The sequence below is a fragment of the Molossus molossus genome, unplaced genomic scaffold (assembly GCF_014108415.1).
Source record: "Molossus molossus isolate mMolMol1 unplaced genomic scaffold, mMolMol1.p scaffold_m16_p_1, whole genome shotgun sequence".
NCBI lineage: Eukaryota > Metazoa > Chordata > Mammalia > Chiroptera > Molossidae > Molossus > Molossus molossus.
The window spans coordinates 167433455-167564638 of record NW_023425344.1 but is presented as its reverse complement, the minus strand read 5'-3'; the positions used below and the strand labels follow the sequence as shown (position 1 = coordinate 167564638).

At 42.8% G+C, this 131184-nt stretch overlaps 2 protein-coding genes and 2 pseudogenes across 2 annotated transcripts; 2 read left to right on the top strand and 2 right to left on the bottom strand.

The window, feature by feature from the left end:
- Positions 1–1931: 1931 nt before the first annotated feature.
- On the bottom strand, positions 1932–3694 carry LOC118618082 (serine-threonine kinase receptor-associated protein-like). The gene is given in 3 exon segments (XM_036244023.1): positions 1932–2221; positions 2224–3029; positions 3663–3694. Coding segments are annotated over 3 exon segments (981 nt in total). The 3' UTR covers positions 1932–2078.
- An 11936-nt stretch (positions 3695–15630) lies between these two features.
- On the top strand, positions 15631–15937 carry LOC118620654 (annotated as a pseudogene).
- Positions 15938–27045: 11108 nt separating this feature from the next.
- SPTSSA (serine palmitoyltransferase small subunit A) lies at positions 27046–55605 on the top strand. Its single transcript, XM_036244729.1, has 2 exons — positions 27046–27297; positions 54471–55605. Exons 1-2 carry the CDS (start codon positions 27084–27086, stop codon positions 54572–54574), a joined length of 318 nt encoding a protein of 105 aa, XP_036100622.1. The 5' UTR covers positions 27046–27083; the 3' UTR covers positions 54575–55605.
- Positions 45353–46345, bottom strand: LOC118618476 (annotated as a pseudogene).
- Positions 55606–131184: the final 75579 nt, after the last annotated feature.

Here is a 131184-nt window from a genome sequence, read left to right as displayed (position 1 = left end):
CAGAAATTCTTTCTGCAGGCTGTAGGTAGTGGGGCCAGAGTGCTCTCCTTTCTCTTTTTACTAACATAACTCAGGCTTTTAAGTGTTCAGCTTCTGGTTCAGAATTATTATTATTATTATTATTTTTTTATCCTCACCCGAGGACATTTTTCCATTTTTTGTTCAGATAGAGCGGGAGGGAGAGAGAGAGAGAAACATCGACGTGAAGGGACACATCGAGTGGCTGCCACCCGCACGACCAACCAGGGCCGGGGACAAACTGCAACCGAGGTACGTGCCCTTAGCGGGAACCGAACCCGGGTCTCTCTGTACCGCAGGCCGACGCTCCAACTGCTGAGCCAAACCGGCCAGGGCCAGAATTATTTTACTGAATCATATAGTGGTCCCTGAATCCACAATGCAACCATAATATACCAGTTGTCAAGGCAGTTTCCTGCTTAGGAAATGGCAAGATTCTCTTGGACGAAATAGGAAGTACTGGGATAATAAGTTGGTCAAGCGTGGGTAGAGAGCTGACTTCTGCTTGTAAAGGGTGGTTTGCAGGGAGGGCATCATTATATGTTTGAAAAATGCCAGTTCCATAGAAGTAACCAGTATGAAAATCAAAGGCAGCCTACTGATAAAATAAAGTGATAAAATGAGCTCCTTGGGGAATGGGTGGTGTTCCTCACAGGGCTGGGTACCTCCTATCTGGGCTCCGGTGGCCCCCACATGATGCTTCATTAGAGCAGTTACATCCAGGAAGCCCGGGTGTTCTTCAGGGCCCCGGTGAGGCTGACCTAGCACCACGCCGGCCCAGTACATTGACGAAGTTCATTAAATGAGCTCTTAGCTGGGCTGCCCTGAGGATGAAGGGAAAAGCCGACAAGAAAGGCAAAAATCTTCTAATTTGTTGGTGTGATGTCTATCCTATTGAATACTTAGAATGATATCAGTAAATCAGACACTTGTTTTATTTTTCCCTTAACAACTTGTTAGTCATTAGATTTTTATCCTTCTGATTTCTATCTTTATCCCAGGCTGGAACAGGAAGAGAAAGGTGATAATTTCTGGCTTAACTAGTCATTACTCTTAGGTGTGTATGTATGACACATTTTAAATCTTTTTTTTTTTTATCCTCACCCGAGGACATTTTTTTGTTTTTTGTTCAGATAGAGTAAGAGTGGGAGGGAGAGAGAGGAAAAGAGAAAGAGAGAAACATTGACGTAAAGGGACACATCGAGTGGCTGCCACCTGTGCAACCCAACCAGATACAAACTGCAATCGAGGTACGTGCCCTTAGCGGGAACCGAACCTGGGTCTCTCTGGATCTCAGGCCAACGCTCTAACTGCTGAGCCAAACCGGCCAGGGCTTAAATCATTTTTAAAGTCAGGGGGTGGTATTACTAAAACTTTCTTATTTTAAAATGACTTTTCCACTGCAACATCCAAGATAAGTATATCATGCCACTATTTTTTTTTTTTTTTACCACAGATTCTTTAATCAGATTGTTTTGATACAGTTATGATGTAGGCAATTTCCATGTACAAAACTCAAATCTATCCATTTTTCCCAAGAAACAAACATTGTTTTATTTTAGAGGCATTTTATTTGGACAACTAAAAAACAATTAGATGTTCAGAAGCAGTCTACAATGAACGAGAAATAAAACCTGTTACTTTATCATGTCTTCCCCCTCTTCTTTACAATGAAAGCACAAAAAAGGCTTTCTGCTTTAAGGGAAAAGTCAGAAAAATAGGCCAATATATTTTTCGTCTCCATAATAACATAAACAGCTACAAGAAATCTAACTGTAATAAGAGAAATTGGATGTTGGCTTGCATGTATTCATTAAAAAGACAATAGGCCATTGTACTACTAGAGCATAACTCCACCTGCCTTCATCTGATACTCTTGCATTTTCACTTACAGGTAACAGTAAGTTAGTTAGGTCCACACTGGAGCTAATTCATACTCCTCATTATTTACTGCTCCATGTTTGTCTTAAGCAGAGACCAACTCTGAAAGGCGGATGCTTTTCTCTGCTTGCTCGTTTCAGTCCGTACGGTGCATACTATTTGAGGCATATGCATGATACTCAGGCCTTCACTTCAGGAGTTGAACTACAGATGGAATCTGAATTCTCTGAAGCAATTTCTTCTAGCTCCTCTTCTGCTGTCTCTGGAAAACTGATCTTTGGCTTTGCCATCTCACCACTATCTTCTTCAGGAAGCACACATTCCAAAGGCCATATGTTTTTCCTACTACAGTTTGCCATAATCTCCAAGTTCCATCTTCAGAACTACTGGCATAGAGTTCTCCATCAGGACTAAATCTCACGCAGTGAATAGGACCAAAGTGTCCTTTGTAGGATTCTAATTCTTCTCCACTATTATAATCATACTTATAAAGTTTAAAGTCTTCACCACCTGCAACAAGAAATTCTTTCTCAGGATGAAGAGATGCAGAGTTCATGGGCGCAGGAGCTTCAAAGGATTTAATTGGGTCCAAACTTACTGCACTATGAAAAGCAATAGATCGTCCATAAGTTATTACCAAGATCTCTCCCTCAGGAATATATTCCATACTGCTAACAGACATATTCAAACTTAGAGATTTCACTTCTGTCACAGTAGAATGATCCCAAAGGCGGACAGTTTTATCATCAGCTGAAAGAATCTGTTTATCCTCACTGCACCATAGAACCTTTTTAATACCAGAGGTATGACCACTGATTTCTTTAGGTTCTGCTTCAGGTTTGTTCAAGTCATATATGCGTAACAGTTTATCCTGTCCCCCAGTTAACAAGTAATTACTATCCTGCGTAAAATCCACAGACTTGACAATGTGTTTATGAGCCAGGGTCATCAACTCACCTCCTGAGACAGCATCCCATACTTTGGCTGTGAAATCTGCAGCTGCTGTAGCTGCTTTGGTGGCATCCTTATTCAATGTTGCACCCCAAACGGCACCCTTATGACCCAAAAAAGTTCCAATCCAGTCTCCTGTGTCCCCCTGACGTAGCATAGGTTTACCATCTTTGCACGTGCTGATTAAGAAATAGCCGTAAGCCCTGGCCGGTTTGCTCAGCGGTTAGAGCGTTGGCCTGCGGTCCGGAGAGACCCGGGTTCGGTTCCCGCTAAGGGCATGTACCTCGGTTGCGGTTTGTCCCCGGCCCTGGTCAGTTGTGCGGGTGGCAGCCACTCGATGTGTCCCTTTCACGTCGATGTTTCTCTCTCTCTTCCTCTCTCTCCCTCCCACTCTACCTGAACAAAAAATGGAAAAATGTCCTCGAGTGAGGATAAAAAAAAAAGGAAATAGCCGTTAAGGCGTGATACCACTGAAGGCCAAGTCGACCACAGGCCGCGTGTGGCCTGCGCAGGTGAGCGGAGTCGGCCTCATTGCCCAGGCGGCGAACCGAGCGAGCGGGGCGGGGAGCAAGGGTCCTCTGGTTCCTCTCTCGCAACTGCAGCGCCTCGGGCTCCTCAAGGCCCTGACGCTGGGGCGGGCCGGAGACGGAACTGGGAGGCCAACCCCTGGCGCCCAGGTCAGGAAAGGGTTAGGGATGGGTCAGGGAGTTTGCTACTAGCCACCGACAGCCGCCCAGGGAGGGAGAGGGAGGGAGGGAGGGAGGAAAGTAGGGGAGGGGGAGAACCACAAAACCGGCGGTCTCGACCGGCACCGTCCACACCGCCACCGGCGGAAGTTACTCATGCCACTATTTTTTAAAATGAATTTCATTCCTAATAGTAGTGACTTTGGGAATCTGTGTGCCCGCCCTCCCGCCCTCCCGCCCTCCCTCCCTCCCGCCCTCCCTCCCTCCCTCCCTCCCTCCTCCCTTCCTTCCTCCCTTCCTCCCTCCCTTCCTTCCTCCCTCCCTTCCTTCCTCCCTCCCTCCCTCCCTCCTTCCTTCCTTCCTTCCTTCCTTCCTTCCTTCCTTCCTCACCAGAGGATATTGTTCCATTTGTCTGCAGATAGAGTAGGAGAGAGAAAGAGAGACATCTATGTGAAAGAGGCACATTGACTGGTTGCCTCCTGCACGACCCTGACCGGGGCCGGGACGAGCCACAACCGAGGTACGTGTCCTTACCCGAAATTGAACTCACGGCTCTTCGGTCAATGGGCCGATGCTCTAACCGCTGAGCCAAACCAACCAGGGATGTGTGCTTATATTTTTGATGCTGCTGATGCCAAATTCTTTCTTCTTCTTTTTTTTTTTTTTTTGCTGCCAAAGTATTCTTAGAAGGAGGAGGCCATGGAGCTGATCCCTGCCAGGCCAGCTGGCGCCCGGGGAGGAGCAGGAGTGGGGGCTCAGGTGCTTCCCAGTAGAGGCATCAGCAGGTCATTGAAGTGGGCAGAGGAGAGTGAGAGGCGGTGTGCTCCACAGGCGAGTAGTAATTGACCATGGGCTCGGGGCAGAGAGGGCAGAGCAGGAGTGTAAAGAACGTTGCCCACCATGGGGAGAGGATTAAAAACCATTGAAAGGTTCTTATAAAGTTCACTTCAGCAGTAGTGAGAAAGGGTTGGGTTTGGGGACAAGATAGAAAGATGAGGTATGAGGGTGCTGCTGCTCATCTGCACAACCTGGGGGTCACTGGGGAGGTGCCTGGGAGAATATGTGTACCCCCCCCCCAATTCCTAGCGGGAGTAGACAAGTTTTTAGAACTCTCGACATGATAGAACTATCCACTATATGGACCGTATATGTACATGGTGAGAGGTAGCTCACATTTCCATGTGAGCTGCAAGAACATAACAATTGAACATTTTCCAACAGAGTAGAAAATGACAACCTGGATTTCCCTCCCCTCCCCCATCCAACAAGCGTGTTAGGCATGCTGCACCTTTAATTCATCCAGGTGAGAATCAGTGGTCAGCCTAAGTTAGGGACTGGGAAGGAAAGAAATGAGGTGGCCAGGACAGTGGTCATTCAGTGGCTAAGGACATGGTTATAGAGCTCAGCCAGCACTTTCAGATGAGGGCAGGGGCTGAGGGACTAGTCTAGGATAATTTCTGTATTTCCAGCTTGGTCACTAACTTTTACTTTTTTTTTTTCTTTATTGATTTTAGAGACATAGGAAGGGAGAGAGAGAGAGAAACATCGATGAGAGAGAACATCAATTGGCCGCCTCCTGCATGCCCCCCACTGAGGATTTGGCTCATAACCTGGGCATGTGCCCTGACCTGGAATCAAATTGGCAACCTCTTGGTGCATGGGTCAACACTCAACCATTGAGCCACACCAGCCAGGCGTTGGTCACTAACTTTTGAAATTGCCTTCTGGGTCCCTTTATGGGCCAAGAAGATTAAATTCATTATTTATTTATTTATTTATTTTTATCTTTATTGTTGAATGTATTACAGATATTCCTCATTTTTCCCCCATTGACGCCCTCCTCCCCACACCCACCCCCCTCCTGCCTTTTCCCACACTGTTGTCTGTGTCCATTGGTTATGCATATAAGTTCTTTGGTTTATTTCTTCTCACCACCTAACCCCCTTCTCATTCAGGTTGGTCAGTCTAGCAACCAATTTGTTCTTAATCCCTTCACCTTTTTCACCCATTCCCCCAAGCCCCCTCCCATCTGGCAACCAACAAAATGTTCTCTATATCTATGAGAATGTTTCTGTTCTGCCTGTTCATTTTGTTTGTAGATTCCATTGTCGATACATATGTATTCATTGCCATTTTGTTTGTTCACATATTTTATCTTTTTCTTCAAAAAGACCCTTCAACATTTCATATAATAACGGTTTGGTGGTGATGAACTCCTTTAACTTTTTCTTGTCTGGGAAACTCTTTATATGGTCATCAATTCTAAATGACAGTTTTGCAGGATAGAGTAATCTTGGTTGTAGGTTCTTGGTTTTCATCACTCTGAATATTTCTTGCCACTCCCTTCTGGCCTGCAAAGTTTCTTTTGAGAAATCAGCTGACAGTCTTATGGGAACTCCCTTGTAGATAACTAACTGCTTTTCTCTTGCTGCTTTTAAGATTCTCTCTTTGTCTTGAACCTTTTGCATTTTTTTTGTTGTTGTTGTTCAGGTAAAGTGGGAGGGAGAGAGAGGAACAGAGAGAGAGAGAGAAACATCGATGTGAAAGGAACACATCGAGTGGCTGCCACCCGCACAACTGACCAGGGCCGGGGACAAACTGCAACCGAGGTACATGCCCTTAGCGGGAACCGAACCCGGGTCTCTCAGGACTGCAGGCCGGCGCTCTAACCGCTGAACCAAACCGGCCAGGGCAACCTTTTGCATTTTGATGATGATGTATCTTGGTGTGGGCCTCTTGGGGTTCATCTTGTTTGAGACTCTGTGCTTTCTGGACTTGTATGTCTGTTTCCTTCACCAAGTTAGGGAAGTTTTTTGCCATCATTGTTTCAAATAGGTTTTCAATTTCTTGTTCTCTCTCTTCTCCTTCTGGCACCCCCAAGATGCGAATGTTGGCACGCTTGAAATTGTCCCAGAGGCTCCTTACACTTTCCTCAGTTTTTTGGCATCTTTTTTTTCTTTCTGTTCTGCTCCCTGAGCCTCAGTTTCCGCTGGTTTTTCCAGCCAGAAGTTATGGGGACTTCTCTTCCTGGCACTGGAACCCTGAGCAGGGTGCCTGTTGTTGGGCAGGGACCCCTCATTCCTCAGGGAGGACCTTCCCAGCTGAGGTATCCTCCTGATTTTTATCCACCACACGAGGGTGTGGGACCAGCCCTGTGCTGGGGACATGGTGTGTGTGCTTGATTGAAGCATGTGGATCCCGGAGTCCTGGAGTTGCCAGGAGTCTCTGATAACCAAGTCTGCGCTGAAGGTGAGGCAGGAGAGGCTGCGGCCAGGTTTCACACTTGAATCTCAGTTGGTGAGTGTGCCGGGGATACTTGAAACCACCATATGCACGATTCCCATCTTCCTGGAACGTTGGCTTCATTTGGGGGAAAATACTTATGTGTTGAACCAAATGCAGATATATATATATATATATATATATATATATATATATATATATATATTTGGAGTAGAATGCAAATTTAGAATGAGGTTTGAAATAACTGTGCCAGTTCCCTGGCACCCCATTTTTTGTTTTTCCATTCCTTCATGCATCATACTGCATTTAAGCTGGATTCAGCTTAGATGAAGGAATTTAGCTACAGTGTTGAAAGGGGACATCTTACATTATTGCCAAGGTTTAAGAAAGTGCCAAGCTGGTAACTGCTTCCTTTTACAGCGAGCTCCCAGGAGACAAACACTTTAAAGATCATTGGCTGCCACCTGTAGATTTTGTTCATTGGAAAGGGCATCAAATAAAAGACGTTTTCCAGCCTCATTGGAAGGGATTTATCAAGCACCTAACCCTGAATAGACACCTACCCCCATCTATGGACATCAAAGTCTCCTTGAGGACAAGAAGCCACTGAAGCCGGAGGTAGACAGCTATCCCGACATCGACAAGGCCTGAGTACCTGTAGATTGGTACTGGACTCAGAATCCATTTTTTAAATTGTTTTAACTTATTTGCTGATGGTATTAGTCATAATAGTTATACTTGTTCTTTGTTGTTGTTTTTATATAGTTCAACTGCTTATGCTTACTAAACATGTATAAGACAACTATTAATACTCTTTTCATGGTTTATGTAAATATACTAGATGTCAAATACAGAAAAATGAGACAGAAGGCAAAGCTTGAATCATGATAGTTCATAGGATAGAAATGATCCAAAGTATTTTTTTGCGGTGAAGTTCGTAAGACCTGACTGCCTTCCACTTACCGGCCCTTTCGTTTTGGGGAAAAAGTCAATTGCAACTCAGGTCCGCTGGTTATGGTATTGCCCCATCCTCAATGGTCAACAAGATGACATCGATACTGAGACTGTAGGAATGAGCCCTCTGAGGGCTGTTCCACACTATTCGACCAAAAGATTGGTCATCAATTCATCCTTTGGATTGATTTATGACTGAAAGGGGGAACGGTGGACCAAAAAAAAAAGGAGTTCTATGGAATTTAACCTCACAGGTGATCTGATGATAAATTCCTAACTGAGCAGATCATGGTGGGTAGCCTGCCCCAGGTATATAACCTTGTAATAAAAATTTTATCTTTGCCTCAAGCAAGCTCTATCCATTGTTCTGTTATTCTCTGGAGCATTTGAGATCTTGCTCCCTGGCATATGTCATCAGGTTGGCTAAAATAAACTCTTATATACATTATTTACTGGTGCCCTGGCTGATTTGACTCAGCAGTTAGAGCGCCGGCCCTTGGACCGAGGGGTCACAGGTTCGATTTCCAGTCCAGGGCACGTGACTGGGTTGCAGGTTCTATCATCTGCCCCAGTGGGGTTGTTTGGGAGGCAACCAATCGATGTGTCTCTCTCACATTGGTGGCAGGGTAAGGAAGCGGGAGAAAGCAAAGCGGGGAGACTTCTAGGACTGGATAAAAAGTAAATACAGAGACACATACTTCTTTACAATGGTGGGTGCAGTTAACATTTTATATACCTGGTTTACTGAGGTATGGGGTATAAGATAATAATGAGGAATAAAGTTGTCTCACCCCATACCAACTCAGGAGAGAAGGCCATTTTCACATTTTAAGCATGTTATTCTAGATGCACAAAAACAACAGACAGTGCTTATTCAAGGGAGAGGTTAATTTACCATGTAGGCCTTAAAACATGACTTCCCACCATAACTTGCTCAGTTAGGATTTTTTTTTTATCCTCACTTGAGGACACTCTTCCATTTTTTGTTCAGATAGAGTGGGAGGGAGAGAGAGGAAGAGAGAGAAAGAGAGAAACATCAACGTGAAAGGGACACATTGAGTGGCTGCCTCCCACACGACCCAACCAGGGCCAGGGACAAACTGCAACCGAGGTACGTGCCCATAGCGGGAACTGAACCCGGGTCTCTTTGGACCGCAGGCCAATGCTCTAACCGTTGAGCCAAACCAGCCAGGGTGCAAACTAAAAAATTTTAAACAGCACGGGAAATCAACAAAATGAAAAGACAACTCACTGCATGGGAGAAGATATTCACCAATGATACATCTAATAAGGGGTTAATATCGAAAATTTATAAAGAACTCATACAACTCAACACCCAAACAAACAATCCAATTAAAAATGGGCAAAGAACTTGAATAGACACTTTTCCAAAGAGGACATACAGATGGCCAATAGACATGAAAAGATGCTCAACATCACTAATCATCAGAGAGATGTAAACTAAAACCACAATGAGATATCACCTAACACCTGTCAGAATGGCTGCCATCAATAAATCAACAAGGAAATGTTGGTGAGGATGTGGAGAAAAGGGAACCCTTGTGTACTGTTCGCTGGAATGCAGACTGGTGCAGCCACGGTGGAAAGCAGTATGAAGGATGGAGGTTCCTCAAAAAATTAAAAATGGAACTGCCTAAATTCAATTTCTGGGAATTTATCCAAAGAAACCTGAAACACTAATTTGAAAGAATATGTGCACCCCTGTGTTCACTGCAGTGTTACTTACAATAGCTAAGATGTGGAAGCAACCTAATTGCTCAATAGACAAGTGAATAAAAAAGTGGTGCTACATATATACAATGGTATACTACTTGGCCATAAAAAAGAATGACATCTTGCCATTTGCAACAGCATGGATGGACTTAGAGCAGCGATTTTCAACATTTTTCGTCTCATGGCACACACAAACTAATTACTAAAATCCTGCAGCACAGCAAAAATATATTTTTTTGCCGATCCGACAAAAACTAGGTATGATTTTGATTCATTTACACTGGATAGCTGTTGTTGTGTAGGCTGTTGTCATTTTTTAATTTGACAATCTAAGGGAAATGAAGTCAGTGCCTCTGACTAAATAGTCAGGTATTGCATATTTAATTAATTTATTTTTGGTTAATCCTCACCCAAGGATATTTTCCCACTGATTTTTAGATAGAATGGAAGGGAGGGAGGGAGGGAGGGAGAGAGGGAGAGGGAGAGAGAAACATCAATGTAAGAGAGACATCAATTGGTTGCCTCCTGCATGACCCCGACCAGGGCCAAAGATTGAACCTGCAATCCAGGTACACGCCCTTGACCACGAGGATCGACACTCTAACTGCTGAGCAAAACTGGCCAGGGTGGTATTGCATGTTTTAAAAATTCTTGTGGCACACGGGTTGAAAATCGCTGATCTAAGAGGGTATTATGTTAAGTAAAATAAATCAGTCAGAGAAAGACAAATACCATGTGATTTAACTTACATGTGGAATCTAAAGAACAAAATAAATGAACAAACAAAATAGAAACAGACTCATAGACAGGGAACAGACCGATAATTGCTGTAGGGAAAGGGGAGTTGGGGAACTTGGTGAAAAAGATGAAGAGATTAAGAAGTACAGATTGGTAGTTACAAAATAGTCACGGGGATATAAAATACAGCATAGGGAATATAGCCAATAATATTGTAATAACTATGTATGCTGCCAGGTGGGTACTGGAAATATCAAGGGACTACTTGGTAAAGTATGTGATTGTCTAACCACTATGCTGTACACCTGAAACTGATGCAAAATAATGTTAAATGTAAACTAAAATTGAAAAATAAAATAATAATAAAAAAATAATGTTCAGCCCTGGCCTGTTTGTCTCAGTGGTTAGAGTGTTGGCCCGCGGACCAAAGAGCCTCAGGTTTGGTTCTGGCCAAGGGCACGCACCTCTGTTGCAGTTTGGTCCCCGGCCCTGGTCAGGGTCGAGCAGGAGGCAACCAGTCGATGTGTTTCTCTCACATCGATGTCTCTCTCTCTCTCTGTCTCCCTCCTACTCTATCTGAAGATAAATGAAAATATATCCTCGGGTGAGGATTGAACAAACAAAAAAATAATGTTCAATAAACTTAAAAAAAACAAAACCCAGCAAAAATAAAACGCTTTTATTTAGTATACTTCATGGGAGTTCCCTTCTGGTTGCTATCTGAAATGCTGCCCAATTTATGAATTGCTTAAAAATTAATTAGATCTTCAATTATAGTCAGTTGAATTTTGTTCTTCAACAAGTCTTTTCTTTTTATTATTATTTTTTAAATCCTTACATGAGGATATGTTTACATTTATCTTCAGACAGAGTGTGTGTGGGAGAGAGAGAGAGAGAGAGAGAGAGAGAGAGAGAGAGACATCAATGTGAGAGACACACATCAAAACTGGTTGCCACCTGCACAATCCCAACTGGGGCCGGGGAAGAACTGCAACCAAGGTACCTGCCCTTGGCTGGAATTGGTCTGCGGGCCGACGCTCTAACTGCTGAGCAAAACCGGCCAGGGCCAAGTCTTTTCTTTTTAGGTGTACCTCTTGGACATCATTTCATTTTAGTCCAAAATGGACCAACTCATTGTATGAACGTATCATGATTTGTCTAATCCCCTCTGTGTACCTTTATATCTGTGGCCTAGCTTTTCACCAGGACAAATACAGTAATAACGGAACATTTTCCTGTTCTTAGCATCTAGTTCCAGCAATCCCGCCTCCTGGGCAGAGGCAGCTTGGTAAACCCTGCCTGTAGGATAGATGCCAGCCTCTGGGTCTCGCATTTTAAGACCAATCAGCAGATCTCCTGAATAGGGATCTGGGAGGGGATACAGAGTTGGCCCAAGACCAAAGTGAAGAGGCAGATCTTTGGAGAATTTTCTGGTAAAGTGGCATTGAGAGACGAGAAGTCCCGCTGGGCATGGATTTATTTCCTTAGGGCAAATTCCCACAAATGAAATTTCTGGTTTTCATCTTGGTTGCCACATCACTTTCTTATGGAGGATATAACGATTTATACCCTCATTAACAGTGATTAAAGTCCTGCTTCCCCCACCCCACCTTTGACAACAAGGGCTCTTTATTGGTCTTTTTGCCTTTGCTAACCTGATAGGGTGAAAATGTCCCAATCATTGCTTTAATTTGAATTAAATTAAAGTTGTTGATTACTGCTGATGTCAAGCATCTTTTCTTATGTATCAGTTGTATTTGTGTGTGTGTGTCTGTGTAAAACACTTGTTCATTTCTTTTGCCCATTAAGAAATACAGTTTATCTTTTATCTTTCCTTTTTAGGAGTAAAGTGGATGTTACTAAAGATTCTGTAGGAAGACAGGAAAATTTATGTCACTAGCCCTGGCCGGTTTGGCTCAGCGGTTGGAGCGTCGGCCTGCGGTCCCGAGAGACCCAGGTTCAGTTCCCGCTAAGGGCACGTACCTTGGTTGCAGTTTGTCCCCGGCCCTGGTTGGTCGTGCGGGTGGCAGCCACTCGATGTGAAGGGACACATCGATGTTTCTCTCTCTCTCTCTTCCTCTCTCTCTCTCCCACTCTATCTGAACAAAAAATGGAAAAATGTCCTCGGGTGAGGATAAAAAAAAAAAAAAAGAAAGAAAATTTATGTCACTAGCTTATTTTATTTTATTTTATTTTATTTTATTTTATTTTATTTTATTTTATTTTATTTTATTTTATTTTATTTTATTTTATTTTATTTTATTTTATTTTATTTTATTTTATTCTTTATCCTCACCCGAGGACACTTTTCCATTTTTTGTTCAGATAGAGTGGGAAGGGAGAGAGAGAGAGAGAAACATTGATATGAAAGGGACACATCGAGTAGTTGCTACACACACGACCCAACCAGGGCCAGGGACAAACTGCAACTGAGATACATGCCCTTAGCGGGAACCGAACCTGGGCCTCCCTGGACCTCAGACTGACGCTTTACCGCTGAGCCAAACCGGCCAGGGCTCACTAGCTTATTTTAATAAAATTCTTTAAAAATTATTAGGTGTATTACTCTTTGTTATATATGCTGCAAATTTGATGAAGGCAAATTATATACGGCTAAACCAGATTATTTTAATGAGTAGTCTCTAGTTTCTTTTCCTTTTGTATAACCTCCTCAAATTCCCATGTAATATGATCATGTTTAATATATTTTTTCAATCATTTGCATTTGAAATAGAGCATTATGAAGCTATTATGTCACATTTTCTTTTTTTTTTTATCCTCACCCGAGGACATTTTTCCATCCTTTATTCAGTTAGAGCCCGAGGGAGAGAGAGGAAGAGAGAGAAAGAGAAACATTGATGTGAAAGGGACACATCGAGTGGCTGCCACCCGCACGACCTAAACAGGGCTGGGGACAAACTGCAACCGAAGTACATACCCTTAGCAGGAACCGAACCCGGGTCTCTCTGGTCCACAGGCTGACGCTCTAACCGCTGAGCCAAACCGGCCAGGGCTTATGTCACATTTTCTATGCAAAGTTTGTAACAATGAAACTCTTTCCAAATGACAAATAATCAAGAATCCCAGTGCCCTGGTGTGGCTCAGTGGTTGAGCATCCACCCACGCACCAAGAGGTCATCGGTTCAATTACCGGTCAGGGCACATACCCACATTGTGGGCCCTATTCTCAGTGGGGGCATGCAGGAGGCGGCTAATCGATGTTCTCTCTCATTGATGTTTCCATCTCTCTTTTCCTCTCTCTTTGTCTCTAAAATCAATAAAGAAAAAGAATTAAGAAATAAAAAGAATCTCATAGCCCTAGGTGTCTAGCTCAGTTGGTTAGAGCATCATCCTGATACGCCAAGGTTGTGGGTTCAATCCCTGGTCAGGGCACATACAATAATCACCAATGAATGTGTAAATAATATTTCTCTCTCTCAAATGAATACAAAAAGGAATCCCATATTCTAAAACTGGCTGAGTTAGTAAATCTTAAACTGCATTTAAGTATTGACACGTGGCATTTCCTCTTTAGCAGAGAAGCAAAAATAAAGGTTATACTTTGTCAGGCTCTGTCTTGAACTCATATTTTAAGTTATATAAAGCCTTTAGAACACATTTGCATAAAATGCAATAGCCCTGTATCCTGAATCAAAAAATTTTTAAATGTTTTTATTGATATTCTAGAGATAGAGGAAGGCAGAAAGAGATAGAAACATCCATGTGAGAAAGACACATTAATTGGCTGCCTCCTACATGCCCTCCACTGGGGATCGAGCCCACAACCTGGGCATTGTGCCCTGACCGGGTAAGTCCATGGGATGATGCTCAATCCACTGAGCCACACTGGCCGGGCATGAATCAAATTTAAAAAAATTGATTTTAGAGAGAGAAGAAGGGAGAGTGAGAGAGAGATAGAAACACTGATGAGAGAGAACATCGATTGGCTGCCTCCTGCATGCCCCCCACTGGGGATTGGGCCCACAACCTGGGCATGTGCTCTGACTGGGCATCAAACTGATGGCCTCTTGGTTCATGGGTAGATGCTCAACCACCGAGTTACACTGGCCCAGCAAATCAAAATTTTTTAAAAAAAATTTCTTATAAATCTCTGATGCTTTTCTTATTTTTAATTTTGGGAGAAAGATTTATTTATTTTCTTGTCTCACATGCATTGACACTGCTTGTATTAGTGGTCAACTAGCATAAAGATTTATTCTGGGAGGGTAACAGAGACACTAATGTCTAGAACTTGTTAGAGCAATGTCATACAATCCAGCTTTTATTGTATGTAGAATTTATGAAACTCTAATGAGATAACATATTGTGTGAGATAATAATATAGGGCAGCTGCTCCTGATCCCTGGCCTGTGTCACATATGTTCCAGATGGGATGAAATTTAACACTAGTGCTATTGGGGGAACTAGGGAGTCCCTTTCCCTGTTGGATGCAGGGGGTGGGGTCCTTATGATATCTCGAGGAAAAGAATTTTCTGAGACTCACTCTGGAGGATGAGTGATTTTTATTTGCATGGAATTACATCCCTGGGTTTCCAAAGTTCCATTGCAGTCGTAGAAGAAGTGTAGCTGGAGTTTCAGTAGAGCTAGAAGCAGGGCCAGTGTCCAGAGTTTCTTTTTCATGTTGCAACCGGGTCCAGCTCGGCATCAGTCTAGACCAGTGGTTTTCAACCTTCCTAATGCCGGGACCCTTTAATACGGTTCCTCATGTTGTGGTGGCTCCCAACCATAAAATTGTTTTTGTTGCTACTTTGTAACTGTAATTTAGCTACTGTTATGTCTTAGGCGAACCCTGTGAAAGGGTCATTTGACCCCCAAAAGGGTTGCGACCCACAGATTGAGAACCGCTGGTCTAGACAGTCCATTAGTCCGTTGTGTGTGGGGGTCCTATGGCCATGACTCATGTGGGCAAATACAGGAAGCAGGAGCGAGAGAGCCCTGCAAGCCAGGAGTCACGTGGAACATGCCATGATCATAAACGCCTTCATTTAGAGGATTAAATATCTCAAATTTTGTGCCCTTGCAGTGGCCATGCCCATTCTGGCCAATGACCTGTTCCCGTGTGTGACTGTCAGGCAAGCACCTTCCCGATGTTGCCCCAACCTTAATGGGCATGTGTTTATTCTTCTTGTCCTGTCCCTTCCCCCAAAGATCTTCAGGGAATAGACTGGTGGCTCCCTGGGGACTGTAAAACTTTAGCTGCCTGGTGAAGCTGCCCAAATGACATGCCTGTAATATTTGGCCTTCCCTTTGCTCCTTTCTTGTTATTAATAACTGTTAATTATAATGGTATTACTAGGAAGCTAAGCATTCTAGCATTAATGACAGAAAACATTAACTAGCTTTAAAAAGAAGAGGTACAGGTTCATCTGGCTGCTTGGGGTGGCAGAATTTCCATTCTAGCACCATGGTCCAATTTGTCCGTAACCTCTAGAAGGCCCCTATGCTGGTAAACACTGCTGTGACTTACCAGAAGCCTTGCTTGGCCACATTTGGGCACTATGCTGAGGTTGAGCTGATTCTTCCAGCCCCTGCTGAGATCACTGCAGCTATTCAGAGCTTGAAAAAAAAAAAAAGTCAGTAGTGCTCAAACTGGTAGTTTCAAACAGCTCACAGTTACAGAAGCTCTGCTGAATGGTTTGGTGGCCACTGAGGTGTGAATGTGCTTTTATGTCAGCGAGAGCAAGCGTGGCATCATTGGCTCTAATGTTTGAAGACCAATCTTTAACATCTATTTCTTTTTTTCTTTTCTTTATCAGATAGAGCGGGAGGGAGAGAGGGAGGAAGAGAGAGAGAAAAACATTGATGTGAGAGAGACACATCAAGTGGCTGCCACCCACACAACCCCAACCTGGGCCGGGGGACAAACTGCAACCGAGGTACATGCCCTTAGCGGGAACTGAACCCGGGTCTCTCTGGACCGCAGGCTGACGCTCTATCCGCTGAGCCAAACTGGCCAGGGCAACATCTTTTTTTTGGTTTATTATTTGAATGTTCTTGGACCATGAGTGATCAGAATGGTATTTGAATTTAAAAAGCTTTATCAAAATCAATGTTTTCTATATTAAATACTACATGGAGAGATCACAATTTCTCCTGATATTAGGTTGGATTATCTTTTGCTTTAATAATATTAATACAGCTCTAAATGCATGTCCTTGCTAGCCTGAAAATGGAGAGCATATATGTGAATATACCGACTTGGTATATATACTTATGAGAATAACATTTTTTTTTATCCTCACCTGAAGACATTCCTCCATCTTTTGTTCACATAGAGTGTGGGGGGAGAGAGAGAGAGAAACATTGATGTGAAAGGGACACATCGAGTGGCTGCCACCCGCATGACCCAACCAGGGCTGGGGACAAACTGCAACCGAGGTACATACCCTTAGCGGGAACCAAACTCAGGTCTCTCTGGACTGCAGGCTGACACTCCAACCGCTGAGCCAAACTGGCCAGGGCGAGGATAACATTTTAATTTGTAAATATGATATTTTATTTCCAGAAAAGTTGGAGAAAAGGCCTCAAGGAAACTAGAACTTGCTGCAGGAGAAATAGTATTACCATCATGTCAGTAGTTAAATAAAATTTGGATGGTTTCTCTTCGCTGAAATCAGAGAAAGACCTTTTTGACAACACCTATGTTTGTAAATATTGGGATATGTGTTTTTTCCTTCTTTTTTTAAACTTATCTTTATTGTTGAATGTATTACAGATGTTCCTCATTTTTCCCCTATTGACTCCCTCCTCCCCATTCCCGCTCCGCACCTGCTTTTCTCCACAGTGCTGTCTGTGTCTATTGGTTATGCATATATGCATATAAGTTCTTTGGTTTCTACCTTCTTGCCCCACCTCCCCCTCCTTCCATTTGAGGTTTGTCAGTCTAACAATCAATTTGTACTTTTTTTTTTAACGTGCCCCTAGCAAGAACCAAACCCGGGACTCTCTGGTCCACAGACCGAGGCTCCAACCACTGAGCCAAACCGGCCAGGGCCAATTTATACATCTTAATCCCTTCACCTTTTTCACCCATTCTCCCAACCACCCCTCCCATCTGGCAACCAACAATATGTTCTCTGTATCTATGAGAATGTTTCTGTTCTGCTTGTTCATTTTGTTTGTAGATTCAATTGTCGATAGATAAGTATTTATTGCCATTTTGTTTGTTCATATTTTTTATCTTTTTCTTCAAGAAGACTCTTCAACATTTCATATAATAACGGTTTGGTGGTGATGAACTCCTTTAGCTTTTTCTTGTCTGGGAAACTCTTTATATGGCCATCGATTCTAAATGACAGCTTTGCAGGATAAAGTAATCTTGGTTGTAGGTTCTTGTTTTTCATCACTCTGAATATTTCTTCCACTTTCTTCTGGTCTGCAAAGTTTCTTTTTTCTTTCTTTCTTTTTTTTTTTATCCTCACCTGAGGACATTTTGCATTTATCTTCAGATAGAGCAGGAGGGAGAGAGGAAGGAAGAGAGAGAGAAACATTGATGTGAGAGGGACACATCGACTAGTGGCCACCCACACGACCACAACTGGGACGGGGGACAAAACCCAACCGACCTGCATGCCCTTAGCGGGAACTGAACCTGGGAGTTTCTGGTCCGCAGGCCAATGCTCTAATCGCTGAGCCAAACTGGCCAGGGCTGCAAAGTTTCTTTTGAGAAATCAGCTGACAGTCTTATGGGAACTCCCTTGTCGGTAACTAACTGCTTTTCTCTTGCTGTTTTTAAGATTCTCTCTTTGTCTTGAACCTTTGGCGTTTGTTTTTTCCCTTTTACTTATTTATTTATTTATTTATTTATTTATTTTTCTATTTTATTTTATTTTATTTTATTTTATTTTTGTTACAGATGTTTCTCCTTTTTTACCCTATTGGCACCCTCCTCCCCATCCCCCCCGCCCCATCCCCAGCTTTGTTGTCCATGTCCATTGGTTATGCATACATGCATATAAGTTCTGTGGTTTATCTCTTTCCACATCCACCACCCTCTTTTCTGAGGGTTGTTAGTCTGTACCCTACTTCCATGTTTCTGGGTCTACCCTATTCCTCAGACTGTTATATTCATTATATTCCACATATAAGTGAGATCATGTGGTATTTGTCTTTTTCTGCTTGGCTTGTTTCACTTAGGATAATACTTTCCAGGTCCTTCCATGACATTTCAAAGGATAAGAGATCTTTCTTTCTTACAGCTGCGTAGTACTCCATTGTGTATATGTACCACTGCTTTTTTATTCATTCGTCTACTGATGGACACTTGGGCTGTTTCCAGATCTTAGCTATTGTAGATAGTGCTGCTACAAACATGGGGGTACATATATTCTTTCTGATTGGTGTTTCAGGATTCTTAGGATATATTCCTAGAAGTGGATCACTGGGTCAAATAGAAGTTCAATTTTTAATTTTTTGAGGTAACACCATATTGTTTTCCACAGTGACTGCACCAGTCTGCATTCCCACCAGCAGTGTACTAGAGTCCCCTTTTCTCCACACCCTCGCCAACACTTGTTGTTTGGAACCTTTGGCATTTTGATGATGATGTATCTTGGTGTGGGACTCTTGGGGTTCCTCTTGTTTGGGACTCTCTGTGCTTCCTGGACTTGTATGTCTGTTTCCTTCACCAAGTTAGGGAATTTTTCTGCTATTATTGTTTTAAATAGGTTTTCAATTTCCTGTTCTCTCTCTTCTCCTTCTGGCACCCCCAAGATGTGAATGTTGGCACACTTGAAGTTGTCCCAGAGGCTCCTTACACTATCCTTATTTTTTTGGATTCTTTTTTCTTTTTGCTGTTCTGATTGGGTGTTTTTTGCTTCCTTATATTCCAAATCGGTGGTTTGCTTCTTGGCTTTACCTACTCTACTATTGAATCTGTGTAAATTATTCTTTATTTCAGTTAGTGTCTCCTTCATTTCTAACTGTGCATCCTTCATTTCTCACTGGTTCTTTTTATGCTCTTGAGGTTCTCAGTAAGTTCACTGAGCATCCTTATAAGCAGGGTTTTGAACTCTGCATCTGTTAGGTTGCTTATCTCCATTTCGCTTAGTTCTTTTCCTGAAGTTTTGTTCTGTTCTTTCATTTGGGACCTGTTTCTTTGTCTCATTTTGGCTGCCTCCCTCTGTTTGTTTCTATGTATTATTTAATGAGAGGTATGGTTGAGACCAGTTGAGACCAGATGCTGCTTGTTTGAAAGAATTTAGGAAAACCTGAAGCAGGATCCAAGACAGGCCAATCCTATGGTAAAGCAACTGGCAACAGCTTGGGTGGGCCTGAAAGTTGGGTGGGCGGGGCCTCAGGGAATCACCAGGGCGGGGCTACCAGTATGAGCCAGGTTGCTGGAGTCCCAGATATGGCCGCTGTCTGCCATTCCAGGGGAGGGATCACCAAAGGAACAAAGGCCTCTGACAGCACATTTGTCCAGGAGAAAGCTGCTTCTCCAGCCCTCGCTCCAATGCCAGATAAGTCAGTTCTTCCTTGTATGTCTCTTGCGCCCCTTGAGCTGCCTCCCTCTAAGCTGAGAGGGAGAGAGTCCGATCCTTGCGGGGTCCCTTTAAGGAGCTGCCTGGGGCTCCAGCCGCCTCAGCCTCCCTGAGCCTCAGTTCCCGCTGGTTTTACAGCCAGAAGTTATGGGGATTCTCTTCCTGGCACTGGAACCCTGAGCGGGGCACCTGGTGTGGGACGCGGACCCCTCAGTCCTCAGGGAGGACCTTCCCAGCCGAGGTGTCCTCCTGATTTTTATCCGCCACACGTGGGTGTGGGACCAGCCTGTCTCGCTGCCGCCCCTCCTACCAGTCTGGATGCGGCTGCTGCTTTAATTCCGTAGTTGTAGGCCTTCCATTCAGCTCGATTTCAGGCGGTTTTGAATGATGGTTGTTCTGTAGTTCAGTTGTAACTTTGATGTGGTTTGGGGAGGACGCGATACCGCGTTTACCTACCCGCCATCTTGACCGGAAGTCTTTTTTTTTTTTTTTATAACATCTTTGGTGCCAAGACAGTGAATGAGGGCCATGACCTATATTTTTACTCTAATTTTGATATGTGTATCATTATTAATCTATCTGGTTTTATGATTTGTAGACCCTCTCTTTGCTAAAATAAAATACCCTAAGGAGCCCTGGCTGGTTTGGCTCAGCAGTTAGAGGGTCAGCCAGAGGACCAGAGAGACCCGGGTTCGGTTTCTGCTAAGGGCATGTGCCTTGGTTGTAGTTTGTCCCTGGCCCTGGTTGGGGGCGTGTGGGTAGCAACCAGTTGATGTGTCTCTCACATCGATGTTTCTCTCTCTCTTTCTCTTCCTCTCTTTCTCCCTCCCACTCTATCTGAAGATAAATGCAAAAATGTCTTTTGGTGAGGATAAAAAAAAAAAAAAAAAACCCTATGGATATTAAAAAAAAAGCATATGTACAATTTAACCAAAGAGTTGGAAACCACTTTCAGTTTAAGTTTGGGACAAGCCTTTCCAAGTCCTTAAATTGATTTAATTTTGTCTACATTAATTTAGCACAGTCCAAAACTTATTTGGTATAATTTTCAGAGTCATAGAAGAAGAGTTATTATAAATTTACCGAATGATTATTTTGTAGCATTCCATCTCATAGGTGAACTGCTAATCAGTTCAAGTATCTCCCTAAAGTAGCCAAATCTCCCGTATATGCATTTTAGACTTTAAAAGCTCAGTATCCCAAAACTGATGATTACCTGTTAAAATGTTTCACTTTTCACAGCAAAGTTTAAAGATAAATTATTTTATAGTCTATATTTGCTCCCTCAGAGGTTATAAAAGCTACAAAGAATGACACAATGGGGCATGGCCAACTATTTATTTGCAACATAAAGGATACTAAACATGAAATCACTATTGTATTTGTACTTGGAAATTAGACATTATGAGTTAGAGGAAGCATGAGCTGTTAATGTGAGGTGTGTTCAAACGGGGTCTCTTGTTTATATTCATTTGCTAAAGACACAAGCAGTCTTGTAGCTGATGGCATCTGAAAGGGGATGTTTATTTAGCCCTTGCTCTTGGATCTGCCTGCAGGACCCAACCTTTCCAGCCAGACACTGCTCCCCACCTTCCAATTCTCATCAGTCTCTGACTCCCCAGCTTCCTTAGCCTTCTGCACCTCCCCAGCCTTCTTGTCTTCTTGCATCTTCAGCCTCAGATTTCTCAAGCCTCAGGATCCCTACTTATCTCCTTTCACAATCTGGACCTCTCTCCCTCAACCCCCCTCTTTGGTGGGTCTGGGTATTTGGATGAACTCTTCTCTGGTGAGAGAAGGGCAAGATAATGCCACCCTTCCTATCAGTCCCACAGGTCTGTGGACTGCATGTGGGGGGCATGCCTTTCACAAGGGGGAGCAGGTTTTCATTTCCTTGCAGATCTGAGGTCAGAGTGGGGACTGATGGTGCTGGCAGTAGGCCCTTGTGTGGCAGGAAAAAGCTCCTCACTCGCAGCTGCTCATCTCCTAGGAAACAGAGAGCACTGGCATCTGGACTACATGTCCAACATCGGGGTCCTGATCTACGAGTGCCACCTCCACCGCTCCTTGGCATTCTCAGAAGTCACTAGTAGTATCTGGTGCCAAACAAAATGGGAGAATTAGAGATCAGGCCTCAGTGCCCAGCACAGTAAGAAGTCAATAAGGATTTGCTAACTGCATGTCTGAATGAATGAACACAATGGTTAAATCAACTTTCTTGTGGGTCCTTTATCTTGACTCCAATTACTTGCCATATTTAGCCATATTTTAACCAGCTGTTAGGGTGTGTTTACTTTTAACATTGCTGAGGGAAACTCCAAAGTTGATTTGCTGAACTTCATTTTTATTCCACAGTAACAATCTATTTGAATAAATTATGTATGAAGAAAATGTTGATAGTCATTCTATTATGAATGCTTCTTCATTGTGGCATTCTGTATTTGCTATATTATTATTACTATTTAAAAAATATATATATATATTTTATTGATTTTAGAGAGAGAGGAAGGGAGAGGGAGAGAGAAATAGAAACATTGATGAGAGAGAACATCGACGGGCTGCCTCCTGCATGCCCCCATGGGGGATAGGGCCCACAACCTGGGCATGTGCCCTGACTGGGAATCAAACCCATGACCTCTTGGTGCATGGGTTAATGCTCAATCAGTGAGTGAGCCACACAGGCCAGGCTCTGTATTTGCTATATTAAAATATGCACTCTTATCTTTTTTTAAAACGAGGCATTTACTGTGCAATATGTTTGGAGGGTTTTCCTTAGTTTATACTCAAATTGACTAGCCTTGCTTGACCCTTTTCCTTTCCACACCAAACCACCAAACCACCCTTTCTCTACCCTGGGAACCAGCTCTCACCCCTCCTGTCCCCAGAGCCTATGCTTCTCACCTTTTTCTCCTTCAAGTCACAAATGATCTCATTGTTCCCAGAACAGCTTGGTCACCAGGGGCCCTGACCAGCTCTGTCAGCAGGGGCTGGGCCTAGAACCTGGAGGTTACTGTGGCTACTGGTTCAGGAATATCCTGAAAACCAAGTGGGTAGGATAATCCCATGTTTCATTTGCCAGTATGTGTGTTCACAGCGCTGAGCCATTAACCCCTTAAGGGCTGGCTCCGGGTGTTTGGTCTTACCACTTCCACAGCAAAGGGAGGCACCAATTATAACATTTTAAACCAATTATAACATTCTTTCCATGGGACACAGGGACATGTTTCTCAGTAGACTCCGAGGGCCACTAGCACAGCCAGCATATTGAGAGCGCACAGCAGTGGAGGGGGCTGGTGCACCAACTTCGGGGCCATTTTATTTTTATTTTTTATATGTTTTTATTGATTTTTTTAGAGAGAGAGGAAGGGAGAGATAGATAGAAACATCTATGTGAGAAAGAATCATCGATCAGCTGCCTCCTGCACACCCCCTACTGGGAATCGAGCCCACAGCCCAGGCATGTGCCCCTGACTGGGAATCGAATGGGGACCTCTCAGTCTCTGGGACAATCCACCGAGCCCCCACACTGGCCAGGCTACGGGGTCATTTGAACTGAAAAGAGGACTTAAGTGAAAACTTTCAGGAGGCAAACAACATCGGCTCGTTTCTTGAAAACCTGTCATTCTTTTCTCAACTGCTAAAAATATTTCCAGGATGAAAGTTTTCAGGATTAATAACAAGCAGGAATAGCTAGTGGTAACAGGTAAGCCAAGTTTGGGTGACAATAGCCAGCTCATTATCCTGATAGGAGGGAGGTTGTACGCAAACACGCAAAATGGCAGACTCTGTCACAGAAGGCAGACCTGAGATACTCTGAAGAATGACTCCATATCACTCAGGGACAGAAATCAGAAGCAGGAAGGAGAGAAGAAAATTAAAATTGGTATAAGGTTTCTGGACAGGGGATCAAGGTACTTTTTGCCATTAACAGAAATAAGAAAAGTGAGTTTTGGGTATAAGATTCATTTGAACCAAGTATATGTCTGAACTGCAGTGTGCATAGTTATTTTTTAAAAATTTAATTTTATTGATTTTAGAGAGGAAGAGAAAGGGAGAGAGACATAGAAACATCGATGAGAGAGAACATTGATTGGCTGCCTCCTGCATGACCCCCCACTGGGGACTCGGCCCACAACCAGGGCATGTGCCCTGACAGAGAATTGAACTGGTGACCTCTTGGTGCATGGGTTGATGTCTAACCACTGAGCTACACCAGCTGGGCAATGTAGACTTTTTAGAAGCTGGAAATGTTCAGCAGTGTCAAATGCTGCAGAAAGGCTAAGAAGAGGTGTGATTCAATTCCATGCAAGTTGGAAAACCTTAGTAAATAATTTCAATTGAGGTAGAATTCAGACTTTGTGTATTTTGGAGGGGTGTTTAGTAAGGCTTTAAATCTGCTCCCCTGTCCTACCATCTTTACCTGTATTTTCACTCCAAGCCCATAAACTTGCTCACATCTTTCTCATCTGAAAAACCAAACAAAAACCCTTGCTGTCATCCTACCTCTCTTTTCCTTCAAAGGCAAGCTTCCTGCAAAGGTAAGTTTGATGAGCTCTCTTCTTTCCTTACTTCCCCTTCCCTCTCGAATTAGGTTTCTGCCCCATCACTCCACAGTGAATGAATCATCACTTGAGCCCCAAGTGGACAAGACAAACTGGCACTTCCTTTCCCCCTTTGCTTGTCCTTCCTGAGCCATTTGATCTGCTGGCCGTCCGTCCCTTCCTCCCTTGGCTTCTCTCATATGTCTCTCCTCTTCGCTATCAAATCTCAGCGCCTTCTGAGTGCCTTTTAATGGCTCCCTTTGGACTCTTATTCCCAAAATATCAGAGTGTCTGGCTTTATTCTGTACTCTGCCCTTTTCACTCTGTGTGCTTTCCCTGTGACCTCCTCAGCAATCAAGACCTCGATCATCAGGGGCTTATGGGAAATTCACGTCCTTAGCTCCTGTTTAGACTTCTAAATTCTGGACCAATATCATAAGCCCAGCTGTCCCTAGACACCTCCACTTAAATGTCCCTCAGGTGCCTCAGCCTTGTCCTAACAGAATTCATATTTTTTTCAGCCAAACTTCTTCTCTAGATTCTTTGTGAATATTGTCACCATCCAAGACTTCAGCTTCTTTGCCCCATTTCTAGTTGGTTGTCAACTCTAGCAAGATGGATTTTTGTTCACTAGAATCCCAGGGCAGCTGAGGGATATAGATGGGCTCAAAGGGACTGCTCTCCCAAAGAGATGCAGTGGACCGGGGGGCTATGTACAGCAGGGAGGAATGGCACTTGGGGAGCTGGCCCAGTGACAGCAGGGTAGTTATGGGTGATGCTTCCAATCTTGGGTAAACTTAATTGAATATCATCAAGTGCTAAGATACTTGGAGTTCTTGAAGCTAAAGGAACAGAGCTTGCCTGTGTCTGAATAGATCTGAGCAGAGATAGCTCAGTGAGAAACAGGGGTAGAGCTTGGTACAGGAAGACTCAGAAGTGGGAGGGCCAAGTGTATTTGGATCTCTCAAGAGTAAGGAGGACCCTAGTGAGTGGGGGTTATACATGTCCCATTTACAGGTTCTACCTCTGCAATAGGATCCTCTTTTCTTCAGTAGCCTCCAGGCTATTGCCTACCCCCAAGTCTTGTCCAAAGAGCAGATCTTATTAAGCCATTGGCTCTCTTAACATTTGGACATCAAGTTAAAAGTTCCTTAGCTCCTCACACAAGGACCTTCAGGATATGGTACCGGTTTACTATCCAGCCCCATTTCTTGATACTGCTCACACATTCTTTTTGCTTTAGTCATGAATGAGGAAGTTTTCCCAGCCTTTAAAATGCATCAGGCTGGCTCAGGACTTGGAATATCTGTCCCATCCCCTCTCCTCCCCAATCCCATTCATTCTGCCATTTTTACTTTTCCTTCAATATTCAGTTAGTTAGTTTGTTTGTTTGTTTATTTATTTAATCCTCACCCAAGGACACATATATATTTTTTCCATTGATTTTTTTTTTTTTTTTTAAATAGAGTAGAAGGGAGGGAGGGATAGAGAGAAAAACATTGATGTGAGACAGATGCATAGATTGGTTGCCTCCGGCATGACCCTGACTAGGGCCAGGATTGAACCTGCAACTCAGGCAGGTGCCCTTGACCTGGAATCGAACCCGAGACCCTACCAACTGCAGGCTGACACTCTAACCACTGAGCAAAACTTGTCAGGGCTCAATGTTCAGTTTAAACACCATTTCCCATAAGCCTTTTACAATTCCAATCTGATTTTCTCTGGGCTATTGTGGCATGCTACCCATAACATAAAAATACCCCTTACCACATCTCACTGTAATCAGTTAACTTGTCTCTCTTCCCTAAATGAGTAAATAAAACATTATTAAACATGATAGTTTGAAAATTTAATCAGTAGGCTATTTAACCTAGAAACCTTTTAACATTTAAATAGCAGGCCATTTAGTTGTGTCATTTCACATGCTAACCATGCATCTCATTCTTGAAGGTGGGTGCAATGTTGCTGGCCTAGTTGCCAGTGGGATAATCTGAACACTCAAGAATGCATCTCCAGGAGTTATCAGCCCACAGACAAATCTCAAGCAGCCTGTCATCTGCAGAATCCACCAGGTCAGTATCCTTCTCCAGACCTGACTCACATGATACCTATAGCCACAAAGTGAGGTGGGCAGATAGACATAGTTAAGGTAATTTATTTTGTCTTGAGGTTAAGGAGTGCATGTGATATGTAAGTTTATGTGGGTGAGTTTTTGTGTATTCTTGCGCGCGCGGGTGCACTCGGAGATGGGGATGTGAGTCGGAGAGGAAGGAGGCAAAGTGTGCATCCCTTCAGAGATGCCTTTCCTGACCTCCTTGACTAGGTGACATTCGCCTCCCCACCGTCACTGAGCACCTTATTCTCTCCCTTTACACCCATTACAGTTTTACTTGCATTCGTATCATTAAAACCTGTCTTCCCCAACAGATCGTAAACTGCACGAGGATAGGAACCTAAAACGTTCCCGTTTACCCTGTGATTCCCCTGCCACTAGGATGCCTGAGGCACCCCAGATATTCCACAAATACTTTCTAGGAGAGCATTTCTGGGCGGGACTGGGTGGACCGCAGCCAGCACTAATGTCCCGCCCACCAACGGCCAGACGTGGCGGGGCGGGGCAGGGGGCGCGGGCACTCTCGCGGGGACAGTCCTCTAGCGTGGGCGCGGCCCCGGGAGGGGAAGTGGGGAAGAGGCGGGGAGGGGAAGTGGGAAGTGGCGGGCAGACGCAAGGCTGCAGCCTGGCCAATGGTCGCTGGCCAGGCGGGGCTCGTGGCGGGCTCCCCGGGCGCGCGCGGGGCTGGGCGTGCCCATGGGTGACGCGCGGGGCGCGCAGGCCAATGGGCGCGGGGTGGCGGGCAGGCCGGCCTCCAGCCCCGGGCTTTAGGACGCAAACCGGAGGCCTGGGACAGACCCACATTGGGCTGCAACGCAGAAGACACACGGAGGCGATGGCGCTAGCGCGGGCCTGGAAACAGATGTCCTGGTTCTACTACCAGTACTTGCTGGTCACGGCGCTCTACATGCTGGAGCCCTGGGAGCGGACTGTGTTCAGTATCCTGCGGGGCTGATGCTGCGGGGGCCAGGGTGGAGGTCCGGGGCTGGGGGGGGGGGGCATCTTCCCGGGTCCAGGGCCTAGTGGGCGGGTGAGCGGAAGGGGGAGAGGCGGCCCCGAGGGAACCGCGTGCGCTCGGACTCGCCTCTTCACTGCGGGCACGCACGCGGGGCGGAGGTCCGGGCCGAGGGCGGCGCTCTCGCGGTTGGGGTGGGGGTGTGGGGCGAGAACTTTTGAGATCTCAGGTCCCCAGTGAGTTCCATGACCCAAGGTAGAAGCGTCTTTATTACTGGAAGAAATCCTCTAGGCCCTAGAGTCTAGGGCGATGTCTAATCTGGCTTGTCCTCATCCGCAATTCGGCTGCGCCTGCCTTTTTGGTTAAGTCCACTGTTCCTGTGGGATGCAGGGGCCGTGTAGTGTAAGGGGGAAAATCGCTCCGGGTTTGGACGCCTTTGACCTTTAACTGTCCCTGATTTAATTGGCTCTGGTCCTAATGAGAATGCTAACTAGATTTCTAGATTTTAAATCAGGTTGTGAATTTGTGTACCTGGCAGTCCAATGCAGTTTTTAAAGCAGTTTGTGTAATGCCTTTTTGGTCTTCAAATGGGTAGTTTAAAAAGTGTGTTTTATGCATTAATTTGATATTTGCACAGTCCGTAGAAGTAGGGCCTGAAAAGGAATTTGTGGTTAGTTGTAGGCAGTGTTTGAAACTGCTTTTGTAGTTAGCTAATGTATACTTGTCAATGATTATTGAGTGTTTACTATGAGCCAAGAAATTGTGCTAAGCGCCGTGCCTATATCTTAACTCATCTAAATTTCATAACAGCCTCAGTTAATAACTCAAGCTTGTGAAGATAGGCTCCCTGACGTCTGTAATGTTTGTCTCTCCATTTGTGTGTGTTGGTGTACCTTGATATTATTCTTGCAGAAGAAATACTAATCATGAGATGTAACTTTTTTTTTTTTTTTTTTTTTTTTACTTGGGGGCCTATATGAAACAAGCATTTTTATACACCGGGCTTACTTCATACAGGGTCTCTCTTTTTCAATGCACTTTAGTTTGGAGCAGCTTCAGAGCAACTTTGCAAATAAGTGTAGTTGCATTCTGGTGGAGTGACTGACGTAATTTCATTCTAAGCCTTAAAAAGTGTGTTTATAAGATTTTATTTAAAGTCAAGTCTTTGTTTCAACACTTTTGAGGAAGCTTAGCTGCTTACAAGAAATTTTATTTTTATTACTGTTGGCATTTCTTCTCAAACCTGGAATTTAAGAACCAGAATGCACATTTTGAATTTAATATCTGAATGTAAAGTAGTCTCTGATTTACTGCACCATTTATTCGCAGCTGCAGTTTAGTCCCATCCTAAGTTCTATAGGTTAGAGCTCAAGAAGTCATCCTTGTGAAATATATACAGAAACATAGAAGCACATACTTCTTGAGTCATACTCATCTTAAATGAAAATTGAAACAACATCGTGCTAAATCGAAACTGTTTAAAGCACAAGTTGAATGTACGGCCCACTATCAGAGTCTACTACAGTCGTACCCCCTTATCTGTGGTTTTGCATGGCATGGTTTCAGTTATCTGTGGTCGACCATGGCTGAAAAATATTAAGTAGAAAATTTCAGAAATAAAGAATTCATAAATTTTAAATTGTATACTGTGATGAAATCTTGCTTTGTCCACCCAGGATGTGACTTTATCCCTTTATCCAGCCTACCTGTAGTGTATACACTACCTGCTACATTTTGTTAGAGAGAGAGAGAGATTTATATAACTTATTCAGGATATTATTATGATTCTATATTGTTATTAATCTCTCACTGTGTCTAATTTATAAATTAAACTTGATCATAGGTATGTATGTACAGGAAAAAAAACAATATATGTAGGGTTTGGTACTGTCTGCAGTTTCAGGGATCCATGGGGGGAGGTCTTGGAATGGGGGACTACTGTATAGATTTTATACTTCAAAGCTTTTGTTGACATGTGGATAAATGCTATAGCATCACTGGTATTATGGTTTTTCTGGACCATGTTGCACTAGTAATAGTGTTCCATGAATACATAGGTGATGGCTTTTTTGGGGGGGGAGATGGAGAAATAAATTATGAAATGAAATGTAGTGCCTCTTAAGATTTTTGCCTTTGGCCCTGGCTGGTTTGGCTCAGCAATTAGAGCACTGGCCTGCGGTTCAGAGAGACCCGGGTTCGGTTCCCACTAAGGGCGTGTTTCTCGGTTGCAGTTTGTCCCCGGCCCTGGATGGGTCGTGTGGTGGCAATCACTCGATGTGTCCCTTTCACGTCGATGTTTCTCTCTCTCTCTCTTCCTCTCTCTTCCTTCCACTGTATCTGAACAAAAAACAAAAAAAGGCAAAAAAAAAAAAAAGATTTTTGCCTTTGAAGCATTTGATTTCTCATTGGATTATGTGACCAAGAGATTTCAGTTTTTAAAGTACTAGTGAGAATTACAACCCACTAGCGTCAGGTACTGTAGAATCCTATGATTTTAAACCTAAGATTTTTATTTTATTATTATTATTATTTATTTTTTTTTATCCTCACCCGAGGATATTTTTCCATTTTTTGTACAGATAGAGTGGGAGGGAGAGAGAGGAAGAGAGAGAGACTGAGAGAAACACTGACGTGAAGGGACACATGGAGTGGCTGCCACCCGCACGACCAACCAGGGCCGGGGACAAACTGCAACCGAAGTACATGCCCTTAGCAGGAACCGAACCCGGGTCTCTCCGGACCGCAGGCCGACGCTCTACCCCTGAGCCAAACCGGCCAGGGCCTAAGATTTTTATTTTTTAAATTTATTTTCTTTATTGATGTTAGAGAGAGAGAAAGAGTGAGGGAGAGAGAAACACCGATGAGAGAGAACATTAATTGGCTGCCTCCTGCATGCCCCCACTGGGGATCAGGCCTACAACCTGGGCATGTGTCCTGACTGGGAATCAAACCAGTGACCTCTTGGTGCATGGGTCGATGCTCAACCACTGAGCCACACCAGCCAGGCAAGTTTTTTTTTTTTTTTTAAAGCTTATTTCAAAGTTCACATTATTAAATTAACCCATGGTAGACATGCAATTCTTTAACATAAATCAATCTTAAATTACTATTAGCTGTTGTATTTATATTATGTCAACTCAACTCCTAGAGATATTTGGAAGTCAGGCATTTAATTATTTTATAGTTTGGAACATCAGTTTGAGATTGAATCCTCATTCTAGCTTGGAGGAAAGAACTGAATGAGAAAGCTGGATTTCCCCCACTACTTAATGGGGAGCCTTAATTACTGTGAAGTATTTTTTTTTTTTTTTTAATCCTCACCCGAGGACATTTTTTCATCTTTTGTTCAGGTAGAGTGGGAGGGAGAGAGAGGAACAGAGAGAGAGAGAGAAACATCGATGTGAAAGGAACACATCGAGTGGCTGCCACCCACCAACTGACCAGGGCCAGGGACAAACTGCAACCGAGGTACACGCCCCTAGCGGGAACCGAACCCGGGTCTCTCTGGACCGCAGGCCGACGCTCTAACCGCTGAGCCAAACCGGCCAGGGCATTGTGAAGTATTTTGAATTTCATAAATTCATCAGTAATTAGTAAGCCTCACCCAGAACTATTTTGTGGCCAGTTACATGGTTTTGGAAAGAGACATTCTTAAAAATTACACTGAATACAATTATCATTACTAGAAACCTAAAATTTAGTGTAAGAGAATTGTCTGGCTGTCTGAAAAATGGCTTCTGTCTGACTTAGGAGTCTTGGACAGAGGAAGACTCTGGAAGAAGGTCAGTGCATTAGTTTACATTTCACTGCTCTAACTCATTTAATAATTTGAAGTTGTCCTTATTTTAGGAAAAACTGATAGCTATAACTATTTCTGTACACTTTTTAGGGGCATCCTTGAACATCTGAATTTGCTTTTCTATTTCTTCCCAAATCAAATAGCTAGAAATGAATTAATCCCTGTTGTAAATTGAAAGGTCAATTTCAATAGAATATGAGGGTTTTTGAAGTTATCTAAGTAAGGAAATTGTGATTAATAAAACAAAATATGTTAAGGAAATGTATCTATGTGAAGTCAGATACATTGTAAATAGTTCTTGAAACAGTTACATTTATGAGTTTGTTTTATTAATCCTTCCACGCTAGGGGTCTGCATCCTAAATTTTCTCTTGTCTTATACCACGTTTGAAATGATAATTAACTTTTGGTTTGTCAGCCAGTATTTAAATTTTCTTCATGTGCAGACATGGTTTCTATCTTATAAAAGAAATGCAGCCTCACACCTGCATTAAGACAGAAGGTAACAGTAAAATGAATCATGTATGGAACATCTGTAATACATTTTACATCCAACAATAAAGATTAAAAAATAAATAAATAAATAAAAGATTAAAAAAAATGAATCATGTAAGTACTAAATTGTATTAAAATGAATCCATCTCAGAGGTGAAATTTTTTTTTTTTTGGTACGTGCCCCTAGCAGGAACCAAACCTGGGACTCTCCGGTCTGCAGGCTGAAGCTCCAGCTGCTGAGCCAAACCAGCCAGGGCTCAGGGGAGATTTTTGACATGTTTCAAAAACCCCCTTTCCTTATTGGCAGCCATCAGTGTAAAGGAAAAGACCAGGTTTTGTAACCAAGACAGGTTTTGTAACCTGTGAGACACTCCCAGTAGTGCCTCATTGAATAACATTGTAACCATGCTGTTGAGGGCAGGTGGAAAAAATAAAAATATCTTGTTAAAATAAATTTTTTTTTTTAATCCTCACTTGACATTTTTTTCATTTTTTGTTCAGTTAGAGCGGGAAGGAGAGAGAGGAAGAGAGAGAAAGAAACATTGACGTAAAAGGTACACATCAAGTGGCTGCCACCCACATGACCCAATCAGGGCGGAGGACAAACTGCAACCGAGGTACATGCCCTTAGCGGGAACCGAACCCGGGTCTCTCGGGACCGCAGGCTGATGCTCTAACCGCTGAGCCAAACCGGCCAGGGCAAGGAAAGAGTTTTTTAAACCACAGTGCTGGACACTCAAATAATGCTTGAGAAACATTTGTTTATATATTGATGTGTCATTTCAAAGCATTTACCTAAGTATTTGGGAATGGTAAAAGAGACCTGGTTTTAAAGTACTTTTAGAGTAGCTTAGAAGCTTGGCTGTTTCTAATGAACAGAATTCAGTTCTTGGAGAGAATTCAAATTTAAAGAAGTAGAAAAGGCTATGATTGAAAAGAACTTCCTCGATTTTTTTTTTTTTTGGGGTGATATTAAAGTTTGCATTGTTCTGTTTGTTCACTTGTAAAAGGTATATGTTTGCTGAATTCTGTATTTCAAAATATCTTCTAATTGCCAGATACTATTCTAGATAGTGGGGCTATAAATGTAGAACAGATAAAATGTTTATTCTAATGCCACTAGATAAATAAGTAAACAATATAGATGATTAGATTGTTAAAGCTGTTATGGAAAAAAATAAAACAGGAGAGGCTAGGAAGTAAGAAAGAGAGAGTGTTCTTCAATTTTAGCTAAAGTGGTCACGAAGGGGTCATTTAGAAAGATTTAGGCAGAGCACCTTGGCTGGTTTTGCTCAGCGGTTAGAGTGTCGGTCCACGGACTAATGAGTCGTGGGTTCGATTCTGGTCAAGGGCATGTACTTGGTTGTGATTTGTCCCCGGCCCTGATTGGGGTCATGTGGGAGGCAGCCACTTGATGTGTCCCTCTCACGTCGATGTTTCTCTCTCTCTTCCTCTCTCTCCCTCCTATTCTATCTGAACAAAAATGGAAAAATATCCTCAGGTGAAGATATGAAAAAAGAAAGAAAGAAAGAAAGATTTAGGCAGAGCGAGAATTGCAGGGGAATGAGAATTGCAGGCAGAAGGAACCGTTAGTACGAGTGCTTCAGGGCCCCAGTATGTCTGGCATGTTTTAGGGATGCCGAGGGGCCACTGGCTGGGCAGAGTGAAGGGCTGTGTGCACAGCAGGAGAGGAGGTCAGATCCTGTAGGGAGACTTGGGGAGATGTAGTGAAGGGCCTCATGTTTTGCGTAGAGTCACTCAAATCCAGCAACAATTTCCTTACATTTTAATATTTAATAAAGTAGGAAAATAAGACATAAGAATATACATTTCTTTTCTCCATGACACTCAAAGCTCTTTTCAGTTTTGAATGAAAAAACAAAACAAAGCAAAAAACCCCCCCAAACCAACAGCAACCCAGGAACTGTGTTTTCTCATCTTTGATGTACTGAGTTTTTTAGTAAGTTTCCAAGAAGATGGACTTCATTTCTTCCTTCAAGGAAATTAGAGCCAGAAAAGTTTCAGGAAAAATTCCAATTTGCGCATGTCCTCAGGCGGATGCCCAGTGCCAGTGTAGCTCAGGGAGCGGGACAGCAAGTGGTGTGGACCCGGGGCAGGAAGAGCACGGTGGACTGGAGTGCTCAGAGCACTTTCAAGGAGGTGTTTTTGAGTGTTTTGTTTGTCCCAGATTGGAAGAAGGTGTCCACTGGGTGCAGAGGGGTGCTGGGATGGAGTACATCAGGCTGACAGGCTGGAGCAGGGACTCTTGAAAGGCAGAAGAGGTGGGAAGTACAATTGAAAAAGCAGATTGGGGCCATTTATTAATTCAGCATACTCCTCTGAATACCTTGTGCCAGGTGCTGGCCTAGGTGCTTGTGATACATCATCAAGAAAATGAGACAAAGATCTCTGTCCTTATGGAACTTTTATAGTAAGTGAATTGTATAGCATGTTAGGTGGTAAGCATCATGAAAAAAAGAAACATAGGTGATAGAGATAAGAAATATGCGGATGGGATGGAGTTGCAGTTTTTAGCGGGAACCGAACCCGGGTCTCTCAGGACCGCAGGTCGACGCTCTAACCGCTGAGCCAAACCGGCCAGGGCTGGAGTTGCAGTTTTTAAAGGTGCTATTAGGGAGAGGCTTAATTGAGAAGGAATAGTTGAGTAAAAACATAAAGGAGGTGAGAGAAAGAGGGAGTTAGCAGGGTTGAATCTGAGGGGATAGCATAGCTGGTAGAGGGAGCAGCCAGTGCAAAGTCCCTGAGTCCAGAGCCTGCCTGGCATACATGAGGGCATTATTGAAGCAGGTATACTGGAGCTGAGTGAACATGAGGGGAGAGTAGTAGGCTGTTTTTACGTGACAAGGAGACCTTTTCTTGTGTATGGACATACAGCTGCTTGAAACTGTAAAAGTCAACATCTACTCTTGACAACCAAACCATAGTCATCACCTCCCATCCAGGTCAGATGGTCAAGCCCGGAGGTACTAAATGTGTGCTAAGGGAAGGTGTGCCAATTTATGGTAGACCCTAAGAAAAGGGTTGCCTAATTATCACATTTAAGGTAAACTTTCCTGAGAATGACTTCTTTTTCCTGATAAACTCTGCTAAAAAACTCCTCCCTGCAAGGAAGGAAGTAGAAGAGACTGATGAAATGGACCAGGTAGAACTGGTGGACTTGGATCTAAGTCAAGAAAGACAGCACCATTACAATAGAGAAGCATATGAGAATGATGAACCTCATCCTAGGGGTGGTGGTCCATGTCAGACCTCTTAATGGGGACAGTGAGTCACGGTACTGTTGGCATTTTATGTGCAATTGTGAATGAGTGAAGGATTGTAATTATAATATGCTCACTACTTGCTATTGTTTTTGTTTTATTATTAAACTATAGTAGTATTTTAAAATAATAAATTCAAACATATATCTATCTATCTATCTATCTATCTATCTATCTATCTATCTATCTCTATATATAGTCCATGTAGAATTACCTGAAACTCTAAATAGACTTATAGCAAAAATCAGCATGTGATTTGAAGATTAGGTAAAATTCTTAATGTCAGAGAGGGTTACTTCTAGAAAAATATTCTTAGTAAATAAGCTTAGTACCTTTTAGAAAGATTTTTCTCAAGGTACTTTCAAACAAAACATGATTTCAGAATAACCTTGAAATAACGTGGACAATTTGCTCTACCTTCAGACTTAAGTAGAAAATGAATTTCTTCTCAACAATCTTTAGTATTTCATTTGTATTTTATGCCATTTCCTTATTTATTTTCTTCTTTTTTTGATTTTTAGAGAGAGGAAGGGAGAGAGAGAGAGAGATAGAAACATCAATAAGAGAGAACATTGATGAGAGAGAATATCGATTGGCCACCTCCTCCATGCCTCCCACTGGGGATTTGACCCCAACCTGGGCATGTGCCCTGACCAGGAATCGAACCAGTGACCCCTTGGTGCATGGGTTGATGCTCATCCACTGAGCCACAGCGGTCGGGTATTTATTTATTTTTCTAGTTGCCATTCCTTTTGTAGAAATGAACTCAGCTTTCCATTATCAGGGAGGACTAAATGGGGAAGGCAGAGATAGGAATAATTGTAACTGGTAAATGAATGCTTCCAATCCTCCAGTCCACTGGTATTCAGACGTTTTGTGTAGCCCCTAAAAGCATGTACTGTGTATCCTCTCACTCATTTAGTTGACATCTGAAATTTTTCATAATAAATTTAGGCAGTTACAAAAGGATTTAATTTCTTGCTTTTTTTTTTCTGACAAAAAATTTGTTTATAGACATTGAAATTTGAATTGCATATGTTTCGTGTTACAAAATATTTTTCTTTTGATTTTTTTCTTTGTTTTGTTTATCTTTTATTGAATGTATTCCAGATGTTCCTCCTTTTCCCCCTACTGACCCCCTCCTCCCGCTCCTGCCCCCCTCCTGCCTTCTCCCACACTGCTGTCCATTTTTGGTTATGCACATACGCACATAAGTTCTTTGGTTTACCTCCTCCCACCCCCCACCCCCTTCCCTCTGAGGCTTGTCAGTCTAACAACCAATTTGTACTTCTTAATCCCTTTACCCTTTTCACCCATTTCCCCTAACCCCCCTTCCATCTGGCAACCAACAAAATGTTCTCTGTATCTATGAGAATGTTTCTGTTCTACTTGTTCATTGGTTTGTAGATTCAATTGTTGATAGAGATGTATTTATTGCCATTTTGTTTGTTCATATTTTTGATCTTTTTGTTCAAGAAGACCCTTCAACATTTCATATAATAATGGTTTGGTGGTGATGAACTCCTTTAGTTTTTTCTTGTCTGAAAAACTCTTTATATGGCCATCAATTCTAAATAACAGCTTTGCAGGATAAAGTAATCTTGGTTGTAGGTTCTTGCTTTTCATCACTCTGAATATTTCTTACCACTTCCTTCTTGCCCACAAAGTTTCTTCTGAGAAATCAGTGGACAGTCTTATAGGAACTCCCTTGCAGATAACTAACTGCTTTTCTCTTGCTGCTTTTAAGATTCTTTGTCTTACCTTTTGCATTTTGATGATGATATATCTTGGTGTGGGCCTCTTGGCGTTCATCTTGTTTGGGACTCTCTGTGCTTCTTGGACTTGTATGTCTGTTTCCTTCACTAAGTTAGGGAAGTTTTCTGTCATCATTGTTTCAAACAGGTTTTCGATTTCTTGTTCTCTCTCTTCTCCTTCTGGCACCCTCAAGTTGCGAATGTTGGCACGCTTGAAGTGTCCCAGAGGCTCCTTACACTATCCTCATGTTTTTGGGTTCTTTTTTTCTTTTTTGCTTCCTTATATTCCAAATTGATGGTTTGCTCCTTGGCTTTACCTACTTTACTATTGAATCTGTGTAAATTATTTTTTATTTCAGTTAGTGCCTCCTTCATTTCTAACTGGCCCTTTTTTATGCTCTTGAGGCCCTCACTAAGTTCATTGAGCATCCTTATAAGCATTGTTTTGAACTCAGCATCTGTTAGGTTTCTTATCTCCATTTTGCTTAGTTCTTTTCCTGGGGTTTTGTTCTGTTCTTTCATTTGGGACCTGTCTCCTCATTTTGGCTGCCTCCCTGTGTTTGTTTCTATGTATTAAATAGAGTTGCTGTCTCCTGCGCCTCCTAGGGTGGCCTGTTATAGTAGGTGTCCAGCAGGGTCCAGTGGCACAGCCTCCCTAATCTCCCAGCTGGGCCCTCAAGGTGCAGCCTTGTGTGGACTGTCCACCCTTCTGTTGTAATTGAGTCTTGATTGCTGTTGACACATGAATGAGAGGGTTTTACTCAGGCTGATCATCTGCAAGGACTGACTCTGCCCGCTATCCACTGACCTCTGACTTACCTTGGATGATCAGCTCTGCAGGGCCCACCACACAGGGTAAGACTTACTTCATCAAGGCTCTGGTACCCACTGAGTTCACTCTTTGAGTGTGTCACTTGTGGAGGTGGTTGGGTGGTGGTGTTTTACAGTGTTCTGAAGCTGTTCACTGGGGGATGCTGGCTCTGGGGCAAGGTCAGCCACTGCCTGTGCTCTACCCAGGGCCACCAGGCATAAGCTACAAAGTGATCTGCAGATGGCTGCTGATTGTGCTGGGCTTGGAGTGCCCAGGAAAAGCCAAGTTGTGAACCAAGGCTGGCTGCTTTTAGTATCAGGCCTGGGGCCACTTAACGAGAGGTGTGGGGCTAGTTGAGACCAGATGCTGCTTGTTTGAAAGAATTTAGGAAAACCTGAAGCAGGATCCAAGACAGGCCAATCCTATGGTAAAGCAACTGGCAACAGCTTGGGTGGGCCTGAAAGTTGGGTGGGGCAGGGCCTCAGGGAATCACCAGGGTGGGGCAAACAGAGTGAGCCAGGTTGCTGGAGTCCCAGATGTGGCAGCTGTCTGCCACCCTAGGGAAGGGCTCACCAAGGGAACAAAGGCCTCTGACAGCATGTCTGTCCAGGAGAAAGCTGCTTCTCCAGCCCTCGCTCCAGTGCCAGACAACTCAGTTCTTCCCTGTATGTCCCTGGTGCCTTTCAAGCTGCCTCCCCCATACTGGATCCTGGAGGGTGCGAGTCCGAGTCCTAGTCCATGCGCAGGCCCTTTAAGAGGAGCTGTCTGGGGCTCCAGCAGCCTCAGCCTCCCTCAGCCTCAGTTCCTGCTGGTTTTACAGCCAGAAGTTATGGGGATTCTCTTCCTGGCACTGGAACCCTGAGCAGGGCACCTGGTGTGGGATGGGGACCCCTCAGTCCTCAGGGAGGACCTTCCCAGCCAAGGTATCCTCCTGATTTTTATCCGCCATACGTGGGCGTGGGACCAGCCTGTTGCGCCTCTGCCCCTCCTACCAGTCTCAATGTGGCTGCTGCTTTAATTCCGTAGTTGTAGGACTTCCACTCAGCTCGATTTCAGGAAGTTTTGAATGACGGTGGTTCTGTAGTTTAGTTGTAACTTTGATGTGGTTGTGGGAGGACGCGATACCCTGTTTAACTACATCGCCATCTTGACTGGAGCTCATTTCTTTTCATACATATATTTTATTGTTATCTATTTTGTTAAAAGCTTAAAAGTACACTTTTCTTATACAATTCATAGACAGTGTTTATCACATAACCCAGTTGGCCAGCCTGTTGAGCCAGTCCTCTTTGTAAAGTCAAGTAGGCAAAATCAGCCTTAATTTCTTCTTTTGTTTAAAATCCTCTCCTGAGGATATATTTATTGATTTTTCTATAGAGGAAGGGAGAGAGAAAGAGAGAAGCATAGATTGGTTGCCTCCCATATGTGCCCCGATTGAGGATCGAACCCACAACCCCGGTATGTTTTCTGACCAGGAATTGAACCTGAAACTTACTTGATGAATGGGACAATGCTCTAACTGACTGAGCCACCTGACCAGAGCAAAATCAGCCTTAATTTCTGTCAGAAAAAGCTCAGTGCATTTTTCTGTTCAAATAATTATGTAAACACATTAACTTCTCTCATTGGTTTTTTGCTTTTATAACTTTATTTGACAATTTGTGGTTAGTGTTTTTGTTTTATAAATTTATCTGACAATTAGTGGTAGTTGTCATCCACATTGATTATGTGAAGAATTTTGAAAGTGGTGAGAGGTAACCAATGTTGTAGAGCTCATTTGGTGAATCTTCATCTTCATTATATTATCTAGACAACCGTACTTAGATATGGTGTGGGACATTCTTTATTCCTTTGGCCCAGAAGGATTTGTTGAGCCTGATGTTAATGGGCACCTCTTGAGTTCACATCACCTTCATGGCACATTTCTGGATCTCTGAGGCACGTTTCTGGAAGCCCACTCCATGGATGTGCTTGTGAGTGTTGATGGTGTATTCCCGTCACTACCACACTGATGACAGAAGGGCCCTTCTCACCATACTTCTTTGTGGAAACCATTCTGTTGGGCCACAGTCGGAAACGTGTCTAACTTCTGAATTCAAATTATTAGATGGACAGATAGGTGAGTCTTGGAGGTATGCCAGGAGTCTGTTACTTGAATGAAATAAAGTGCAACCCAAGTTAATTATTCCTTTCTTTGCTGTCCCAGGCATTCTTTTATACTGTGGGGAAATGCATAATTGTAAGATTTAGGAAGTCAAGTGGGAGGAGTGAAGTTGTAAGGGGGGATGGGAAAGAACTGGCAGGTCACGGCAGGTCTCAGATCTCCTTTAGGAGAGAGTACACTGGAAGCTGAACATCTATAAACTGATTGTCCTTAGCTGATCCTAACCTCTGGAAAGCCTTGTGCCCCAGGGTTTCTGAGCTTTAGTTTGAAGACTGCTCTAGTATATTTGCACTGCCATGATACTTGGCTGGCTGAGTGGGACTGTTAGAATATCTCTCATCTATACTCCTTAGTATACTAGAACTTTTTCTTTCGTAGCTTTTGGGAAAGGTGGAAGATGAAGAAAACCATACACAAGAACCAGGTGGTCTGTACAGGACAGGAAGAGAAAGTCTTGGGAGGTTGATGGCAGTGGAGGCAGGGCACACAGGTATTCCCTGGTGTTTCAGCATGTGATACAGGGATTTGTCAGAAGAGGTGACTGTGGGTGCTGTCTTCACTGCTTCATAGTCTTTCCTTTAAAAAAAAAGTTTGTGAAAATGAAATTGCGATGTTTATTACTTTTCTACTGACAGCAATGGAAATCACTAGAAACTATACTTTTGTTTTGTTTTGTTTTTTTAATCCTCACCTGAGGATATTTTTCTATTTCTCTTCAGATAGAGTGGGAGGGAGAGAGAGAGAAACATTGATGTGAGAAAGACACATCGACTGGTTGCCTCCCACACAACCCCGATCAGGGCCAGGTATGAACTGCAACCAAGGTATGTGCCCTTGACAGGAATAGAACCCGCCACTCTTTGGTTTACGGGCTGACACTCTAACCGCTGAGCCAAACCGGCCAGGGCTACTTTTGTCCTTTTCACATGATCTGCATTAAAATCATACTTTTCCAAGCAATTGTATAGGAGATAAAATTCAGTTTTATTTTTTTTTATTTATTTATTTTATCCTCACCCGAGGACATTTTTTCTATTTTTTGTTCAGATAGAGTGTGGGAGGGGGAGAGAGAGAGAGAAACATTGACGTGAAAGGGACACGTCGAGTGGTTGCCACCCACACGACCCAACCAGGGCCAGGGACAAACTGCAACCGAGGTACATGCCCTTAGCGGGAACCGAACCCGGGTCTCTCAGGACCGCAGGCCGACGCTCTAACCGCTGAGCCAAACCGGCCAGGGCGATAAAATTCAGTTTTAAATCCTCAAAATATTTAGATATCAAACAGAGAAATACTGATTCTCCACCCCCATTAGCGATGAGAAGAAACAAGAGATCCAGTTTAATCAAGATCTGACATCTGTACATTTTAAGCATTTAACCGAGTTAAAAGATCAAAGGACTCATTATAACCATTACAGTTAGAAAATATCATTTGTGCATTTTCTGAGTTCATTACAGTAGTCATATATTCAGGGAATCAACAGAAGTTCTCAGATCCGATGTCAAATAATGGAATTTGGGCCCGGCCGGCGGGGCTCAGTGGTTGAGGGTCAACCCATGCACCAAGATGTTGCTAGTTTGATTCCTGGTCAGGGCACATGCCCAGGTTGTGGGCCAAATCCCCAGTGGGGGACATGCAGGAGATGGCCAATCGATGTTCTCTCTCATCGATACTTCTGTCTCTCTCCCTCTCCCTTCCTCTCTCTCTAAAATCAATAAAGAAAAGAAAAAAAAATAATGGAATTTGGGCAAGCACTCTTATTTATTTATTTACTTACATTTTATTGAATTTACTGGAGTGACTTTGGTTAATAAAATTATATAGGTTTCAGGTGTACAGTTCTATAATACATCATCTGTATATTACATTGTGTGTTCATCATCCCAAGTCAAGTCTCCTATTACCATTAATTTCCCCTTTCCCCTCTTCTACATTCCCTCACCCCTTTTCCCTCTGGTAATCACTATACTGTTGTCTGTATCTGAGTTTTTTTTTTCCCTCTGAACATTTGAATATATTTGTTAACTTATTGTATCATGATACACAAACATTGGCAGTTTACCAGAAACCAGAGTGAAATAAAATAAACCTAACCCTAAATTTCAATTACCTTTAATTTCACTCTTGTTATCTGTATACTTTAGGGTCCAGTAGGTGTATACTTGAATATTTTTTAAAATTTATTTTTTCATTTTTAAATCATTTTTATTTTTCAATTACAGTTGATATACATTTTTATATTAGTTTCAAGTGTACACCTCAGTGAATAGACATTACATAACTTACTAAGGTGATTATCCTGATAAATCTTGTACCTGACACCATATATAGTTATTAGAGTATTATTGATTACATTTCCTGTGCTGTACATCTCCATGACTATTCTGCAACAACTAATTTGCACTTATTAATCCTTTCACCTTTTCCACTCATCCCTTAAACCCTTCTCCCATCTGACTGTCAAAATGTTCTCTGATCTGTGAGTCTGTTTCTGTTCTGCTTGTTTATATATTTTGCTTTTTAGGTTCAATTGTTGATAGATGTGTAATTATTGCCACTTTATTATTAAAATTATTTTTTTGTTAATCCTCATCTGAGGATATTATTCCATTTATTTAAAAAATTTATTTTAGCGTGGAAGGAAAGGGATGGGGGAAGAAAGAGAGAAACATCAATGTGAGAGAGACACATCGATTGGTTGCCTCCTGCATGACTCCGCATGGGGCTGGGGATCAAACCTGCAACCCAGATATGTGCCCTTGTCTGGGAATCAAACCTGCAACCCTTCGGTCTGTGGGCTGACATTCTAACCACTGAGCCAAACCGGCCAGGGATTTTTTTCTTCTTTTTAAAGAAGATCCTTTAACATTTCATATAACACTGGTTTTGTGGTGATGAACTCCTTTAGCTTTTTCTTGTCTGGGAAACGCTTTATCTGTCCTTTGATTCTAAATGATAGTTTTGCTGGGTACAGTAATCTTGGTTGTAGGTTCTTACTTTTCATCGCTTTGAATATCTCTTGCCACTTCTTTCTGGCCTGCAAAGTTTCTGTTGAGAAATCAGCTGACAGTCTTATGAGAGCTCCCTTGTAGGTAACTAACTGCTTTTCTCTTGCTACTTTTAAGATTATTTGTCTTTAACTTTTTACATTTTAATTATGTGTCTTGGTGTGGGTCTCTTTGGGTAGGTTTTTTTGTTGTTGTTGCTAAATCCCTTCACATTTTTCACCCAGTCCCTCAACCCCCCCCCCCATCTGACAGTGTTCAGTCTGTTCTGTGTATTTGTGAGTCTGTTTCTATTTTTTAAAAAATTTTAATTGATGTTTTTAGAGAGAGAGGAAGGGAGAAGGAGAGAGAGAGAGAAACATTGATGTGAGAGTGGAACATCGATTGGCTGCCTCCTGCACACCCCCTACTGGGGATGGTGCCTGAAACCTGAGTATGTGCCCTGACCAGGAATTGAACCAGCAACCTTTTGGTGCACAGGACAGTGCCCAACTGACTGAGCCACACCCATCAGGGCAAGTCTGTTTCTATTTTGTTTGTTAGTTTATTTTGTTCCTTAGATTCCACCTATACATGAAGTCATATGGTACTTGTCTTTCTCTGACTGGCTTATTTCACTTAGCATAATACTTTCCAGTTCCATCTATACAACTGCAAAAGGTAAGATTTCCTTTTATAACGGCCAAGTAGTATATCATTGTGTAAATGTACCACTGCATTTTTATCCACTCATCTACTGATGGACATCTAGGCTGCTTCCAAATCTAGGTTATTGTAAACAATGCCACAATGAACATAAGGGTACATATATTCTTTTGAATTAATGTTTTGGTTTTCCTCGGATATGTTCTAAGAAGTGGAATTGCTTGGTCATAAGGCAGTTCCATTTTTAAGTTTTTGAGGTAACTTCATATTGCTTTCCACAGTGGCTGCACCAGTCTGCATTCCCACCAACAGAGCATGAGGGTTCTCTTGTTTCCACATTCTCACCAACACTTGTTGATTTATTGATAGCGATTCTGACAGGTATAAGGTGATATTTCACTGTGGTTTTAATTTACATTTCTCTGACAATTAGTGACTTTGAGCATCTTTTCATATGTTTATCAGGCCATCTGTATGTCCTCTTTGGAGAAGTTTCTCTTTAAGTCCTTTGCTCATTTTTTTTTTTTTTAATCCTCACCCGAGGACATTTTTCCATTTTTTTGTTCAGGTAGAATGGGAGGGAGAGAGAGGAACAGAGAGAAACATCGATGTGAAAGGAACACATCGAGTGGCTGCCACCCGCACAACCGACCAGGGCCGGGGACAAACTGCAACCGAGGTACGCGCCCTTAGCGGGAACCGAACCCGGGTCTCTCAGGACCGCAGGCCGACGCTCTAACCGCTGAGCCAAACCGGCCAGGGCTGCTCATTTTTTTTTACAGTTTTTTTTTTTATCCTCACCTGAGGACATTTTGCATTTATCTTCAGATAGAGTGAGAAGGAGAAAGGGAGGAGGAGAGAGAGAGACACATCGATGTGAGAGAGACACATTGATTGGCTGCCACCCACACAACCCCATGGAGCCGGGGACAAACTGCAACCGAGGTACGTGCCCTTAGCGGGAACTGAACCCGGGACTCTCTGGTCCGCAGGCTGACGCTCTAACCGCTGAGCAAAACTGGCCAGGGTGTTTTGCTCATTTTAATTGGATTTTAATGTGGAATTATATGAGTTCTTTATAAGTTTTGTATATTAACCCCTTATCCGATGTATCATTGGTGAATATGTTCTTCCATTCAGTGGGTTGTCTTTTCATTTTGTTGATGATTTCCTCTGCTGTTCAAAAACTTTTTAGTTTGATGTATTTTTATTTATTTATTTATTTATTTATTTATTTATTTATTTATTTATTTAGTTTCCCTTGCCTGAGGAGATATAGGGTGTCCTGAAAAATGTATACACAACTCTCAATAATTATAAAGCCAGTGTTTATTAAAATCCATTTCATTTTCAAAGTGTAATAGAATCTACAGATACCCTGTACACATTTTTTGGGACACCCTGTATATCAGAAAGAATATTGCTATATGCCCTGGCAGGTTTGCTCAGTGGTTAGAGCATCCGCCCACGGACCAGAGAGTCCCGGGTTCAGTTCCCGCTAAGGGCACATACCTTGGTTGCAGTTTGTGCCCAGCCCCGGCTGGGGTCATGTAAGTGGCAGCCAGTCAGATGTCTCTCTCACTTTGATGTTTCTCTCTCTCTCTTCCTCCCTCTCTCCTTCCTGCTCTATCTGAAGATAAAATGCAAAAAAAGAAAAAGAATATTGCTATGAGCAATATCTGAGATATTTTACTGCCTATCTTTTCTTCTAGAATTTTTGTGGTTTTGAGTCTTACATTTAAGTCATTAATCCATTTTGAGTTTATTCTTGTATATGGTGTAAGAAGGTGGTCTAGTTTCAGTTTTTTGCATGTATCTGTCCAGTTTTCCCAACACCACTTATTGAATAGGCTTTTACCCCATTGTATGTTCTGGGGCGAGCACCCTTAGCATTGCTTTTATTTAATAGGCACTACATGCAAATAGTGCAGTGAGTCCATGCATTAAAGACAAGTCAGACTGGTACTGTTGCCACACGTGCACTGAGTCAATTAGGGTGGTGCTCAAAGTTCTTTATACTTAATGGTTTTCACGAAAATAAATGCAGAAGCAAAAATGTGTACATATCCTAAAGCACCTTCTTCATTTGGTTTCCTGTGCTTTCTTTGCATTCTGTTTTTCTCTTGCCTTTTCTACTAGTGGTATCAACTGCTGGTGTTCTGCTAAAGTCTTTAAACAAGTCTGTAATGAAAGGCTGGAAATTAAGCTTCCTTCTGTTTCTAGTCTTACATCTTTTTAATTTCTGTACTTCTTCAATAGGCATCTGATTTTTGGCAACCTCTGAACTGAATAGCAGTTAACATATTATCCTGATCTGTATCCATCGGTTCCTCAGAAAGTTGTCTTTGTAACTCTGCCTTGTTCTGTTCATATATCATTTTTCTGTCAGACACAATGACCATTAAGTTAACTCACATTTCACCCTCACTGTACTTTTGTATGCTTTTATCTATGCTGATCTAGTCATCTTGATTGCACGCACCTAAGTCAATCGATCCTTCTCTTAATCAGTCTAATTCATAGAGTCTTCCACTAGCAGGAACATAACTGACAAAGTGAAAAGCATCTTCTTTTGCTGACGTCTTTGCATCCAATTCAGACGTTTGCCATCTGGAAGCTGTTGTGTACTTACTTGTCCAATCATGTCCGAATTGCTCAGTGCCAGACCTTTCATAGCTGCATCAAAACTTTGTGGAAATTCTTTAAGCTCTGATAATGTCTTTTCTAAAGGGACATCTTTTTTTTTTTTTTTTTTTTTATCCTCACCCGAGGACATTTTTCCATTTTTTGTACAGATAGAGCGGGAGGGAGAGAGAGGAAGGGGGAGAGAGAGAGAAACATCGACAGGAAGGGACACATCGAGTGGCTGCCACCCGCACGACCAACCAGGGCCGGGGACAAACTGCAACCGAAGTACATGCCCTTAGCGGGAACCGAACCCGGGTCTCTCCGGACCGCAGGCCGACGCTCTAACCGCTGAGCCAAACTGGCCAGGGCTAAAGGGACATCTTGATGAGTACACTTCAATAACACACCTACCATGGCTTGAGTAGCACAAGCATTATGAATTATCCACTTGGCAGGAATTATTGTGACTCATCTGGCCTGGCATTTTGGCATTGCCCTTGGAGACTGGTCACACACCACATGGTTCTACCTGGGACTCTGGCCCCCAGACACCTGCTGCAGCCGAAGCTGCTGAAATCTGCTTCATATTCTTTTTCTTTTTTTTGGTATCTGCCCCTAGCGGGAATCGAACCCAGGACTCTCTGGTCCACAGGCCGATGCTCCAACCACTGAGCAACACTGGACAGGGCCATTTTCTCTCTCATCAGGGTTTTAAAAAATATTTTTTGGTTGTAGTTGCTGGAAAAGGGTTGGGGAGATCTTGGGGCAAAAAAATCTCTATATTTTCCTATCTGGAAACTTATCAGCTTCTGATTATTTGGTGATTCCTGTTAAAGAAACAGCAAACAACATGCCAGTAAATGGTTTCTATTTGCTTTTAAATCCATTGAGCACATACAATGTTTATGTTACGTCCAGGTTACAAATAACCTCTGATTGTTCATTCAGCTCTTGAACAAGTTTATCTTCTGCACACACCCTGGTGCATTACCTGCACAGTTATTGGGTGATTTATGAAGTACCTGCTTTATCTAGCAGTGCATTGCGGGTGGACGCAAAGGATGGGCTGAGCCGAGGTACTCTCCCTCTTGAGCACCTAAATGCCTTGGTAGGAACAGTTATAAACACACAAAACAGAAAAGCCCAGTTTTTAGATTTTGAGGTCTTTTGCCATAATCTAGATTTAACTAACTTTATTGTGTATCTCTTGAATCATATAGCCCCCTCTAGAACATAGATCTGATAAGTGTACAGCTACTGATACTTATGTTATACAAAAAATAAGAACTTGGCAAATAGACAGATTACTCTATCATTTTGTGTCTCACCTTCCAATATATGCGTGTTAAATAACATTGATTATTTTCCTATTTTCTGTGTGTGAAACAGAAGGTTATAATGTGAAAGATGATGGACAGGTGGTGTCTAAATGCCCTCTCTCAGCAAGTGGGGTCCTAACATGGTAATGAAGGAAGCAGCCTCATTTTATGGAGAAGAAGCTCAGGTCCAGAGAGGTTGTGATATCCCAGGATATAAATTAATAACAAATTAGTAACAGGGTGACTTTGGACAGTTCCCAAACATTGAATTGAGTCATGATATTAAATGCCCAACCCCTCAAATAATAGTTTATTTATTTATTTTTAAATGTTTTTATTGATTTTTTTTTTTTTTTTTTTTTTTAGAGAGAGAGAGATAGAAACATTGATGTGAGATAGAAACATCGATCGGCTGCCTCCTGCACACCCCCTACTGGGGATTGAGCCTGCAACCCAGGCATGTGCCCTGACCAGGAATCAAACCAGGACCTCTCAGTTTATGGGACAACACTCAATCCACTGAGCCTCATTGGCCGGGCCCTCAAATAATAGTTTAAATAAGGATTATAGTGCCTTTTGTTGCAGAGCAGATTTGATTCCAAATTCTCACATCAACTCCACTTTGTAGATAAGGAGACTGGTGATAGAGAGTTTTTGACACACACAGGGATTGGCAGAGTCACAACTCAAACCCAGGTTGCCTTCAGTGCCATGGTATTTCCAGTATCTGTTTCTTGTACTGTACAGTGTGTCAAGGATACTTTAAATTCTGAGAGGTGTGTTAAAGAATGCAGTGGATGGAGAAATTCGCTCAAGTACCAGATAGCAAATTACAGCCGGTACACTATAAATGGTGATTTTTGCTCTATTTGTGAGAACACTTCTAAGGAGATGAACAGCACATATTCCCTAACCTTGCAAATGTCACAATACAATGAGTGCATAAGAGTGTCAATCAAACTATCATTTTAGATGGTGCCAGGCACGATCTCAGGGAATATTCAATTTAGTACAGTGGGACTGTTTCCACTACATTGCTTAAATTGCATTTGTAGAAAGCTGCTTATAAAATGTGCCTTCCTGCCCGGTTGGTGTGGCTCAGTGGTTGAATATCGACACATGTGCCAAGAGGTTGCTGGTTCGATTCCCAGTCAGGGCACACGCCTGGGTTGTGGGCCAAATCCCCAGTGGGGGGCATGTAGGAGGTGGCCAATTGATGTTCTCTCTCATAGATGTTTCCATCTTTCTCTTCCTCTCCCTTCCTCTTTTTCTAAACAATAAAAAAAACAAAAATATGCTTTCTTTTTGGCATCATTTTAAGCTAGTAGCAGTTCCTTATGGTTCTGCTGTCTACTTGTTCATTTAATGTGAATGTCATTGTATAGTTAAGTCAGTTTAAAATACTCTCTCATGATTGAGAACTTTAAGATAATTTTGGGGAATAATTTTGAAATTTAATTGCATAGAAAACTCACTTTAAAAATTTTATTTAATCCAGGCTGGTGTGGCTCAGTGGATTGAGCCTCGTCCCATGGACTGAGAGGTCCTGGTTTGATTCCTGGTCAGGGCGCATGCCCGGGTTTTGGGCTGGATCCCTAGTAGGGGGTGTGCAGGAAGCAGCCGATCGATGTTTCTCTCTTTCTCCCTTCCTCTCTCTCTAAAAAAAATCAATAAATATTTAAAAAGTATTTTATTGTGATTCTGGAAATAATTAGGAGATGGGATCAGAATATAGAAACATTTTTGGGGGTGGGGGGAGACACAGGATAAATGTTAAAATTACTAAGTGGCTCTGGGTAAAAGGTTAGGTTAAGGTTTTTTTTTTTTTCTTGAGCCAGTTATAAATTGGTATTTGCATCTAGGTTTGAGTGACTTTTGGTAATTTTCTGTTTATCTTGGCCTGAATTGACACTTGTTTATTTTATTTCTGGGAACTAAGACTTCCTGTTTATTCCTAGTGACAAATTAGATCCGATTACCTCTAACCCAACTTTGGTAAAGGAGGAAGACCTTTCACAGAGCAGGTTTTAGTCCAGTACCATTTGTAGTTCTATTTTCCTTTACAGTTCTTATTTACTGAAAAGAGTTACTGACTATTTAGGCCTACAAAATATGGTGAATGTGCATGTACTGCCACCTAGGTGAGGAAATATATTACTGTACATTTGAGCCCCCTTAATGCCCCTTTTCTCTTTCTCTTTTTTAATCCTCAGCTGAGGATATTTTTCCATTTATCTTCAGATGGGGGTCGGGTGGGGGAGAGAGAGGGATAGAGACAGACATCGATGTGAGAGAGACACATCGACTGGTTGCCTCCTGCATGATCCCAGCTAGGGGAAGGGACGAACTGTAACCCAGGTACATGCCCTTGACTGGAATCGAACCCACAACTCTTTGGTCCGTGGGCCGACGCTCTAACTGCTAAGCCAAACCGGCCAGGGCGATGTCCCTTTTCTCTTGCTTCTCTTTTCTTCCTCCTACCTTTCACCCCACCAAATAACCACTATCCAGAATTTAGCATATATAATTGTCATTTATTTCTTACTACTTTTATTCCACATGTATGCATCACAACACGCTATATAAAGTCACATACTCTAATATCTTTTATTTTAATCAGGCAAAAAAAAACTTTGGTAAGTTCTTGTTTCACTTAGGAAAACATGATTTAATATGCATATAAAAATTTAAAAGTTAGGCAATTTAGTGTTCACAAAATTGAGCTTAGTTTTCAGATTCTTGTCTTATAGTGGAGTAATCTCTGTTAAGCTAATTTATGTACATTTTTTGCATGTTCCTTAACTGATATATTCTCCATACAAAATTGGAGAATTATAGTGCCTTAAAGAGTATATGATACAATCAAATAGCTGTTTTTAGTAATCACTTCTTATTTGAATTGAATTTGAACCAATGATCTGAAATTATTACTATATCATTTCATATGCTCAGTGAGTACTTTTACACAAAAGCTGTAAAAAACAAAAAAGCATTTTGAAAATACAGTATGGATCCTAAAATGGATTTGTTTTTCTCCTGCATAGTCACTATAAAGTTTGTCAGTCACATAATGTGTGGAATAGTTGGAAGTTCCAGTCAAATAATGTTTCTTGAGCCATTTTGTTATTCATCAAGTGTTTATTGAGCATGTGTCATGTTAGATGTAGGAGATACAAGACATTGTTCCTATGTTCAAGGAGTTGATAATTTGGATGAGAGAAATATATCTACAAATAGGTAGAGTCAGGTGATAAGAGCTGTTTTATATGAGCAGTAGGGAGGAATTAATTCTGCCAGGAGGCTGGGGTAAGAATGGGAAAAATATGAGTGCTAGGGTAGGCCTTCTATGAGAGAAGATAACTGAGTAAGAAGGATTAGGTTTTACTAGGAGGAATAGGACTCTTTATTTTATTTATAAAATATTTTTTAAATTGATTTTTAGAGAGATAGGGATGGGGGGAGAGAGAGAAACATTAATGTGAGAGCAGAACATTGATCGGCTGCCTCCTGCACACCCCCTACTGGGGATCGAGCACGCAACCCAGACATGTGTCCTGACTGGGAACTGAACCAGGACCTCTCAGTCTGTAGGACGATGCTCAATCCACCGAGCCACACTGGCTGGGCTAATATACTTTTTGGTGTGCCACAGAATTTTAGTAATTAGTTTATGTGTGCCGGGAGATGAAAAAGGGCGAAAGTCGCTGTGTATAGTCTAGCAGTTACAAACACAGATTTTTGTGTTCAACTTGGTTTGGAACTGGCTCCCTTGTTTGCTCTGATGTTGGGGTTGTTACTTGAACATGCTGAAGTACCTAACTGTGGGCACACACTAGACATTCACAAATGAAGGCTGCTGCTATTACTATTATTCTTATGTTATTATTAAACCATATTAAAAGAAAGAGCAATATGAAAGTAAAGAATGTTGTTTGCTAGGGCTCATGTAATATGGCTGGGAGTAGGATGGTGTTTGTTGGGATGATTTGGAGTGTTGGGAGGTCCACACTCCAAATCCGGTGATGGAAAGGTAGGGCAGTGATGCTCTTGGTCCCCACCTTGATCCCCCATCCCCTTTGAGTGTTGTGTGCTAATGCCACCTATCTGCCCCCTTCTCCAGACTACTGCCCTCAGCCAAGGCACCTGTCTTGCTCAGGTGGATTTGCCTCACCTCATCCTGCAGCCAATGGATAAAGGATACAAAAGGTCAGGCCCCTGGCCTCAGAGTGTCACCAACTATGTGGTACAGTTCATGCTCTGACTAGCTGGGGTGGGGAACCTTTTATCTACCAAGAGCCATTTGGATATTTAGAACATCATTTGAGGGCCATACACAATTATCAGCTTAACGATTAGCCTGTTCTATTTGGTCAGGCTAATTTGGTGCGGTGTGTGATGTTAGCTGGTATCGGTTATGCAGCCTGAGGGCTGGACGGTTCCCTTGGGAGCTGAGCCCCCGAACCTGCTCTGTTTTGCTCTACTCACTCCCCTGGGGATGAAACCCCCACCAGGGTAAACGATACAAGAATCCCTCACCCGATCTTTCAAATCCTGTCTGCTTCTGTGGACTTTAAGACAGGCAGTGTGGACTAGATTGGAAAGGTTCTTGGATGCTTGGCTTAGAATTTCACGTGCTATCCTATGGGCATTGGGAAGCCTACTGCATTGTAAAAGGATCACGCTAGTGAAGAGTGGCATGGAAAGCGGCCAGAGGCCTAAAATGTGAGCTTTTACAGGACGGAGTAAGGCATAATAAATACCTCAGTCATTTATCATTGATGAGCACAGGGGCCCATGAGCTATAAAGTCCCTTGTAGGGGTTGGAAAGAACTGAGAGGTCAGATAATTTGAATGTGGGGAGGAATCAAAGAAGTTTGTAGATTGGATGACTAAGCAAATAGTTAATAAATAGTTGTATCAAATAGTTTGTCTCAGTTATATCAACTATTTTCAAGTAGTTGAAAAAATAGGACTCATAGCAAGAGATTTTGGAGGAAATAAATTTAGTTTTGGCTCTGTTGCATCATACCTTATGGGATGTCATAGGCAACAATGTTCAGTGAGTTGTAGGAAATATTTGTCTGTAGTATGGAAGTTGGGGTCAGATCAACAACACGAAGGTGGTGGTTTAAGTTATAAGAGTGTGTTGCACCCAAGACAAACTATTGGGAACTCCATTTTTATCATTTAGAAAGCTTGCAGCTGCTAGTAACAGAGACAGTCTAACTCAGACTGGTTTAAGAGTGAAGGGAATTGGTTGGCAGAAAATCCAGTGGTAGGGTGGGCTTCAGAGTGGTTTGATCAGGGTTCTGGCTCCATTTTCCTGTGATTATTTTTGTCCCATCACCTTCACGAGTCAGCTTTGTTCCGAGTCTTGCTTTCTTCATGGAGGCAGAGTGACACCAGTGACCCTAAGGTTCCATCAACAAGTAGCATATTCCAGGCAGAGAGAGGGGCTCTGTGGTCATGAACTCCCGGCAGAAATCCTAAGCTTTGAGCTGGTTGATAGTTTTGGGGGCAGGCATTGTTACAAAGAGAAGGGTTTAATAATTGGTTAAGATCAATTAAGACTTCTCCCTGGCAGTGGGTTAGGGCTAATCCCACCTAAAGGGCGTGGCTGCTATACTAGGAGTGGATGTTTGATAGAAAAGCACAGAATTCACAAAAGGGACAGAAAGGGGGAAACAGCCAGTGAAACAGAAAAGTGATGAGCGAGATGGGAGGAGAGCCCTAGTGTGTAGCTGAGCCCAGGGTGGAAAGAGTTTCGAAGAGGGAAAGCTAAAATAGTGTGAGTTCAGACAGCCAGGAGGTCGCTGGTGACCCGAGAGCAGTGTGTCTAGCCTGGAGGGGTATGAATCAGACAGGTGTGTGGGTGATGAGCAATGAATGATATGGAAGCAGCGAGTATGCACTTAAAAAAAAAAAAAAAATTAAGTGGTAAATAGAAGGTGGTAGTTTAAGAAAGAACTGGATTCAGAGAGGCTAAAAAGGACACTTAAAATGATTGTGGGAGACTTTTCACCCACGTTTGCTGGGTGAGGGGAATGAATTTAGAACTTGGCTTGTTTGCTCTCCAGCTTCTTGTGTGGCCCTGGACAAGTCACTGTGTTTTGTCAGCCTCTGAGGAGTAATGGTCATAATAAACATTTCACAGGAACTCTGAAAGATATATGTAAAAGACGTTTGTTATCTAAACTTACACAAACATTCGTTGGTAGTAAGCACGTTGTTTATATAAACTGTATCTCCTCGTGAAGGAATGTAAGGTATTACAGAACTACTGTTATGTGGAGCTGGGAGGTATGAGGCTGGACAGGGTGGAGGAGAGAGAAACTAGCTATTGTTCCTCTTAGCATGGCCACGTGACTCTGCAAAGTGAAAAGCTCTTAGATTTTACTTAATTTTGTTAGGGCCCCTTGTTGATTTGCATATATACAGTTTCAGTTCCATACAGGATGTTTATTGTTTAGGTTATCGAGATGACTTTTCTCTGACGTTGTTGCAAAGTTTAGTGATAATACTAAATGTTTACTAGTAGCAGGTGCTGTCAGTTTATGTCACTGGTGTATGATTGATTTTAGCTTTGGCTTCCAAGTCAGTGCTGTTAGTTGCATTCTAGTCTAAATCTAAAAGTCTCGGATCATGCATTCTTATTACTTATTGAAGTAGATAGACCTTGTACAGTCATTAAATACACTTTTATTTCTTAGGTTGACCAGTGTCACTTTCTTTTTTAAAAATATATTTTTAATTGAGAGAGAGAGAGAGAAACATTGATGTGAGAGAGAAACATCGATTGGCTGCCTGCTGCACACCCCCCACTGGGGATCGAGCCTCCAATCTGGGCATGTGCTCTGACTGGGAATGGAACCAGGACCTCTCCGTCCATGGGACGACCCTCAATCCACTGAGCCACACCAGCCTGGCAACAGTGTTACTTTCTGTGCTTAATTATAAGCAGTCTGATGCTTTGAAGTATAACAGGGAGAATAACAGTAACTACTTTGTAAGGTGATGATGAAGTTGTAAAATGAGCTTAAAAAACAGTTAATATTAATGGCTACAGTTATTAGTTCTTTAAAAATACTTGAGATATATATATATATATATATATATATATATATATATATATATATATATGAGAAAGCATCAAGTAAATAGGTACTTCAGCCTGAAACATTTGTTGAAAAAATGTTGGGGTTTAGTTTTGAATAAATTCAGAAAAATAGTAAGTTTCCTTAACTATAACTCAGATTCCATGCTGGTTTCCATTGTGGGGATGGCCCTGTACACAGGATATGTCTTCATGCCTCAGCACATCATGGCGATATTGCACTACTTTGAAATTGTACAATGACCAAGATGTGACCAGAAGCAAGAGGTTCCTTAGGGAAGACCCACCCTCTGAAGTTGGAATGAGACTCCATCAGATGTCATAAGAAACTCTACTAGATGTCAACGTGACCAACCCTATGACTATAAAGACTGAAATTCATGAGTAGAACAGGAAAAGAATCCTGACTCATGTGTTGTGTTCTTTATTTTTAATTTTAAAAGAGGCTCTTGTATAGTAGTTTTTGTCTATTTTAACATTGTAGTCATTTGTACTTTGATATCAGTATTTTCTTAACCTTTGTGACTGTTTAAATATTACCCTGTGAAAGCTTTTCTTAATGTAACTTTGAGTACATTTTAATTGCCTTCTATTTCTAAAACCCAAAGTCATTAGTTGGGCTTTACCATTCTTGCTATTGTACGGCATATACATCTGCCTGGATATATTTCTACTCTTGACCAAAGTTTTGTAAGAACTGGGGCAGGGGGTTGGGGAGGGAGGATATTTTATTGAGAACTATCTACAAAAGACTTATCTGTACGTTTGAACTCAGGAGTACAGTTCTAGTTCTCTAGACTATAACAGCTTCTGCTCTAAAACTGTTAATGTGTTTCTTAACAATGAAAAAGGAAGATCTTGCTAAAGTTAAAAATGAGGAACATTTCACCTTTTAAATATTTAATTCTTATGTGGACTCATTTCCAGAAAACTTTGGTGATGATTCTTGTGACAGCAGATGATTAAGTAGCATTATTGTATAATGTTATATACCATGGAGTTTTTAATAGAAAGGAAATCAGTTTCCGCTGAGGGTCATTATTAACAGTGTACTTCCTTAAGTTTAGTTTTGTGATAGTAGTGGGTGCTGGGAATGCATTTGAACATTGAGATAACATGTGATGAGATGAATTGTTGAAAGCTATAGCAAAAAGAAATGTAAACTTGGTTAAAATCCTTTGTCACTCTTTGTATTTTTTTTTTAAAGATTTTTATTCCTTAAATGTAAAATGACAAATTTTTTGATGTAAACTCATTAAATTCAAAGAGAAAAATCAACTGCTGTAGCAGTACATTTTTTCCTCAGTGGTTAAATATTGATCAAGTATTGATATTTCTGAACTGATTGCTGTGGACATATAAGCAGTAAGTATATCTTAACATGTCTCTCAACATAAAAGTATTGCTAATTTAAAAAATTAGATATATTATATTTCAGTATGCTTTCCAGAATAAGTTTTGCTATTTTTTTTTTTTAAAGTAAGTATTTTGGTCCCTAAATTTTAAGTACTAGACTTGCGAAGTGTTTTCTAGTCTGGAGGTAATGAGTAATGTGTATAGTTTCGGTATTTTTAAAGAGTCAGCCTGTATCATCACTATTAGGGATGATGAGGTTACTATGTAATTATTTAGTTTTGAAGTAGCTAAAAGTAGTTGGATATGGTTATGTCTGAGCTGTAGTCACACTATCTCCAGCAAAATAATGAATATATAAACACAAAATAATGAATAAATCAGGGAAGCATATTCTCACCAACTGATTCAAGTGTCTGGTCTGTTTGTTAGCAAATAACAAAGTGGAGATCATCCCACTTTATCGGTTCACAAGAAGGTATTTATTAGACAATTCTCTATGGTCTCTTATGTTTTCTGTATGTCTTGCAAGCAGAGGTACTGACTGCCTGTACTCTGGAATATTTTTCAATGATGTTTGTGTGATAGAGAAGAGATAGTGTCCCATCCCAGAAAAAAGGGCAGGTTTGCTCAGAGCCTTGCAAAATAGAGGGTGTCTTCTGGAGCAAAGGGCACTAGAAAAAATTTGGGTTCCCTGTGCTCAGGGTTCTTCTCCTGTAAGGCAACCTTCTGCATGTACTGCTATCACTTGGCCTTCTTTGCATTGTCTTGTGGGTTGGGGCCGAGGACCAGAATAATAAAATGATACTTTGGCTATTGCTGTGAGTAAGCAAGTCCTTTGTGTCTGACCCTGGAATCTCATGTCTTCTGCCAGCACCCACAAAGCTGTGCCAGACTAACATGTTAGCCTGCAAATAGGGTAAAGTCTTAGATCCTTCACAGTTCTTGATAGTTTTGGTGATGAGAATGGGATGCGGACATGGTCTGCTGGAAGATGAAGGATAATGGCCTACAGGCCAGACTGAGAAATGAGACAGCTCCCTGTTACCCAGTAGTAAGTGCTGTTGCTACCCAAGTATTAGGTTGGTTAGGGTCATAAGGCTCCCCTCCCCCTCCCCCCCAGTATTCTACTTTTTAATTAATGATTAGAGACTGAGCAATCAGAGGTAGGATTGAAATAAGCTGCTTAAATGGTGCCTTAGTTCACTCTCCTGGGCAGGTGGAAGTAGGAATCTTGTGATAATGGAACAACTCTGAAGACCATGTGACAGTGGCTGCGAAGCCAAGGACACCCCCCCCCCCCAATAGAAATAAATGGTGTTAGCAGTGAGGGACAAATGATGCAATACAGACCTTTGTGTGGTCTGAAAACATGTGCATGAGGGTGAACCCGGAGGGTGTGGCCACAGACATTGAATACAAAGCATTGCGTATTCACTCGCCCGGAGCTGCTTGCTCCCTTTGTGTGTCCTCTCTCCTCTTAACTTGACTTCACCTTCATTAAGGAGAAAGGTGATTAAGGGTGAGACCTACTGCACACCTACCTGAGGATGCTGGGACACTTTGCAGAGGGGAGAGATTCAAACTTTATGACTCCTCATCCTATCCACTCCTATGGGAGGAGCAGGCAGCAGAATCCAACTCATGGAGTTTGGGCAGTTTTTGCAGTGGAACAGGGAAATGTGGACCTGTTGGGTGGAGCCCTTTGGGCCTATTCAATGTACTGTTTTAGGTTCCACTGATGACTATACAGCAGGCCCTTGAATCACGTTATTTTATTTTATGTCATTTCACTATGACATTGTGAGAAAGGACAATGGATTCCCAGCAGGGGTCACTGTGTGGAGTTTGCACGTGCTGTCCACTCTGCGTGGGTTTTCTCCAGGGACTCCTCTTTCCTCCCACATCCCAAAGGTGAGCACTTGAGGTGAACTGGTGTGTCTGTGTGTTCAGTCTGAGTGAGTGTGGTGGGTATATGTGGGTGGCCCTTCGTGGAAGGGCATCCTGTCCAGGATGGAATCCTGTCTTGTGTCCTGAGCTGCCGGGAAAGGCTACAGCCACCTGACCCTGAACTGAAATAAGCATGTTGGAAAAGAATTATTTCACTCATTTTTATTCATCTTAATAAAATGTATGTGTGGCACACATCTATTTAGTATTTAATATTAAAGTGTTTTGGGTTTTTATTTAGAAGTTTGGTGATATATTTGTGACCAGAAATATGCCATTGGAACTTAACTCTTGTTTATATCAATTAGCCTGTGGGAAAATTGATTTTGTTATAGGTCATTTTGCTTAAAGTTGCAGTTTCCAAGAACCAATTGATGACGTTAACTTACTGTAATTGGTGTCAGTGTTTACATGCCTGTACTATGAATGCTGATAAGTACCAGAGGTGATTCTCATTATTTGGGAAGACATGCATTTAGAGAAGTACTAGTACTTTTGAGTCCCCACAACCCTAATGACCCCTTTGAGCTGCAAGTCTTTGTGACTAATGATTTAATCCATTAGAGTCTGGCAAAAAGAGGCATCCTTCATCTGAGGTGCCTCTTGGATGTTTGGGAATCTGCTTGAAAAGCAGCTATTAGCCTGCCACTGGGCTGTTCTCGAAACTGACCTATGGAGGCCTTGTGACTCTTCGACATGATAGTCCCATTTTGGGGTGGATCAACCAGACTCAAAGACAAACAGGGTGGGGAGGTCCAAACGAGCCTCATCGTCAAGTGGAAATGCCATCTTGCAGAATGCAGCTGAGCTGGCTCCAGAAGCTTCACAGCTTTACATGAAAAAGTCCCAACGGTTTCTCTGAGGTACTTTATCTCTTGTTCTGTTGCCCGAAGCAAAACTCCTGGTTCAGTGGGGACCTCAGTTCGCAGAGATCAATCACTCTAAGTCAGGGGCCTGGTTCACTGACGGTTGGCTAAGCTTAAATCTGACATTTCCACTGAGCTTCTGCTACTGTTGAGCCTCGGTACCAGCTTTGCAGAACCAAACATGGGCACAATTGCCCCATTCACTGTGCAAAACTCAAGGTAGGCCAATATACATCTTCATAAAGCTTATATTTTTATTGACCTTTGGGATGTAGCTAATGGTTAGGCAATTTGGTCTGTCACTTGGAAAACTACAGATTAGTTGGTTAATGACACCCCTCTTTGGGGCTGCAAAATATGACAAATCACAGCTGCTGATCAAACTGTCTGGGTCACTCATGTCATTGCTCATAATAAGGGCCAGTTCTCTGGTATCAAGCTGCTGTTCACATCAAGACTGCACTGCCCATTACTGCCTGGGTGCATCATTGTTCTGGACGTAGCAACACACCCACTGTCCTGGGCTCAACACGAAGGACCCTGTGTCTGACGCAGAGGCTACCTCTGCTATCAGACTTGTGACTGCTGTCGAAAGGGTTTCACCGGCAGAGAGCGAGCTCACATGGCATGGGCCTTCACCCCCACCTGCTTGCTCTTCAAAGATGGAATGCATCAGACTTTTGAGCTTCGCTAGGGCCATCTGTTGGGCCTTACTGCCGGCGACACTTTCTCAGCTTTCAATATTGTTGTGTTAGCCTTATCAGCTCGTTCCAGCCATTCTGTTGTGGCCCTTGAAACTAATCTGTGTCACGTTTTCAGCTTTCTGGACCATTTATAGCTTGATGATGGTGTGCTGCTTATTACAAAAGCTACTCAACAATACCTTGGCAGTCAAGGTATTTGATGGACATGCCAGACTCCCGGTCATTCACGGCATCTGATATTGTTGAGTATCGGAATGGCCTCAGAATAAATTTGGATAGATTTTTGACTATAGCTTCCTCATCTCTTCCTGGTTCACACACTTTAATAAGGCACGATGGTCACTGAATGTGGCTGTGCTCATAAAAGGGATCATCTCTCAGCTACTTCCTGGTTAATGATCAGGATGTCCTATTATTTTAAGTTTTTTTTTTTTCCTTTATTGATTTTACATAGAGAGGAAATGAGAGGGAGAGAGAGATAGAAACATCGATGAGAGAGAACATTGACTGGCTGCCTCCTGTATGCCCACACTGGGGATCAGGCCTATAACCTGGGCATGTGTCCTGACCAGGAATCAGACCGGCGACCTGTTGGTGCATGGGTCGACGCTCAACTACTGAGCCACACTGGCTGGACTCTATTATTTTAAAATTTGGGATTTCTTCTTGACTGTTCCAAGGCATAATGGTTTTCCGTTCACTTGTGGCAGCCCTAAAGCAGTAGGTTGGCAGCCCAGCCAAAAGGATTCCCAGCCATCTGGATTCTCTTATTGGATTGATCTAGCCCCATATCATAAGGCTGATCACCACTTGGTGAGTGCACACCTCGTGAGTCACGCGGTGGTTCACGCAGGCCAGTGTGGGTGGCATAATGCGTTTCTGCAAATTTTATAAAATGCCTGACCCTCATTCACCTGACTTTTCTGAATGAAAGGTCTGGGTGTGAGTAAAGTTATAGGGGAAAAGGTGAAGTTGTAGCTATTGGAATTAGTGATAGTGAGAGATCAGTAGCCCCCTCACCTGGCGCAAGAGCACCTTAGACCAAAGATTTTCAACCTTTTCCATCTCATGGCACACATAAACTAATTACTGAAATTCTGCAGCATGCCCTGGCCGGTTTGGCTCAGAGGTTAGAGCATTGGCCTGCGGTCCAGAGAGACCCGGGTTCAGCCCCCACTAAGGGCATGTAACTCGGTTGCAGTTTGTCCCCGGCCCTGGTTGGGTCGTGCGGGAGGCAGCCACTCGATGTGGCCCTTTCACATCGATGTTTCTCTCTCTCTCTCTTCCTCTCTCTCCCTCCCACTCTATCTGAACAAAAAACAAAAAAAATGTCCTTGGGTGAGGATAAAAATAAATAAATAAATAAATACATAAATACATAAATAAATAAATAAAAATTCTGCAGCACACCACGCAATATATTTTTTGCCAATCTGATGAATAAAGTAGGTACAATTTGATTCATTCACACTGGATGGCTCTTGTTATGTTGGCTGTTGTCATTTTTTATTTGATAATCTGAGGGAAAAGAGGTCAGTGGCCCTGACTAAGAAGTCAGGTATTGCATGTTTTAAAATTCTTGCGACACTCTGGTTGAAAATTGCTGCCTTAGACCTCGGAAGGGGAGGATGGAACTTGAATGACATTTTGTCTTTCAGAGACACCCTGGGTCCTTCCTCAGGCAGCCGCCTGCCCTGCTGTGGCTTCTCCAAACTGTTGCAAACAAGGGAACTGACTGCTGAACCTGCTGTCTCCCTCCCCCACGTCCAGACGGCTCTGACCTTGGTTTTGATTGCCATCCCCCTTGACCTTACCAGAAAATCTGTCACATAAAACAGAGGACAGCCTCAGCTTCTGCATCTCCCATGCAAAGCGCTGGTTACACCTCTGGGTGTCTTCCATTCCCACAGCCATTGCCTGTCATTTGAGGGTGGAGGCGGGTGAATGAATGCCACCATTCTAGTGGTGTGGACAGACAGGACAGTTTGGACTGACAGCTCTCAGACAACCCCTTCAAAAATAGGGGTTCATTTACTAGATTCAATTACTTAAACTGAATGGGGATCCTAACTAAGGCTTCCTAGCTTGCCAGGAGGCCCCGATGGAGGAGGGTCAACCTGTGCCCTTTGAATGAAGCAGGGCCCACTTGAGGAAGCCAACAATTGTAAACATGAATCCCTTTCCAGGGATATCATGTGTGCCCTCTGGACTTTAATTTTTCTGTGGAAGCCAGGAGTTAACTTGCCTCTTATGAAAACTCTTTATGGACAATCTTAGAGTGTTAAAAGAAGCACCACTGATAGGTCATGTGGCCCTCAGATGACCGAGAGATCTCTCCAAAATGAGACTCCCTAGAAAGATAACTGGTTCATTATTTATGTACACCTGTGGGCAGTTATCCCTATAATTGGAGTCATCCAATTATGAAAGGTAGTACAAAATTTATTCATGATTTTAGCTGAAGTGATTAATGACACCGCCTTAGCCCTGGAAGGAATTCAGGTCTGCCTCAGCTCATTAGCCAAAGTTGTTACAGATTGGCCTTGATTTCTTCCTCACAGGCCAAGGTGGAGTCTGTGTGGTTTCTGTAATACCATGCTGTGTCTGGACTAATGCCTGGGGCCAAGTGAAAAGGTCAATACAGAAACTTAAAGAAAAAAAGCCACTTGACTTTCTTAGGTAAAGCTGGATGGTTTATGGGATTTGTTACATTGGTTGGTTCTAGGATTTTGGGGGTCGTGGTTGAGATCAATACAGGATGGCTTTATCTAGCTGCATGGAGTCCTATGGGTAGTAGCCTTAATGAAATGTTGTGTTAGACAAGTTGGTTCGGTTCCAGCCTCTGTTGGTTAGATTAATTAGAGCGGCGATAGAGTGGCAGAACAGTGTGTAGAAACGAGTGTTTGAGGAGTGAACATAGTTGGGAAATAGTTCTTTGTGGTCCTCGCACATTTCTGCAGGTCTTGCAAACACATGGCTCTAATTGTCTTTGTTCCAGACTATCTTTTCAGGGATGTTTGTAAAGGGAACAGCCTTGGAAGATGTGTCTCCTTTTAGAGCTAAGAGTAGGTGTGCTTAGAACCTTGGAAGATGCAGTGTTCACCTCTGGAACAAAGGGCAGGCATGCTTACTGGCCCGTTGAAAAGGATTTGGGTTCTCTAACCTCGGGCCTTCTTGCCTGTAATGAAACCCACTGTATGTGTCACTGTCCCCCAGGCCCTCTTTGTGCCTCTCTTTGGGAATTAGAGCTTGAGGAAACAGAACAAGAAAATACTACTACCAGCCCCTGCTGTTGCTCTAGGCAACAAAGACCTTTGTCTCTACCCCTGGAGTCTCCTGTCTTTTGTTCACATCTGTGAGAGAGTTATTAGGCTAACTTGTTAGCTTTCAAGCAGGATAAAAATCTCAATTCCTTTATACTTTCCTAATTTACTTCGAGCAATTAAAATAGTACCATGGTTTAAATGAAGCATATTTTTTCTTTTCTCAGTATTTGTTTTCTTGCTTTGTCAGCTTTCAGACTTCTGAATATATATAAAGCCTTGATCATGTGGTTTTTAAAACATAGTTTAGAAGGAAACTCTAGTTTCCGTGAATCTGTAATATTTGCGCCAGGGTTGTTAAGGGCATATCATATGTTCTTACACATTTTTACTGTACAAAATGGAACCTTTTACAAAGCCTAGTTGGTCAAGCTATTCCTGAGAACTGTGTTACTCCCTCTTCAATGAAGGAAAGCTGTTTAGTAGTTCAGGTGAGACAAAGGTGGTGACCTGGAGCAGGCTGGTGGCGCTGCAGGTAGAAATAACAGGATATAGTGACTAATTAGATACTAGAGGGGAAATGAGGGAGAAAGTCCAGGTTTTTGTCTTGAGCAAGTTGGTAATTGGTGACATTTACTAATACAGGGACTGGGGGAGGGGGCAGGGAATGAGCAGATATAGGGGTGATCATGCAGGAATTAAGTGGGGTTGTAGATGATAAAGAACTTTGTAAGCTATGGAGTATGGATTTTATCCTGAGAGCCCTGGTGAGTCACTGAAGAGTTTTAAGTGAGGGAGTGATATCAGATTTGCATTTTAGAAAGATCACCCTGGTTACAATGTTGAACATGGACTAGAGGGGATAAAAACTCTGTAGAAAAACTATTTAGGAGGCTGTTAGGGTAATTCAGGCAATGCATGAAGATGAGAAGTTTGTTGCAATGGAGATGAGAAGTGGATAAAATTGAGAGATATCAAGGATAAAGGAAAGATGGAACTCATGCTTGCTGACCAAATTTTTGACTGACGCATTTTAGTGATTAGTGGGGGGCATGCTGGAGGCAGCCAGTCAATGTTCTCTCTCATCGATGTTTACATCTCTCCCTCTCCCTTCTCTTGCTAAAATTAATAAAGAAAAAAAAAAAATCAATAGAAAAATATCTTTGGGTAAGGATAAAATATCTTTGGCATAAGAGAAAATGACTTTAGTTTTTTTATATTGAGTTTGATATTAGTGAAATATTTGAGTGGGGTTGTTTAATAGTCTGATGAATATGGAAATATGATAATCAGGAAATGGATCTGGGCTGGAGATATATATAGATAGATATAGATAGATATAGATATAGATATAGATATAGATATAGATATGTGTCATATATTAGGGAGTTATAGATAGATGACAATTGAAGTCAAAGGAAAGGATGAAAAGTTCCTAGGAAGTGCATAGAAAACAGAAGTTCTTAGTCTGATGTCTAAGTCTATAACATTCCTGAAAGTATATGCAAAGTTATATGTAAATTTCCTAAGGAGGTTTCCTAGCACTTGAATCAGATTTTTGAAGTCATCATTGACTTAAGAACCATTGCTATAATCTATATTTGATTTTTTTTGCAATGAACAAGAATTAATTAGTAATTAGAAAAACCTACGGTACTATAAGCTAGATTGGAACATGGCAAGATGGAGAGAAACTGGCCCTGTTCACTTTCCTAATCTAAAAAACACTTTGGAAACTTCCGGTCAAGATGGCGGGTAGGTAAACGCGGTATCGCGCCCTCCCACAACCACATCAAAGTTACAACTAAACTACAGAACAACCATCATTCAAAACCACCTGAAATCAAGCTGAATGGAAGTCCTACAACTACGAAATTAAAGCAGCAGCCACATCCAGGCTGGTAGTAGGGGCGGAGGCTGCGGGCTGGTCCCACACCCACGTGTGGCGGATAAAAATCAGGAGGACACCTTGGCTGGGAAGGTCCTTCCTGAGGACTGAGGGGTCCCCGTCCCACACCAGGTGCCCTGCTCAGGGTTCCAGTGCCAGGAAGAGAATCCCCATAACTTCTGGCTGGAAAAACCAGCGGGAACTGAGGCTCAGGGAAGCTGACGCGGCTGGAGCCCCAGGCAGCTCCTTAAAGGGCCGGTGCACGGACTTATCGGACTCTCTCCCTCTAAGCTCGGAGGGGAGGCAGCTCGAACGGCGCCAGAGACACACAGGGAAGAACTGACTTCTCTGGCATTGGAGCGAGGGCTGGAGAGGGGGCTTTCTCCGGGACAAACGTGCTGTCAGAGGCCTTTGTTCCTTTGGTGAGCCCTTCTGGGGGGCGGCAGACAGAAGCCATATCTGGGACTCCAGCAACCTGGCTCACACTGGTAGCCCCGCCCTGGTGACTCCCTGAGGCCCCGCCCCACCCAACTTTCAGGCCCACCCAAGCTGTTGTCAGGTGCTTAACCATAGGATTGGCCTGTCTTGGATCCTGCTTCAGGTTTTTCCTAAATTCTTTCAAACAAGCAGCATCTGGTCTCAGCCAGCCCCATACCTCTCGTTAAGTAATACACAGAAACAAACACAGGGAGGCAGCCAAAATGAGGAGACAAAGAAACAGGTCCCAAATGAAGGAACGGAACAAAAACCCCAAGAAAAGAACTAAGCAAAATGGAGATAAGCAACCTAACAGATGCTGAGTTCAAAATACTGCTTATAAGGATGCTCAATGAACTCAGTGAGAACCTCAGTGAACTTAGTGACGGCCTCAAGAGCATAAAAAAGGACCAGTCAGAATTGAAGGAGGCATTAACTGAAATAAAGAATAATTTACACAGCTTCAATAGTAGAGTATGTAAATCCAAGAAGCAAACCATCGATTTGGAATATAAGGAAGCAAAAAAACGCCCAATCAGAACAGCAAAAAGAAAAAAGAATCCCCCCCCCAAAAATGAGGATAGTGTAAGGAGCCTCTGGGACAACTTCAAGCGTGCCAACATTCGCATCTTGGGGGTGCCAGAAGGAGAAGAGAGAGAACAAAAAATCAAAAACCTGTTTGAAACAATAATGGCAGAAAACTTTCCTAACTTGGTGAAGGAAACAAACAAGTCCAGGAAGCACAGAGAGCCCCAAACAAGATGAACTCCAAGAGGCCTACACCAAGACACATCATCATCAAAATGTGAAAGGTTCAAGACAAAGAGAGAATATTAAAAGCAGCAAGAGAAAGGCAGCTAGTTACCTACAAGGGAGTACCCATAAGGTTGTCAGCTGATTTCTCAAAAGAAACTTTGCAGGCCAGAAAGGAGTGGCAAGAAATATTCAGAGTGATGAAAAGCAAGAACCTACAACCAAGATTACTTTATCCTGCAAAGCTGCCATTTAGAATCGATGGCCATATAAAGAGTTTCCCAGACAAGAAAAAGTTAAAGGAGTTCATCACCACCAAACCGTTATCATATGAAATGATGAAGGGTCTTTTTGAAGAAAAAGCTAACAAATATGAACAAACAAAAAGTCAATGAATATATATCTATCGACAATTGAATCTACAAACAAAATGAACAGGTAGATCAGAAACATTCTCATAGATACAGAGAACATTTTGTTTGTTGCCAGATGGGAAGGGGGTTGGGAGAATGGGTGAAAAAGGTGAAGGGATTAAGAAGTACAAATTCATTGCTAGACTGGCAAACCTCAAAGGGAAAGGTGTTGGGGGGGTGGGAAGAAATAAACCAAAGAACATATATGCATAACCAATGGACACAGACAATAGTGTGGGAAAAGGCGGGAGGGGGGCGGGAGTGGGGAGGAGGGGGTCAGTGGGGGAAAAATTTGGAACATCTGTAATACATTCTACATTCAACAATAAAGATTAAAAAAAATACAAATAAAAATAAAAAATAAATAAAATACACTTTGGAAATCATTAAGAAATAGAGTTCCATAATTTCTTATGAAAAACTCTTGGGACTATAAATATTTCAGAATCCTGTTTTGGGGAGGTTTTAGAAAGGTAAATGGTATATATTATTTAATATGCCCAGTGAGATAAATTTCAAGTGATGCAGTTAATCAAATACAGTTTTAGTTCTACATTGAAATAATGTGAATATTCACACTAAATGAGATAAACAAAACTATAACTATCTCTGCATCAGTCCAGAGAAGGTTTTGTTGACACATGAATTCAGCTCAAGCCAGATTTTGCTACCAAATGGGTTGTGAACAATTTAAGATTTTCAGAGTTTTTGAAATGTTTTGAATTGCTGATAAGAGATGATTGATTTGCACTAACATTTCAGTAAAACATTGGGCAAACAGTAGAAATATCACAAAAGATGAAATAGCAAATACCCAGTAAACATATCAAAAGGTATTTAGCTTCACTGGCAATCAAAGAATGCCAAGAAAACAAGATAGCTTTTATGCCTGTCAGACTGGCAGAGGTGGGTAAGCGAGGATTGGCGCGGGGAGCTGGGCACCCTCACTGTAGAAAGCAGAATTTGATCTCTGCCCATTGCTCTTATGTTCTCTAGAATCCCCTTTCCTTGAGAGTGGGTAGGACATTGGATTTGCTTCTATAACAACAAGTGATGAAATGTCACCTCCATAATTGTTACATTTTATAAGACTCTCTTGGCAGACTGGAGGGAGAGTCTTTTGCTGGCCTCGAAGCAAAGAGCCACGCTGTGAACTTACCGTGGAGACCGCTGTGTGTCCAGGAACTGTGGGTGGCCTCCAGGAGCTGTGGGCAGCTGCTAGCTGACAGCCAGCAAGAAGCCAGACCCTCATACAGCACCAAGGAAGACAGTTCTCTACTTGAGTGTTCAGATGAGAACACAGCCCAGTGGACACCTTGACTGCAACCTTGTGAAACCCTGGGTGGAGGACACAGGAAAGTTGCACCTACGCTCCTGAACCACAGGAAGTTTGATGCTTTTAATCTGTGGCAATTTATTAAGTAGCAGTAGAAGACTAACACATTCATGCTGGTAGAAGTATATATTGTCTCAAACGAGAGGTAGCAATATTTAAAAATAAAAAGCACACAACAAGCAAACAAAAATATATATGCCTTTTGACCCAGCAGTTCTACTATAGATAGTTGTACAAAATTGTGTGTTCGAGTCTGGCTGGTGTGGCTCAGTGGTTGAGCATCGAGCCATGCACCAAGAGGTTGCCGGTTCAATTCCCAGTCAGGTCACATGCCCTGGTGTGGGCCAGATCCCCAGTGGAGAGCATGCAGGAGGCAGTCAATCGATGTTCTCTCTCATCGATGTTTCTATCTCTCTCTCCCTCTCACTTCCTCTCTCTCTAAAATCAATAAAGGGAAAAAGAATTATTTAAAAAAAAAATTGTATGTTTGAGGATATGACCCAAAATGAGGCTTAAAATAGTAGTAACATGGTAACTACTATTGAATGGCTGTCCGTAGAGGACTGGTTAAATTATGGTGAATCATACTGAGGACTGTTAAGCAATCCTTAAAGAGGATGTACCTATCTAGCTTTTGTTATGGAGAGACAGCAAATAAGAAATGTTATGTACTAGATACCACAGTGGGCCCAAATACCATCTTTTTACTGTCAAAGGGCATGCTGTATTGTAGGTCTGTTATTCAGATGGGCTGGAATTAGGCAGAATTCCTCCCTCAGTCACAGGCAGAGCTGGACCAGGCGTGGGGGAGAGAGCCGGCCTCTGGGGAGCGGCCGGATTGGTGCTCCCTGTAGGTAGCTCACTCCCAAGAAGATAGGTGAACGTGGGTCTTACATTTCCAGTTCTTCCCGAATTTCCAAGCATTCTGGTCACGTCACCTCCCCAGGTGGAGAGAGGCCAGGAGTGCCTTCAAGCGATTCTTCCTTTGGTGGCAAAACTGGCCTCTGGTGCCGCCCCCAGGAGCAGGTGCTGGAGGCAGCCTGGCGGTCTGGCCACAGAGAGGAGGGTGGTGCCGGAGGGCCTTGAAGGGCACATGTGAGTCCTCTGCCCTCAGTGTGGTGGCGGCAAGAGACACATGGGGGTTGGGAGAGCTGGGCCAGGTGAACAGCCCTGAGAGTCTTCAGGCATTTCTGATGGAGAGGCCTGGGAAAGGATGAAGCAATTTATTTAAAAAAAAATTTTTAAAGGAATTGTTTGGTTCCTCAAGTATTTTTTTCTTCTTCTTTATTTATTTTAGATAGAGAGGAAGGGAGAGGGAGAGAGAGATAGAAACATCGATGAGAGAGAACATTGATTGGCCGCCTCCTGCGTGCCCCCCACTGGGGATTGAGCCCACAACCTGGGCATGTGCCCTGACTGGGAATCGAACAGGCGACCTCTTGGTGCACGGGTCGATGCTCAACCACTGAGCCACACTGGCTGGGCAGGATGAAACAATTTAGATGTTCAAGGAGATGTGGCCTTACTTGTAGTTAGACGAGGTGGGGTCTGGGGACATAGTGATTATACATCTCTGGGCTGACCACTTCCAAATTTATAATGCAATTCAGATCTCGTTTCTGAGCACCTATCTTTATTTCCTGCTATGTATGAGACACCCCAATTTCTTCTTTTTGGCCCCTAAAACCTGATCTGTCAGTTTACCCATCTCAATAAATTGTATTCCCAAGCTCAGTGACCCAAATCTGCAACTTAGGATTTACCCTTATCATTTCCCTTTTCCTCACTTGCCATTTCCAGTCAACCATCAGATTCTGTTGATTGTACCACCTAATTCATCTGAACTGTCCACTTTTTATTTTATTATTTTTTCTTACCCATACTACCATTACTCCATTTATGCCTGCCTCCCCTGAATCCATTCTTAAAATAAAACTCTTCCTCTGTGCTCAGAACACTGCCAAGACCAAATGTGTGGGTTTTTCCCCTCACACCCAAACCGATTCTCTGATGCCAGCTGAGTGGCCTACATTTCAATTAAATTCTGACACTATCTCCCTGGAGATAGCATCCGGTTTCACAGGTTAAGGATGCAGTCCTACAAGACCACTCCCCTTCCAATGCCAGTGGAAAGCCCAGACCCCCTATACCTCTCACCTATCGGGTGTATAGCGAAGGTTCCCATGATCCTCTCCTCAGGTCTGATTATTGGCTAGAACTCAGGAAAACACTTTACTTACCGTTACTGGCTTATTATAAAGAACACTCAGGAACAGCTGAGGGGGAAAGGAGCCTCAGCCGAGGCGTGTGGGAAGGGGCGTGGAGCGTCTGTGCCCTCTCTAGGGACCGCCTTCCCAGCATCTCAATGTGTTCACCAACCCAGAAGCTCTCCAATCCCCATTGTTGGGAGTTTTAAAAATTTTTATTTATTTATTTATTTATTTATTTATTTATTTATTTATTTATTTATTTATTTTTGTATCCTCACCCGAGGACATTTTTCCATTTTTTGTTCAGAGAGAGTGGGAGGGAGAGAGAGGAAGAGAGAGAGAGAGAAACATTGATGTGAAAGGGACACATCAACTGGTTGCCACCTGCACAACCCATCCAGGGCTGGGGACAAACTGCAACCGAGGTACATGCCCTTAGCGGGAACCGAACCTGGGTCTGTCCGGACCGCAGGCCCACGCTCTAACCGCTCAGCCAAACCGGCCAGGGCAGCTTTTAAAATTTTAAAATTTTAATTTATTTTTAATCCTGACCCGAGGATATTTTTTCATTTATCTTTAGATAGAGTGGGAAAGAGAGAAAGGGCAAGAAAGGAAGAGAGAGGACATTGACGTGAGAGGGACACATCGACCAGTTGCCTTCCGCACGATCCTGACCAAGGTGCCCCTGACCGGAATTGAACCTGAGACTCATTGGTCTTCGAGCTTCGCTCTACCACTGAGCCAAACCGGCCAGGGCTGTTGAGGATTTTAATTGGAGATTTTATGTAGACACGATTGTCTAAATCATTGGCCATTGGTAATTAAACTCAGTCTCTAGACCCTCTCCTGTCCCCGGAGGTGAGGGATTGGGGTGGGGCTGAACGTTCCAACACTCTAATCACAAGGTTGGTTCCTCCAGCCTCCATCCTGAGGCTATCTGGGGTTCCATCAAGAGTCCCTCATTACCTTAAACACAGGTATGGTTGAATAACAAGAAACAATTCTCTCACCATCATCACTCAGGAAATCCCAAGGGTTTTAGAAGCTCTGTGCTGGGAACCTAGGACGAAGACCAAACATGCTTTTCTGATTATATCATGACATCTTCATTCTTCATGAGGCACCCAGACTGATCTCTGAGAGAACGGATTAGGTTATGTCACGTCCCTCTAAAACCCACTATGGTTTTCTACTGCATTTGGGATTGAGTCCCAAATCCTTCACATTTCCACGGGCCTGGATGATCTAGCACTCTGTGCTTCAAAAGCTTTTCCCTGTGACTGTCAAATCTCTCCCGCTCCCTCCCTGGGCCCCTTCTTTCCGCCTCCGGGTGTTTACCCAGGTTCTTTCCTCTGCCCGTGAGAGCTTCCCCACTCTCCAGATTTTCTCTTGTCTTCCTTTCTCGCCTCAGGAAACCTCTGTGACCCTGCAGACCAGGTGAGGGGCCCTGTGACCCTGTGTCACTTAGCACAATTCTAGTGATGTCTGTTGTAAGTTGTTTCTATCCTATTAGTCTACAAAACCTTTGAGAGTAGATCTTGAGTCAGCCTTGTTCATTTCTATTTCAGTGTCTGTAAATATAACTGGGATGAAAAACTTACATTTCAGCCCTGCTGGTGTGGTTGAGCGTCGAACCATATTCCAAGAGGTTGCCAGTTTGATTCCCAGTCAGGGCACATGCCCAGGTTGTGGACCAAATCCCTAGTATGGGGCATACAGGAGGTGACCAATCAATGTTTTCTCTCATCGATGTTTCTATCTGTCTCTCCCTCTCCCTTCCTCTCTCTCTAAAAATTAATAAAGAAATAAGAAATAATAATAAAAAAAACACCTTACATTTCAGGGAGAGAAAATTTTTTTTCCTTAGTTCCTATTCCATGAAAGCTAACCCACATTTTCCCGTTTCTTTAAAATTTTAATAGCTGCCCTGGCTGGTTTGGCCCAGCAGTTAGAGCATCGGCCTGTGTACCGGAGAGACCCAGGTTTGGTTCTCGCTAAGGGCATGTATCTCGGTTGCAGTTTGTCCCCGCCTCGGTTGGGGTCATGTGAGTGGCAACCAGTCAATGTGTCTCTCACGCATTGATGTTTCTCTCTTTCTCTTCCTCTCTCTCTCCCTCCTGCTCTATCTGAAGATAAATGCAAAAATGTCCTCGGGTGAGGATAAAAAAAATTTAATAGCAGATTCTATAACAGATACTTAAAGGCTAGACTCTTGAAAAAGCAAGACCCCCACCCCCAACTATAAAAATATGAGCTTATTGTAAAAAATTTTAAGAAAATTGGATGGCACTTATCATTTTTTGCTAAAATCATCATCTTATTATTTTAATAGATACTTGTTGTTGAGGACCTATTATACACAGAACCCTTAAAGCAGCCCTGCGTGGTAAGCATCATCTCTGGCTTACAAATAAGGAAAGCAAGGTGCACAGAGACTTTTTTTTTCTTTTTTAATTCTCACCCAAGATATTTTTTCATTGACTTTTAGATAGAGTAGAAGGGAAGGAGAGGGAGAGAAAGAGCAAAACATCAGTGTGAGAGAGACACATCAACTGGTTGCCTCCCACACACCCCCAACCAGGGCTGGGCCAGGAATCAAACCTGCAGCCCAGGTACCTGCGCTGCGATCCTTTGGTCCAATGCTCTAACTGCTGAGCCAAACCAGCAGGGCCTGCATAGAGGCTTTTGAAGGTCACATGCTAACAGGTGATGAGCTTGTGTGTGAGCACAAGCAGATTGATGCCCAGAGCTACTAGGCTGGGAATCTGTGTGCTTCCCTTTGTTAAATGGTTCCTAGCCAGGATGATCATCTTGATTCTGATTCAGGAGGTCTGCAATGGAGCCTGGCCATCCTTACTAGTTGGTTATGCTATACTACAATTATAGTTCTACAATACCAGACACTTTCCTTTTTTTAATTTAGAGAAAAGTACAAGCAGGCAAGATGTATTTTTGATCATTCCACTTAGGGTGCCAAGTGGTTTGTGCCTGTGTAATTGACTTTTGCCAGTGGATCAGCACTAAACATGGAAGCCCCCCTGCACAGATCTGCTTGTTAGGCACTGGGTAAATTCTTCTGTAGTTAAGATCTCAATTTGTCTCCAGGGTCCTTTACTTCTCTGCTGCCCACCTTTTGGGCCAGGGGTACCTTGCCTGGGGACTTTGAGTCTCTGGGATCCTCAGGCTGTGAGCTCAAATTGAAGAGAAAGAAAGAAGAGATCAGAACTAAGCTAAGCAGTGGTGGGAAATAAAATAGAGAGAGATAGAAGGAAGAAGAAAAGGAAGGAGGAAAAAGGAGGGGAGATGGAGAGAGAGAGAGAGAGAAGAATCTGACAAATAAAGGAATACTTTATGATTACAGAGTTATGAAACTCATTTTTCTTGTGTGGTTGATAATCCATCTCCAAAGGCAGTTTTATTAGGCAAGTCCCAAATGTAGATTTTATATATATACATACATGTACATGTGTGTATTTTTTTTTTATCCTCACCCGAGGACATTTTTGCATTTATCTTCACATAGAGCGGGAGGGAGAGAGGGAGGAAGAGACAGAGAGAGAGAGAGAGAGAGAGAAACATCGAGTGGTTGCCACCCTCACGACCCCAACCAGGGCTGGGGACAAACTGCAACTGAGGTATGTGTCCTCAGTGGGAACTGAACCTGGGACTCTCTGGTCTGCGGGCCAATGTTCTAACTGTTGAGCCAAACCAACCAGGGCCCAAACATAGATTTTAAACATCTAGAAATGTCTCATGAAGGGAAACAGGGCTGTAATAACACTTTAGAGGAGAAAGGTCGGATTAGTACCAAGATGGAAAGATTTTTCACTCAGTGGAATCAAGGTCATCGTTGGTTGTGATGACTTGCATTTAGCTACCGCTCAAGACAAAGCTTGACAGCATGATACAGCCCTGAGGTGAAGTAGCAAAGGCTAAAATGTGCAGTCAGAATGAAGGTTGGTGTACGCACTTTCAAGGGAAGGCTATTTCCAATACCGTCCAGCTGCTGGGTGAAGTTGCTGGTGCAGGGCAATGGCAGCTCAAGGATGCAGGTGCCCACCTGTTCAAAGGCACCAGAAGGACCAACAGCCTGATTGTTAGTGCCGTCGCATGCTAAACATACGACGGACATCCTGTCCGGAACGGGATATTTTATAATTTTTTGAAATAGTCATTGAGTGACCTTAACTCTTCAAATATCTTTTTACACATAACTGTAAAAAATGTCCTAAAATTGATAAAACCCAGTGTTGGTAAGTATGTAGAGAAATGGGAGTTTTCACTCATTATTGGTAGGAATGGGAATTGGTAAAAGCTTTTGGAAGCTCATTTAGTACTATTAGATGTTTTCATGTTTATATCATGTGACCCACTAGCTACACTTCTAAATATTTATCCTTCAGAAATACTTGCTCAGGTTTATAATGATATACATACAAGGATATACATTTAGTATTTTTAACTTTTTTTGATGAAACAAAATATTAAAAAATGTTCATAAAATTCACACATGTGGTTTTTTCTTTTTAAATTTATCTTTATTGTTGAATGTATTACAGATGTCCCCCCTTTTTTTACCTCCTTGATCCCCTACTTCCCACTAACACCCTCCTCCTGCCTTCCCCACACTATTGTCTGTGTCCATTGGTTATGCATATAAGTTCTTTGGTTTATTTCTTCCTGCCCCACCTTCCCCCTTCCCTTTGAGGTTTGTCAGTCTAACAACCAATTTATACTTCTTAATCCCTTTACCTTTTCACCCAGCCCCCCAGCCCCCTCCCATCTGGCAACCAACAAAAAGTTCTCTGTATCTATGAGTCTGTTTCTGTTCTGCTTGCTCATTTTGTTTGTAGATTCAATTGTTGATAGATATGTATTCATTACCATTCACACGTATGGTTTAATGAATAATTATGAAGCAAACATTCATGTCACCAACACTCATATCAAGAAAGATAACACTGCCAGTGCCCCAGAAGTCCCCAGGTGTCCTTCTCAATTACAGTCCTTCTCTGCTGTAGAGATGACTTTAACTCTTTCCTCACTCTCATATTTGCTAGAACTGGGCCGTCCAGTATGTTAGCCACTCGCCACATCTGGCGAGTAAGCGCTTGAAATGTGACTAGTTGGAATTAAGAGGCACTGTAAGTGTAAGGTTCACACTGAATTATGAAGATTTAGTATAGGAAAAGAAGGTAAAGTACTTACTTCCTTAGTAATTTTTAATATTGATTACATATTGCAATAATAATATTTTGAATATACCACCTGTATATGCATCCATAAAATAATATAGTTTAGTTTTGCCTAATTTTGAAATTAATATAAATGGAGAATGCTTCTTTGGCTTATGTTTGTGCAGTTAATCCTGCTCTTACATATAACTGTGTTATTCATTTTCATTGCTTTGCATAGTATTCCATTTTATGAATATACACTATAATTTGTTTATCTACTCTGCTATGCTAATTTATGCTCCTACCAGGAGTGTATGAGAATAATAGTATTGTTTTCTTAAAATTTCTCTAATATCTTTATAGCCAGTACAAATTATTCATTTAGATTCAACAAAATGAATTTTAAAAACACTTCTATAGTAAATATATTGTGTCATACCTAACTAATTCATTTAAAACAAACAACAAATTTTCAGAATAAAAGTTTTTAACACTACATTTAATGGAAATGGTACTTAAAAAAAATTATGGATTCACATATTTGTTACAAAATCTAGTTACTTTTTTCTTAATATAAAGGAAAACCTTTTAAACACACACACACACACAAAGATTGCATGTTGAGTTTTTATTCTGTGGGCAATACTCAGAAAAATTAAATCCTAAATAAACTAAATTTGACAAACACTAGAGAAAATTGTTCCCTCCTTTTTTCTCATTCTACTCTCTAGGACAGTATTTCTCCAAGTAGGTCTGTTTTTACCAGTGAAAAATTGGAAATGTCACTGATGCTCATCAGTAGGGATTGACAGGTAAATCGTAGTACATCTATGCAATGAAATGCCATACAATGATCAAAAAGAATGGGCTAGCTCTCTCTGAAATGAGTTGCAAAGATGTTCATAATATATTATGAAATAAAAAAATAAAGAACACAAAAAAGCTGCAAAATAGATTTATAGAATCACTTCATTAAAAAACCTGCATCTGGGCCCACATGGAAAAGTCTACAAGTGTAAAAGAAGTTTTTACGGCAAAACAGTAGATTCGAGAGGCTTGGGTTGTGCAAGAAAGAAAGGTGAAGAGTGGAGTGGTTAGTGGCTTTTTCCCGGAGACAGGGGTGGCCCCCCCCCCCCCACTGTATTAGATCAGGGGAGCACGGAGGACAGAAGGATTCTGGAAGGAGACTACCAATGTGGGGCATTGCCACAGCAAAGTATACTTAGTGGTGAGCGGCAGAGGGAGGCTTTGAATTTGAGTTTCCCTGGGCTGTTCTAGTTTCTCTTGGAATTTAGATGGGACCCAGAAACTGCTGAGGGAGAGATGGGGGAGTTTGTCAGAGGGGAGTTCCTAAGACAGGGAAGTATCTCTGTATGTTTTGGGAGGCTATAGAGTGGTCCCTCCAGGCTAGGACTTAATGGGGGTCACAGTCAGAAATTGGTGGGGCCTATTGAGAAAGCATAACTGAGGGGAGGGTGAATCAACAGAGAGAAGTTGGCCGATAATCCTTGGGAACATTGCTTGAGCCAGAAGAAACAGACCATGGAGTCTTCAGGGAGGCCGGTGGACAAGTGTATCTGGACCATCCAGCAGACAGAGTCACCCTGGAGCTTGGAATGCGAGGCAGCAGAAACCCAAGGATCTGCACAATGCCGGGGGCTCCCTTTCCCCACCGCTTCCAATGGATGTGTAAGCCTATTTCAGAGGCAAGAGCAAGGGAGGAGAATACTTTCTGAGACCCTCAGCATCTTTATCCAGACAGAAGACTGAAGGGACTGTTTGAAATACTGGATCTGACTAAGTTTAACCTACCATAGATGTAGCAAAATATTTGTCTTATCTATTAGTGGGTAGGGGGTTAATGCCTAAGAACAAAACTATAACACATCAAATTCATTTTTATTTGCTAATATGCACTGCAGCAAATTAAACTTTGTATTAAAATATAATACTTTGTATGAAAACATAAGTATGTTAGTATCAATGTAGAAGAAAGTGTCAGGAGGAAGACATGCTGAATAGTTGGCAGCGGTCATTCTCCAGGGGTTGGGCGTCTTGGTGAGTTTCCTTTTCTATACTGTGTAATTCTCTAACATTTGTGTTTTTTTCTTCAGTTTTGTTAAGATGTAAATGACATATAACTTTTATTAGTTTCATATATACACCATAATGATTTGATATATCTATATTCTGTGAAATGATTACAACAATACATTTGGTTCAGATCCATTACCTCACATAGTTATACCTTTTTTTTTTATCCTCACCCAAGGACATTTTTCCATTTTTTGTTCAGGTAGAGTGGGAGGGAGAGAGAGGAAGAAACATCAATGTGAAAGGGACGCATCTAGTGGCTGCCACCCGTACAACCAACCAGGGCGGGGGACAAACCGCAGCTGAGGCACATACCCCTAGCAGGAACCGAACCCGGGTCTCTCTGGACCGCAGGCTGACGCTCCAATCACTGAGCCAAACCGGCCAGGGTCATAGTTATACCTTTTAAAAATAAGCATGTATTGGTTTTATAATTAAAAGATAATTATAATTTTTTTCCTTTATTGATTTTTGAGAGAGAGAGGAAATGAGAAGGAGAGAGAGGGAGAGAAACGTCGATGAGAGAGGACATCGATTGACCACCTCCTGCATGCCCCACTGGGGATTGGACCCACAACCTGGGCATGTTCCTGAACCGGGAATCGAACCAGCGACCTCTTGGTGCATGGGTTGATGCTCAACCACTGAGGCACACTGGCTGGAGAAGAGAAAATGATAATAAAATATTAAATTACTTTAAACCTTTCAATTTTTTGTTATTAATTTTTGGTTTAAAAATCACTGGTCTTTTAAAGAAATTGAAAAAGAATATATAATTAGGATACTAAGTTTTTTAAAAAAGCTTTCATGTAGATCATTTATCCTTTCTTTTGCTCTTCACTTTTTTCTGTAGTACTAAAGTTCTATCAAGTTTTATTTCTTTTTAGCTGGAAGAATTATCTTCCATATTTCTTGTAGTAAAGATTTCTGGAGACAAATTCTTTCAGCTTTTATCTTTCTAAAAATATCTTTATTTAATCTTCATTTTTTTTTTATCCTCATCTGAGGACATTTTCCATTTTTTGTTCAGGTAGAATGGGAGGAAGAGAGAGAGAGAAACATCGACGTGAAAGGGACACATCGAGTGGCTGCCACCCTCACGACCAACCAGGGCCAGGGATAAATTGCAACCGAGGTACATGCCCTTAGGGGGAACCGAACCCGGGGCTCTCTGGACCGCAGGCCAACGCTCTAACTGCTGAACCAAACTGGCCAGGGCTTAATCTTCATTTTAAAAATTAGCCCTGGCCGGTTTGGCTCAGCGGTAAGAGTGTTGCCCGCAAGATCCCCAGGTTTGATCTGGCCAAGGGCACATACCTCGGTTGTGGTTCTTCCCCGGCCCCAACCAGGGTCATGTGGTGGCAACCAATTGATGTGTCTCTCTTTCTCTCTCTCTGTTTCTTCCTTCCTCTCTCCCTCCAGCTCTATCTGAAGATTAATGTAAAAATATCCTCAGGTGAGAATTTTAAAAAATTATAAAAATTAATTTATTTTATTATTATTTTAATTAAGGCATAATCGACACAAACATTACATAGTTTTGGGTGACTTGGTACTTGCGAAATTATCACCACAGTGAGTCTAGTTAACATCTGTAGTCACACATAGTTACAGAATTTCTTTTTCCTGTGATGAGAACTTTTAATATCTATTCTCTTTCAATTATGCAATACGGTATTGTTGACTATAGTCACCATGCTGCTATACATTACATCCCCAGTACTTATTTATTTTATAACTGGAAATTTGTACCTTTTGATGCCCTTCACCCATTTTGCTCACTCCCCCCTCCCCACCCTTCCTCTCTGGCTCTGGCTACCATCAATCTCATTTTAATTTCTGAAAGACATTTTGACTGATTATAGAATTCTAGGTTGACAGTTATTTTTTTTATTATTATTTTTATAAAATTATTATTTTATAGAAATTTTATAGAAATTTCTCCATTGTCTTTTATTATATTTGCAGAGAAGTCAGCCTTACTCTTTATGCCTACCTGTGTATATGATGTATTTTCCACCTCCTCCTCTGCTGCTCTTTTTTTTGAATCCTCACCTGAGGATATGTTTTTTTTTTTTAATTAAAAAAATTTTTTTTTCTTTATTGATTTTAGAGAGAGAAAGGGAGAGGGAGAGAGCGATAGAAACATTCACGAGAGAGAACATTGACTGGCCCCCTCCTGCATGTCCCCCACTGGGGATTGGGCCCACAACCTGGGCATATGCCCTGACCGGGAATTGAACTGGCGACCTCCTGGTGCATGGGTCGTTGCTCAACCATTGTGCCACACTGGCCGGGCTCTGGTTGCACTTTTTAACCCTGGCCGGTTTGGCTCAGCGGTTGGTGCATCGGCCTGCGGTCCGGAGAGACCCGGGTTAGGTTCCCGCTAAGGGCATGTACCCCGGTTGCAGTTTTTCCCCGGCACTGGAAAAAAAAAATTGGATCTGCAAATATTTCTTTTGCTTCACTTTCTTCCTCCTCTGCTTCTGGAATTCCAATTACAGGAATGTTAGACCATTTGATATCCCCCCCCCCCATACCTGTTTTGTCCCTTCCTGCTTCCCTCTTTTTTCCCCTCTCCTTTTGTGTTTTAGTTTGGATACTTATATTGATCTGTTTTTGGCTGTGTGATCCTATCCCCCGTTTTGTCTAATCTGTGGTTATACCCATCTAATACATTTCTCACTTCGGACATAATATTTTTTATTTCTAGCATTTTCATTAGATTTTTTTTTTAATAGTTTCCATGTTTATGTTGAAATCCTTCATCACACATTTTTATTTTTCCAACTAAATACTTTAGCATTTTTATCATAGTTATTTTAAAGACCTAGTCTGATCATCTCAACATTTTGGACATCTCTGGGTCTGTTTCTATAGACTATTTTCTTTTATGACTATGGATCACATTTTTTATATGTCTTGCAATTTTGAATTTCAGTATAAGCATTTACTATAAAAGAATAGTAGAGTCTGAAGTAAATAATATTTGTCTTCAGAAAGGTGCACACCCTTTTGTATATCAGGCTACAAGAGTGGGGACAAAGCCAATCCGATTGATCACTGATCTACCTGTGAACTTTTTTGCAGTTTAGTTTAGTTCACCACTGGCCTCAAATGTTTGCGGTGGGGTCTGGACTGTCCGTCAGCAGGGCCTGCATCTGAGTACTGGTGAGGTTGTGCTTCACAGCTTACCTATCAGCTTGTGGAGCTATTGGATATCTCCCCTTGCTTTAGAGATCAGCTGCCCACCTTTTGTGTTGCTGGGGATTTGTCTTTGCTCTCCATTCCTGTCATCTCTTATTCTGATTTTTTTTTTTTTAAAGGCTTCCCTGAAACATTAATCTTTTAGTTAGGAGTCTGGAAAGTAACAGCCCACTTTATTGTTTACCATTAAAGTTTAGCTAAAAGAAGGAACTACATTTCTAGGACAACTTTTTATCCCCTTAAGCTACTGACCTGTTTTCAGTAAATCCTCAGCATACATAATGTAAAAATGTAATTAAATCTAGGAAACTTTTATATATTACTAAAATCTTCTAAAACTTATAACAATTAGCAGTGCAACCAGAGTTTTGTTTTATTTTTAATTTGACATGGTGGTGGAGGATCACAATATTTTAAATACAAAATTCTGGTCAAAAGTTATACTTAAAACTGAAAGAATACTAGAGCAGACATAAATTGTCACCAAGTAATTAGACATCTATGTAAACTAGTGAGACTTTGAGATGTAGTAATATGATATTCTAGCACTTCCAGCAAATCACTGTTGCAAATGATAGTGTTCAATAATAGTGGGAGAGATTGCAAAGTAAAACATTTTGAATGCTTGTACATTTTCATGCCTCCGTGCTTTTGAAGCTTCCTGCTTTTGCCTGTATAGAAACCTATGAAAAAATTCAGTTTTGATTTAAGGAAAATTTGATTCAGTGTCAAAGTTTGTTCAACCAGCTGAGAATTCAGAGATAACCCTGGACTTATATTTTCTTATTTTCTTTCTGCACCTAGAGAATTGATCAGATTCATTCTCATTATCTACTGATTTTTAAGAACAATCTTAATTTCTGATATTTCTAAACAAGACTCATTTGAGAAATATGTTATTTTTATGGACTTAATAAAACTTTATGCTTTTTCAGCTGTGTAAAGTTTAGAAAATTGATTCTTTTTTCCTTGTTTGAGTCAACTATGTATGTTAAGGATAGTCATCAGAGATGGCATTAATTTTTGCCCTTTTGTCTTATCTTTTTCAAAGTTTTTAAAAATTGCCGAACAAGGTCACAGGTAGGCTTGTTGATTGAATATTTGTTGCAATCAGTATAAAAATGCTAATTTATATTTCTAGTTGGTACAATGCTAGGTATAAAACCTTTAGTATACATAAAAATAGAAGCCATTTGTTATGCCCATAAAATTAAAGTAACTATTCTATGAGAAAAACAGAAATGTAAGGAATACACAAAACTATTTTTATGAATTAAACCACAGCTATTTTTACTTTAGTGCCAACTATCACAAGATATTTTTCCAACTTTTATTTATTTATGTTTTAAACTATTAATTAACAGGCTTTATTCACTTTTTCTTGTATACAATTATGTGGTGGCCACAGCTGGAGCCTGGGTCTTCTGCACAGAAACTCTGGTGTGGGTCTTTACAAGATGGTCAGTGAATTCCCGTTAGGGAGACTTGGTGAACAGTCTCTTTCCAGAGATCAGGGGTGAGATAACTGTAGGTCTTAGAGATGGCATCAAAGGTGGCCTTCGCAAAGTTGCCCAGGGTGGCAGTGCAGCCCCTGGCTGAGGTGTAGCAGTCGTCAATACCAGCCATCATCAGCAACCTCTTGGGCACAGGGGCTGAGACTCTGCCAGTGCCCCTGGGGGCGGGATGAGGCGCACCAGTACAGAGCCACAGCAGCCGGTCACCTTGCAAGGGACAGTATGGGGTTTGCCAATCTTGTTCCCCCAGTAGCCTCGCTGCACAGGGACAATGGAGAGCTTGGCTAGGATGATGGCCCCATAGATGGCAGTGGCTAGTTCCTTCGAGCACTTAACACCCAGACCAACACGTCCATTGTTGTCCCCAATGGCGACAAATGCCTTGAACGGGTCCTCTGGCCAGCATGTGTCTGCTTTTGCACGGGCATAATCTTCAAAACTTCATCCTTGAGGGATGCCCCCAAGAAAAAGTCAATGATTTCGGATTCCTTGATTGGCAAGGAGAAAAGATAGATGTCCTCCAGGGACTTGATCTTCATGTCCTTGACCAGGCGGCCCAGCTTGGTGACGGGGATCCGCTCCTTGTCCTCCGTGAGTGCCGCGGCCACGACCCTGGCCCGGATGCTGCTGCCAAATCCTCCACGGATGCCTCTGCGGCCTCCCATTCCAGGGACCCCCGGGCCCTCGGGGCCTCTGGGGCCCCCCGCAGCACCGGCGTCATCCGCCATTTGGTGTCTCCTCAGGAAAGAAGCTCCAACTTTTAAATTGAAATATTTTCAGTAATCCAGACAAGTAACACTGTGTACCCTTTACAAAGGCTTGTTAATTGTTAATATTTTCTGACAATTATGAAATGTTATAAGACATCTTTTGTTTAGGCAGTTGAGAATTATATATATATTACTATATATATATTATTTTATTTTATTTGCTTTTTGGCGATTAGTTACAACAAAAAAGACACTATGACAGAATTATCCCCTCACATTGGTCAGTGCCAACCTCATGGTATGTGCTACCTGTGACCCATCCATTTAAGGTATGGGTTCTCTTGAATCATAGCAAGAGGAGACAAGGAGGAGCAATAAGAGAATCTTTCCTCTATAAAGTATCTTTTGCCCCATTTTGATGAGTACTTGCTGGTCTGAAGAATTAACCGTGTGCATCAAGGCAGAGTGAATTCAATTTTCTTCTTATCAGGTGAAGCAAGTTCAATCTTTCTAGTTTTTTCTGATATACTGTATTATCCATCAGAGAGTTCACTATGATTTTGGGTTTTGTTATATTCCTACAAAATATAACAGGGTTAACAGTTTATAGCACTCTCATTCAGATAAGAAGGATTGGTGCAGGAGGATTTATGATATCTAACCTAATTTTCCATCACCATACCTTGACCTTGGCCTTATAAGTTATAGCCCATATAAAGCAATCGATTGCTCCCTGATAGAGGCAAATGACCCTCTTTAACTCTAGGGCAATAGCTAATAAGGTCTTGATAATTGTGATTTATCCACCATCGGCTGTGATTGCAGGTGCCTCTCGGAAGCTTCCCTGCACTGATGGATGCAGCTCGTATGACAGGAAGCCTGTTCCAGAGGATTTCTTCTTCCATCCTCAGCCTCACCGGGGCTCCCAGAGTGGATTGATGAAGTCATTTTTCTTTCACTGTGGACGTCTATAATGAAATATGGTAAAAATTCGTCTTCTCTTGAGCACGCCATTTTTCCCTGTCAGACCTGCAGTCAGTCTTTCCTTGACTGAATCAATTTATCTGCAAAAGCCGGGGCCTTGAACTTCCCTTTTGATTCAAAGAGCTCTGGATTGGCCAAAAGGAGTTTTCATCTATAAAGTGAGTAGAGGGGAGGGTCAGCTTGTTTCTTTGCCAAGGCATCTGGTTTCTCTTTTAATGAATTTGAGAGAAAAAAATGTCTGTTATGGCTTCCTTCACACTGTCTCATTCTTCAAGCGTAGTTGACCAAAACTCTAGGCAAAGTATGTTAGAAGAAACCAAAACTAATTTTTCTGGATGTCCCAGGATTAAAGGATAACTTAGCCATGAAGATGCAACAGATCCCCTAAACTAAAAAAATTTTAAACTAAAAATAAAAAATAAAAAAATTGATATTTAGAAAGAGAAAGAGAGAGCAAGAGAGAGAGAGAAGCATCAATGTGAGAGGAAACATTGATTGGCTGCCTCCCATACACTCCCCGACTGTGGATGGAACCTGCAACCTGGGTATGTGCCCTCATCAGGAATTGAACCCATCACCTTTTGGTGCACAGGCTGGAGCTTCAACCCATTGAGCCACACCGGCCAGGGCGATCTTGTTCATTTAAAGCAGCCATCACTTATGCATTTGAGGAACCCTCAGATTCTGACTTGTCCAAAGTGAAAGCCTGTTGGCATGTCCTCTGGTGATTAGTTACAGAGACAAAAAACACTGCGACAGGTTTATCAAAGTATCGGATCATGTAGAGTATTAATTGAGTATTAAGGTGTGAAAGTAGCTGGGGCAAAAAGAGAAAATCCTGTATCCTCATAGCCGGCCCTGCCACAGTGATACATTTTTATGTTTCCCACTGGCTGTAGCTTCATAGTACTTCATTTCAATTCAGTTTGCATCTGAACCCCTATTTGCTTTTGCATTTGTAAAGATGTATTGCCTAAATAAAAGTATGTTAAACATTTATTGGCCAGAGGAAAATGAAGACTCCTTATATTTAAACAAGGCAGCATGCTTTGGTTGTCATATCAAATGTGGGGCCTCTTATTGTCAAAGATGCAACATGATTATCATTAGGCAACATTTCCCATGTGACCTAAGATAACGGCCTATTAGTACAAATGAAATCACATCTATCATAATGACCCAAATGGAGTGGGCTCTTTTTTTTTTTCATCCTCACCTGAGGACACTTTTCAATTTTTTGTTCAGATAGAGTGGGAGGGAGGAAGGGGGGGGGGGAGAGAGAGAGAGAGAGAGAGAGAGAGAGAGAGAAACATCGACGTGAAAGGGACACATTGAGTGGCCGCCAACCGCACGACCCAACCAGAGCCAGGGACAAATGCAACCGAGGTACATGCCCTTAGCCAGAACCAAACCCAGGTCTCTCTGGACTGTAGGCCGACACTCTAACCGCTGAGCCAAACTGGCCAGGACTGGATGTTCTCACTCCAGCAGAACTTCACCCTGTAAAATATTTCTGTGGTCCTCCAGGAGGCTTCTCTCGTGTGTACATAAATGAGCACTATCCAGCCTGGCACGGCTGCTGCGTTGCTGCCTCCATAGTGTACTCTGAGGGTCCTGCTGTCACCTGGTGGGTCCCAGTGCCACATGTCTTAGTCCTGAGTTCTGACTTAGTCCCCAGTACTCTGGGGTTTTCACAGAGGCACCGCTGTGACATCTGTGAGGTAGGGAAGAATGCCCTCTCAACTTGGAGCTTGGTGTTGTTCCCAGCTAGAGAGGCTGTGAAGCACTCCTTGCACAAGCATACCACCTAGGGTTTCCCTTTTCATGCCACCTGTATTCCATGGGACTCAGGCATGGGCCTACTAGGGGTGGGCCCAGGAAGTATTTTTTAAAAATCTTGCCAGTGGGGAGAGAAACCCTGTTAGCACATGACAATGGATGCCTCTGCTAGGTCCATGTCCCATTGCCTTAGGCTATTCCATGGGGCTGTCCTTGAATGGGGCCAGCTGGTGGGGTCTAGACTCTGAAATAATTCATGCAGTTGGGTTGGGTGGCCTAATTACATCAAGGTAGTCAGGCATGTAGGGGTTGGACTACATAATCACATTAAGGGTAGACAGACTTGGGAGCTGGGGATCCCCAGGCAAAGATGATTCATTAATCTTATAAAGTACAGTGATACCTCGGTTCTCGAACGCCTCGGTTTTCGACCAAATCGGTATTCGACCAGGAGATTCGAGAAACTTTTGTCTCGGAATCCGAACAAATATTTGGAACTCGAACTTCCGAGATGAGCCGAGTGGAGCCGAATGGCGTTCATTCGGCCCAGCGCGCCTTGCTCGCGTCATCAGTGTGAGTGCAGAGAGAGAGTCACGCTTTGTGGAGAGAGTCACGCTTTACACTGAATTTAACCCTTAGACATACTGTACACTTTTATTTCTTGTTGAGACTTATGTTTTTCTACATATTATATACAAATTAGGCCAGTAAATAGGCATTTTCTGGGGCTTGGAACGAATTAATCCAGTTTCCATTATTTCCTATTGGGTTTCATTGCTTCGGTTCTCGAACAATTCGGTTCTCGACCGTCCTCCTGGAACGAATTATGTTCGAGAACCGAGGTATCACTGTATATGAATCCAAGCCAATTATATGCTTACCTTAAAAACACTTTATATCATCATTGTTCAGTTAAGTCAGTTCAAACCAACTGCAGGAAGCATGTCGCACTCACAGGGCTTGGGAACCAAGACTGGATTATTAAAATTTAGCAGCTTGGAGGTGGGGCCCTGTGGAGTGGAGCCCAACCTATGAGGAGGAAGAGGCACAGCTCTGCTGGGACCAGTCTCTCTGAGCTTGGAGAAGAGGCCCTGTGGGTTTGAGAACCAGACCTCTAGGATCTAAGAAGGAGGAACGGCCTGGGATAAGGCTAGTGCTATAAGCAACGGGAAAACCACACACTAAATGTAATTGCTGTTACGGGCACAGAAACATTGCTGGGGTGATGCTCACAGGACCAGTGACTTGTGAGCACACAGGAAGGAGTCCCTTCTCCCTCTTCTAGCCTCTCAGTCTCCCTGTAGCACCCCTTTTGGCAAAGCCTAACAGAAGGACTGCTGGCCAGTGGAAATGTGGCCAGCACCACAGGGCATGGAGCGATGGGTTTGGAGCTGAGAGACTGTAGCTTAGTAACCAGCACACACCTCAGTGGTGTCTAAATTCAGATTGTTTCAAGGGTCAGCCAGCATTATAGGTAAGGCCTACAGACTTCAACTACTTAAGGGACAAGCTGGTGACAAAAGGAAGAAAAACTTACTGCAAGATGACATTTGAATTGCTCAATGGAGATGAAGCAGATAAAACATCTGGTGATAGAAAGTAAGTCTTGAAGGATGCAAAGGTGTTTCTAGGCAAACTAGGGGACAAAGAGTGTAGTAGGCAGAAGGAACAATAGATGCAAAGGCTGAAAAGTGGGCCAAACCCTTAAGTAGGCTGAGCTGCATGAAAATGCCCAGGGCAAACCCTGAGTTCCCCAAGTCTCTGGGCTTTCCAAGGACAAGGCAGGAAGGAGTAGGGGCATGGGTGACTGGGGAGAGCAGAAGTCTCCCCCAGGACCAGTGGCCTTTTGAGGGTCTTAACCTCAGAGTAATTAGTCTCTTCTATCTCTTCTTTCTCTCTGTTTAAGGGTAATGTTTTATACTGGGCAGACTTGGGCAAGTTAATTAAAACCTCTGAGAAGGGAATATTATTCCCATTTGACAAATAAGGAAATTGAGGCTCTAAGAATTCAAGTAACATGCCCACGATCACAGAATCAGTGACTCCAATGTCCTAATTTCCAACTGGACATCTCCACCTGTATATCCTCACGGGTTCTCCAGCTGAGTATGTTCCAACATGAAGCCCTTCCTTTCCCCTGTGTGTAGCTCCAGACCTTCTTTCTGGATTCCTGAGGTCCATGGTAACTATGACTTAGCTTCTTCCCTTCTTCCTGCCTCCACGCCCTGACCTCAGCCCATACAATCTATCACTAAGTCTTGGCGATTTGACCTGCTAAATATCCATTCTCTGTTCTCTGTCATTGCTGGCTTGTCTTCGTTCAAGCACTCACTTGATTGTTGCTAAAACTTTCCTCTGGTCTCCCTGCTTCCAGCTTTGTCCTTCTCCAATCCAGGCACCATTCTGAGGTTAGAGAAAGCTTGCAAAAATGCAAAAATCATGTCATGACCCTTCTTAAAGCTTTAGGTGGCTTAACAGAGAAAATGCAAGCTCCTTCATGGTTCACAGTGAGGCCACTGTAATATGGTCCCTACCTGGCCACTGTCTTTCTATCTGGGGGCAGGGCAGGGGAACAACCTTGGCCAGGGGAACAAGATCGGGGGTCACCTTCTTCCCTGCACTGACTAAGCTGGGGGCAAGAAATTGCAGCGAGTTGTGGGAGACTTTTTGCATGGCATCCATTTTGTTACAATCTGCTCTGCCATCTCCGGCCCCAAGGCAGGGTCTCTCTGCATACAATGTCTCTGCATTCCTCTAGATAATTGTTTACTCTGCTAGCCATTCTTTGCTTATCATTTGTTCCACCTGGGGTATTTACTGGAATTTGCTTCAGGTGGGATACTCATTAACTGTTTCACCTGCTTTTTGCCCTATATATTGTGTGAACTCCCCCTGAATAAATGAGACTTGATCAGAAACCTGTCTTGTCTCCATTTCTCGTGTCTCTTGTCCCTCCCCATCCTCACTCCCCCTCTAGAGTCTTCCTTACTCGACCTGCGGGATGGGTCAGCGAGTCACACTGTTTTCTGTGTCTTCCAGCAGGTCGCCTGATTCAGTGGCCGTGCCAAGTCAGCTGCTGCTCACTTCTGTGCAGAGTGATGCACCCCCGCTGGCTCCATTTCCTGTGCTGGAGAGAATGTGTGAGGACACTTCTCACTACTGCTTCTGTGCTCTTTTCTGGTCCTCCTCCTCTCTTCCTTTCTGTTTGTGTTTTCTTTTAATCTTCACCCAAGGATATTTTCCCATTTATCTTCAGATAAAGTGAGAGGGAGGGAGAGGGAGGGAGTGAGGGAGAGGGGGAGAAACATGGATTTGAAAGAGACACATCAACTGAATGCCTCCTGCATGACCCTGACGAGGGCCGGGGACGAACGCAACTGAGGTACATGCCCTGACTGAAATCGAACCTGGGGCTCATTGGTCCGCAGGCTGATTCTCTAACTGCTGAGCCAAACCAGCCAGGGCTCTTTCTGTTTTGTTTTGTTTTGTTAAGTTTGGTACGTGCCTCTAGCAGGAACCAAACCTGGGACTCTCTGGTCTGCAGGCCGATGCTCCAACCGCTGAGCCAAACCGGCCAGGGCTCTTTCTGTTTTTAAAAGTATATTTGTGTTAGACAAGAATCTTTTAATGCAAAGGGCAGAATCTCGATTTGAATTAGCTTAATCCTAAAGTGGGAACTTACTGAGTTGTTTACCTGGTAAATCCAGGAGTTCAACTGGATCAGAGATATACACATTATTTTCTCTCTCCCTTCTGTTTTGCTACTCTCTGTGTCGGCCACATTCCCTCCTGTTTCAAGATGCACTTGAGTTGAGCAGGAGGTGAAGGGCCGCATGACCACAGGCAGCTCTGAGCTGATAGCATCCCAGCCCAGCCACCCCAGAGGCGGAGAGGTTCTCTCTCAGTATCTCTATAAACTCCCAAGGAGAGACTGATAGATTCTGCATCACTCATTTGTCCTCCCTGCACACTTCCCTCCCCAACCCTCAATCCTTGGAGTCAGGAGAAAGGGGAACACACATTAGAAAGGCCTGGATCAGAACCCCATCCCTGTTGTCAGGAGGGTGGGGCGCTATGATTGGCAGTTCCTCCAGGACCACATAGAATTAGGGGGCAGTTACCCAAAGAAAATGGGGTGTTATTATTAGAATATGGAGGAAAGAGATGTTAGGCAGACCAAAAATAAAAAAGAAAGAAAAGACGGAGTGCATAGCTTTTTAAATTGACCTCAGTCACATTGGCCAGCTTATTCTTTATAATATTGAAGAGGTACATTTTTCTGATTCAATCTGTGGAAGAGGTTAATGAAGCAGTTCTTTCCGCACATGGGCTGAATGTGAGTTCTGAGATGAAGATGAGGAGGACTGAGCTGTTTAATGGGAGCCGGCTGCATAAACATATGCCAGGAGGATCAAAGCACACCTACTTTTTTTTTTTTTTTGGTTAATCCTCACCTGAGGATATTTTTCCATTGATTTTTAGATAAGAGTAGAAGGGAGGGAGGGAGACAAACAGAGAAACATTTGTTTGCCTCCCACATAACTCAGACCGACTGGGCTGAGGATTGAATATATAACCCAGGTATGTGCCCTTGATCGGGAATCAAACCTTTGACTGGCAATTGAACCCGAGACCATTCAGTCTGCAGGTGACCCTCTAACCACTGATCCAAACCAGCCAGGGCAGCACACCTACATTTTAAAATATTTTTTCTTTATTGATTTTGTTTCTTTTTATTTATTTATTTTTTAAATTAAAAAAAAAATTTTTTTTTATCCTCACCCGAAGACATTTTTGCATTTGTTGTTAGATAGAGCGGGAGGGAGAGAGGAGGGAAGAGAGAGAGAGAAACATTGATGTGAGGGGGACACATCGAGTGGCCGCCACCTACACGACCCCAACCGGGGCAGGGAGAAACTGCAACCGAGGTACGTGCCCTTAGCGGCTAACCGCTGAGCCAAACTGGCCAGGGCCAGCACACCTACATTTTTAATTCACTGTTGCAAATATGCATTTAAAAAAATAGAAGCCTAGGACTTCTGCTCAAGATGGCCACGTAGGTAACGGGGGTATAGTCTCCTCTCACAACCACATCACAATTACAACTAAACTACAGTACAATCATCATTCAGAACCTCCTGAAATCAAGCTCAATGGAAGTCCTACAACTATGAAATTAAAGAATAAGCCCCATCGAGACTGGTAGGAGTGGGGGAGGCGCAGACAGGGGAGGCACCCATGTGTGGTGGATAAAAATCAAGAGGACACCTTGGTTGAGAAGGTCCTCTCTGAGGAGTGAGGGGTCCCTGTCCCACACCAGGCACCCAGCTCAGGGTTCTAGTGCCAGGAAGAGAAGTCCCCATCATTTCTGCCTGTAAAAACCAGCAGGAACTGAGGCTGAGGGAGGCTGAGGCTGTTGGAGCCCTAGGCAGCTCCTCTTAAAGGGCTCGCACTCGGACTTGCTCCCTCTAAGTTCGGAGGGGAGGCAACTTGAAAGGCACCAGAGACATACAGGGAAGAACTGAGCTGTTTGTTCTTGGGAGGAGGGCTGGAGAGGCAACTTTCTCTCAGACAGATATGCTGGTGGAGACCTTTGTTCCTGTGCTGAGCCCTTCCCTGGGTGGCAGATGGCCATATCTGGGACTCCAGCAACCTGGCTTATATTGTTTTCCCCGCCCTAGTGATTCCCTGAGGCCCTGCCACACCCAAGCTGTTTCCAAAGGCTTTACCATTGCATTAGCCTGTCTTTGATCCTGCTTCAGATTTTCCTAAAACCTCTCAAACAAGCAGCATCTGGTCTCAGGGAGCCCCATACCTCTGGTTAAGTGGTCCCAAACCTGGTACTAGAAGAAGCCAGCCTTGGTTCACAACTTTGCTTTTCCTGGGGACCTCCAAGCCAAGCACAAGAAGCTGATCACATTGGCAGATCACTTTGTAGTTTATGCTGGGTGGCCTCGGATAGAACACAGGCAGTGGCTGACCTTGCCCCAGAGCCAGCACACCCAGGGGACAGCTTCAGACAACATTGAGACACCACCACCCAACCACCTCCACAAGTGACACACTCAATGAGCAGACTCAGTGGGTACCAGTTACTTCAGCCCTGCTGAAGTAAGTCTTGCTCTACTGTGTAGTTGGGCCCCTACACAGCTGATCCTTAAAAGTAGTCAGAGGCCAGAGGTCAGTGGGCACAGCCAGTCCTTGCAGGTGATCAGCTTGAGTAAATCCCTCCCATTGATGTGCCAACAGCAATAAAGATTCAATTATAACAGAAGGGTGTAGAGTTTACACTAGGTGTGCACCTCGAGGGCCCAGCTGGGGTGATCAGGGAGGCTGTGCCACTGTATCCTACAGGACACTTACAACAATAGGCCATCCTACAAAGTCTAAAAGACTTAGCAATTTTACATAATACATAGCAATAATCACAGGGAAGCAGCCAACACGAGGAGACAAAGAAACATGTCCCAGATGAAAGAAAAGAACAAAACTCCAGGAAAATATCTAAACAAAATGGAGATAAGGAATCAATCAGATGCAGAGTTCAAAACACTGGTTATAAGGTTGCTCAAGAAACTTGGTGAGACATTCAAGGAACTTAAGGAGAACACCAAGGAACTTAGTGAGAACATCAACAACATAAAAAAGGATCAATCAGAAATGAAGGATGCACTAACTAAAATAAATAATTTATAGGGAATCAATAGAGTAGGTAAAGCCAAGAAGCAAACCATCGATTTGGAATATAAGGAAGCAAAAAACACCCAATCAGAACAGCAAAAAGAAAAAAGAATCCAAAAAAATGAGGATAGTGTAAGGAGCCTCTGGGACATCTTTAAGCATGCTGACATTCACATCATAGGGGTGCCAGAAGGAAAAGAGAGCAAGAAATTGAAAACCTGCATGAACAAATAATGACAGTAAACTTCCCTAACTTGGTGAAGGAAACAGACATACAAGGAAGTACAGATAGTCCCAAATAAGATGAACCCAAACAGGTCCACACCAAGATACATCATCATTAAAATGCCAAAGGTTAAAAACAAAAAGAGAATCTTTTTTTTTTTTTTAAATTAATTAATTTATTTTTGTTACAGATGTTTCTCCTTTTCCCCACACTGATTCTCCCCTCCCCCTCCTTCCCCACCCTGTCCCCACCTTTGTTGTCCATGTCCATTGTTCATATATACATGCAAATAAGTTCTGTGGTTTATTTCTCCCCCCCACCCCCTCTTCAGGGGATTGTCAGTCTGTACCCCACTTCCATGTCTCTGGGACTAGCCCGTTCCTCAGACTGTCAAGCCAAGCAGAGAAAGACAAATATCACATGATCTCACTTATTTGTGGAATATAACGAACAAAGAGAGAATCTTAAAAGCAGCAAGAGAAAAGCAGTTTGTTACCTACAAAGGAGCTCCCAAAAGACTGTCAGCTGATTTCTCAAAACAAATTTTGCAGGCCAGAAAGGAGTGGCAAGAGCTATTCAAGGTAATGAAAAGCAGCGACCTACAATCCAGATTACTCTATCCTGCAAAGCTATCATTTAGGATTGATGGACATATTGAGAGTTTCCTAGACAAGAAAAAGCTAAAGGAGTTAATCACCACCAAACCAGTATTATATGAAATGTTGAAGGGTCTTCTTGAAGGAGAAGAACAACAATAAAATGGCAACTAATACATATCTATCAACAATTGAATCTACAAACAAAATGAATAAACGGAACAGAAACAGACTCATAAATACAGAAAACATTTTGTTGCTTGCCAGATGAGAGGGGGCTGGAGGGATGGGTTAAAAAGATGAAGGAATTAAGAAGTAAAAATTCGTTGTTAGACTGATGAACCTCAAAGGGAAGAGGTGAGGGAGGGTAGGATGAAGTAAAGCAGAGAACTTCGATGCATATATACATAACCAATAGACACCGACAATAGTGTGGGGAAGGCAGGAGGGGGACGGGATTGGGGAGGAGGGGGGTCAATGGGGAATAAAAGGGGGGACAACTGTAATACACTCAACAATAAAGATGAGTTATAAAACAAACAAAAAATAGAAGCCTACAAAATATTTTTGTATCTATTTTTTCTTTAGATTATTTAAGTTAAAATAGTTACTATTGTTTTGCACCAACTGTCAAAAAACTTTAAGCATGTGGGTAAATAGCAATAATAAAAACATGGAAATATAATTTAGCCTTGACATGTGAGCTACATAGTAAGTTAAGGGAAGAAGTCAAAGTTATATTTGTAAATATATATGCTTAAAACATACTATATATCCTATATAACACTTTAAAATAATATATATCCTATACATATATATACACACACATATATATACAGACACACTTAAATGTACTATATATCCTATGTAATACTTAAATATACTATATATTTAAATATACCTATTTAAAATGTTATACATACTTAAAATGTGGCTCACTTCAGTCAAGAAGCTCGGAGGAGCTGACATGGACCCTGGTGTCATGCTGATTGCAGTGTACTTTACCAGGCTCGGAGACCCTCAGGTACTTAGAAAACACTTATTTAACACAAGTCCCCAGTTACAAATGCTATACTTCTTTACTTAGTGTCTGGTTGTCACAAAGGGGTTAGAGAGTCTGTGGTGTTTACAGACTGGTAATCATGGTGCTGCCCTAGTCACAATCTCCTGCTAAGGGTGGGAGGTCATATTTCGTTCCACTCTCCTGGTCAGGGGTGATCACCCAGGTCAAGGTGAGTCAGGTGGTAGGTTGGTCAATGACCTATAAGATGCCTTGGTACAAAGGATCTGCCCAGATTGCTCTGATGGTGACCACACTGGAATAAGCAATTTCTTTATCTTTTTTTTTTTTTAAATATTTATTGTTGAATGTATTACAGATGTTCCTCATTTTTCCCCCATTGACCCCCTCCTCCCCACTCCCACCCCCCTCCCGCCTTTTCCCACACTATTGTCTGTGTCCATTGGTTATGCATATAAGTTCTTTGGTTTATTTCTTCTCACCCCCCAACCTCTTTCCCTTTGAGGTTTGTCAGTCTAGCAATGAATTTGTTCTTCATAATTCCTTCACCTTTTTCACCCATTCCCCCAGCCCTCCTCCCATCTGGCAACCAACAAAATTTCTCTGTATCTCTGAGAATGTTTCTGTTCTGCCTGTACATTTTGTTTGTAGATTCCATTGTCGATAGATATGTATTCATTGCCATTTTGTTTGTTCACATATTTTATCTTTTTCTTCAAAAAGACCCTTCATCATTTCATATGATAATGGTTTGGTGGTGATGAACTCCTTTAACTTTTTCTTGTCTGGGAAACTCTTTATATGGCCATCAATTCTAAATGACAGCTTTGCAGGATAGAGTAATCTTGGTTGTAGGTTCTTGCTTTTCATCACTCTGAATATTTCTTGCCACTCCCTTCTGGCCTGCAAAGTTTCTTTTGAGAAATCAGCTGACAGCCTTATAGGCACTCCCTTGTAGGTAACTAACTGCTTTTCTCTTGCTGCTTTTAAGATTCTCTCTTTGTCTTGAACTTTTGCATTTTGATGATGATGTGCCTTGGTGTGGGCCTCTTGGGGCTCATCTTGTTTGGGACTCTCTGTGCTTCCTGGACTTGTATGTCTGTTTCCTTCACCAAGTTAGGGAAGTTTTCTGCCATTATTGTTTCAAACAGGTTTTTGATTTCTTGTTCTCTCTCTTCTCCTTCTGGCATCCCCAAGATGCGAATGTTGGCACGCTTGAAGTTGTCCCAGAGGCTCCTTACACTATCCTCATTTTTTTGAATTCTTTTTTCTTTTTGCCGTTCTGATTGGGTATTTTTTGCTTCCTTGTATTCCAAATCGATGGTTTGCTTCTTGGATTTACATGTGCTACTGTTGAATCTGTGTAAATTATTCTTTATTTCAGTTAATGCCTCCTTCATTTCTGACTGTGCATCCATCATTTCTGGTCCTTTTTTATGCTCTTGAGGTCCTAAGTTCACTGAGGTTCTCACTAAGTTTATTGAGCATCCTTATAAGCAGTATTTTGAACTCAGCATCTGTTAGGTTGCTTATCTCTATTTCACTTAGTTCTTTTCTTGGGGTTTTGTTCTGTTCTTTCATCTGGGACCTGTTTCTTTGTCTCCTCATTTTGGCTGCCTCCCTGTGTTTGTTTCTGTGTATTACTTAACGAGAAGTATGGGGCTCTCTGAGACCAGATGCTGCTCGTTTGAAAGAATTTAGGAAAACCTGAAGCATGATTCAAGAGAGGCCAATCCTATGGTTAAGCAAGTGGCAACAGCTTGGGTGGGCCTGAAAGTTGGGTGGGGTGGGGCCTCAGGGAGTCACCAGGGCGGGGCTACCAGTGTGAGCCAGGTTGCTGGAGTCCCAGATATGGTGGCTGTCTGCAGCCCCAGGGAAGGGCTCACCAAAGGAACAAAGGCCTCTGACAGCACTTTTGTTCTGGAGAAAGCCCCCTCTCCAGCCCTCGCTCCAGTGCCAAACAGCTCAGTTCTTCCCTGTATGTCTCTGGCGCCCTTCGAGCTGCCTCCCCTCCAAGCTTAGAGGGAGAGAGTCCGATAAGTCCGTGCGCGGGCCCTTTAAGGAGCTGTCTGGGGCTCCAGCCGCCTCAGCCTCCCTGAGCCTCAGTTCTCACTGGTTTTTCCAGCCAGAAGTTATGGGGATTCTCTTCTTGGCACTGGAACCCTTAGCGGGGCACCTGGTGTGGGACGGGGACCCCTCAGTCCTCAGGAAGGACCTTCCCAGCCGAGGTGTCCCTTCTGATTTCTATCCGCCACACGTGGGTGTGGGACCAGCCCATTGCCTCCGCCCCTCCTACCAGTCTGGATGCGGCTGCTGCTTTAATCCCGTAGTTGTAGGCCTTCCATTCAGCTTGATTTCAGAAGGTTTTGAATGATGGTTGTTCTGTAGTTTAGTTGTAATTTTGATGTGGTTGTGGGAGGATGCGATACTGCGTTTACCTACCGCCATCTTGACCAGAAGTCCAATTTCTTTATCTTTAAGAGAATTGAGACCTAGGGAGAGTTGCTGGTTGTGGGAGCAGGGGCTAAAAGTAGAGAGAGTGCAGTCTGCAGACGCCGCGGGTCCCCAAAGCCACGAGTAAGCCAAAGGAGCAGAGGAAGGACACATATTGCTCCTGGCCAGCTAGGCTGAGCTGGGTCTTGCAGCCGTAACATGTGTTCCTTAAATGGGGTTTCCCGGGCCAGTGCATAAGGGAAAACCCACATCCGGTTCCCCTCTTAGAAAGTTGCATCGTGCTTTCTCATTTTAAAGACTCTGAGAATCCCACAGTAAGAAGCTTGTCTAATGTTAGCACAGTGTTTCCCAGACATTTGACAACAGAATTCTCATTGTTAACATCTGTGATAAAACACTGTGTTCTATGGAGAAGGGTTCAGGTAAAGAGCTGGCATGTGGGTGTCACCAAAAGGAGGGATGGCACAGAGGAGACGTGGGAGTTGGCCACTCCTTTGCTGAGGGGGTTGGGAGTTTCTGGCTTTTCGATCTGTATCACCTCTGAACTGCCTCCCAGTCCTTGCGAGGCCCGGTACCACTGCCCTCGAGCTGCTGTCGCATTTGAGAGTTCCTTATGGCATCGGTATTCCTTTTTTTTTTTTTTTTTGTGGTACGTGCCCCTAGCGGGAACCGAACCTGGGATTCTCTGGTCCGCAGGCTGACGCTCAACCGCTGAGCCAAACTGGCCAGGGCGGCATCAGTATTCTTATCTCAGAACCCCACCAATGAAGATGAATTGAGTGAGTCTTTTTCTTTGTGACTGCGAGTCTGAGTAATGTAACAGATGTTAGATGTGACTTTTTAGTTGTCTCCCCAGGTACTACAACAGGTGACAAATGTCCCTTCTTCCTCCTGAGATGTTGGACCACCTATGAGTCTGTGGAACCGGTGTTGCCAGCATTCACCCCTTTCGTGCTGGTGAGGGTGAAGACTCATCATGGGGTAGGCATTGAGAATCCTTTGGCGAGAGAGAGGTCAGCGCCGCTTCCTGGAGGCGGGGAGAGAGAGCTCCCACAGGGGAGTTCGCCACATGAGGGGGTACTTCAGAGTTTCAGGTGAAGAGACTGTATCTGTTTCTTTCTGACCAGAGCTGACCGAGGAGGTGAGAAGGCACTGAGGAGCTGTACTCTCACTGGTGGATGAGCAAAGATGTGAACTCATGGCAGAGAATGTGGGACTGGGGTTATCTTTATTTATTGATTTTATTATTTTATTTATCTTTTAATCCTCACCAGAGGATATGTTTACATTAATCTTCAGATAGAGTTGGAGGGAGAGAGGAGGGAGAGAGAGAGAGAGAAACATCAATGTTAGAAAGACACATTGATTTGTTGCTACCTGCATGACCCCACCTGGGGCCAGGGATGAACCGCAACCAAGGTACATGCCCTTAGCCAGAATCGAACCCGGGACTCTTTGGTCTGCGGGAGATGCTCTTACTGCTGAGCCATAACCGGCCAGGGCTTGGGTTATCTTTATAAAGAGGATCTCCCAGAGGGGCAGGCTGAGCCCAGCACCAAGAGGCTGGAGGTGGACAGTAGGGGAAACTAGATCTGAAGGCATGGCCTTGGTGGCCAGGGAAAGGAAGTACCATCTGTAATGGTGACTCTGTCAGGGCTCCACCCATGAGGAAGAAGAGACAGTAATTGTGTTTCTGCTGCTTTCAGATTACAGCCCCACCAGCCTAGGAAGACTTCCCTGTCCCGGCCTCTTTCCCTCCTAGCCCTCCTCCAGCCCATGGAGGACCCAGAGGCAGCAGAGGGTAAGGGAGGGGACATCGAAGGAGCTGACTAGGTCCCGAGTACCTCATTCTCAGCAGGTTTCTGGCAGAGGCAGGTCTCAGTTGAGGGAATAAAGAGGTGTTCCCTGAATGAGAATTTGGAGATGGGCTGTTTGAATTTTTTTTTATCCTCACCCGAGGACATTTTTCCATTTTCTGTTCAGATAGAGTGGGAGGAAGAGAGAAGAAGAAGAAGAAGAAGAAGAAGAAGAAGAAGAAGAAGAAGAAGAAGGAGGAGCAGGAGGAGGAGGAGGAGGAGGAGGAGGAGGAGGAGAAGGAGGAGGAGGAGGAGGAGGAGGAGAAGAAGAAGAAGAAGAAGGAGAAGAAGAAGAAGAAGAAGAAGAGAGAAACATTGACGTGAAAGGGACACATCAAGTGGCTGCCACCCACACAACCCAACCAGGGCCGGGGACAAACCGCTGAGCCAAACCAGGCAGGGATGGGTTGTTTGAGTTCTTGCTAAAAGCAACCGACGGCTTTTATTTCTGAGTGGCTGAAGAATCTATGAGCCTTGGGCTGGGCTGGAGCAGGCCTACACAGAGAGTTTTGCAGAGGTAGTCAGGCCTTTGACTTATTGGACTCTGTGCTCCGAACACTGGGACTAGGAAAAAGCTAGAAATCAGTGTGAAGGGTTTATACGTGTTTACACTGCTTCCTAAGTAACTGCACAAACCAGTCCTAACATAAAGAGTTGGGACACTTACTGTTTAAATCCAATTAACACAACAGTTCATACGCACTCAATCACTGAACATTTAAGCACCACAGCTGGATTCTGGGGCTATGAGGATGAATTCCAGCTGCTTCCTGCCCTCGAGAAGCATGCAATCTAGTTTGAGAAGTCCTAGTTCATCCTGGGCTTTCTTGTTTTTGGTTGCATTAAAATCACAGTGGTGTTTATTTATTTATTTTTCCTTTTCATTGAATTTATTGGGGTGACTCTGGTTAATAAAATGATACAGGTTTCAGGTGCACAATTTTACACCCATCGTCTGTACACTGTATTTTGTGTTCACCACCCCATGTCAGGTCTTCCATCCCCATCTATCCCCACAATACCTTCCTCCCCATCCCTCACCCTTCCCCCCAGCAATCACCACACTGTTGTCCATGGCCATGAGTTTTTTCTCTTCCTGGGGCATTGTCACTTCTAAGTCCAATTCCGTAGGTCTGGGTTGGGACCTAGGAATCTGCATTTTAACAAGTACCTTGACCTAGGGCTGCTGATTGAGAAATTATAGTCTGGCCGTCTAATGAGCACCACACACCAAAGCAGCTTTTAGGGCGTTAGGTCATAATGGACGGCCCCAGAGTGTGGCGGAGTCCGTGTGCTCAGACTCCAGGACATTATCGTCCATTTAGACAAAACAACATTTCAGCCGGCTCTTTATTGCATCAAATGAAACAGCTGGGTAGATTTTCACCAAATTACAAGAGCATGTTTGGGCTCCTCTGATTTAAAAGAAAGGGTAGAGGAAGTCTGGAAGCTCCCGAGGAGGGGCCCTTCTCGGAGGGAGGCAGCTTTCTTCGGAGCAGCGCGGACCCTGAACTCTGACAATGCTTCTCCCAGAGTTGGCTGGGCTGAGGGTGGACGTCTATGAAGTTAAAGGTGGTTAATGATGGATGTGAGCAGCCCAGGGGACACCAGGCACCCGAAAACAGAATTTTCACAAAAAATTTGCAGGAGAAAATGGGCTGTAAGCGTCTGAACAGAGTTTTAATCCGCATTTATCATGGAAACTTGGATAAGAACCCTGATTACATAATTAGATAGTGCTGACCTTTTTTTCATAAGGTTGTTGCAAGGAATAAAAAATGAAACCCCATGTTAGCACTTGGAAACTTTATAAAGATGAGTTTTTTTTTTAAAAAGATAAATTTTGTTGTGTGTTAAAAATACAGAATGAGTGGGATAAGTGAAATTTTATTGGACAATCTTGGATTTAGGTTAATCCTCGTTCCCTGATAGCGTATTGTTGGTCTATTTCACTTATTGTTTGATTTGATGATTCAGTTTACAAGTGAGATTTTAAAATCACACATGATTCGATTTAAAAATCTAATGTGGTTAAGAAATACACATCAGTAGTTACAAGATAGTCACGGAGAGGAGCCAGAAGGTCAGCGCCCAGAGTGAAGGTCACACAGCAGAGCATTGACTTCTTAGACCCTTGATGCCTAAGGAAGCAGCTAGAAGTGGGGGTGGGGGTGGTGGTGGGGAGCAGCACCGGCTCCTTCTCAGGAAATCATCTGAAATGTCTGACAGTTGGAGATGCTTTAGATCGTTTTTACCACATCCATTTCTTGGAGGTTGCATAGCCCCCCTGAGGACTGTTTCCTCTGACACAGAGAAATTGTTTGATGCAGGGATGGCTGACATTCAAGGATGTGGCCACTGACTTCTCTCAGGAGGAGTGGGAATACCTGAACCCAGCTCAGAGGGCCTTGTAGGGGCAGGTGATGTTGGAGAACGATAGGCACCTGCTCTCCCTGGCATTTTCAACTGGTTTATCAAGATGAAATGTTTGTAAATAACCTCAAGCACCTTGGTCTCTTTCACCACGCAGCCTTCACCTCAGGGAGCTCCAGACCTGGGTGAGCTGTTCTCAGCTTTGGTCCCTTCACTGGCAGGAAGTTCAAAAGGATGTAAAGAAAACCAAAGCAAGCACAATGAAAATGAAAGAAACTTTATATATTATAAAAAAATAGTCAGGAGGATATAACGCACCGCATAGGAAATATAGTTAATAATATTGTAATAACTATGTATGGTGCCAGGTAGGCACTAGAATTCTCGGGGGGGGGGGGAGGGGTTCACTTTGTAAATTACCTAATTGTCGGACCACTATGCTGTACATCTGAAACTAATGTAAAATAATATTGAATGTCAACGGTAATTGAAAAAACAATCTAATGTGAGAACCAAGGCAATTAGAAAACAGGGTAGGTATAATTTTAGAAAGCCAGATAGGTTTTTAAAGCTAAAACAAGTGTGGAGAAGTATGCTGCTAACTGACTAGGGACTTACAAACAGAGAAGTCTATACTCCTTTGGTTATTAATTTGCTAAGGGGCCTTGAGACATGAATCTAGAAAATCTATGAAAAATGGACACATGGACTCAAATTGGGGCAATATATCACCACACCCAAGATACAGTACGATATGAAAGTCTTAAATATTTAACACAATGCTATGCTATATCATTACGTGGCATTATCTTTAATAAAAGCTGATTAATGAGGGTGACATAGAACAAGAATGAATATTAGCTATTCAGACTGTGATGTTCAGAGAGCCACCTGAAAAGGCATTTTTTTCTCCAAATCCCATTCCTTAAGGATTATAGAAATGTCAATTGTTTTTGCAGAGTTTCCATTTCAGGAAGCAGTTATTCATAATCCCCAGAGAACTCTTCCCTAACAGACTACAATAAAACTGAGAATTGATGGTAGTGACATTTTAGACCTAAATGATTGCCTTCATGGTTTAAGTAATTATTCTGCTATGTCTATGCAAAGGACTTTCAAATTTTCCACTTCATTCCTGGCTTATCGCTCATCTCCACTGCTTGACTAGTTCCTTGTCCCTTACAACTGAATACAGGAAGCTGCTGAATTTCTAATTTTCCCCTTAAAACTCTTCTGCTTGTTACCAGTACTTTTATGGTAATTCATCTAAACCAGTTTTCCAGTAAACTCTTCTCAAAGGTTATCTGGCTGGGTATTTCTTCTTTCATTTTAGCCTGAATAACTGCTGTGCACTGGTCCACCTTGGCATTTATATGTTTTCTCATCTCTTTTTCTCTGTTTCTTTACTTTATTCCTCAAAGGTGAATATATATATATATATATATATATAATGGAATTTATTCCTTTAGAGCAGTATTAGGTTTAGAGCAAAACTGAACATCAGGTACAGAAATTCCCCATATATCCCCTGCCCCCACACATCAATAGCCTTCTTCATGGTCAACGTCCCCCCAGAGTGGTACATTTGGGATAATTGGTGAACATACACTAAGACATCATAATCATCCAGAGTCCAGAGTTTACATTAGGGTTCACTTGGCATTTTATCTTGCATGGGTTTGGATAAATGTATAATGACATGTGTCCACCATTACGGTATCACACAGAGTAGTTTCACTGCCCTAAAAATCCTCTGCACTCCACCAATTTATCCTTCCCTCCTTCCCCCCTTAACTGTCAATTTTTAATAAATAAATTTTGAGAGCCTACTGGGGATGGACTAGTCACTTAAAAAAAAACAACACCACCTAAATATAAGATCCCAAGTCATTAAGAGTATTGCAGTCTGTTTGTTGGAAAGCCAGTTTTCATAAACAAATAATACAATAAACTAAATTGCTTTAATGAGGTTGTGTGTCAGTGTTAATGGGGCCATAGGAGAAATGGAGCTCATAAATTGACCTGGAGAATGTAGAGAAGGCTTCCCAACAGACATATCTTCTCTAGTAGGAGTGTGCTGGTATGCAATTCGGGGAGGGGTTGGTGCAGGGGTGGCAGCGGATGGCATCTAAGCTGAGAGAATGGTATGTGCAAAGGCTGAGCAGCTCTGGAGGACAAGGCATGCTCAGAGTAACCACAGGGGTTCAGCATGTTTGAAGAACTGGCTGTGAAGTGGGGTGCAGAAGGAGCTGAGATTTGGAAGGCAGGAAGGGACAAAGATCATGAAAGGCCTTGAATATTGTGGCAAAGGAGCTTATTAGATTTTATTTTGGAGGCACTGGGGAGCCACTGAAGAATGTGGAGCAATGTACTAATAGAATGAGATTTTTATGTTAGAAAAACCTACTCTTGCAGAAGGGTAGAAGATAGATTACAGGACAGCAGACTGGAGGCACAAAAGACCAAAATGTTTAGTTTGGGAGACAATGAGGACAAGGATAGGGAGTGGGGAGGAGATGGAGAATAGGCATTTATGAAGCTCACAGGATTTGGTAATTGATTAGATATGGGGCAAGGAAGAAGAGTTTCTGGCTTGGTCAACTTGACATTTGTCAAGATAGGGAAGACAAAAAGAGGAGCAGGTGTGTTTTGAGGGGGGTTGGGAAGAGGAAAGATGTGTTTGGCTTTGAATGTAGCGAGTGTTGGAGAGCTGATGGACCTGCAGGTGGGCATGTCCAGTGGAAAGGGGGCTCCACAGGTCTGGAGCTAAGAAGAGAGCTCTGAACTGGAGATACTGATTTGGGAGTTGCGCTGTGGGTGAGTGTGGTAAGCCAATGTGAGTGGAGTAGGTGAGTAAGTATGAGTAGAACTGAGTAAGAAGAATGAGAAGACAAGAGGGGTAATGAAAGAGCCGCAGGCTGCAGACATCATGACAGTTCACCCTAAGTATTTCAACTCACTTCTCTCAAGAACAAGGAGATTCCCTGAGATGGCCATGGCATCATTTTTACATCAAAGAAAATCCACATTACTTCAATAACATTCAAAATCTTGCCCATACTCAAGTTCTCAAAACTGTTCTCTTAAGATGTTGCTTGAAATTCAGGATCCAATCAAATGTCATGCATTGCAATTTGATTGTTACCTTTCTTTAGTCTCAGAAAGTCCTCCCACTTCTCTGTTCTCCATGACATTGGCTTTGAGAGCCGAGGCCAGTTGTGCAAACAGTCACACCCATAGTTAGATTTAAGCCAGGCATCTACAGTAGTCCCCCACTAGAGAGATTCTTATGTCAGGGACAGGCCTCTGTTATAGTTAGGTTTTTGACTCATATAAAAAACTGTCCAAATTATTGGACGTGACAAATATATATCTGTATATCCAAATATTTATATATAATAATTATATATATTTGGATATATATGGAGATATATAGATATATATCTCTATCTATCATCTATCTATCTATCTATCTATCTATCTATCTATCTATCTACCTATCTATCTTTTCTTAAATTAAAAACTGTTTTTGGATCCTGGTCTTTTCTATAAAGTGATACATATTCTGAGTCTCTCATCCTTAAAATATAATCTAGTCCGGCTGGTGTGGCTCAGTGGTTGAGCATCTACTCATGCACAAAGAGGTCACTGGTTCGATTCCCGGTCAGAGCACATGCCCAGGTTGTGGGCCAAATCCCCAGTGGGGGGCATGCAGGAGGCGGCCAGTCGATGTTCTCTCTCATTGATGTTTCTAGATCTCTCTCTCCCTCTCTCTTCCTCTGAAATCAATAAAGGAAAAAAAAATCTAACATAAGTCAGCTTTGCAGCTGTTTATTTTGGTTGTTCTTCTTGATTTTCATTTCCCATTGAAAACTTACGTTGCAAATAGCTTGTTCTGAGGTGTGTGTCGTGTGGTTCAGCGAAATCCCAAACCTTTGGTCAATCTGGTTCACTGACCTGACTACTTTCTTTCTTAGCAACCATCACCCCCTACAAGTCTGATAGATAAACCAGTGTCAAACGGATGGACAAGAGAGAGTTGCCTGTTGAGAAGGCTAAGAAGGAGCAGCCAGAGAGAGAGGCGGTAACTCTGGAGTGGCCCAGGGCTTATATCAGTTAGGACTGTTGGTGGCAAAGAAAAAAAGCCAAATGCAAACTGACTGAAGAGAAACAGGGAATGTATTCTAAAAACACAGGGGTAGTCAGGTATGTAACTACAGGCATGTTACTGGAATTTGTGACTGGAAGATATAGGAAACCTGAGAATTTTTTTTTTTTTCCATCTCTATTAAAAAATTCTCAGGGAAGTCACTGATTGGCCTTGCTTGGTGAGGCGCACTCATGGTTGTCACCTGTGATGGAGGAGGGGCAGGCATGTGAATGTACGTGGCACTGAGGGCTCAACTGGGTGCTAGGGCCTTTCCTGGGAAGGGAAATCGTTGGGCTCCAAGAGGGGTTTATCGCCATGGCATTAAGATAATGAGGGAAAGAGTTTTATGATATGGGGACGGGTCACTGTGAGAATAGGTAGGTGGTCAAATGAGAGAGAAAATGGTACCCGCTGGGTTTGGAGTCTAGGATGTTAGTGTTTACTTTGGCAGGATTAGCTTTAGTGGCGTGAGGGCAGTGGACTGAGGAGGGAATAGGGTGTAGGGAGCACAGAGGTCTGTATTGTAGAAGCTTGCTTTGAAAGGAAGGAGAGGTGTGCACTAGCAGCTAAGGTCTCAGGTGGAAGAGACTTGCTAAAGCAGGAAGTCCTGACCGGGGCTCCACGAGGCTGGGGAATCTGTCAACCCTTAGAAATGGCATGCAAAACGTATCTGTTTCCCAAAGAGATCTGTGGTCTGCAAATACTAAGAACCACTGTGCTGAAGGGACTGTGGCACTAGAAAGGGAGAGGTGAAAAACAGGTGAGATGATGCATAGCAAAAGCATGCCAACAAGGTGGGGGGTCCGGTGGGAGCCATATCTCAAAGGAACTGATCATGCTTGTTGGGAAGAGGACGATGTGTCTATTTTTCTGCTGAGACTGGGGAAAGATGTGAAATCCAGGGCAGATGCAGACACCTTTTCAGGTAAGGTGGCGGGAGCTGGGAGCATTCCGTTGTTTTCTTTTTTGTTCTTGGTCCATCTTGGCTTGGCACCAGGATAAAAACTCTTCCTGTTGATAGCTGGCCAAGAGACAGTCATAATCTGTTCTCTTTCTCAGGCTTGCTATTGGGATCTCTGCCTTCATGAGTGCTTCTGGCTGATGTGCCTTGTCACACAGGGCTGACATGCATGGAGAATTCAAACTGGAGCTGTGCTGGAGCTGTCCCCTGCCCTGCCTCTGAGACAGGTCATTTGTTACTCTGTGTAAGTAAAAGTGACAGGCACGAACAATTAATCACTCTGCCTCCCTTTTCTAAAGGTAAGCTACATCCAAGGCTTTCCCCAGTTGGGGGCTTCTTGGGTTGGAGTCTCCCGGGACAGAGGGAGTCGATAGGCATGATTCAAGAGAGTAGGTGCTTATTGTGGGAGGATATTTATTATGGGAGTTAATTTCTTTACAGTGAGTAACCTTTATCTCTTAAATGATCTTGAGCCAAAATGTAGGGAAAGGGAGGTTTCTGGGCCAGGAGCTTTGGATCTGGAACCTGAACTCATGGAATGATCTCAGCTCAGTCGTTTAGATTTTTCATACCTTAATTTTACCAGCGGCAAAAGCAAATAATATTTTCTACTTATGTTAATGGGGGGCTGGGTCTGCTGACATTTCCGAGCGGTCCCATGAGAACAGACTTGAATGCGCTTTGTTAAAGGAAGAGCTAGACACCCTTGCAAGCCACTCCTGTGATTTGAATATTCTTCAAATTGTGAAAGAACCGGGTTCTGAAAAAAAGCTTAGTGATGTACTTTAGAGAATCTCTCTCATGGCCAACACTTATATAGCAGAGAGAGTGTGTTGAATTTTAATTTAAGGCATTTTTGATATAAGGGCATGTATTTTTCTACTTTTGATTTTCATAATCCTTGAAGCTGGTAACCTTTCTGCACTACTGAGATTCTGTTTAAAAATAATGTAATAACAAATCAGCAATTATTAAGCTACCTGGGACTTAGCTGTACTTTTTAAAGAAAATGTTGTATTCAATTTATTCCCTTTTTTTGGGGGGGGGGTGTTAATCCTCACCCAAGGATATTTTTCCATTGGTTTGCAGGGAGAGTGGAAGGGAGAGAGGGAGGGAGGGAGAGGGAAACGTCGATGTGAGAGAGACACATTGACTGGTTGCCTCCCATATGACTCTAACTGGGGCCAGGGATTGAACCTGCAACCCAGGTATGTGCCCTTGACCAGGAATCAAACCTGTGACCCTTGAGTCCACAGGCTTGATGCTCTAACTGCTGAGCCAAACTGGCTAGAGCCAATTTATTCTTTTTTTTAATGTAAAAAACTGTGGTAAAGTATACATAACATAAAACCCTTTGAGCCATTTTTAGGTGTACAGTTCAACAGCATTAAGTACCTTGTGGTGCAATAGTCACCGCGGTCCATCTCCCAAGTTAGCTGCACTTCTTTAGAAATGCAAGTCAATGATCTGCTTGTTGAGTCAGTGATTACTTGTGCGGGGAGCTGTAACAAGGTGGCCGGGTAGCTCTTTGCTCCTGGGAAGCCTCTTACTTCTGAGGAATGGTTCTGAGATGAAATGAAAAGTTGAAGACACGGGGCCTCCATTCAAGACTTGTGAGGGCCACAGTTGTTTGGGATTCCTACTGCAGCTCAGCCTGAAGGGTCATTCTCATAGCACTGTTTGCGGACAAGATAAAGTGGGTTTTATTTGGAGGGCAGCCGCCTGTCTGATGTCACACAGAAGCAGCAGGAAGGTGGCTGTGAGGGGGTGAGAGAGACAGACTGACAGAAAAACTAACACACCCATTGATCAAGTCTCTCCCTCCCCAACCCAATTTTCTTTTGTTAGTGTGGATGTAGCATAATGTCTTCTTACATGTTTCTTACGAATCATCACCAATGTCAAGCAGTGGTGTCCGGTACTATCTGTATGCCGTGGGGGAATGTGAAAGATTGGCAACTCTGAAGTACAGAGAAAATAAATAAAACCTCTTTTATTCCTAATGATACGAACACAGTGGAACTAGTGTTCAACCACGTCCTATGTATTTAGCATAAGTGATTAAGCAAAGGTTTTGGAGTTAGACTGATGAAATTTACATCTAGGCTCCTCTACTTCCTGGCTGTGTGACTTTGCGTAAGTTACTGAACTCCTCTGAGCCTTAGTTTTCGGATCTGTAAAATAGTACCTCTTTCATGGAGTTCTTGGGAGTTTTTATTATTTATTTATTTATTTACTTTATTTTTCATTTTTACTTTAAAATATATTTATTGATTGATTGATTTGAGAGAGAGAGAGAGAGAGAGAGAGAAAGAAACATCGATTTGTTGTTCCACTTATTGGTTGTTTCTTGTATGTGCCCTGACTGGGGATTGAACCCATAATCTTGGTGTATCTGGATGATGCTCTGTTGGGAGTTTTTTTTTTTTTATCCTCACCCGAGGACATTTTTCCATTTTTTGTTCAGACAGAGCGGGAGGGAGAGAGAGGAAGAGAGAGAGGGAGAAACATCGATGTGAAGAGACACATCGAGTGGCTGCCACCCACACGACCAACCAGGGCCGGGGACAAACTGCAACCGAGGTACGTGCCCTTAGCGGGAACCGAACCCGGGTCTCTCTGTACTGCAGGCCGATGTTCCAACCGCTGAGCCAAACCGGCCAGGGCTCTGTTGGGAGTTTTTAAAGAGATAATGCCCCAAAGTGTTTGGCACAATAAACTTTAGCCTTTTTATTCTCTGAAAAGTGAAGGTAAAGTTAATTTAATTAAAAAAGGCTGGATAAACTCATGTGTGGTTAAGAGGTAGTGGCTGCATTGCCCTACTTTTAAAACTCTGAGACCTAGTTTCAGGGAGACCTCGTTTCTTCTCAGCCCAAGCATTGCTGTGACCTGGAATCTCCAGCCCTATCACCTGCAATTTGCTTATCAAGAAGATAATTTCTGAAGCTAGGAAAGCCCTGTCTAGAACTCCACTCCGTAATGTGCTCCCTCCTCTGAGTGTCTGCGTAGGATCTACTTTGAATGTTTAATGTAAAGAGAGATAGAGACACAGAGAAACAAATAATGATGATGATGATGATGATAATAATAATAATAAGAAAAGAGGACAGAAAAATAGGCACATCACTTAAGTAAAGTTTGCCATACAGAAAAAGTTGGATCATTTTGGTCCTGTCTTGCTCTTCCCCTCCCCAAATCAGGTGCCATTTCCCAAACACACTGGGCACTTTCACATGCTGGTGCATTTGATGACATGGTTCTCTCTGTCCAGGATGGCCTTCCTTTTTCTAAATTAAAAATGTTAAAAAATATATTTTTATTGATTCTTTAGAGGGAGAAGAAAGAAGAGGGAGAGAGAGAGAGAGAAACACTGATGTGGCTGCCTCCTGCACACCCCCTACTGGGGATTGAGTCTGCAACTGGGGCATGTGCCCTGGACCTATGACTTCTTGGTACATAGGATGATGCTCAATCCACTGAACCACAGCAGCCAGGTGCCCTTCCTTTTACTTTCCCAACATTTCCAATGCTTAAAAGCCTGGGAACCATGTTGAGTAGTTTTCCCCAACAGATAGAATGAATATTTCCCTCTTCTGTGCACCTATGCCACTTTGGAAATACCCCTATTATGGTCATTATTATAGTCTGCCTAGTTAGAAGCAGGGTATCTGTCCGCCCCTGCTTTGTAGGCTAGTAGTGTCTTATCTGCTTTGTGCTCTTAACAGGTGGCAGAGCACCTGAAGGTTCTGGGGGCAAAGACTGGGAGAGCCTTTGGTCATTTGTCATGTTCCAAGGCTTCCTTTTCTTGGCTAAGGGGCGCCTAACCAGCATGGCTGAGGCATTTCTATCCCACAACAACAGACTAGACAGGGAGTGGCTGTAGATTAGTTTTATATTTTATATGTGGCTTGTATTACATTATGATCATTTTTCAGACTTGTAATTTTGAAGTTCCTCTGGCAGGAACTAGAGGAAGCCCACTTCTCAATCCAGAGGAGATAGGAAAATTTGTGACTGGATACTGTCACTGTCAATCTTTTTAATCCTCACTTGAAGACATTTTTTAATTTTTTGTTAAGATAGAGTGGGAGGAAGAGAGGGAGAGAGAGAAACATCGATGTGAAAGGGACACATCGAATGGCTGCCACTCGCACTACCCAACCAGGGCCGGGGACAAACTGCAACCGAGGTTCGTGCCCTTAGCAGAAACTGAACCTGGGTCTCTCTGGACCGCAGACTGACACTCTAATCGCTGAGCCACACCGGCCAGGGCTCAATCATTTTTAATATAATAGGGAGGCAAGTCACTTGAAGAAAGGAGGGCTTTCTAGGTGGTGTTCACTATGCTTGACAGTGGACAAATCTTGTTTAGTTCACCCCTTCTTACTTGGGAGACCTTGATTGTCCATTTAGACTTTTAAAATATTGAATATTTAAAGAAAGAAAATTTGCGTTAGAAGTCTGAAAAACTAATGTAAAATCTTATTAGTTCTTAATATTGAGGACAAAAGAAAAGAGACTCTTCTGTAAAAGCCTTCAAACTGATGTCTTAGAGTTCAAATCTCTTACAACTTAATTTACAGGAAGAACCTGCTTATAATTCCTGGGGCCTTCGGGAGAAGGGAGACTGCCAAGATATTTGGACTAAACTGTCCCTAAAACACCAGGCTATAGTACAACCACATAGTTCAGAGGAGGTGGTTGGGAAATGCTAACTGAACAACACAAGTTTCTGCTGCCTAAAAATGTTTCTTTTTTCTCTCATTTTTAAAAAAATTTATTTTTAATTTTACTTTTTGTTACAGATGTTTCTCCTTTTTTACCACATTGACACACTCCCTACCCATCCCTCCCGCCCCGTCCCCGGCTTTGTTGTCCATGTCCATTGGTCATGCATACATGCAAATAAGTTCTGTGGTTTATCTCTTCCCTCCCCTCCCCACCCTCTCTTCTGAGGGTTGTCAGTCTGTACCCTACTTCTATGTTTCTAAGTCTACCCTATTACTCAGACTGTTATGTTCATCATATTCCACAAATAAGTGATCTTGTGGTATTTGTCTTTTTCTGCTTGGCTTGTTTCATTAGGATACTTTCCAGGTCCCTCCATTTTGCCTCAAAGGAAAAGAGATCTTTCTTTCTTACAGCTGCGTAGTACTCCATTGTGTATATGTACCACTGCTTTTTTATCCATTCCTCTACTGATGGACACTTGGGCTGTTTCCAGATCATAGCTATTGTAAATAGTGCTGCTATGAAATGAACATGGGGGGTACATATATTCTTTCTGATTGGTGTTTCAGGCTTCTTAGGGTATATTCTTAGAAGTGGGATCGCTGGGTCAAATGGAAGTTCAATTTTTAATTTTTTGAGGTAACACCATATTGTGTTCCATAGTGGCTGCACCAGTCTGCATTCCCACCAGCAGTGTACTAGAGTCCCCTTTTCTCCACACCCTCGCCAACACTTGTTGTTTGATGATTTGTTGATGGCAGCCATTCTGACAGGTGTGAGGTGATACCTTATTGTTGTTTTAATTCGCATCTCTCTGATGGTTAGTGATGTTGAGCGTTTCTTCATATGTCTCTTAGCCATTTGTATGTCCTGTTTGGAGAGGTATCTATTCAGCTACTTTGCCCATTAAAAAGGTTTCTTATGACAGACTGCGATGTCCATCATTTTAGAATGAGATGAGCAAAGCAATGATATAAGCTGAGGAACTAGTTTGCATGGCCTGAAACTGAACTTCAAATTCTATCATTTTAGTGCTCCATGATTCCATATATCTAAATCACAGGACAATTCAGATCCTGGGCAGGAATGTTAAATTCCTGGACTGATGGTGAACTCTGGGTAGGTGGTGGCCATGGGGCTCCACTAATTTGCCCTTGACTAACTTCTACCCAAGAGCCTGGGGCTCTGGTGTAGGTTTAAGAGTTGCAAAAAGCCTGGCCAGTGTGGCTCAGTGGATTGAGTGTCGTCCCATGAACTGAGAGGTCCCAGTTCGATTCCCGGTAAGGGCACATGCCTGGGTTACTGGCTCGATCCCCAGTAGGGGTTGTGCAGGAGAAAGTCGATTGATGTTTCTCACATTGATGTTTCAATCTCTCTTTCCCTTCCTCTCTCTCTAAAAAATCAATAAAAACATATTTAAAAAAATAAAGAGTTTCAAAGAATGGCATGAGGTCTCCCTTACCCCTGATCAACTGAGGAAATACGAGACCCTTCTCCCATTGACCACTGAAAATTCCATACTAGATCTGATATCTGCTCAGAATGAGTTCTCAACTCTTTAGTTTAAGTTCAGGTTTTGTAGTAGTCCTTCCTCATCCATGGTTTCGCTTTCTGCTGTTTGTTATCTGTCATAAACCTCGGTTCAAAATTGTTAAATGCAAAATTCCAGAAATAAACAATTCATAAGTTTTAAATTGCTTGCCATTCTGAGTAGCATTATGAAATCTTACAAGTCCCACTCCATCCTACCCAGGATGTGAATATTTTTTTGTCCAGTTTATCCATGCTGTATGAGCTACCCACCCGCTACCCACCTGTTAGTCACTTAGATCACTAGTCTGTCGCAGATCGACTGTCATGATATCACAGTGCTTGTGTTCAAGTGACCTTTATTTTACTTAATAACATCTCATTCACCTCACATCATCTTGTCATGTGGGCATCTTATCATCTCACACCATTACAAGGGGAAGGTGGAGTCCAGTACAATGAGAGAGAGAGAGAGAGAGAGAGAGAGAGAGAGAGAGAGAGAGAGAGAGAATATTCACATAACTCTTATTATAGTATATAGTTATATTCTGTTTTATTATTTGTTGTTGTGAATCTCTTACTATGCCTAATTTATAAATTAAACTTTATTATACGTATGCCTGTATAGGAAAAAACATCACTTATGTAGGATTTGGTACTATTCATGGTTTCAGGCATTCACTGGGGATCTTGGAACACATTCCCCCAGGAAAGGGAGGGCTGCTATAGACTTAGTTTGGCCACAGTAGAGTGAACTCTTTTTAAAAAAAATTTTTTTTTTTATCCTCACTCGAGGACATTTTTTTTTTATCCTTACCCGAGGACATTTTTCGATATTTTGTTCAGATAGAGTGGGAGGGAGGGAGAGAGAGAGAGAGAGAGAGAGAGAGAGAGAGAAACATCGACGTGAAAGCGACACATTGAGTGGTTGCCACCCACACGACCCAACCAGGGCTGGGGACAAACTGCAACCAAGGTACGTGCCCTTAGCGGGAACCGAACCCGGTTCTCTCCAGACCGCAGGCCGACGCTCTAACCGCTGAGCCAAACCGGCCAGGGCTCGAGGACATTTTTTTATTCATCTTCAGATAGAGCGGGAGGGAGAAAGGGGGGAAGAGAGAGAGAAACATCGATGTGTCTCTCACATCGAGTGGCTGCCACCCACATGACCCCAACCAGGGCCCCAACCAGGGCCGAGGACAAACTGCAGCCGAGGTACATGACCTTAGCAGGAACCAAACCCGGGTGTCTCTGGACCGCAGGCCGACGCTCTAACCGTTGAGTCAAACTGGCCAGGGCCGAGTGAACTCTTACATGCTCTTATCTGTAGTGCTGTGTTTTGCAGGAAGGGGAGCAGGTTGGGAATCACAGGATTTTCTGCCATTTTTCAATGAGAGTTGCAGGCAGCCCTTAGGATTTGGAGAACCGCAGGGTGTGCGCCTGTGAGGTTTCCCTGGGTGGTGCTCATTGAGCCTCTTTGTTCACACTTGTCATTAGCCCTTCATGTATAGCTAGCTGTCTTTTGAAGTTGGATGAGCCAGAGGGCTGGCCAACTTGGCTTACTCAGAGGGTGACTCTGGTGATGATTTAACTTCTGAGTGTGTACTTGAACTTGCCAGCTTCCTTGTACCTACACAAAGCGCAGGTCACCCGCGGCAGGGGAGGATTGAGTCTGCTTTTACTGGAAATTCTGCAAGTCCTGACCCTATGTGTCGAAAAGCAGGAACTGCAGGAGATGATTAAGGTGAGGTTGCAGGGAGCAGAGTAGTGTTGATGTGAGAGCTGGAGCTCTGGTATCAGGCTCCAGGGATGCAGATCCGTAGGACTGATTGGGAGACAGAATTTCATCTGGCTGCAAATGTGCCTTTGGTCTTCAGGGCCCAAATGGAAATCTAGGGGCTCTTTGGTTAGTCAGAGACAGAGGAGTTGTAAAATGAGAGAGAGGATGTTTCGTGCTACCATTTTCCCTGAATGCCTGCAGATTCTCTGGGATAAAAGAGGTCTGTGCTCACAACATGTAGCTGTACTATGCAGGTGTCTCCCCCAACCCCAAGGGACAATCAATGCATGTTACATATATTAAGATTTCTGGCCCTGGCTCGTTTTGCTCAGCGGTTAGCGTGTTGGCCCATGGACTAAAGAGTCATGGGTTCAGTTCCGGTCAAGGGCATGTACCTTGGTTGCGGTTCAGTCCCTGGCCCTGGTCAGGGTTGTATGGGAGGCAACCAGTCAATGTGTCTCTCTCACATTAATGCCCCCCCCCTTCCCTTCTTTCCTCCCACTCTATCTGAAGATAAATAGAAAAAAATATTCTAGGGTGAGGATTAAAAGAAAAAAAGATTTCTGAGCTGCCTGGTAGCAAGAAAACCATGCATAACTAGTCATTTTTGTAACTCACTTGAATAAGATCTTTCCCAGATAATGCCTATTTAAATTCAGAAGGCAGAGGTTGAGAAATGCAGCTTTAATTGTTGGGTGTGGTGTGAGGTTGTATAAGGTTGAGTTATACCTGGAAAATTCTTGAGAGAACTAATACAGATGGAAATTATGTGGCCTTGTGAGTAGGTTTTTATTTGTATTTAATTTTTTCTCATGTCCTCCATTTCTCCTTATAAACTATTTTAAACCTACAGAAAAGTTGAAAGATTAGTACAATAAACTCTTAAGTTATTTTATAACACATCACTCTTCAATGTTCAACATACACCACTTAAGAATACAGACATTTGTCTACAAAAATCACACTGTTATCTCTACTAAGACAATTAACCATTTAAAATATTTTTTTTAACATTTAAATGTTTCAATTGTACCCTTAAATGCCTTCATAGCTATTTTTTTTATTTTTATCAACTAATGCACAAATTACATTTTTGGTACTTATTTTTGTTAGAAATTTAGCAGCCGCCGCGAAGGGAAAAACGAACCAGAGAGGCCAACAAATTAGATAAAAACAGGTTCAGGTTTATTGGGTACACTCCTGGCGGGTTCACTGACTGGGGGACAGGAAGCCGCGCTCAATGTAGGGGCTTGTGTCTTTTATATCTGCCTGTTGCAGCTGGAATTTGTCCGTTAGGGTTTGGCCCTGCGGGGGCTATGCATGGAGCCTCTGGAATGCGAGTCGATAAGAGCAGGATGGGAGTTAATCTACAAGCTCGGGGCAGGCTGTTCCGGAACAGGGTGGGAGGCAAGGCTGAGCAAGCAGACACTGGTCGAGCACTTTGCCTGGCGCCAGTCCCCAGGCTATCGGACAATTTTAACTTAGAATAATTCTCCCCTCGTTTTTCCCCTTGTGATGCTGACCTTTTGAAGAATCCAGGCTAGTCTTCTAGAATGTCCCACCTTGTAGATTTGTCTGTTTCCTCCTGATGTTCACTTGTTCCTCTGTCCTGCTGGTCCTCGGCCCTGGCAGCACAACACACCGCCTGTCTCACTGCATTACAAGGAAGGGGTAGTAAGGCCCGCTCTGTTCTCACTGGAGGTTATTTAATTCAAATTGAAAGCCTAGAAAAGAGAACACCCATGCCTGAGTTCCACCCTACACCCATGAAATCAGAAGCGCTGGAGATGAAGCCCAGGTGTCCCTCGTTTCAAAAATTCCCAGGTGATTCCAAGAAGCAGTGTTACGAATCATTGCTCGATCTCCTGTTCTTTGTTGTATTGAGCTTCACAGGTCTGCGTTTTTAACAAACCGAAGTCAAGACTATCCACCAGCAAGGAGATTATGGCTTGCTTTATTGTGATACTTGCTTTATTATGGTAGTCAGGAACCAAACCCGCAATATCTCTGAGGTATGCCTGTGTATCCTATGAAGTACAGGTTAGACTCAGAGTATACGTTTTTGTCCCGAATACCTTGACCATACATTGCAGTCATGTAGGAAGCCTTAAAAAATACCTGATGCGTGGGTCTCGCCCCAGAGATTCTGGTATACTTGGTGTGGCAGCGTTGCCTAGGCACCGGGAGTTTTAACATCTCCGGTGATTTCAATGCAGTCAGGAAGACCCGCTGCCCCAGGTTACACTGTTTAATTTGCATCCTATCAGGAGGCGTGCAGTGTCGCACTGTTTCATTAGGTGTGATGCTAAATTCAGTAGGGTCACCACCGGGCCTTCCCTTCCTGAAGGTAAGTGGTCTTTGGTACGATACCTTGGCACTGTGTGAACACCCTATGCTAGCAAGTTTTCATATAATGGTTTGACCTTCCACTGATGATTGCTACCAGTCTATTACATCAGGGGTTATAAAACAGTGATCTAATCATGTCATTCCTTCTATTAGTGACTTTCTTTTGTAAAAAAGAGCCGTTTATTCTGCTTATCCTTTCCCCACCTCCTGGACTTGTGTTTTCATTTAATAACCAGCTACCATCATGATGCTTTTTGGATTTTCAAATGGTACTAAGTTTGGCCAGTGGGAGCCCTTCGAGCTAGCTTTTTTTTTTTAAGTAAAAATTTAAAATTGAAATATAGCATATAGAGAAATACACACAAAAAATCAAGTCTGTAGTTGGCAAACAGTTGTGTAACTAGCTCCTAGATCAAGAAACAACATTGCCAGTCGCCCCCCATTCTCTCTTCCTGTTGTCCCCGCAAGAATAAATCCCAGCCTTACTTTATTTTTTTGGTACATGCCACCAGCAGGAACTGAACCCAGGACTCTCTGGTTTGCAGGCCAATTCTCCAACCACTGAGCCAAACCAGCTAGGGCCTAGCCCTACTTCTGAACCTATTACTCAGTTGCCTGTTTTGGAACTTTGTGGAAATGAAACCATATAGCTTTTTTGTATCTCCTTTTTTTGGTATCTTTTGTATTTGGCTTCTTTGTTCATCACTGTGTTCATTAGATTCACTAGCATGTGAGTAGTTGTGGTTCTTTGTTTTTCATTGCTCCTGCAACGTATGTATCCATTCTAATGCAGGTGGACATTTAGAATGATTCTAACTGTTACAGTAGTGCTGCTATGAACATTCTGGGGCTTGTCTTTGGGTGAATGCATTGTTTTTTGGGGGAGGGAGACATATACCTCAGAATGGAATTGCTTGTTCACAGGATATGTTCAACTTGACTTGATCCTGCCAGTTTTTCTCCTGTTTTCTTATTTTATTTATTTTTTGTTTATCCTCACCTGAGGATATTTTCCCATTGATTTTTAGATAGAGTGGAAGGGAGGGAGGGAGAGAGAAAGAACCATCCATGTGAGAGACACATCGATTGGTTGCCTCCCACACAACTCTGACTGGGGCCAGGGATCAAACCTGCAACCCAGGTATGTGCCTTTGACCGGAATCGATCCTGTAGACTGATGCTCTAACCACTTAGCACACTGGCCAGGGCCTCCTGTTTTCTTTTGGTATAATCCTACTAGTCTTTATGTACTTCTTTTACTTTCTGGCAGAAGAGTCATGGGCTCATCCTGTATGCTCTCTACCCAAGCCCTGGAATCAGCCATTTCTCTGAGGAGCCCAGGTTCTTTGAGATAGGGAATAGATTTTAAATCTGACATCCAGGTGCTAGTTGTGTTTATTGCTACTGAGATGTTACTGCGTTTAGTAGACAAGCTAGGAAATACACTAAAGAAAACAATCATGTTTGAATGGACAATTCCAATTTAACGTTCAGGGTTTTTGTTCTTAATTCTGTTTTACTTTATATGCGTAACTCTTTTATGTTGAAAATCTTGGTTCCTAATATCAATATGTTTTGTTTATTTATTTTATTCTACATTTACATAAAACAGTTGCAAAATTGCAATACTAATATTACCAATGACAGTGATAGCATATGAATGAAGTAACATATGTGTGAAGTTTCAGATTTCTTCAGGGTTCTTTTTGTCTCGTGAGCAAATTTGATACTAAATTGAATGGCTTAAATTGAATGACGAGGATGAAAAATGTATTTAGTGGTTGAAGAAGGCGAGTGTTATGCTCAGAATATTGATTGTGGGGCTCGGCCCTTCCAGGCAATTATTGCTGTTGAGCTCCCGCTCTTTCTAAATTCCTTTCTGAAGGTTTTCAAGATTTCCACTGGGGAAGGTTGCACATGTGAGGGTGCACTTCCCTCTTCACTTAGAAGCCCGATGGTCAACATCCTCCCCTCACCCAGGGTGCGATAGTTAATTCTGTGTGTCAACTTGGCTGGATGCATACACTAGTCTAGATGCTGCTGTGAGGGGTTTTTTGTTTGTTTTTGTTTTAAAGATTTAATATTTAAATCAGCAGACTTTGAGTAAAGCAGCTTATCCTTCATAATGTAGTGGGACTCATCCAATCAATTGAAAGCCTTAAGAGAAAAGACTCGGGTCCATTTAAGAGGAAGGAAGGCAGTCTCTCCGCTGCCTTCAGACTCAAGAAATTAACTTCTTGCTGGATTTGCTAGCCTGACCCCCTGGATTTTGGATTTGCCAGTGCCCCAATGGTGTGCACCAAAGCCTTGAAATTGATCAATCTTTCTCTTTCCCCTACACACACACATACTCTCTCTTTGCTGGTTCTCTTTTAATGGAGAACCCTGACCAGAACACTGGTTATCTCAAACCTTACACAGAAAGGTTGGGGATCTCTGACATGTGGCCCAGGGGTGGCATTGGCATCACCCTGGCAGAAGGGGAATGGAGCAGGATGACAAATGGCCCTGCTGAGGGCGCGGGTGCAGGAAATGGTGTGTAAGAACCTGTTTCCCCTCCCACTCAGAACTTGGCTAACATGGTTACCAGCACATGGCAGGGGTGACTTGTGTTTGACTTGGAACCAGGGCAACCTCCTAGGCCAGGACTGCCTAACACGCCCTGCTGAGACGAGAGAGGAAGAGGCTCTCTGGGATCCTGGGTCCCTTGATGTAAAGTTCCTGTTCGTGGCTCTCAGGTGGGACAGGCTGTGTATATAACAGGTGGCTCGTGTTGGGGAAGCCCTTCCCCTCAGCAGTGGGAGAAAGTGGTGTTTCCTAGAAGCGAACTGGCCATTATGTTGTCTTAAAGAACCCACTATGGAGGTGTGATCAATCAATTCCTTTATGAAGAACAAATGATTTGGGTCAAGCTTATTGCTTTTTTTGACTATTTGATTTGATGTTGAGCTGGAGCTAAGTGAACTTGGAGAAAAGGATAATGGTGTCCTTTATTTATTTTTTTAATCCTTACCTGAGGATATTTTTTTATTTATCATCAGATAGAGTGGGAGGGAGGGGGAAAGAGAGAGAAACATCGACATGAGAGAGACATAATGACTGGTTGCCTCCTGCATGACCCAACTAGGGCCGGGGATGAACTGCAACTGAGGTACGTGCCCTTGACCGGAATTGAACCCACCACTCATTGGTCCGCAGGCCAATGTTCTAACGGCTGAGCCAAACTGGCCAGGGCAATGGTGTCCTTTCGATCGGTATTTTCCAACCATCTTCACCCAGCATCTGTGACTCTTTCTCTGTAGTTCACATGGAGCACAGGGTATGCATTTCAGACACAGCTGAGAGTTACTGCTTTTCACATGTTAGAAAACTAAAGGAACCTCTACATCAGCGATTTTCAACCCATGTGCTGCAAGAATTTTTAAGACACGCAGTAACCTTACTATTTAGTTAGGGGCAATGATCTTTTTCCCCTTAGATTGTCAAATTTAAAAAAAATGACAATAGCCAACACAATAGCCATCTGGTGCGAATGAATCAAAATTATACCTTTTTTGCTTTTTTGTCAGATCAGCAAAAAAAAGAATGTATTTCTTGGTGTGCCGCAGAATTTTAGGAACTAGTTCATGTGTGCCATGAGATGGAAAATCCTGGAAATCCCCATTCTAGATAATGTCAAAGTTGAGTTCTCTCAGCATTGTCAGACGTGCCGATGAGAATTTTTGGATTAAAGCAGTTCCTTATGCTTTAGATGCTGCCTATTGATTATATCCATGACGATGGAGAAGCTACACTCTGTCCTCCTTCACATCTGCTTCATGGAAGGTACACCAGCCAGAAATCTCCTTATTGTGGGTGACCTCAAACCACAAGCAAACTAGTTTAAACAAACAAACAAACAAACAAACAAACAAACAAAAGCAAAGAAATTTCCTGGCTCTTGTGACTGAGATCACAGGTAAACTGGCTTCAGTTGAGACTTGAGTCGGGACTCAGACATTCCGGCAGGATGCCCATCTTGGCCCCATTCCTTGGTGTTGGCTCTTCTCTAAGGCTCTGTGTTATGGTCCCTGCAGGCTTCAGGTTCCCATCTTTTTTACATACAGCCTTGTGTAGGATGAGAGACTGTGGGAGGCTGATGGCCTTGGAGGTGGGACATGTGCTTAGTGGGGCTGGGAGTGGGGCTGTGGACTGAGAGTGGGGAGGCTCCCTGAAAGACAACTGGGGTGCTGTGACCAAAGCCGGGGAAATAATGAGGCAAGATGGGATGCTGAGAGGCAAAAACAAATGGACTGACATACATGTCCACTTCATGATTTTTTAGATGGCTAATGGAGAAGACAACAATTTTTCTCAGAGATGAATATTGAATATGCTTTTGGACAATTTTCAGACCCCAACAGTTTATACCACATTGTCCAGAAGAGAAGTTTGGACCTGAAAAAATGCAAAAGCATGAAAAAAAGTCCCCTGTAGAACATTTATTAGAATGAAAGAATTCCCCTATAGAGCACTCATTTGTCTATTCAAAACCAGTCACACTACTGGCCTCGGAGTAGACTGATCATCAGAATCACTTGGGAATTATTTTTAATCATTTGTTTAAGAAAATCGAGTTACACTTATGCTGAAGTGAGCTAACCTTAAGTCTATAGCTCCAATCTATTGAGTCACAATCTATGCAAGATTTTCCCATGTTTTATATGTAAAAACAGCAGGATTCTCCCTGGCTGGGATTGAGTAACTTCATCCATTTAAGAACTCCATCCATAAAATCAACCTGGCTGGTGTGGATTGAGTGTCATCCCATGGACTGAGAGGTCCCGGTTCTATTCTGGGTCAGGGCACATGCACAGGTTGCGGGCTCGATCCCCAGTAGGGGGCATGCAGGAAGCAGCTGATCAATGTTTCTCTCTCACATCAATGTTTCTATCTCTCTCTCTAAAAAATCAATAAAAACATCTTAAAAAAACAAAACTATAAAATCAGTTATCTAGACTTGGAGAAAAGTTTCAAGAAACAACTCCTCGCCACCAGAATCATTTCTATTTTGCCCTGTTGTTCATTCACCCTTGCCAAAAGATTTGAATGAATTCCGCAGGTGTACTTGTTTCAGTAGACTGAAGGTAGGGCTCACCTCCTGGGGGAAATTCTTAGCTTCTGTGCCAGCGGTATCCTCCACGCTCTTAGCCGTCACTGCCAGAGCACCTAAGCTGTCGCACCAAACCCTCAACCCTTTCCCAGGACGATGCTCCAGGCAGCCCCCTGCAGCAATCAGAGCTGGCATGTCAGATGGAAATGATTTGACCATTTCTGGTCTTCCTAGCTGTCACCAAGAGAACAGAGTTAATTGCCCTCAAATCTTAGAGATCAGTAAACTGGCTGATGTTCCTTCCCTTGTGTCTGTGACCTTACTGCTTTTACAGGATTTTTCCCCCCCCTTGGCTGCAGTTATCAAAGCAGGAGGTAGGATGAGTATCAATGTGAGGTTGCCTAGATGTAGAAAAGTCAGTGACAGTTTCAGTGTCTATAATCTGTTACTAGGCAGGAGGGAAAATTCTCCAGAAAGGAAGTTTAAATTCTTTTAATTTAATTCTCAAAAGTTTGGTTGTAGGAATAAGATTTTTGCTTAACTCTCACTTTATTGTCAGCCTTACAAGTAAGTTTATGGGATAAAGAATCACCCTCAGGTCTGGCTGGTGTGGCTCAGTGGTTGAGCATCGACCATGCACCAAAAGCTCGCCGGTTCGATTCCCGGCCAGGACACATGCCCAGGTTGTGGGCCCGATCCCCAGTGAGGGGCATGCAGGAGAGGCAGCCAATCGATGTTCTCACTCATCAATGTTTCTATCTCTCTCCCTTTCATTTCCTCTGTCTCTAAAAAATCAATAAAGGAAAAAAAAAAAGAATCACCCTCAGCTCAGTCTAAAATATCAGTTTCATTAATGTGTATAAGCAAAGGAAAGCTGATTTTAAATAATAAAGAATACCAACTCTGTCTGGCTGGTGTGCCTCAGTGGTTGAGCGTCGACCCATGTACCAAGAGACCGCCAGTTTGATTCCTGGTTAGGGCACATGCCCAGGTTGTGGGCTAAATCCCCAGCTGGGGGGAGGTGGCCAGTCGATGTCCTCTCTCATCGATGTTTCTATCTCTCTCTCCTTCTCACTTTCTCTCTCTCTAAAATTAATAAAGAAAAAAAGAAGCCAACCCATTTGTTAAAAACGTACCCAAAATTCATTCGCAGTGTTCTTTCTATAGCTTCTATTATTTATGATGATTAGTTTTTGATGGAAAAATGAGTCTGGATCACGTTTTTCTCGCTTTTGTTCATGCAGTTTATACCTGGAGAAATGATCCATGGGGAAATCATCTTTTCAATTCAGATTTTTCTCTCTGAATTGAGCAATAGACTCCTGACTGATTTTCCTCGAGTCCGTTCTCTGCACGTGGCCAGATTTCTGGAGTAGATTCTGCGGACAGTGTCAGTGCCCCGGGGCGGTCACACCGCCAGCCCCATTTCCCTGTACCCTGCCTTGCTTTCCCAATGGCGCTCAGCACATTCTGAAATTCTTTGTTTTTTAAAAAAATCTGTCAGGATCCTAGAATGAATGAATGTTTAAAACCCTTTGATAGCCCAGGTTGGTTTGGCTGAGTGGTTAGAGCATTAGCCCATGGACCAATGAGACCCGGGTTCGATTTCAGTCTTGGGCACATACCTTGGTTGCAGTTCGTCCCCAGTCCTGGTTGGGGTTGTGTGGGAGGCAACCAGTCGATGTGTCTCTTTCATGTCAATGTTTCTTTCTTTCTCTCTCCCTTTCTCCTACTCCATCTGAAGATAAATGGAAAAATATCCATGGGTGAGGATTAACATGAATGAATGAATGAATGAATAAAACCCTTTGATAGCTTCAGTTGCCTTTAGGATTAAGTTCTGTCTCCTCACAGTACAATCCCACCGTTGTCTGTTTTTCTGGCCTCTCATCTGGTGCTTGTCCCCTTGAATCCACATTCTGGTCCCCACTGAAGCAGGTCCTCTTCTCTGGTTCTCCTTCCCATGTGCTCCCCCATCTCCAGAATATTTCTTTCCCCAAGCTGATTCCTCTTTACCCATGGCCCACTAGTCTGAATGAGTACCCTTTACCATGTGCTGGGCTTCCCTCATTACGGGGTTATCTTGATATTATTATCACTGCCCATTTATTTGTCCAGATTCCTCCACTAGATGTGATGCTGGGGGCAGAGGCCTGTTCACTCTGGTGTCTCTTCCAAGCCTGGAAGAGAGCCTGGCATATAGATATTGTTGAACCAATGAATGAACGAATAAGTGAAATATCTACAAGTAGCTTAGAAGTGATTCCATTTTTGTTAGCTGGGAGTAACATGAAAACTTGTTTTCTTTATCACAACTACTCTGCCCAAAAGCAGGATAAGGAAAAGGCAAGAAATCATTGGAGAACTGGAGAAATCATTTTCCCCAAATCTGTGGTAAACAGGTGATGTGGGTGCCTGGGTCGGTCACCAGGACACTTGCATTTACTTCCTCATTCTGACACATTTCTGGATTTCTAAAGCATTGGAGGGTAGATTCCAAAATTTCCTCAGCATCAGGAAAAAATACAACCAATTCCTTTGGGTCTAAAAGTTATGGGATTTTATACTTATTATTTAAAAAAAATTTTTTCTTTATTGATCTTAGAGGCAGGGAGATGGGAAGAGAGAGAGAGGGAGAGGGAGAGGGGGAGAGAGAGAGAGAGAGATAGAAACATCAATGAGCGAGAACATCAATTGGCCGCCTCCTGCATGCCCACCACTGGGGATCTGGCCCATAACCTGGGCATGTGTTCTGACTGGGGATCGAACTGGCGACCTCTTGGTGCATGGGTCGACGCTCAACCACTGAGCCACACCAGCTGTGCTATACTTATTGATTCATTAATGCCGTCAATTAATCTGAACTGAGATGAGGTGTAGCAGGCCAGATCCTTTTCAGGGAGATATATGGGGTTACTGATCTAGTCCATTTGAGGAAGGGAAGGGAATGTTCATCAAGGAGTCATCTGGATGCTGAGCATATCTTGGTTCCTGTTACCAGAAAACTGTGTCATCAAGGCTTAGCCTGCAGGAATGGGGTAGTAACCAAGAAAATATTTGAGGGGACCTGATGGTCAGTCAGTGAGAGTGTCATCAGGTTATGTTCCCCAGATGGGCCAATATAAATGATTCATTTGGGAACTAACTGGACACAGAGACAGGATGTGTGGGAAATTTAGTTGGTAAGAATTATGCCAGAGAGGATTCTTAGTGAGGGGGATGTGAAGGGCCTTAAATGTCTTGCTTTGAAGAGTTTCAAGCCTCCCAATCACAGCTCCATATGCCCAAAGGCCACAAAATGCTTTCCACGTGTCAGAAACTGTGGAGTCTTGAGCTAGGAGGCATCATGAGCCCCCATATGTGATAGTCCTGGAGGCTCTTGTAGTTTATTTGTTTATTAACAAGAAAATTTGATTTAGAGAGAATAAGAGAGAGACATCCATGTGAGAAACATCGATCGGTTGCCTCCTACATGCACACTGACCAGGGACTGAACCCGCAACCTGGGCATGTGCCCTGACCAGGAATTGAACCTTCGACTTTTAGGTGCATGGGACAACACTCAACCAACTGAGCCACGACGGCCAGGGCGAGGCCCTTATACTTTAAATGTTGGGGCAACTTTCAACTCAAAGAGAGAGAAACATTGACATGGGCTTTGTTGTTGGGAGCACAGAGGACCGTGGCCACCCTTGTTTTAAAGACCTTTGTAATAATCTGGGACAATTTCCCTTTGGTGTTCACGATGAGGGAAGGTTATTGGGAAAAACTGTCAGAAGATCCTTTCAGACTCTTGGTCAGATTGACGTTGAAGGACTTCTTAGTAGCCTAGTCTCTCTAAGAAATTGGACCAGAAAGATTCAAGAATATCTGAGCATTGTCTAAAATTAAATCTGTGGAAATATTAAGCAGAAAAGCTTTTTTTTTTTTGGCCTTTATTTTTCTTCTAATCAGGATATGAATTAATAGTCTTGATTAATATCAGAAAATTGGGAATGTTGGAGATTATAAATTTTAGTTTATAAAAATTTTTTTTCTATATAAGACTAGATTACTTCAGATAAATTAATAGCCAGATTTCCATGAATCTCCTGAACTGGGTTAATTGCTCTTGTGTGGGGTTAATTTTAGCTTCTAGAGCCTTTGAATCACCAGAGGTAGTAGTGCTAGGTGTGGGGCCATCAGCCTTCTCCAGAGAACTGCCTTTTATTTAGTTTATTATTATTATTATTTAAAAATTAAATTTAAAATTTTCATCACCTTTTATCCCCTCTGAGCCCTCTACCACCTCCACCCATCACTGTTGTCTATGAGTTCTCTCTCTCTTGTTTTTGTTAATGCTTTATTAATTTATTTTTGTTACAGATGTTTCTCCTTTTTTCCCCATTGACATCCTCCTCCTCAACCCCCCACCCCGTACCCAGCTTTGTTGTCCATGTCCATCGGTTATGCGTACATGCATATAAGTTCTGTGGTTTATCTCCCCCACCCCCGCTCTTCTGAAGATTGTCAGTCTGTACCCTACTTCTCGTTTTTTTAAAAAATATTTTTTCTTTATTGATTTTTCTAGAGAGAGAAAGGGAGAAGGAGAGAGAGAGAAAAACATCAATAAGAGAGAACATTGATTGGCCGCCTCCAGCATGCCCCACCCTGGCGATTTGGCCCACAACCTGGGCATGTGCCCTGACCGGGAATCGAACCCATGACCTCTTGGTGCATGGGTCGATGCTCAACCACTGAGTCACACCGGCTAGGCTCTCTTGTTTTTTTTTTTGTTAATCCTCACCCAAGGATATTTTCTTCATTGATTTTTAGAGAGAGTAGAAAGAAGGGAGGGAGGGGGGAGAAAGAGAGAAACATCAGTGTGAGAGAGACACAGTGATCAGTTGCCTCTGATATGACCCCGACCCCGACTTGGCTGGGAATTGAACCTGCAACCCAGGTAGTGCCTTTGACTGGGAATCGAACCTGAGACCCTTTGGTGTGTGGGCCGATGCTCTAACCACTGAGTAACACCGGCTGGGCACTTTGTCTCTCTCTTTTTTAATCCTTTTTTTTCTTTTTGCTCAATTTCTCTGCCCTGCCAACCCCTGTCTCCTCCAGAACTGTCTGCCTGCTCTCTATGAGTCTGTCTCTATTTTGCTTGGTACTTCAGTTTGTTCATTAAATTCCACATATGAGTGAAATCATATGGTATTTGTCTTTCTCTGACTGGCTTCACTTAGCATAATGTTTTCCAGGTCCACTCATGCTGTCACAATGTGTAGAATTTTCTTTCTTTTTGCAGCTGCATGATATTCCATTGTATATATGTACCATAGCTTTTTTTATCCACTCATCTACTGATGGACACTTGGACTGTTTCCAGATCTTGGCTATTGTAAAAAATGCTGCCATGAGCATAAAGTTGTATATATTTTTTTGAATTAGTGTTTCAGGTTTCTTTGGATATATTCCCAGAAGTGGAATTGCTGGGTCATAAGGCAGTTCAATTTTTAATTTTTTGAGAAAATTCCATAGTGCTTTCCACAAGGACTGCATCAATCTGCACTCCCATCACAGCGCCCTAGGGTTCCCTTTTCTCCATATTCCCAACACTTGTTGTTTGTTGATTTATTGATAACAGCCATTCTGGCAGGTGTGAGGTGATATCTCACTTTTAAAAAAATGTTTTTATTGATTTTTTTTAGAGAGAGATAGAAACATTGATGTGAGAGTGATACATTGATCAGCTGCCTCCTGTACGCCCCCTACTGGAGATGGAGCACACAACCCGGGCATGTACCCTGACTGGGATTCGAACAAGGACCTCTCAGTCCATGGGATGACACTCAGTCCACTGAGCCACACTTGCCGGACTCACTGTGGTTTTAATTTGCATTTCCCCAGAGGACTGCCTTTAACTTGAAGGGGACTGTTTTGGACTGGAATAAGGGTATTTTTGTGGGCAAAGGGAGGAGGCATGTGAGGGGATGGTTAGTGCTTTTTCCCTGGGAGGGCTGCTGGTTAGTTCTTTGCTGGAGGACCTCTGGAATTATTGTTTGCTAGGTCCCACATGAGGCTTGTGTGATGTTTATTTAAAAAAAGAAGGGGGAAAAAAACCAAAACAAAACTGCAGTTAGTTAGGTTACATGCAGGGTAGTCCCCAGCTGTTTTCAAACCCCAGGACAAATAAAGTGTCCCAGCTACCTGTAAAAGGACAAACTGGTTGTGGCAAACTGAAATCTGAAACCCATGCAGGGTAGTCCCCAGCTGTTTTCAAACCCCAGGACAAATAAAGTGTCCCAGCTACTTGTAAAAGGACAAACTGGTCGTGGCAAACTGAAATCTGAACCCCTATGGTAGAGTCTGAAGGCCTTATTCCCTGGACATAAGGTTTCCTGTAAAGGTGGAATCACCTATTGCATTCACACCTGGGCCCCAGGAGGTCAGAGCCCTTATGCTGGGTCTTATGTGGTTTGTAATGCAGCAATTCCCTTCACCTCACCATCTTCCACTACTCGGGTGTCCAGAGTTAATGAATCTCTACTCAGGATTCTCAAAGTTGTGAAACTTTGGGGAGGGGCGGGGACCCAGGAACCTACTTGTATCTTCCACTGACCCTTAAAGCAAAAGTTTGGGAGGATAGAAAGGAAACATATTCTCCTCTGAGAGACCAAAGGATCCCTTTCTTTAGCAAACCTCTCATGATACGTTTATCAGTGTGAATCTTCATTTAACACCCTTTTGGTCATAAACATGAAGCAAAGTTGCAAAGGGTGCAGCTTTTCAGGACCTGAAAAACAAGTTTTGTTAGAGCAGGTGAGGCCCCTGGCTTCCCTGAATCTGCCAGTATGACATTTCTTTTCCCTGCCTCCTCCTCCCTCCTGCCATTTTGCTGGGGCAGGATGATTGGTAGCTGTGGTGCCAGTTGGGTCAGGTGAGGCTAAGAAAGGGCAGTTTGTGCAGCCTGGTGTTTGCACACTCTGAGATTATGGGCACAGCCTGGGTGCCCTTGAGGGCTGAGGGCTGAGCTGGTCCCAGGAAACGTCTACTTCTGGAGAGGCCTGCTGCTCTCTGCTGCCCCCTGGTGCAGTATCCTCACAAGGTGCTCCAGGCCAAGTGTAAGAGCACAGGATTAATTAGGGTGCAATAAACTGGGAACTGGGTATGAAGGTACTTGGGGGTGGGGAACGTCGCGCCCCAGGGGCTGTATAAGGCCTGAGAAATCAATACCAGCTAACATCACACGCCTCATCAAATTATCCTGACCAAATACAACAGGCTAATTTTTAATTTAATAATTTTGTATGGCCCTAGAATGATGTTATAAATATTCAAATGGCCCTTGGCAGAAAAAAGGTCCCCCCCCCCCTTGCATCCCAGCTTCATGAAGCTTCAGTTCCCTCTATAGCGTGCCCACATGTGATTGTCTCTATTCCTGTGGCCCAGCTTCAAGGTTCCGTCCCGAGCTAATCATTCTCTTTATTAATTAAAATCTTGTCAATTTTTTGTTGAAATCAGGTTTATCCTATTTCTCATATCTGTTCATTTAGAAGTTCCTTTTAAAGAGATAGAATTAGGCATACTTATTCTTAGCAAATTCAAGTTGGGCCCCAGCAATTACTGCATCCTTTTGCATAAGGGACCCTAGCACACTGGCGAAGAATGTGGAGTCTGGAGTCAGAACTCCCTGGGTTCGAGTCCCAGCTCCAGGACCGAGAGCGAGAGTAACACCTACTGTATGTTGTGAGCGTGAGATGATATGCGTACAGCACCTACCATATAATCCAATGGATGTTGGCTGTTTTGCTATTTTCTAAGTTCTCACAATTCAGTCATTAAATAATTCGTTCTAGACTTTACCTGACAGAACCCCCGAGTCCTGTGTTTTGCTGACTGCATTATTTGCCATTTCTCAAGTGCTGACTGACATTCTGTGGGAAACTCCAGACTCAGCCTCAGCCCAGCGGGGTCACAGCAGGTGGTGAGGAAACTGCAGTCTCACCCAGTCACTCAGGTGCAGGGGCTTTTGGCAGATCACAGTGTCTGCATAAATGCAAAGCTTGCTCTGCTCCCAATAAGTCTATATTCTTCTTCTGTCACAGTGAAAACCAAAACCATCAACGACACGCTTTGCACCCTGAGAGAAATCAGAAGTAAGAGTCACCATAACTGGTCTGGTCTCCCAAATAATAAAAGATAAAATATTTCCCATAAACCTGGGCTCCAAAACAAAATCCGTTTCCCCCCCCAATTTTTGCTGCGTTGCTGGCTGGAGATATGTCTGGAGCTTTGTGAATATCAGTTATGTAAGTGAGTTACTGCTTTAACCTTGGTAATATTGTGTATTTTTCCTTTAAGTTCTTGTTATATTTTTTATTTGGTGAGCAGTTCTTCTAAAGTCTGATTCTCTTGTTCTCTTTGATGGTAAACTTTTCTTTCTTTTTCTAAATGCTTCTTCCTTTGATTTATTTCTTTAACACCTGTCCATGCCTGGGTCATGCTAAATCTCAAAGATGTCCTGTGTAGGCTTCTTTGTTATTAGGTTACAATGTAAAATAATTGACTTTGAGCCCTGGCCAGTGTTGCTCAGTGGGTAGAGTGTCAGCCCGCGGACCAATGAGTCACGGGTTCGATTCTGGTCAAGGACATGTACCTCGGTTGAAGTTCATCCCCAGCCCTGGTTGGGGTCGTGCAGGAGGCAGTCGGTCGATGTGTCTCTCTCACATTGATGTTTCTCTGTCTCTGTCTTTCTCTCTTCCTCTTTCAACCCGCCTCTCTTCCACTCTGTCTGAAGATAAATGGAAAAATATCCTCCGGTGAGGATAAAAAAACTAACTAACTAAATAAAATAATTGACTTTGAAATACTTTTAGACATATGAGAAGTAACAAAAATAGTATAGTGAGTTCCCGAATGCCCTTTATTCAGCTTCCCTAATGATAACATTTTATGTAACCATAGTATATTATCACATCAGGAAACTGACAATTGGTATTAACTCAATTATATATTTCACCAGTTTTTACATGCAGTGTTTTTTTTTTTTCTTTTTTTCTTGTATTATTCAATGAAATACTATCACGTGTGGATTTGTATACACACTGACACATCCAGGACACAAAACTTTTCCATCACCACCACACCTGTGTTGTCACCCCTTTTTAAGTCTCCCTTCTCCCTAACCTTCCCCTGACAACTACTGATCTGTTCTCCATCACTATAACTTTGTGATTTCAAAAATATTATATAAATAGAATCATATAGTACATATACTTTTGAGATTGCCTTTTTCCACTTAGCATAATGCATTTGTGATCCCCTCAATTGTTGTATGTATCAATATGTTTCTTTTTGCTGCCGAGTAGTATTCCATTGTATGAGGCTGCAATTTGTTTATCCATTTGCCTATTGACAATATTTGGGTTGTTTCCAGTTTTAATAAAGCTGCTGTGAACGGTTGTGTACAGTTGTGTGTGTGTGTGTGTGTGTGAGAATATAACTTTTATTTCTCTAGGCTTGGGTAACCATCTTATGTTATAAACCGTGCTTGCAATTGTATTTATAAAATTACTGGTGTTAAGTAGTGCTTCTTGAATGGTCCTTGAATGAGAAGAGAATATAGGTAAATATATATGATATATTTAGGTCAAGTGAAGGCAAATGATATCATGGCATTTGGTGCAATTGATTGTTGAGACAACAATAAGTCCTTACTTAATGTCATTGCTAAGGTCTGTGACTTTAAGCAAAATGACATATAATGAAACAAGTTTAATCCCAGGTTAGTGGATATAAACAAGAGTTAAGTTCCTACTGCATCTCATCAATGTTACAATGAAATGACTTCATTTGAGGAACTGCTGTACTTGAAACAGAGGCAAGTGGTAAGAGAAGGAAGCCCCAAGGAACACAGGGCGGACCAGACCTGCCAAACACACTGGCATTGGTGAGGAGCACCGTGTCACAGCCGTGTTGTGAACAGTGATTTTGTTTCAGCAGAAAAACATCATCCATCCCATTATATTAATACATTGTTTATTTGGATTTTATTGGTTTTATAGTGGTACTTTTATTTTATTTAAAGTGGTTTTAATTTTATGGCTGTGGACCATCACATAATTGGCTACACTACTCAATAAGAGCATCTGAGGCCCGGCTGGTGTGGCTCAGTGGTTGAGCGTCAACCCATGCACCAAGAGATCACTGGTTCGATTCCAGGTCAGGGCACATGCCCAGGTTGTGGGCCAAATCCCCAGTGGGGGGCATACAGGGGGCGGCCAATTGATGTTCTCTCTCATTGATGTTTTTATCTCTCTCTTCCTCTCCCCTCTCTCTTTCTAAAAATTAATAAAGAAAAAAGCAAAAACAAAAATAAAAAGCACTTGAGTAT

Bases quoted from the DNA above. Each gene is read 5' to 3' on its own strand.
- SPTSSA (XM_036244729.1), top strand. From the start codon at position 27,084: ATGGGCGCGGGGTGGCGGGCAGGCCGGCCTCCAGCCCCGGGCTTTAGG. The intron at 27,298-54,470 runs GTATCCTGCGGG...ACTATAACTCAG, and splicing joins CTGGGAGCGGACTGTGTTCA to ATTCCATGCTGGTTTCCATT.